Here is a 141,206-nt window from a genome sequence, read left to right as displayed (position 1 = left end):
CATTCCTGCCCTTAGCCAAACACGATTCCAATTCCCCACCCCCATTCCCTGTTCCCATTCCTGCCCTTAGCCAAACACGATTCCAACTTCCTTACCCCCATTCCCTGTTCCCATTCCTGCCCTTAGCCAAACACGATTCCAATTCCCCACCCCCATTCCCTGTTCCCATTCCTGCCCTTAGCCAAACACGATTCCAATTCCCCACCCCCATTCCCTGTTCCCATTCCTGCCCTTAGCCAAACACGATTCCAATTCCCCACCCCCATTCCCTGTTCCCATTCCTGCCCTTAGCCAAACACGATTCCAATTCCCCACCCCCATTCCCTGTTCCCATTCCTGCCCTTAGCCAAACACGATTCCAATTCCCCACCCCCATTCCCTGTTCCCATTCCTGCCCTTAGCCAAACACGATTCCAATTCCCCACCCCCATTCCCTGTTCCCATTCCTGCCCTTAGCCAAACACGATTCCAATTCCCCACCCCCATTCCCTGTTCCCATTCCTGCCCTTAGCCAAACACGATTCCAATTCCCCACCCCCATTCCCTGTTCCCATTCCTGCCCTTAGCCAAACACGATTCCAATTCCCCACCCCCATTCCCTGTTCCCATTCCTGCCCTTAGCCAAACACGATTCCAATTCCCCACCCCCATTCCCTGTTCCCATTCCTGCCCTTAGCCAAACACGATTCCAATTCCCCACCCCCATTCCCTGTTCCCATTCCTGCCCTTAGCCAAACACGATTCCAATTCCCCACGCCCATTCCCTGTTCCCATTCCTGCCCTTAGCCAAACACGATTCCAATTCCCCACCCCCATTCCCTGTTCCCATTTCCCCCTTTAGCAAAACACGATTCCAATTCCCCACCCCCATTCCCTGTTCCCATTCCTGCCCTTAGCCAAACACGATTCCAATTCCCCACCCCCATTCCCTGTTCCCATTCCTGCCCTTAGCCAAACACGATTCCAATTCCCCACGCCCATTCCCTGTTCCCATTCCTGCCCTTAGCCAAACACGATTCCAATTCCCCACGCCCATTCCCTGTTCCCATTCCTGCCCTTAGCCAAACACGATTCCAATTCCCCACCCCCATTCCCTGTTCCCATTCCTGCCCTTAGCCAAACACGATTCCAATTCCCCACCCCCATTCCCTGTTCCCATTCCTGCCCTTAGCCAAACACGATTCCAATTCCCCACCCCCATTCCCTGTTCCCATTCCTGCCCTTAGCCAAACACGATTCCAATTCCCCACGCCCATTCCCTGTTCCCATTCCTGCCCTTAGCCAAACACGATTCCAATTCCCCACCCCCATTCCCTGTTCCCATTCCTGCCCTTAGCCAAACACGATTCCAATTCCCCACGCCCATTCCCTGTTCCCATTCCTGCCCTTAGCCAAACACGATTCCAATTCCCCACCCCCATTCCCTGTTCCCATTCCTGCCCTTAGCCAAACACGATTCCAATTCCCCACCCCCATTCCCTGTTCCCATTCCTGCCCTTAGCCAAACACGATTCCAATTCCCCACCCCCATTCCCTGTTCCCATTCCTGCCCTTAGCCAAACACGATTCCAATTCCCCACCCCCATTCCCTGTTCCCATTCCTGCCCTTAGCCAAACACGATTCCAATTCCCCACCCCCATTCCCTGTTCCCATTCCTGCCCTTAGCCAAACACGATTCCAATTCCCCACCCCCATTCCCTGTTCCCATTCCTGCCCTTAGCCAAACACGATTCCAATTCCCCACCCCCATTCCCTGTTCCCATTCCTGCCCTTAGCCAAACACGATTCCAATTTCCTTACCCCCATTCCCTGTTCCCATTCCTGCCCTTAGCCAAACACGATTCCAATTCCCCACCCCCATTCCCTGTTCCCATTCCTGCCCTTAGCCAAACACGATTCCAATTCCCCACCCCCATTCCCTGTTCCCATTCCTGCCCTTAGCCAAACACGATTCCAATTCCCCACCCCCATTCCCTGTTCCCATTCCTGCCCTTAGCCAAACACGATTCCAATTCCCCACCCCCATTCCCTGTTCCCATTCCTGCCCTTAGCCAAACACGATTCCAATTCCCCACCCCCATTCCCTGTTCCCATTCCTGCCCTTAGCCAAACACGATTCCAATTCCCCACCCCCATTCCCTGTTCCCATTCCTGCCCTTAGCCAAACACGATTCCAATTCCCCACCCCCATTCCCTGTTCCCATTCCTGCCCTTAGCCAAACACGATTCCAATTCCCCACCCCCATTCCCTGTTCCCATTCCTGCCCTTAGCCAAACACGATTCCAATTCCCCACCCCCATTCCCTGTTCCCATTCCTGCCCTTAGCCAAACACGATTCCAATTCCCCACCCCCATTCCCTGTTCCCATTCCTGCCCTTAGCCAAACACGATTCCAATTCCCCACGCCCATTCCCTGTTCCCATTCCTGCCCTTAGCCAAACACGATTCCAATTCCCCACCCCCATTCCCTGTTCCCATTCCTGCCCTTAGCCAAACACGATTCCAATTCCCCACCCCCATTCCCTGTTCCCATTCCTGCCCTTAGCCAAACACGATTCCAATTCCCCACCCCCATTCCCTGTTCCCATTCCTGCCCTTAGCCAAACACGATTCCAATTCCCCACCCCCATTCCCTGTTCCCATTCCTGCCCTTAGCCAAACACGATTCCAATTCCCCACCCCCATTCCCTGTTCCCATTCCTGCCCTTAGCCAAACACGATTCCAATTCCCCACCCCCATTCCCTGTTCCCATTCCTGCCCATAGCCAAACACGATTCCAATTCCCCACGCCCATTCCCTGTTCCCATTCCTGCCCTTAGCCAAACACGATTCCAATTCCCCACCCCCATTCCCTGTTCCCATTCCTGCCCTTAGCCAAACACGATTCCAATTCCCCACCCCCATTCCCTGTTCCCATTCCTGCCCTTAGCCAAACACGATTCCAATTCCCCACCCCCATTCCCTGTTCCCATTCCTGCCCTTAGCCAAACACGATTCCAATTCCCCACCCCCATTCCCTGTTCCCATTTCCCCCTTTAGCCAAACACGATTCCAATTCCCCACCCCCATTCCCTGTTCCCATTCCTGCCCTTAGCCAAACACGATTCCAATTCCCCACCCCCATTCCCTGTTCCCATTTCCCCCTTTAGCCAAACACGATTCCAATTCCCCACCCCCATTCCCTGTTCCCATTCCTGCCCTTAGCCAAACACGATTCCAATTCCCCACCCCCATTCCCTGTTCCCATTTCCCCCTTTAGCCAAACACGATTCCAATTCCCCACCCCCATTCCCTGTTCCCATTCCTGCCCTTAGCCAAACACGATTCCAATTCCCCACCCCCATTCCCTGTTCCCATTCCTGCCCTTAGCCAAACACGATTCCAACTTCCTTACCCCCATTTCCTGTTCCCATTCCTGCCCTTAGCCAAACACGATTCCAATTCCCCACCCCCATTCCCTGTTCCCATTCCTGCCCTTAGCCAAACACGATTCCAATTCCCCACCCCCATTCCCTGTTCCCATTCCTGCCCTTAGCCAAACACGATTCCAATTCCCCACCCCCATTCCCTGTTCCCATTCCTGCCCTTAGCCAAACACGATTCCAATTCCCCACCCCCATTCCCTGTTCCCATTCCTGCCCTTAGCCAAACACGATTCCAATTCCCCACCCCCATTCCCTGTTCCCATTCCTGCCCTTAGCCAAACACGATTCCAATTCCCCACCCCCATTCCCTGTTCCCATTCCTGCCCTTAGCCAAACACGATTCCAATTCCCCACCCCCATTCCCTGTTCCCATTCCTGCCCTTAGCCAAACACGATTCCAATTCCCCACCCCCATTCCCTGTTCCCATTCCTGCCCTTAGCCAAACACGATTCCAATTCCCCACCCCCATTCCCTGTTCCCATTCCTGCCCTTAGCCAAACACGATTCCAATTCCCCACCCCCATTCCCTGTTCCCATTCCTGCCCTTAGCCAAACACGATTCCAATTCCCCACGCCCATTCCCTGTTCCCATTCCTGCCCTTAGCCAAACACGATTCCAATTCCCCACCCCCATTCCCTGTTCCCATTTCCCCCTTTAGCAAAACACGATTCCAATTCCCCACCCCCATTCCCTGTTCCCATTCCTGCCCTTAGCCAAACACGATTCCAATTCCCCACCCCCATTCCCTGTTCCCATTCCTGCCCTTAGCCAAACACGATTCCAATTCCCCACGCCCATTCCCTGTTCCCATTCCTGCCCTGAGCCAAACACGATTCCAATTCCCCACGCCCATTCCCTGTTCCCATTCCTGCCCTTAGCCAAACACGATTCCAATTCCCCACCCCCATTCCCTGTTCCCATTTCCCCCTTTAGCCAAACACGATTCCAATTCCCCACGCCCATTCCCTGTTCCCATTCCTGCCCTTAGCCAAACACGATTCCAATTCCCCACCCCCATTCCCTGTTCCCATTCCTGCCCTTAGCCAAACACGATTCCAATTCCCCACCCCCATTCCCTGTTCCCATTCCTGCCCTTAGCCAAACACGATTCCAATTCCCCACCCCCATTCCCTGTTCCCATTCCTGCCCTTAGCCAAACACGATTCCAATTCCCCACGCCCATTCCCTGTTCCCATTTCCCCCTTTAGCAAAACACGATTCCAATTCCCCACCCCCATTCCCTGTTCCCATTCCTGCCCTTAGCCAAACACGATTCCAATTCCCCACCCCCATTCCCTGTTCCCATTTCCCCCTTTAGCAAAACACGATTCCAATTCCCCACCCCCATTCCCTGTTCCCATTCCTGCCCTTAGCCAAACACGATTCCAATTTCCCCACGCCCATTCCCTGTTCCCATTCCTGCCCTTAGCCAAACACGATTCCAATTCCCCACCCCCATTCCCTGTTCCCATTCCTGCCCTTAGCCAAACACGATTCCAATTCCCCACCCCCATTCCCTGTTCCCATTCCTGCCCTTAGCCAAACACGATTCCAATTCCCCACCCCCATTCCCTGTTCCCATTCCTGCCCTTAGCCAAACACGATTCCAATTCCCCACCCCCATTCCCTGTTCCCATTCCCTGTTCCCATTCCTGCCCTTAGCCAAACACGATTCCAATTCCCCACCCCCATTCCCTGTTCCCATTCCTGCCCTTAGCCAAACACGATTCCAATTCCCCACCCCCATTCCCTGTTCCCATTCCTGCCCTTAGCCAAACACGATTCCAATTCCCCACCCCCATTCCCTGTTCCCATTCCTGCCCTTAGCCAAACACGATTCCAATTCCCCACGCCCATTCCCTGTTCCCATTCCTGCCCTTAGCCAAACACGATTCCAATTCCCCACCCCCATTCCCTGTTCCCATTTCCCCCTTTAGCAAAACACGATTCCAATTCCCCACCCCCATTCCCTGTTCCCATTCCTGCCCTTAGCCAAACACGATTCCAATTCCCCACCCCCATTCCCTGTTCCCATTCCTGCCCTTAGCCAAACACGATTCCAATTCCCCACCCCCATTCCCTGTTCCCATTCCTGCCCTTAGCCAAACACGATTCCAATTCCCCACCCCCATTCCCTGTTCCCATTCCTGCCCTTAGCCAAACACGATTCCAATTCCCCACCCCCATTCCCTGTTCCCATTCCTGCCCTTAGCCAAACACGATTCCAATTCCCCACCCCCATTCCCTGTTCCCATTCCTGCCCTTAGCCAAACACGATTCCAATTCCCCACCCCCATTCCCTGTTCCCATTTCCCCCTTTAGCAAAACACGATTCCAATTCCCCACCCCCATTCCCTGTTCCCATTCCTGCCCTTAGCCAAACACGATTCCAATTCCCCACCCCCATTCCCTGTTCCCATTCCTGCCCTTAGCCAAACACGATTCCAATTCCCCACCCCCATTCCCTGTTCCCATTCCTGCCCTTAGCCAAACACGATTCCAATTCCCCACCCCCATTCCCTGTTCCCATTCCTGCCCTTAGCCAAACACGATTCCAATTCCCCACCCCCATTCCCTGTTCCCATTTCCCCCTTTAGCAAAACACGATTCCAATTCCCCACCCCCATTCCCTGTTCCCATTCCTGCCCTTAGCCAAACACGATTCCAATTCCCCACCCCCATTCCCTGTTCCCATTCCTGCCCTTAGCCAAACACGATTCCAATTCCCCACCCCCATTCCCTGTTCCCATTCCTGCCCTTAGCCAAACACGATTCCAATTCCCCACCCCCATTCCCTGTTCCCATTTCCCCCTTTAGCAAAACACGATTCCAATTCCCCACCCCCATTCCCTGTTCCCATTCCTGCCCTTAGCCAAACACGATTCCAATTTCCCCACGCCCATTCCCTGTTCCCATTCCTGCCCTTAGCCAAACACGATTCCAATTTCCCCACGCCCATTCCCTGTTCCCATTCCTGCCCTTAGCCAAACACGATTCCAATTCCCCACCCCCATTCCCTGTTCCCATTCCTGCCCTTAGCCAAACACGATTCCAATTCCCCACCCCCATTCCCTGTTCCCATTCCTGCCCTTAGCCAAACACGATTCCAATTCCCCACCCCCATTCCCTGTTCCCATTCCTGCCCTTAGCCAAACACGATTCCAATTCCCCACCCCCATTCCCTGTTCCCATTCCTGCCCTTAGCCAAACACGATTCCAATTCCCCACCCCCATTCCCTGTTCCCATTCCTGCCCTTAGCCAAACACGATTCCAATTCCCCACCCCCATTCCCTGTTCCCATTCCTGCCCTTAGCCAAACACGATTCCAATTCCCCACCCCCATTCCCTGTTCCCATTCCTGCCCTTAGCCAAACACGATTCCAATTCCCCACGCCCATTCCCTGTTCCCATTTCCCCCTTTAGCAAAACACGATTCCAATTCCCCACCCCCATTCCCTGTTCCCATTCCTGCCCTTAGCCAAACACGATTCCAATTCCCCACCCCCATTCCCTGTTCCCATTCCTGCCCTTAGCCAAACACGATTCCAATTCCCCACCCCCATTCCCTGTTCCCATTCCTGCCCTTAGCCAAACACGATTCCAATTCCCCACCCCCATTCCCTGTTCCCATTCCTGCCCTTAGCCAAACACGATTCCAATTCCCCACCCCCATTCCCTGTTCCCATTCCTGCCCTTAGCCAAACACGATTCCAATTCCCCACCCCCATTCCCTGTTCCCATTCCTGCCCTTAGCCAAACACGATTCCAATTCCCCACCCCCATTCCCTGTTCCCATTTCCCCCTTTAGCAAAACACGATTCCAATTCCCCACCCCCATTCCCTGTTCCCATTCCTGCCCTTAGCCAAACACGATTCCAATTTCCCCACGCCCATTCCCTGTTCCCATTCCTGCCCTTAGCCAAACACGATTCCAATTCCCCACCCCCATTCCCTGTTCCCATTCCTGCCCTTAGCCAAACACGATTCCAATTCCCCACCCCCATTCCCTGTTCCCATTCCTGCCCTTAGCCAAACACGATTCCAATTCCCCACCCCCATTCCCTGTTCCCATTCCTGCCCTTAGCCAAACACGATTCCAATTCCCCACCCCCATTCCCTGTTCCCATTCCTGCCCTTAGCCAAACACGATTCCAATTCCCCACCCCCATTCCCTGTTCCCATTCCTGCCCTTAGCCAAACACGATTCCAATTCCCCACCCCCATTCCCTGTTCCCATTCCTGCCCTTAGCCAAACACGATTCCAATTCCCCACCCCCATTCCCTGTTCCCATTCCTGCCCTTAGCCAAACACGATTCCAATTCCCCACCCCCATTCCCTGTTCCCATTCCTGCCCTTAGCCAAACACGATTCCAATTCCCCACCCCCATTCCCTGTTCCCATTCCTGCCCTTAGCCAAACACGATTCCAATTTCCCCACCCCCATTCCCTGTTCCCATTTCCCCCTTTAGCAAAACACGATTCCAATTTCCCCACCCCCATTCCCTGTTCCCATTTCCCCCTTTAGCCAAACACGATTCCAATTTCCCCACGCCCATTCCCTGTTCCCATTTCCCCCTTTAGCAAAACACGATTCCAATTTCCTTACCCCCATTCCCTGTTCCCATTCCCCCCTTTAGCAAAACACGATTCCAATTTCCCCACGCCCATTCCCTGTTCCCATTTCCCCCTTTAGCAAAACACGATTCCAATTTCCCCACGCCCATTCCCTGTTCCCATTTCCCCCTTTAGCAAAACACGATTCCAATTTCCCCACGCCCATTCCCTGTTCCCATTTCCCCCTTTAGCAAAACACGATTCCAATTTCCCCACGCCCATTCCCTGTTCCCATTCCCCCCACACACACCCACCCACCCACTTCCTGACTGACTGCAGACTATATAGTAAAACTTGAGTTCTGCTTAGCTATACCTTAACCAATCATTTTCCTGAAATGTAACTAACCAATCCTAACATATGGTCACATGATTATGTAACCAATTATATCCCACCACCTTAATTAGTTTACACCCAGCAAAATTAATTATACAGCAGACAGGAACAATCTTAGAACCAGACAGAGATTATACAGACAAACAATAGCAAAGTGGGAACTATAATGACAAGACAATACAGAAGTGAGGATTTCACATCCCAACTATTGATAAGTGAGTTCTTGCCAGACAGGATGCTACCAAACTAAGTTTCCTTTTACATTTTCTAGGCACTTCCCTTTCTCTGGAGGCGATAGGCATTATCAGGACAGGATTGTTTTCCTAACAGCCCAATAGCACCTGCTTTCAATGTTACTAGTTTGGGATGTGAGGATGTCACCGGTTGCTTCCCAGCTTATGGCTGCCTCTGTTGCTTAGCCAAAGGCCTGAGCCTAAGAACAGGGCCTCAGACTGTTGCAGTAAGAGAAGGCCCTAACGCCGGCAGACAGTGATTTTGATTCTTTTATATCTCTATAGCTAGCCAAGTGATAAGAATACACCTAAATTCTTAGCATACAGGCCTTTACAGACAGGCCTGAATATCTATATCCTAACAACTATCCAAACACACTGCTAGGCACTGTGGTGCTTTCTCATCTGTCTGTCCGTTCACGGAGAGCAAGAGCTCAGATTCAACGTGCTCACAGATTCCAGTCTCAGCTGCAGCATCAGGAAATCCTTTCTCAGGCCCAAGGGATTTGGCCATCTTGAAGCAGCTGCCACCAGCTGTAACATTTGCTTATAGAATCACAGGGTTTTAATGGGACACTGCAAGTACCCACACCAGCAGACAGAGGCAGGACTGAACCTCCCTCTGCAAACCTCACAGCTCCGATCACTATCATAACATTACATGACAACAACTTAACGCTCCGATAACGGTACAGCACCATGTACTGGGAGAGGTGTTGTCTACACTAGTCTTTACACTGCAGAAAAGGCAGCAATGGAAGAGGGTTGCCACCTGGCTGGTTTTTGTCCTGCCTTGCTGGCTGCTGGTGACAAGATTTAATATGCTGGGGGATTTTGCCCTCTCCCCAGTCCTGAGGGTGAAGGGGGAGGCAATGCTCAGCAGAGACTTCCCATGGGCCTGTCCCTTTAAAGAGCCAGGCTTTCCTTGGAGGGCTTGACTGCCTTCCTCACCTTCCCGGCAGGCTCCAGGCTGAGCGGTTGGGTTTGCTGTGGGGCCGCCTTCCCAGAATGCACCATGGGACAGGGAAAGTAACCTGAACCACCCCCAGCTACCAGCACCAACACCTGCAGCATCGGGGGAGCAGGGGGAGGTGTCAGGCTGGAGGGTGCCTGAGAGGGGCCGGGGGGGAGGTGAGGCTGGTGGGGGTACCTGGGAGGGGCAGAGGCGGGTCAGGCAGACTGGAGGGTGCCTGTTAGGTGCTGGGGGGTGTCAGGCTGGTGCGGGGGGGGGCATGGAAGGGGCAGAGGAGGGTCAGGCTGGCAGGTGTGTGATGCTCCGCTCATCTAGCCCGTCTTTGCCAAAGACACCAGGGACCAGGTGTGCAGGGAACAGCTCACACCAGCAGAGCTATAGTCTTGTGGAAAGGGGACTGTGTCAGCCAATCAGATCCATGGTCCCAGGGGCCCATCGACTTTTAGATGGGGTAAGATCCAAGTTACCCGGGAAAGAATTTTCTGTAGTATCTGGCTGATGAATCTTACCCATATGCTCAGGGTTTAGCTGATCGCCATATTTGGGGTCGGGAAGGAATTTTCCTCCAGGGCAGATTGGAAGGCCCTGGAGGTTTTTCGCCTTCCTCTGTAGCATGGGGCACGGGTCACTTGCTGGAGGATTCTCTGCTCCTTGAGGTCTTCAAACTACAATTTGAGGACTTCAATAGCACAGATATAGGTGTGAGGTCTTTTTTAGGAGTGGTGGGTGAAATTCTGTGGCCTGCATTGTGCAGGAGGTCAGACTAGATGATCATAATGGTCCCTTCTGACCTAAATATCTATGAATCTATGAATCTATGACTGAACAAGTCTCTCTATGTGTGGGGCGGAGCAAGGAGTGTCAACACAAAGTTCCCTTTATTTCTCATTTCCGCCACTAGGCGGCAGCATCCGGTTGGGAATAAACAGAATTTGGGGAAAAGTGTAGGGCTGATCGCTGGGAAACCCAGAGTGCCTAGATCCCGTCACAATGCACTCAGAGAAGAGCTCAGGGATGCCATACGATTAGGGTTCGATCCCAACCAACAATTGCAGAGTCTGTTGGAAAAGGTCCTTGTCTTTCCTTTTAGGACCCGAGATTTCCCAAGGAATAGGGCTGAAGGTGACAGAAATGCCGAGAGGGATAGAGAGGCCCCTATGTGTGTTAGAGAGAGAGAGAGTAAGAGAGTCATTGAGGGGTGTTTCTAGTGGGGTTCTGCAGGGATTGGCACTAGGCCTGATGCTGTTCGTCAATGATCTGGGCGGAAGCAAATGTACAATCCCTGCTGACAATATTTGTGGATAATACAAAGATGGTAAATAATGATAAGGAGTGAGCAGGCATCCAGAGTGATCTGGATAAATTGGTGGGCTGGGTGCATTCAAACAACATGAAGCCAAATGCAAGAGCAGTGCCTAGGAAGACGGAGGGCAGGGCCAGGCCTCTGGAATGGGGGCTGTACCCTGGAAAGCAGGGCCTCGGGAGAGGAGCTGGGGTCATGCCGGACAAACAACTGAACAGGAGCTGCCAGAGTGGCTGGTGTGGTTCTTGGACGTATAACCAGGGGAGTAGTGAGAAGGAAGGGGATTTCACCTCTGTACATGGCTTTGGGGAGGCCAATACTGGAACCCTGTCTCCAGTTCTGAGGTCCACTTTATTAAAAGGGTGTTAAGAAATTGGAAAAGGTGCAGAAAAGCACCACAAAAATGATTCGAGAGCTGGAAAAAGAGACATAACGGTCAGCGACTTAAAGAGCTCAATGTGTTTAGCTTCTCATCGCATGGCGACCTGGTCACAATGTGTAACCGTCTTCATGGGGAAAGCACGACAGGTGCTTCTAATCTGATGGAGAAAGGCAGACCAAGAACCAAAGGTTGGACAGTAAAGCTAGACTGGGCCTTAAAGCCAGACACGTTCACATGAGAAATAAGGCACACATTTTTAACAGTGGGGGTGATTAATGACTGGAACAACCTACCATGCCTTTCTGGAAGGTGCTTTAGTCAGAGCATGTTATTGAGCTCAGTACAGTGAGTGAAATTCTTTGTCCTCTCTTATACCGGGGGTGTGGAGTGGGGCGGCTGCCCCGCTCCTGGAGAACAGGTGTTAAAAGCCGCCAAGCTAGGCTGATTGGGGAAGCAGCCCCAGCTGGGGCCATGCCAATCCGGGGCCCAGCTGGGGCCAGGAGACAGAGGAGTCTCTCTCCAGCCCTGGAGTGGGAAGGACTTGGCTACCTGAGAGGAAGGTACCTGAAGCGGAGCAGGGCTGGGGAAGGGCAAAGGGAGCTGGGGAGCTCCAGCCTGGTAAACCCCCCAGGCTGCAGGCCTTGGTGAAGGCCTACAGAGGTAGTGGGGCTGCAGAGATGCAGCCTGGGGATAGGCAAAGGCAGCAGGTCTGACCCCCTTGCCAATGATGAGTGGCCATTACGGGCTGCAGTCTGCCCTAGTGAGCAGGGCTAGATGATGACTGGCAGTAGCCACTGAGGCAAGGTGAGTTTAGAGGGTTGGGGGTTCCCCTGGGAGGGGAGACCCAGACTGTGCGGGTACTGCTGGGGCAGAACCCCGAGGTAAAGGGCACCAGGGGACAGGAATCATAGAATCATAGAATATCAGGGTTGGAAGGGACCTCAGGAGGTCATCTAGTCCAACCCCCTGCTCAAAAGCAGGACCCATACCCAACTAAATCATCCCAGCCAGGGCTTTGTCAAGCCTGACCTTAAAAACTTCTAAGGAAGGAGATTCCACCACCTCCCTAGGCAACGCATTCCAGTGTTTCACCACCCTCCTAGTGAAAAAGTTTTTCCTAATATCCAACCTAAACCTCCCCCACTGCAACTTGAGACCATTACTCCTTGTCCTGTCCTCTTCCACCACTGAGAATAGTCTAGAACCATCCTCTCTGGAACTACGTCTCAGGTAGTTGAAAGCAACTATCAAATCCCCCCTCATTCTTCTCTTCTGCAGACTAAACAATCCCAGCTCCCTCAGCCTCTCCTCATAAGTCATGTGTTCCAGAACCCTAATCATTTTTGTTGCCCTTCGCTGGACTCTCTCCAATTTATCCACATCCTTCTTGTAGTGTGGGGCCCAAAACTGGACACAGTACTCCAGATGAGGCCTCACCAATGTCGAATAGAGGGGGATGATCACGTCCCTCGATCTGCTGGCTATGCCCCTACTTATACATCCCAAAATGCCATTGGCCTTCTTGGCAACAAGGGCACACTGCTGGCTCATATCTAGCTTCTCGTCCACTGTCACCCCTAGGTCCTTTTCCGCAGAACTGCTGCCTAGCCATTCGGTCCCTAGTCTGTATCTGTGCATTGGGTTCTTCCGTCCTAAGTGCAGGACCCTGCACTTATCCTTATTGAACCTCATCAGATTTCTTTTGGCCCAATCCTCCAATTTGTCTAGGTCCCTCTGTATCCTATCCCTGCCCTCCAGCGTATCTACCACTCCTCCCAGTTTAGTACCATCCGCAAATTTGCTGAGAGTGCAATTCACACCATCCTCCAGATCATTTATGAAGATATTGAACAAAACCGGCCCCAGGACCGACCCCTGGGGCACTCCACTTGACACTGGCTGCCAACTAGACGTGGAGCCATTGATCACTACCCGTTGAGCCCGACAATCTAGCCAGCTTTCTACCCACCTTGTAGTGCATTCATCCAGCCCATACTTCCTTAATTTGCTGACAAGAATACTGTGGGAGACGGTGTCAAAAGCTTTGCTAAAGTCAAGATACAATACATCCACTGCTTTCCCTTCATCCACAGAACCAGTAATCTCATCATAGAAGGTGATTAGATTAGTCAGACATGACCTTCCCTTGGTGAATCCATGCTGGCTGTTCCTGATCACTTTCCTCTCATGTAAGTGCTTCAGGATTGATTCTTTGAGGACCTGCTCCATGATTTTTCCGGGGACTGAAGTGAGGCTGACTGGCCTGTAGTTCCCAGGATCCTCCTTCTTCCCTTTTTTAAAGATTGGCACTACATTAGCCTTTTTCCAGTCATCCGGGATTTCCCCCGTTCGCCACGAGTTTTCAAAGATAATGGCCAATGGCTCTGCAATCACAGCTGCCAGTTCCTTTAGCACTCTCGGATGCAACTCGTCTGGCCCCATGGACTTGTGCACGTCCAGTTTTTCTAAATAGTCCCTAACCACCTCTTTCTCCACAGAGGGCTGGCCATCTATTCCCCATGTTGTGATGCCCAGCGCAGCAGTCTGGGAGCTGACCTCGTTCGTGAAGACAGAGGCAAAAAAAGCATTGAGTACATTAGCTTTTTCCACATCCTCTGTCACTAGGTTGCCTCCCTCATTCAGTAAGGGGCCCACACTTTCCTTGGCTTTCTTCTTATTGCCAACATACCTGAAGAAACCCTTCTTGTTACTCTTAACATCTCTCGCTAGCTGCAGCTCCAGGTGCGATTTGGCCCTCCTAATTTCATTCCTACATGCCCGAGCAATATTTTTGTACTCTTCCCTGGTCATATGTCCAACCTTCCACTTCTTGTAAGCTTCTTTTTTATGCTTAAGATCTGCTAGGATTTCACCGTTAAGCCAAGCTGGTCGCCTGCCATACTTACTATTCTTTCGACACATCGGGATGGCTTGTCCCTGTAACCTCAACAGGGATTCCTTGAAATACAGCCAGCTCTCCTGGACTCCTTTCCCCTTCATGTTAGTCCCCCAGGGGATCCTACCCATCCGTTCCCTGAGGGAGTCGAAGTCTGCTTTCCTGAAGTCCAGGGTCCATATCCTGCTGCTTACCTTTCTTCCCTGTGTCAGGATCCTGAACTCAACCAACTCATGGTCACTGCCTCCCAGATTCCCATCCACTTTTGCTTCCCCTACTAATTCTTCCCGGTTTGTGAGCAGCAGGTCAAGAAAAGCTCCCCCCCCCCCCCCAGTTGGCTCCTCTAGCACTTGCACCAGGAAATTGTCCCCTACGCTTTCCAAAAACTTCCTGGATTGTCTATGCACCGCTGTATTGCTCTCCCAGCAGATATCAGGAAAATTAAAGTCACCCATGAGAACCAGGGCATGCGATCTAGTAGCTTCCGCGAGCTGCCGGAAGAAAGCCTCATCCACCTCATCCCCCTGGTCCGGTGGTCTATAGCAGACTCCCACCACTACATCACTCCTGTTGCTCACGCTTCTAAACTTAATCCAGAGACACTCAGGTTTTTCTGCAGTATCGTACCGGAGCTCTGAGCAGTCATACTGCTCCCTTACATACAGTGCTACTCCCCCACCTTTTCTGCCCTGCCTGTCCTTCCTGAACAGTTTATAACCATCCATGACAGTACTCCAGTCATGTGAGTTATCCCACCAAGTCTCTGTTATTCCAATCACGTCATAGTTCCTTGACATCACCAGGACCTCCAGTTCTCCCTGCTTGTTTCCAAGGCTTTGTGCATTCGTATATAAGCACTTGAGATAACCTGCTGATCGCCCCTCATTCTCAGTATGAGGTAGGAGACAGACATTCCTGCCTGTGCTTCCTCCCGATATCCCGCTCTCCCACTTACCTCAGGGCTTTGGTCTCCTTCCCCCGGTGAACCTAGTTTAAAGCCCTCCTCACTAGGTTAGCCAGCCTGCTGGCAAAGATGCTCTTCCCTCTCTTCGTAAGGTGGAGCCCGTCTCTGCCCAGCACTGCTCCTTCATGGAACACCATCCCATGGTCAAAGAATCCAAAGCCTTCTCTCCGACACCACCTGCGTAGCCATTCGTTGACTTCCACGATTCGACGGTCCCTACCCAGGCCTTTTCCTTCCACGGGGAGGAGGAAGGACACGGGGCAGCGGCAGCCGAGACACCGGCCTGCAGAGGGAGCTCCATATGCTGGAAAAGAGCTAATTCCCAGACGACCAGCAAGAGGCGCCGCACCAGTGAGTCCGTGCTTTGCTACAGGGTCAGACGAGATTACTTAAAATCTGGCCTTAAAATCTATGAGCGAGATAGACACATCCCCTAATTAATTATAGGTGAAGTTGGTAGTGTTGCCATTGCCTGACCTTTTCCACTATAAGATCCTATTGTTATTTGCTCATAACTTTGCCATACTTTAACTCTTTGGACTGTAATTTCCCATGCTGTGCGTCTGCCTCAGGCTGTTCTTTAAATCAGCTAATATGGTTCAGCTACTTCTGAGAACAAGGTTGGGGAAAATTCATTTTTTGCTCACATTAACAATTTGTTAGACATTTCCGCTCTAGCACCTCCGTGTTTTGGAGCAGGGACTTTGGCAGGGGGATCACCAGGCATGTGCCTTTTGCCATCCCTGTGAAATTACACTGAAATGTGGCCAAGTTACAAACCTCTGAAAAACTCTCCACTTGCACATATTCAGTAGAGTCTTGTTAGAATTTGGCAGCTAAATTCTCCAAAGATTCTGTTTGCACTGAGCATGCTCCATCCCCTCACAGCTCCGACATGTGACCAGACAGCACATGCATGATGCCCACAGGGTGAGTGAGCATGCTCCATCTTGAGACCGCAGGGGCTGAGCTGGACTTTTCCTGACATTTCTATTGTGGCAGTCCACATATGTAGCTACTGCTCCCAGTTATTCTCATGGCTCAAGTGGTACTCCTGGGGGAATTCTGCACCCAAAAATTAAAAATTCCATGCACAATATTTTAAAATTCTGCAAAATTCTGCCTATTTTATTTGTCAAAATAACACAATAATGCAATTACAGGCCAGTAAGCCTGACTTCTGTACCGAGCAAACTGGTTGAAACTATAGTAAAGAACAGAATTGTCAGACACATAGATGAACACAAGTTGTTGGGGAAGAGTCAACATGGTTTTAGTAAAGGGAAATCATGACTCACCAATCTACTAGAATTCTTTGAGGGGGTCAACAAGCATGTTGGACGATCGAGATACAAAAGGAGCACTTAAAGACGATAAAGTCACCACGGAGAAACTAAATGAATTCTTTGCTTCAGTCTTCGCGGCTGAGAATGTTAGGGAAATTCCCAAACCTGAGCCATCTTTTGTAGGTGACAAATCTGAGGAATTGTCACAGATTGAAGTGTCACTAGAGGAAGTTTTGGAATTAATTGAGAAACTTAACAGTAACAAGTCACTGGGACCAGATGGCATTCACCCAAGAGTTCTGAAAGAACTCAAATGTGAAATTGTGGAACTGTTAACTATGGTTTGTAATCTGTCCTTAAATCAGCTACTGTACCCAATGACTGGAAGATAGCTAATGTAATGCCAATATTTAAGAAGGGCTCTAGAGGTGATCCTGGCAATTACAGTCTAATGTCAGTACCGGGCAAATTAGTTGAAACAATAGTAAAGAATAAAATTGTCAGACACATAGAAGAACATAAATTGTTGCAAAAAAGTCAACATGGTTTCTGTAAAGGGAGATCAGGTCTTACTAATCTATTAGAGTTCTTTGTGGGGGTCAACAAACATGTGGATAAGGGGGATCCAGTGGACATAGTGTACTTAGATTTCCAGAAAGCCTTTGACAAGGTCCCAAACGAAAGGCTCTCATGTAAATTAAGTTGTCATGGGATAAGAGGGAAGATCCTTTCATGGATTGAGAACTGGTTAAAAGACAGGGAACAAAGGGTAGGAATAAAATGGTACATTTTCAGAATGGAGAGGGGTAACTAGTGGTGTTCCCCAAGGGTCAGTCCTAGGACCAATCCTAGTCAACCCATTCATAAATGATCTGGAGAAAGTGGTAAACAGTGAGATGGCAAAGTTTGCAGATGATACTAAACTGCTCAAGATAGTTAAGACCAAAGCAGACTGTGAAGAACTTCAAAAAGATCCCACCAAACTAAGTGATGGGGCAACAAAATGGCAAATGAAATGTAATGTGGATAAATGTAAAGTAATGCACATTGGAAAAAAATAACCCCAACTATACATACAATATGATGGGGGCTAATTTAGCTACAACTATTCAGGAGAAAGATCTTGGAGTCATCGTGGATAGTTCTCTGAAGTTGTCCACGCAGTGTGCAGTGGCAGTCAAAAAAGCAAAGGGGATGTTAGGAATCATTAAAAAAGGGCTAGAGAATAAGATGGAGAATATCTTATTGCCCTTATATAAATCCATGGAATGCCCATATCTTGAATACTGCGTATAGATGTGGTCCCCTCCTCTCAAAAAAGATATACTGGCATTAGAAAAGGGCAACTAAAATGATTAAGGGTTTGGAATGGGTCCTATTTGAGGAGAGATTAAAGAGGCAAGAACTTTTCAGCTTGGAAAAGAGGAGACTAAGGGGGGATACGATCGAGGTCTATCAAATCATGAGTGGTGTGGAGAAAGTGAATAAGGAAAAGTTATTTACTTGTTCCCATAATCTAAGAATTGGGGGCCACCAAATGAAATTAATGGGCAGCAGGTTTAAAACAAATAAAAGGAAGTTCTTCACACAGCGCACAGTCAACCTGTGGAACTCCTTGCCTGAGGAGGTTGTGAAGGCTAGGGCTATAACAGGGTTTAAAAGAGAACTGGATAAATTCATGGAGGTTAAGTCCATTAATGGCTTTTAGCCAGGATGGGGAAGGAATGGTTTCCCTAGCCTCTGTTTGTCAGAGGGTGGAGATGGATGGCAGGAGAGAGATCACTTGATCATTACCTGTTAGGTTCACTCCCTCTGGGGCACCTGTCATTGGCCACTGTTGGTAGATAGGATACTGGGCTGGATGGACCTTTGGTCTGACCCAGTATGGCCATTCTTATGTGGACAAGGCGAGATTTTCAGAAAGCTTTTGACAAGGTCCCTCACCAAAGGCTCTTAAGCAAAGTGAGCTGTCATGGGATAAGGGGGAAGGTCCTTTCACAGATCAGTAATTGGTTAAAAGACAGGAAACAAAGGGTAGGACTAAATGGGCGGTTTTCAGAATGGAGAGAGGTAAATAGTGGTGTCCCCCAGGGGTCTGTATGGGGACGAGTCCTGTTCAACACACTCATAAATGATCTGGAAAAAGGGGTAAACAGAGAGATGGAAAAATTTGCAGATGATACAAAACTACTCAAGTTAGTTAAGTCCAAAGCAGACTGCGAAGAGCTACAAAAGGGATCTCACAAAACTGGGTGACTGGGCAACAAAATGGGAGATGAAATTCAATGTTGATAAATGCAAAGTAATACACATTGGAAAACACAATCCCAACTATACATATCAAATGATGGGGTCTAAATTAGCTGTTACCACTGAAAGGAGATCTTGGAGTCATTGTGGAGCGTTCTCTGAAAATATCCACTCAATGTGCAGCGACAGTCAAAAATGTGTACAGAATGTTGGGACTCATTAGGAAAGGGATAGAGAATAAGACAGAAAATATCCTATTGCCTCTCTATAAATTCATGGTACACCCACATCTGGAATACTGCGTGCAGATGTGGTTGCCCCACCTCAAAAAAGATATATTGGAATTAGAAAAGGTTGAGAAAAGGGCAACAAAAATGACGAGGGGGATGGAACGGCTTCTGTATGAGGAGAGATTAATAAGACTGGGACTTTTTAGCTTGGAAAAGAGACGACTATGATGTTATCTGATTAAAATATGACCACATAGATCATTTTGCAACCACTGTTACATATTTGCAGAAAATCTTGTACAAAGGTTGTTGAGTGAGGTGTCTATGAAAAGGATATGACTTGCTGGTTATGATTATGCTACCTGTCTGCATGTATCATTTTTATATTTGAAATTATAATTACTGGCTCTATACCTGGTTTTCAAATGTTTGCTTCTGGGGTAATGCCCACAAGGTAGCTAGCCAGCACATCTTGGAGGGAGTGTTCAAATTCAGTGACCCATCAAAAGGACACTTAACTGACAATGGACCACGGTAGACGCCCATCTCCACTGAGTGGACTGTCATGTAAACGTGCTGTCTGGAGTGCAGGTAATGGCTTCCTGCAGTGACTGAGGGAAATTGGGCATGAACATGTGACTTGCCCACATGACTCCAAACACCATCTTGTTGCTGTAATTTTCCACAGTAAGAACAATGGGATGCCCTCCACATGGCAAAAGCTATAAAAGGTCCTGGAAACACCTCCATTTGGTCTTCAATCCTGCTTCTTACCTCTGGAGGAACTTTGCTACAAACTGAAGCTCTGAACAAAGGACTGAATCATAGAATCATAGAATATCAGGGTTGGAAGGGACCCCAGAAGGTCATCTAGTCCAACCCCCTGCTCAAAGCAGGACCAATTCCCAGTTAAATCATCCTAGCCAGGGCTTTGTCAAGCCTGACCTTAAAAACCTCTAAGGAAGGAGATTCTACCACCTCCCTAGGTAACGCATTCCAGTGTTTCACCCATGACCCATCCCAGCTGTGGATGGACTCCAGAGACTTGACTTAACCCGGCAGTTTATTCCATCACTGCTACAAGCCTGAACCAAGAACTTTGCCATTACTGGATGCCATTGATTCCTTTAAGCTGTTTTAACTCTCACCTTTCTTTCTTTTTTATGAATGAATCTTTAGGTTTTAGATACTAAAGGATTGGCATCAGCATGATTTTTGGGTAAGATCTAAGTTATATATTGACCTGGGTATGTGGTTGGTCCTTTGGGATCAGAAGAACCTATTATCTGATGAGACAGGCATTCCAGTTCTTATATCACCCAGTGTTTTTGGTGGTGATATAAGAACAGGAATGCCTGAGGAAACTGCCTTTATGTTTTCTTGTTAGCCAGTGTGGTGAAACAGAAAGTTGACTTTTGCTGCTGGTTTGGTATATCCTCTGGGAGATTAGCCAACAGTCTTGTGGTGTATCTGCCCTATTTCTCAGCAGTTCGTCCTGAATTTGGCATCCTCAGTTGTGACCCACTGAGGCACAGTTACAAGGACTAAGGGGCGGGGGTCTATAAAATCATGACTCATGTGGAGAAAATAAATAAGGAAGTGTTATTTACTCCTTCTCATAACACAAGAACCAGGGGTCACCAAATGAAATTAATAGACAGCAGGTTTAAAACAAACCAAAGGAAGTATTTCTTCATACAACCTCTCCTTGCCAGAGGAGGTTGTGAAGGCCAAGACCATGACAGGGTTCAAAAAAGAACTAGATAGGTTCATGGAGGACAGGTCCATCAATGACTATTAGCCAGGATGTGCAGGGATGGTGACCCTAGCCTCTGTTTGGAGGATTCTCTGCTCCTTGAAGTCTTTAAACCATGATTTGAGGACTTCAATAGCTCAGACATAAGTGAGAGGTTTTTCTCATGAGTGGGTGGGTGAGATTCTGTGGCCTGCGTTGTGCAGGAGGTCAGACTAGATGATCATAATGGTCCCTTCTGACCTTAATATCTATGAATCTATAAGCTGGGAATGGGTGACAGGATGGATCATTTGATGATGACCTGTTCTGTTCATTCCCTCTGGGGCACCTGGCACTGGCCATTGTTTGCAGACAGGATACTGGGCTAGATGGACGTTTGGTCTGCCCCAGTATGGCCTTTTTTATGTAATATAATCATGCCAGTTTCAATTATTTTGGTCATTTATTTCAAAATATCTGTCCGCAAATATGTCTGTAACAATACAGACAATAAAAAATCAGCAAATGTGTTTTGACAAATAGATTCCTTACTAGGCATATTAATACAGAACTCTGAGTAATAATTAATTTACACTACAATACAGGAACATACTTCCTGCACCCCTCAGAAGTGATGCAAAGACCTGGGGGAGTCAGGGTAATGGAGGAGCTGAGGGAGAGGGAAGTAATTGCTGGGTGGGAGCCTGGGAGTGAATCTGGAGGGTTGTTGGGGGGAGGGGGAAGAAGTATGGAGCGGAGGGTTTTTTTGTGGGGGGAAGGAATTGTTAGGAAGCTGGGGAGCCTCCCCCATGCAGACCCTAGCTGACCCCAGCCTCTTCCATTCAGTAGGGCACATCTGCCCCGTCCCCATGTGTCCCTGCACTCCCACTTAGCCACACTTCCTCCCCGCATCCCCATGTGTCACTGCACCCCCACTTAGCCACCCCATACCCATGTGGCCCTGCATCCCCAGTCTGTCCCCCTCACTAGCCCTTCGGAACCCCAGTCTATGTGACCCCCCACCACAGCCCCATGTGCCCCACTCTGTCACCCCCATATTCTGTGCCTCCTCACCTGGCCTCATGGGCAGGGCACTGTGAGGAATGCAGCCTCTCATGCTCCCTAGCGCTGCTGGCTGCCACTGCTGGTAAGCCAGCTGCCCCCTGTTCTGGTGACACAGCAGCCCCTGGTCGGCAAAAGGAATAACCACAGCCCCGCTCTGGCAAAACGTATTTCCTGTGGAGAAAAAAAATCTGCAGGGGGACACAAATTCTGCACGTGGGCAGTGACGCAAAATTCCCACTGGAGTAAAGTGACAGAGGGCCTGTGCTTTGGATCTAAAGATCCCAACCCTGGTGATGGCCCACTATGGCTCCACATGGTAGAATTATTTCAATTTTAAGTAATGATTCTAGAACAGTGGTTTTCAACCTATGGTCTGGGGACCCCGGGGGGTCCGCAGACTGTGTCTAAAATTTCCAAAGGAGTTGGCACCTCCATTTGAAACTTTTTAGGCATCTGTAAATGAAAAAGGTTGAAACCGCTGGACCAGAACAAAGTCACTTATATTCCTGCATGGAGTGTGTACAAGGGGGAGTTATACTGGAACAGCTCTAGCGGAAGGGTTGGTTCTGTTTCAGCTGTATTGGGAAATTTCCCTGTGTGGAGAAGCCCCTTGTTGTTGTTGGTGGTGTTGTTTGGGTAAGAGAGTAAGTGACTGAGTATATGGAGATAGATAGATAGATAGATAGATAGATAGAGGGTGTGTGTGGAGAAAGAGGGGGTGGATGGGGATAGATAGATAGATAGATAGATATAGAGGGGTGTCCATGGGGCGTGGGGGGGAGAGAGAGAATTTGTGATGAGTGATCCTTCTTGCTTCTTATAATCTCTGCCAATAACAACATTCCTGCTGAGGCGAGCAGGGCAGGCATGAAGAGGATCTCACCCCATGTGTATTGCATGTGTGCTGTTGTCCCCGCCCATGCCCCTGCCTCTGTGTCCTGGCGTAGAGGGGACTGAAGTCCAGCAGTTGTGGAAGCCTGAGCCTCTGTTAAAAGAAACAAAGCATTTCCCAGAAATGAGGATAGGCACACTAACAAAGACGTGAAAGTGGGGGTGGGGGCGGAGCAATGGGACTGGGCTGGGCTGAACTCCAGGGAGTCCTGGTAGAAGTAAAAGCAAATAGGAAAGTTGCATTTGCTCCATGTGGGATAACGGCCAAACCCACAGTGAGCCAAGCCAGTGCTGGGTTAGTTTCACTTTTGCCTAGCAAAGGCTGCCAAGTGGATATGAACATAAACAGTGTGTAGGAAAGGGGTCAGGTACCAGGGGGATAACTTTGTGGGGCAGGCTGGGTTTAGGGGAAATATTAGGGTCCAAACAGGGAGCTTTCAACTTAAGAGGGCAGTGGAGGGCAACAAAAATGATCAGGGAGCTGGGGCACATGACTTGCAAGGAGAGGCTGGGGGAACTGGGATTGTTAATCTGCAGAAGAGAAGAATGAGGGGAGATTTGATAGCTGTTTTCAACTACCTGAAGGGGGGGCGTTCCAAAGAGGATGGATCTAGACTGTTCTCGGTGGTAGCAGATGACAGAACGAGGCGCAATGGTCTCAAGTTGCGGTGGGGGAGGTTTAGGTTGGATATTAGGAAAAACTTTTTCACTAGGAGGGTGGTGAAGCACTGGAATCGGTTACCTAGGGAGATGGTGGAATCTCCATCCTTAGAGGTTTTTAAGGTCAGGCTTGACAAAGCCCTGGCTGGGATGATTTAGTTGGTGTTGGTCCTACTTTGAGCAGGGGTTTGGACTAGATGACCTCCTGAGGTCCCTTCCAACCCTGATATTCTATGATTCTTTGACACGTCCGTGTGTGCTTCTGTTGTGGCGAGCCAGGTCCCTTCGTCTCCACCTGCCTGGCCCAAAGGCTGAGCCGAAAGGTTCTGGAGGACAAGCCAGCCCAGTCCTGGTCTGAGCTGGGCACAAAGGCAAGGCATAACCAGTCATGAGCTGCCAAAAACTGAAGAACCGGTTCCTTCAGTCGCTCCGGGTCTTCAGCAGCACTTCGGTGGCGGGCCCTTCACTCACTCCGGGTCTTCGGCGGCACTGAAGTACCTGCCGCATGAGTGAAAATTTTAAAAAAAGGGATTCTCAGCCAGGGGAGCCTCCCCAGCTGGGAGCTCAGGTGGGCCAGACAGGATGGTCCTGCGGGCCGGATGTGGCCTGTGGGCCAGAGTTTGCCCACCCCTTTAACAACCGGTTCTAAACCAGCTTCAAAATTTAACAACCGGTTCGCATGAACCGGTGTGAACCGGCTCCAGCTCACCACTGGGCATAACCCTGAGTCCCAAAGACAAGTCCTGACAGGGACAAGCATCAGATCCTGCCAGCTGGGGCCACAACTCCAAGTGCCTGTCCTAGCCTCATTTCCCTCTGATTCTGGGTATCTCCTACCCACCTGTCACAACGCCCTCATTCACTGGCAGGAGTCACGGGTCTCTTTTCCCTCAGGGTTCTGTCAGCAGCACTGCTGGGCTCTGATGGATGGGGAACAGCTGGAAGAAACCCAAGCCCCATGGCAGGTCGTGATTGGCACAGCAGGGATGGTTGAGGATCCCACTCCCCACCAAATACAGTGATTTTGCTGATGTATTTGAAAAGAGAAATGCAGACTCTGTACTTCCCCATGGGACCATAATGGTCCTATAGCCTTACAGCCCGGGGCAACATCCCGTCCAGCTGGCTTTATGCCATGGCTGTATCTGAGCTAGCTAATGTATGCCTCCAGGAGAATTTGGCCAAAGGTTTCACGTGCAAATCCACTTCCCCTGCTGGGCCCCTGGAAAGATGGCAGCCTCTGTCTCTGTGTAGACTACTGGCCTTTGAACCAGATCACAGCTAGAAAGTGGTACCCACTGTCCCTAATACCGCAGACCTGTTGGATCAAGCCGCTCCTCGGATATTCACAAAGCTAGACCTTTGGGGGCACATGCCCTTGTGTGCATGAGGGCCAGAGCTGAGTGGAAGACCGCCTTTCGGCCACTGGGAACATTTAGTGATGCCATTCGGCCCGACAAATAACCGCTCCGTTGCAGCACTTCATTCATGACGTGTTTCAGGACATCCTACATCAATACAAAGTCGTGTACCTAAGATGATATATTTATTCCTTCAGACAATCCCAAACAGCACCCAACTCATGGTCGAGCTGTCCCAGAGAGGCTTTGCCAACATGGGTTGTAGCCTTCGGCTGTGTTTCCACTGACTTCCTGGCTTCAGTCTGTCCCCGGCAGGGATCAAGTTGGATCCAGAAACGATAAAGGCAGTCCGCGATTGGGCAGAACATCCACAAATGTCAGCATTTTCTGGGCTTCACAGATTTCTACCTCCAGTTCATCTGCGTTCTCTGGCAGAATGCTCTTGCCCCTCATTGCTCCATAAGCACCCCCCGTTCAGCAGGACTCTGGAAGCCCAATGCACCTTTGAGCACCTCAAACTTGCATTTACAGCTGCCTCCATACTAGCCCACCTGCTTCCACATGAGCCTTCAATGGGAAACAAATGTCTCCAATGTGGCAGTTGGAGCAGTGATCCCCTGGGGCATCCATGTGCCTTTGGGCAGTGCGTGAAGCCCCCGCTTCAGGGAAGCTAGTCCCTCCCCCATTGCTTTCACACACACCCCCATTGGAGGCCCGAGCCCCCCACCGTGGCCGAAGGTGCCCCACCTCAGTCAGCACGAGTCCCAGCCCGCCGGCTGGCCTGGTCGCTGGCCCTCGGCCACCCCAGCCCAAGTGCCAGGTGGCCCCAGCCCGGGCTGGCTGGGGGCCTGAATACCAGGTGACCCTTGCTCTGGAGCACCAGGCGACCAGAGCGTGGGGCAGTCCCAGCCCTGGAGCGCTGGGTGGACCCATCGCTGGGCAACCGCAGCCCCAGAGCGCCGACCAGTCCGAGCACCGGCCAGCCATCTCACTAGACTTCATCATGGTACTACCTGGGTAACCAAACATCTTAACTATCATCAGTCACCTCACGAAGATGGTCCACGTCGTGCCCTGCCCCCAGTTACCTTCCTCCGAGGAGACTGCCCACTGTGGGTAAACCAGGTTGTCCGCCTCCATGGACTCTCTGAGCCCATTGTTTCTGACCATGGTGCTCAATTCATCTCTCACTTCTGGAGGGAGGCTCTCCAATTGTTGGAGTTGTTCCATTCCATTGGAATGACTGGTCCTCGCTGTTCTTCTATGCAGAGTTCTCATAAAATAACACGGAACACTCCTCTACAGGTGAACTACATCTTCCACTTCTGATCTCACCCTGAACTGCCCACACCCTCCCCTAACCCAGCTGTTTTGGAATGGGCACAATTGATCCATCGTACCCAGGGGGAGCTAATGACCTGCCTGGAGGAAGCAAAACAGGACTACAAGCGGTATGTGGACCAACAACAACAGAAAGGTCCCGACATTCTGTAGGCCAGAAAGTATGGCTCTCAGCAAAGCATCTCTGTATCGACAGACCACCCCATAAACTTGATCACCAATTCCTCAGCCCATATCGAATCTGCCAACTGATTGATCCTGTCGCTTTTGAACTCCACCTGTCTCGTTCTCTCAGAATCCACCTGGTATTTCATGTGTCCCTACTGAAGCCATATGTGACCAACCCCTTTCCCCGCTGGACCCAGCCACCCCCCACACCTGTGCACGTTCAGGACTATGATGAGTATATGGACCACAAAATCCTCAATTCTAAAACGAAGCAGGGTAAGCTGTGGTATTTGATTGGAGGATTACAGGGCTAAGGAGCGATCCTGGGAGCCTGCTGAAAATGTTCCTGCTCCCAAACTTGTAAAAACCTTTCATGAGAACCCACATTTATTGCTGCCCTAGGGATGGGGGTAATGTGATGCCCCGGGTCTTGAACCCATGCCTGCATGTGCCCAGATAACTGCCATATCCTGGCCTCCACCCAATCTCTGCTGAGAAGTCCTTAGGATGAGAGTCTCAGCCAAGGCACCACCCACAGGAGCCATGATTGGAGGATCACCCAGTTCCACTGATTGGTCCAACTACGCTGCATTGGATCCTGCTTGTACCTGCCTGCTGCACCCACCCCTGTTCTGGATTCACTGCTCCTGCCTTCACTCCTATTCCCATCGTGTTCCTGCCCTGTGCCTGATCCCTGATCCTCGCCTCTCCTCCAGCTCCTTTCCTCAGTTCCACCCTCAGTTACCAGTCCCGGCTCCAACCCGGCCTCCGACTTCTGAGCCCGGCTCTGAACCTCGGCTTCAATCTCTGACTCTGGCTTGGCCCCGGCTCTGGTAATTGGCAGTTGTCTCTGGTGCTGACGCACGGCTTTGCTCTGTCACCAGACCTGACTTCTGGGCCAGACCACCTGCTCCCAGAATCAGACCTTCCCTCTTACGATGCTGCAGGGTCATAGGCAGTGGGCCAGAACCCTCTTTCCTGGACAGGGCATCTGGTAGTACATTTTCCTTCCCCTTAATACGCACAATTTCTATGCCATGTTCTTGGAGCGTTTGGAATCAGTGCCCTTGGTTCTGTGTAACCAAATGAACGGGAAGTGGTCGGATAATACACTGAATTTCCTGTTTAAGAGCAAGGGCCTTAATTGTTTGATTACCCACATAATGGCATAACTCTCTTTCTATGGCAGAGTAATTCTCCCACGTTCTTAACTTCCAGACGCTCAGACCCTTACGATGGATAATGCAGCAGGAAAGGCAGGGTGAGTGAAGAAATGCAAGCTCACCAAGTAGCCGTTGGCAGAGCCGTCATATACAGACTGTGGTCGTGAATTTACGTGTTTGTGTAGCTATAAACCTGTGCTCATAATTCATCCTGCAATATTTAGCTTCATCTCACAGCCAGGCAGGGAGGGGCTGCGTCCCCAACCAGGTGAGACTAGACCCAGGCATTCAGCCTTGCACAACTCAGGAAAAGGTGTGATGTGGACGGCCCCTTCGAGCCCCAGGCTACTGTGAAAGCTGCTGCACAGTCGGTAAAGGGGGTGGGAACAGACTCTGTAAAGAAACGCCGGGTGGTCTCTGAATCATAGAATCATAGAATATCAGGGTTGGAAGGGACCTCAGGAGGTCATCTAGTCCAAACCCCTGCTCAAAGCAGGACCAATCCCCAACTAATCATCCCAGCCAGGGCTTTGTCAAGCCTGACCTTAAAAACTTCTAAGGAAGGGGATTCCACCCCCTCCCTAGGTAACACATTCCAGTGTTTCACCACCCTCCTAGCGAAAAAGTTTTTCCTAATATCCAAATAAACCCCCCCACAATAGTTTACCTGTCTGGAAAGAGGCAGAAGCAGAGCCCGCCCCCCCCGCCATCACAGGGATTTTTCCATGGACTGGAGGCTATGGGCTAGTCCTGGTTGCTCCAGAAGTGACCAGTAGTGCCCCTGCCTGCAGATCGTGGACACCAGAAGCTCCAGAGCACAACCCCAGTGCAGAGCCTGATCTCCGAGGCTGCCTGCGTTTCTGGGGGGAAAGTCCCTGGAGCAGGATCCTGATCACCGTGAGATCAGCTCCCAGCGGTTGGAGCGCAGCTGGAGGCAGGAAAATCCTTACTGTGCCTCCATTGGCCATCCGTCAGCTCTGGGCATGAAGCCAGCTGGTGTTCCGTTTAAAATGAATATTGGAAATACGCAAAGCAAAACCAGTCATACCATGTGACAATGAGAGTGTCTGTTGCTCACTCACTGGGGGTGTAACATGATCACCACCCACAGCTCGTATAAAAACGAGTCTGGCAGGCATGAGGGCTGGCACTGCACGGCAGGAGCTCCTGGTCCCTCTTGAGGTGAGAGGACAGAAGCAGACTTTCCGGGCTGCCTGAGCACGTGAAGAGAAGCCTCACCCAGCCTGCAATGGGGAGCTGTTTAAACCGGCCGCAAGGTAAGAGGGAACGATCCTGACACACTGCATGGTCCTGTCCCCCGGGGGGAGAGGGCTGCAGTTGCCCGCGGTACAGCAAGGGAGCACCTGCATGGGCAGGCGGAGGATGGAAAGTGATGGGTGAAAAGCCAAGGTGTAGACTGCAACCTGGCTCTTGAGCTAAATGCCAGCATTTGGGATCCGAGTTCAGCCCTGTCTCAGCGGAAGGATCGAGCTGTGGAGAGTGGATGTGCGATATACCCTGATCATATCACATCCTGGGGCTGCCCCAGCCTGCCAGGTGCTATTTGTAGACGGGCTTTATCTGCTCCCCCGTACCATAGTAACTGGGCACCTCCCAGGTATCCTCTCTTGTGGGGTGAGCTGGAGCAGGGACCGAGCACAGAGAGACGACAGGTTTGTCCACCCGCTGCATTCGTCCGCTGTAAATTCGAGTGCGTGTGTGACTGGCCCATATGGACACTGCTCAAGCAGGCCGACAGAGCCCTGTTTGCAGGGCTGGAGTAACACACACCAGAGAACTTTCCGGGTGTGCAGCAGGCTAGAACCAACAAACCATCCTTCACCTGCCTTTCCTTACAGCTGGTGGACCCTCTGCTTTAGCTCCAGGAGCAGGGGCTGGCGCTGAAGATTACATATGAGTTGCTGAGCTCTGTATGCCTGTAGCCGTAGCTCATTGCAGAAGGACAGATAGAAATAAGCTGTTGTGTGTATTGCCCATTTTAGACATGGAGACAGTGGGCTAAGTGACTTGCCCAAGGTCAACCAGCAAGTCAGTGGCAGAGCCGGGAATAGAGCTCAGGAGTCCTGACGCCTAGAAACAGCAAAACTGTCACGCTGGAGCAGACCTGCGCAGTGTCCTGCCACTGCAGTCTGTCCATGTACAGATCTGCGACCCTCCCGCTCCTCTCTTACGTGAGGGATGAAGGAGTTGACAGTGGAGAAACGTACCATCACCGTGCCTCTGAGTTAACCACTCACAGAGGTGAATGGGGCAGCTCAGAGCTCCCAGAGCTGTTGTCCCAGTGACGCTGGGTTCACATTGCTGAGGGTTTCTTTGTGGCCAGGGGCTGAGGGTTTTAAGCTAGAGCGAGGGGCCAGTGCACCGTCCCGCTGTGCCCCAACCCCGCTGAGCCTTGGCTGCAAGTGATGGCTTTGCCAAGCTAGCGTGTGGAGGAAGGGATGGCTGGAGCTCCCGGGCTGTAAATGAGCAATAACTCACCTCCAAAAAGAGCTGGCTGATCCTGTGCTCTGCCACAGACACCATGTGCGACCCGGGCAAGTCACTTAGCGGCTTGGTGCCTCGGTTGCTGTTAGTACCTGGGGCTCATTGCCCTGCCGCCCACGCATGTGTACGGATGTGTCACAGACTGGGCGGTGCTGAGGTCCTGTGGTGCTGGGGGCAGAGCGATACCCAAGACAGGTAGCTCACCCTGAAGATGGGCGTGGAGAAGCCATGACTCCCTCCCCAGAGCACTGTAAACTGGCTTGAACAGAATCCTAGACTCACAGGGCTGGAAGGGACCTCGAGAGGTCGTCTAGTCCAGTCCCCGGCATTCGTGGCAGGGCTAAGTATTCTCTAGACCATCCCTGACAGGGGTTTGTCCGACCTGCTCTTAACAATCCCCAGTGATGGAGATTCCACAACCTCCCCGGGCCATTTATTCCAGGGTTTAACCACCCTGACCCTTGGGAAGTTTTTCCTAATGTCCAACCTAAACCGCCCTTACTGCAACTTAAGCCCATTGCTGCTTGTCCTGTCCTCAGAGGTTAAGAAGAACCATTTTTCTCCCTCCTCCGTCCCAAGTGGAGTACTTTGCATTTGTCCTTATTGAAATTCATCCTATTTACTTCAGCTCACTTCTCCAGTTTGTCCAGTTCATTTTGAATTATAATCCGATTCTCCAAAGCACTTGCAACCCCTCCCGGCTTGGTATCGTCAGCAAGCTTTACAAGCGCACGTTCTATGCCATTATCTAAATCACTGATGAAGAGACTGAACAGAACCGGACCCAGAACTGATCCCTGCGGGACCCAGGGCCCTCCTACCCATACGCAAAGTATGCAGCTGCGTAGGGCACCAGGCAATATGGGGCACCAAATTTCCGGGTGCCTTACACACCTGCATGCTGCTCCAGCCCCAGCTCCGCCTCTTCCCCATGGCCCCGCCCCTGCTCTGCCCCCACCCCGCCTCTTCCCACCCCTCCCTGCCCCTGCTTCACCCCCACACCCCTGAGAACTGCAGCAGGGCTGGGCCTGCACTCACCGGCGGCGGGAAGTGCAGGGACCCGGCCCCAGCCACGCCACCTGGGAGCGCTGGGGGGTGGCTCCCCCATGCCCCCCAAGCCAACCCTGCCCCCCCGTGGAGGCCTGTGGCCCCACACCCCCTCCCCCGCAATGGGGGCTGCGTAGGGCCCCAGAATAGCTAGGAATGGCCCTGGCAGGACCCGCTCGTTACGCTCTTCCAGCATGACTGTGAACCACTGAGAACTACTCTCTGGGAACGGTTTTCCAATCAGTGTTACGCCCACCGTCTAGCAGCTCCATCTAGGCCTGAGCAAACAATCAGGGAGTTTACAGGTACGCAGCCCCCGTGCAAACCCGGGCAGTGGTTGGTGGTGTGGACCCCAGCCGAGGGGGGTGGGCTGGGGAAGGAGGAATCTGACGGGAAGGGAGGAGGGGGCTGCCAGGCAGGTGTGGCCAAGGAGCCGGGGGCAAAGCTAGGAGGTGGCAGGTGTGAAGCCAAGGGGCCCGATCCTGCTCTGAGGTGTCAGTCCAGAGTCATTCCAGGGGGGATTTCACTGTGCAGAGGAGCAGGGAGTCTGGGCCCAGACTGGAGGAAGGAGAAGAGCAGCCAGCTGCCCAGGCACCGTTAGGCACACACCCTCGCCTGAGTGGGCGAAGCCGGGGGGAGCCCTGAAATCTGGCTAAACAGGCGTTCTGTGCATGTGGGCGAAGGCCACCTTTCCTCGGAAAGGCCCCAGGGGCCTTGGCCTCGCTACGGGCAGAAGGAATTGCCCGAAATGGCATGGAAGCCCTTCGATTTGACAGATTTCACATTGGCCAGCACATGGGGCCAGGTGAGAGATGGGCCTTCCAGCCAGACCACTGCGAGCTACGCTAACGTCAGTCGCTACGTGACAGCAGCTCCTCGTGGCCCACAGCAAAGGGTCAGGTTTGGGGGCTCATTATGCGGTGTGCTGGGCAGCCCTGACATAGGCCGGATCTGCACCTGGGGTGGTATGGGTAACATTGTAAAAAGCACCTAGCCAATGTTGGAGAGCCGGTCCCATTTTCAGAAGCAGTGGAGTCAATTAGGGTCAGATTTCCAAGGGGGTTTAGGCCCCTATAGATGCAGTTTAGCGCCTGCAGGGGTTCGCAAAGCACCTGGCTCTCAATGAAATTCAGGCGAGATGGGAGCCTAGGCACTTTTGAACAACTCACAAGGCCCCTATTTGCATGTTAGGCACCTAAATGTGGTTAAAAATGTGGCCCTTAGGAGCCTAAATTTCACTGAAAGTCAATGGGACATAATTGTCCAAGCCCCTTCTGAAAATGGCTCCTAAATCACTAGGTGCTTTTTGCACAATGTGACATGGATGGAGTGGCACCGATTTACACCAGCTGAGGATCTGGCACGTTGAGGAATGAGCCTTTCCCTACCGCAGAGACCTTGCACTCATGATAGAGCGATTCTCCTTCGCTCTCTCTCCTCAGCCCTGATCTGCAGCCCCTTCTGCACATGCCCCTCTGTGCTGACCAGTCCGAGACCATAGGGATGGCCACACTGTGTGGTGCTTTTATGACACAAATAGGATCTTCAGTGCTTGCTTTAGGTGCTCATTTAGGTACCAAACTAATTTCACTTGTGCCCTGGGTTGGGAGGAGACTGTCAGGCCATAGCATAAAGCCCTGGCTATCTCTCTTTCCCTCACTCTGTTTCACTCTTCCTCATCCCTCTCTCCTCTTCCCTTCTCCCCAGAAGGAATCGCTAGACGGACTACAGTCCCCTCTCAACCCTGCCAGCACAGCCTAGTCCAGGCCAGGCTCCGGTGCTGGAGCAAGGTGGGGCTAGGAGACTTGTTCCTTCTAGAGCAGGGGTTCGGAGGCCCCCCTGCAAGATGCCATAAAAACGCCATACCCCCCCCACCCCCCGCCACAACAGCTGTTTTTCTGCATAGCCAGTGGATTAACAGCTGTATTAAATGGATAGTTATACAGTTAAACACACACACACACATCTATAATCATAGAGTCATAGAAGATCAGGGTTGGAAGGGACCTCAGGAGGTATCTAGTCCAATCCCCTGCTCAGAGCAGGACCAACCCCAACTAAATCATCCCAGCCAGGGCTTTGTCAAGCCTGACCTTAAAAACCTCTAAGGATGGAGATTCCACCACCTCCCTAGGTAACGCATTCCAGGGCTTCACCACCCTCCTAGTGAAATAGTGTTTCCTAATATCCGTCCTAGACCTCCCCCACTGCAACTTGAGACCATTGCTCCTCGTTCTGTCGTCTGCCACCACTGAGAAAAGCCGAGCTCCATCCTCTTTGGAACCCCCTTTCAGGTAGTTGAAGGCTGCTATCAAATCCCCCCTCATTCTTCTCTTTCGCAGACCAAATAACCCCAGTTCCCTCAGCCTCCCCTCGTAAGTCATGGGCCCCGGCCCCCTGATCATTTTTGTTGCCCTCCCCTGGACTCTCTCCAATTTGGCCACATCCCTTCTGTAGTGGGGGGGTCCAAAACTGGGCGCAATACTCCAGGTGTGGCCTCACCAGTGCTGAATAGAGGGGAACAATCACTTCCCTCGATCTGCTGGCAGTGCTCCTACTAATGAAAGCCAGTATGCCATTGGCCTTCTTGGCAACAAGGGCAGACCGCTGACTCAGATCCAGCTTCTCATCCACTGTGATCCCCAGGTCCTTTTCTGCAGAACTGCTGTGACGAAGTGGGAACATTCTCAATGTTTTCTCTGAATACTGTGTGTGGGCCTGAGTTTCCCCTAGGCATTTCTTAAGTATCTAGGTGGTGGGATAAGGGGGTGTGATTGTTGCAGAGCCCTAGAGGGAACGTGTGATGCTGTCTGCACAGAGAATGGCCGACACCCTGTCTCCTGGCAACTAATGGACCTGGGCCCCTCTCCTGCAAGGTGGCAACTGAAGATGGTGGAGAACAAAGAGATCAGGTGGCCTCCTTGCCCAGGGAAAGAGACAAAGGCCAGAGGAGGGGCTGGAAGGGGTCTTAGTTTGGAGCTGGCTGGGGAAATGGAGGGAGGCCCAGAACCAGGGTCTGGGCTCCCTACCCCCCAAGATGGACCTGACTGAGGGGTTCCTGTTTTCTGTACCTACAAGCTCTGGTTTAGACTGTTCCTGTTGTCTAATAAACCTTCTGTTTTACTGGCTGGCTGAGAGTCATGGTGAATCGCAGGAAGTGGCGGGTGCAGGGCCCAGACTCTCCCACACTCCGTGACAACTGCTGCCGAGCCATTCGGACCCTAGTCTGTAGCGGTGCATGGGATTCTTCTGTCCTAAGTGCAGGACTCTGCACTTGTCCTTGTTGAACCTCATCAGATTTCTTTTGGCCCAATCCTCCAATTTGTCTAGGTCACTCTGGACCGTATCCCTCCCCTCCCCCAACCTTTGTGTCATCCGCGAACTTCCTGAGGGTGCAATCCATGCCATTCTCCAGGTCATTAATGAAGATGTTGAACAAAACTGACCCCAGGACCGACCCCTGGGGCACTCCACTTGATACCGGCTGCCAACTCGACTTTGAGCTGTTGATCACTACCCGTTGAGCCCGATGATCCAGCCAGCTTTCTATCCACCTTAGAGTCCATTCATCCAGCCCATACTTCTTTAACTTGCTGGCAAGAATACTGTGGGAGACTGTGTCAAAAGCTGTGCTAAAGTCAAGGTATATCACGTCCACACCGATTTCTCCATATCCACAGAGCCAGTTATCTCATCATAGAAGGCAATCAGGTTGGTCAGGCATGACTTGCCCTTGGTGAATCCATGCTGACTGTTCCTGATTACTTTCCTCTCCTCCAAGTGCTTCAAAATGGATTCCCTGAGGACATGCTCCATGATTTTTCCGGTGACTGAGGTGAGGCTGACTGGCCTGTAGTTCCCCAGATTCTCCTTCTTCCCTTTATTAAAAGATGGGCACTACATTAGCCTTTTTCCAAACATCCGGGACCTGTTCTGATTGCCATGAGTTTTCAAAGATAATGGCCAGTGGCTCTGCAATCACATCAGCCAACTCCCTCAGCATCCTCAGATGCAGCGCATCTGGCCCCATGGACTTGTGCATGTTCAGCTTTTCTAAATAGTCCTTAACCTGTTCTTGCACCACAGAGGGCTGGTCCCCTCCTCCCCATGCTGTGCTGCCCAGTGCAGCAGTCTGGGAGCTGACCTTGTCTGTGAAGACAGAGGCAAAACAAGCATTGAGTACTTCAGCTTTTTCCACATCATCTGTCACTGGGTTGCCTGCCCCATTCTGTAGCCACACTTTCCCTGACCTTCTTCTTGTTGCTAACATATCTGTAGAAACTCTTCTTGCTCCCCTTCACATCCCTTGCTTGCTGCAACTCCAGTTGTGTTTTGGCCTTCCTGATTACACCCCTGCAGGCTCGAGCAATATCTTTATACTCCTCCCTAGTCATCTGTTCAAGTTTCCACTTCTTGTAAGCTTCCTTTTTGTGTTTAAGCTCCCTGAAGATTTCACTGTTAAGCCAAGCTGATCGCCTGCCATATTTGCTATTATTTCTGCACATTGGGATGGTTTGTTCCTGTGCCCTCAATAAGGATTCTTTAAAATACAGCCAGTTCTCCTGGAGTCCTTTCCCCTTCATATTAGCCTCCCAGGGATCCTGCCCATCAGTTTTCCAAGGGAGTCAAAGTCTGCTTTTCTGAAGTCCAGGGTCCATATTCTGCTGCTCTCCTTTCTTCCTTGTGTCAGGATCCTGAACTCGACCATCTCATGGTCACTGCTGCCCAGGTTACCACCCACGTCTACTTCCCCTTCCAATTCTTCCCTGTTTGTGAGCAGTAAGTCAAGAGGAGCACGGCCCCTCGTTGGTTCCTTCAGCCCTTGCACCAGGAAGTTGTCCCCAACACTCTCCAAAAACTTCCTGGATAATATACAAAAGAAAAGGATAACATAGGTACAAAAATAAAAAACGGAACATTGTGTTCAAATATTAATATGCCTGAGCCTGGCTACCCGGGGCTGAAGCCCGAGCCCTGCCATGCAGGGCCCCTGTGGCATGGACACCTGGCCAATTACCCTGCTTGCTGCCCCCTGCTGAAGCCAATAGGTTTCAGTGTACCATTCAGGAAAATGAACACACTCTCTGGTTAAATAAAAAGCAATGTGTCCAAATAGCATGAGGTGAAACAGTTTTTATTTTTTCTACGCTCTCGGATTTATTTTGGGGGACCCCCCAAAACGTGCTCATGGCCCCCTGACCCCCCGGTTGAGACCCGCAGTGCTCGAGGGCTCTTTCACCAGGGCACGGGCCAGAATCTTTAAGGGGTGGGGAAGCAGGCAAAATCACAGACCGTTTGGCTGCCTGACTGGCTAGCGTTCGCTTTGGCGCCCGTCACCGTCGTGTCTAAGGCTGGGATTTTCAGAAGGCCCGGCTCCCGCTGACAGCCGATGGGATTTTGGTGCCCGATTCCCTTTGGCCTTTGAAGACCCCAGCCTAAGGCTGTGGCTCCCCTAGAGCTTACAGGGGCACGGCTGTACCATGCAGCTGCGCTGCTCTAAGGTCTCTAGTGTAGCCGCTCTAAGCCGACGGGAGGGCGCTCTCCGGTGAGCTTAACCCTCCAGCCGCTGTTCGGTGGGAGGAGACGCTCCCCCGCCAACGCAGCACTGTGCAGACGAGTGCTTAGGTCAGTGCAACGTACGTCGCACGGGTGGGGGGGCGGGTTATTCACACCCCTGGGGGACATAAGTTCAGCCACCACAGGCTATAGTGTAGGCAAAGCTGTAACATCTTTCTTCCTGCTCCCATGCCCCCTCCCGGCAGCTTAGCATCTGGGGAGGAAGCCGCATTTGTTTACATAGCTCGTGTGCCAGCTGGCTGCTGGGGAGCCCGTGAGCCACAAGAGCAGGCTGCAGATACGTTCTGGGGTTGTGATTAGCGGTCGCACCCCGTGATTGGCCAGATAGCAAGGGTGCTCAATCTGGACACTTTCTTTTTGGGGGGAGGAGAGGCCACAGTTGCCTGTATAAGACAAAGCCCCTAATATCGGTAGGTCTGGTCACCCTCCCCAGTGAGGCAATCAAACCTCTCCTGGTGAATGACCCTGACAGTGTCCCAGTGCGACAACCTTTCACTTTCTCACTGACTCAAAGTAAAATCCACGGTGAATTCAGACAAGCCACAAGGTTGTTTTCCCTCTCACCATGATTAGTATCTATGACTCAAGAGAGAGGACTCCTGGCCAAGGAGGAACAAGGGTTGCAGCTGGCCTACAGAGATAGTGCACAGGAGGGAGACGGGTTTTCCTTCCTCGGGATAAACAGCCTGGGAAAAGGATCGGATCAACACAGGGAATTCCAGCCTAGGAGATTGAATTCGCCTCTGAACCCAGGAGATGGGGCCCTTCCAGGGTAGGGCTAAGGGGGACCGAGGTATCAGCATGAGGAACGGCAGGACTGAGCTGACATGTGCTCAGGAGATGGTGTCGCGTTCGTGGCATGCTTAGGGATCCCTGATGCATCAAGGTGAAGAAGGCTGCGAGGGGAGGAACATGGGGAGTGGGTTCAAGAAGGGGTAGTCCCTGAGGGCAGAGGACCCTGCTGGCATTGGTGGGTGGTGTTTGGAAATGGGCAGATCAGCCAGTTCTTGGCATGGTCCCTTCTGCTTGGTGGCTTGGGGAAGACAGTGCTGGGGTCAGGCTCTTGAAACCCCACAAGAAGACGGGCCCAAGTCTACCCTGAACTTGATGGTGGGAGCAAGATACGGGCCCTGCGGTTCAGCGGCAGAGCAGCGCAGGGAGGAGGCCGGTCTCTACAGATAAGGGGGGGGTCTGCTCTCAGGGGTTCTCAGCCTCTCCCAGACCCTTCCCCCATCTCGCCAGAACCCCCCTCCATTTAACAGTCCGGGAAGGGCAAGGTGCCTGTGACCCCCTGCAAACACTGTGTGGGCGTAGCCCCACTGCGGTCAGCGGGGGGCCACGGTGTCACACTGGAGCCTACTCTCCAGCACTCTCCCCACAACCCTGGGGGGCCTGTGGCAGGGGGCAGAGGGCACTGGTTAGATGGGGCTGCAGATGCTTGGCCCGGCAGGACTGGGCACCGAACATCTAGCAGCTGCGCGAAACATCACTAGTGCATTCCTTCCTCCACAGGCGTGGAGAGTAGTGACGGGGACGCCTCCCAGCCCATCTTCTTCCACCCCTTCACCCACGGCTCCCAGGTCCTCCTGGATGAGTTCCACCACGTGGCTGAGCGGGCCAGCAGCTTCCATGACGGCATCGTCTTCACCAACCGGCCCATCCGGCTCCACGAGCAGGTGACGCTGAAGATCTTGAAGAAGGAGGCCAGTTGGTACGGGGGGCTGAGAGTGGGCTTCACAGCCATGGACCCCTCCAAGCTGGACCCCCGTCACCTGCCGCCATTTGCGTGCCCCGACCTGGTCAGGCAGGGGAAGACCTGGGCTGCAGTCCTGCCAGACCATTGCGTGGAGGAAGGCACCATCCTCACGTTCTGGGTGGACCAGAGAGGCAGAGTTTTCTTCTGCAGCCAGCAAGAGGCCCGGAGCATGTGCCTGCTGAGGGACGTCCCCGTGAGATGCTGTCTCTGGGCCGTCATTGATGTCTACGGGCAGACCAAGGCGGTCCAGCTTCTGGGTGAGCGTGCAGCAGCGCTGGGGGGCTGAGGCAGTGGGCTCACGGTCCACACGCATCCTGGGAGATGTTTCGTTCCCGCCTGCCAGGGCCGCAGGGGCCACCCCACACCGGGCGGGGGATTCACGGCAGCACAGGGAGGGAAGCCAGGGGATGACAGACATGGCGATGGCTGGCTGCCCTGCTTGGCTTAGGACAGGGGAGCTCTGCAAGGCACCGCTGCCCTTTGGAGTGTGGGCATAGAGAGGCAGAATGCCCTGCCCCGACTGCCCCACCTCACACCCCCCTGACCGCGGGGGCCACCCACACTGCCCCACCTCACACCCTCTGACCACGGGGACTCCCCACACTGCCCCACCTCAAACCCACTGAGTGTGGGGCTCCCCACACTGCCCCACCTCAAACCCTCTGAGTGTGGGGCCGCCCACACTGCCCCACCTCAAACCCTCTGAGTGTGGGGCCGCCCACACTGCCCCACCTCAAACCCTCTGAGTGTGGGGCCGCCCGCACTGCCCCACCTCACACCCTCTGACTGCGGGGGCCGCCCACACTGCCCCACCTCCACCCTCTGACCGCGGGGGCCGCCCACACTGCCCCACCTCAAACCCACTGAGTGTGGGGGCTCCCCACACTGCCCCACCTCACACCCTCTGACTGCGGGGGCCGCCCACACTGCCCCACCTCACACCCTCTGACCGCGGGGGCCGCCCACACTGCCCCACCTCACACCCTCTGACCACGGGGGCCGCCCACACTGCCCCATCTCAAACCCTCTGACCGCGGGGGCCGCCCACACTGCCCCACCTCACACCCCCCTGACCGCGGGGGCCGCCCACACTGCCCCACCTCACACCCCCCTGACCGCGGGGGCCGCCCACACTGCCCCACCTCACACCCCCTGACTGCAGGGGATTTCAGAGAAGGCCGAAGGATCTATGTGACCAGCTCCCCCTGAACCCTTGCCCCCCTTGCGCCCGTAGCTAACCCCAGCCCATTTCCCATCTGCTGCCTGTGGTGGGGGTTCTCGGGGTAGGGTGGGTGTGAGGAGAGGGTGGGGATTCCCCGGGCTGCATGAACACCGATCTCCCTGGGAGCTGCGATCAGATTTCCTGACCCTCTGGGGCTTGGCACAGACGCCTGCCCTGGAGGGCCTGGCCTGGCCGCTCAGGGGGCTGTTGCAGGGTGGATTCTGGTCCCCTCATTCCCTCTGGGGTCCGTCGAGAGAGGTTTATATTAGTTGAGGCTGATCCTGGACTCTGTGTTTTCCTCTTCTAGATCCCACGAGGCCCTGGGGAGGCGTCGGTGAGCCCGCCCCTGTCCCCAGGCCATCACATCCTGCCATGCTTCATGGTCAGTGGCTGAAGGTGGCTCTTACCACCGGCTCCTTCTGCTCCATTTCCTCCTGGGGCATGGAGCCGACCTGGGAAGGGCCGTGTCCCGACATACATGAGAATGGCCAGAGTGGCTCAGCCCAATGGTCCAGCCAGCCCAGGATCTCATTGCTGGGTGCTGTGCCCGGCCTGTGGGCAGCCTTCCTGAACAGAAGGCCCTGGTAGTCCTAGGAGCTCTGGCTGTCTGGGAGCACGGCCCATCTGTCCGTTCTGGAAGTCCCAGCAGAGACGGGCTTCCTCACCTCCACGGACCGCTGAGGGTCGCCTGACACAGCCCCAGGCTCAGGGTCGGAAGCGTGGCAGGTGCAGAGACACGGCTGGGACTGATGCCCAGCCGGCCGGGTTGCGAAAGGGGACAGCCCTCGGACAGGCTGTGTCCCGGGGTCAGCTGAGGGCGTGCCCACAAACTGCTTACAAAACCGCCGTCGCAGCGGTAGTGTCGGGGGGTCATTCCAAGGTGGAGGGGAGCTATCTCTGGTCCTAGCTCACGAGCGCCCCGGAGCTCCCGAGGGATGGGAGGGGTGGGCTCGGGCAGGACATTAGCCCAGCACATTTCTTGTTGGGCTCAGGGGAGGAAGCCTCGCCTGCCCCTTTAACGCCACGCTCCTGTCTCCCCAGCTCCGGCGTGCCGGGATTACAGCTCTCTCCCGGGAGGCTGCACGGAGGAGTGTGTCATTTGCTGCTCACACGAGGCCAACGCCCTGCTGCAGCCCTGCGGCCATGGCACCCTCTGCCACTGTTGTGCCCAGCAGGTCTTCCACAGCAACCGCCCTTGCCCCTTCTGTCGGGAGCAGCTACAGGACGTCGTCCCGGTCGTCCCAGCTCCTGGGACACGTCTGCCTGTTGGGAACCAACCGTGGCCAGGAGGATGAATGGACGCAGGGGTGGGGGGGTTTCTGAAACCTGCCCCAGTGAAAGGTAGAGCTCCTCCCACCCCCCGCACAACCCTGCTGCTGGCTCCCCTTGCTGTGGGGGTCTGGGCCATGTCTCCTCTGCCCCCCTCACTCTGCGCCTTGCACGGGTGATGACGCTCCCGTACTCTCCCTGGCTGGGCTGTTTCGCACAGAGCAGGGGAACTGGGGGCAGCCCCCATGACGAGGGACTCAGCCCAGCAGAAGCAAGGAAGGTGATGAGCCAAAATCAGCAGGCTCCCATTTCCTGTTTTTTCTCATGTATTCTGGGGACCAGCCCCTGAGCAATCTCTTGCCTTCTGTCCATGCCAGTGATGGGGGTTCAGATGCAGGGAGCCCAAACAACAGCCCAGCTCCAGACCCCAGCACTGGGCGAAGGGGGGGCTCAGATTTAGGTCTGAACTCCACAGCTCCGGCCTGTCTGTGGGGACAGGCACTCCTGGCCCCACCAGGCCCTTTCCTCTGCCCCCTGTTGCCCCGGGGAGTGGGGTCGACACTGTTCCCTAGGGAGAGCAGGGACATGCCAGCCAGAAGGGAGAATGGAGCGGGGAGGCAGGGGCCCACGGGAAATGTTCCTGGGAGAATTAGTCTGCCCAGTTCATCCCCTGCCCGTGTAGATAGCCCTGCTGTCTGTAGTAATGTCTGGTGTCTGGAGAGAGGAGCTCTGTCTAACAGTGTAACTATGTAAATAGGCTGAAATGTGTGTAACGAGGTCTCAGTCCCTCCCATCAATGTGTAACTAGCTCCGTTGTACAGCTTGGCGTGTCTCACACACGTGCGCAAGGCAGCACCTCCCCCAATGAACTCAGCTTTCCTGCCGGGGGGGGGGGGGCTGCTACATCACAGCCAAGTGGGCGGCTTTCGCTTACCCAGGAATTTGGGGCCAGGCCTGATGCCGAGTCCGCTGGAGTCAATGGGAGCCTTTCGATTTGTGCCGAGGGGCTTTCGATGAAGCCCTGAGTGACGGAGGCTCAGCGAGTGTCATGGAGATGGGCCTCGTCGAGGCAGACGGATCCAGGGCCAGATGGGGGCCTCCGGGCCCAGGAAGCTGGGATGAACTGAACCAGCAGCTGTTCTTAATGCAAGGGAATTCCTCCTACCTCGTGCAGCCAGGGGAGGGATGCCAGACCACAGGGGCCGGAGGATCCTGGGGGAGTGGAAAATGCCTGGACTTTCCTGCTGCTTTGGGGAGGGGAATTCCATGCACCACTCATGTGACCCTCACCCAGGGATGTGCGGGAGGGAGATGTGGACCTTTTCTTTACAGTCACCTTGGTGGCAAACTGCCCCACAAATGTCACTCAGTAGGGCCTGATCCTGGGTTCTATGCCAGCCTCTGCCAGTGGCCTGCTGGGTGACCTTGAGCAAGTCCCTCCTGCTCGCTGTGCCTCAGTTTCCCCATCTGTAAAACAGGAGTAATAGCACTGACCCCTTTTGTAAAGTGCTTTGAGATCTATGCTTGAGAAGTGCTAGCTGAGAGCTGGGTATGGTTTACTGTTGGCTTTGGATCAAGCACCATCATTTGGGATTAAAAGTAAAACAGTATGTAAAGCCCCTGGGCCAGATTCTGATCACAGTTACACCAGGGTAGATCCAGAGTGAAGACAACTCCCCATGCACAGCATGCCCCGGCCACTATGCCTTACCATCATGAGCTGGGCTGTGTGTTTCGGTGACTCCTTTGAAAAATCCCACGCCTTAATCTTTAAAACCACCTGCATGCCAATGGGGAGAGGGGTGTGGCGTTCGCGTCCCTATGGACACGCTGCCAAAGGCTTGTCTGTTATTGTTAATAAACTGTATTTCTTATGGCCTGGCTCTCTCCAGGGATTTCTGTTTGTCTTCCATTCCAGCCACGGTGTGGCTAAGGCCCCAGAAGCTCCTCGGTTATGGGAGGTGTGGAATGGTTGCTGGGTTTGGTATTGTGAGTAGAGGTTTTGTTGTATGAGCAAGAGGAGGGGCTATTGGCCACATCAGATCCTGGGGGTCTGAGGCCAGAGGGGTCCAGTTTCCTTCTCCTTCTGCCTCTTTCCAGAGTTTGGGTCATTCCTTCCGAGGTTCTTTTTTGTTTTGAGACCATTTTTATACCAATAAAGCAAATGGGAGGAGCCAGTGTTGCGGAGTGACCCTACAACAACCAAAGAGGCTGGCCCAGCACCATCAGACTCGTGAACAGCATCGCTGACCCTGGCTGCTGCCAGAGCACTTGTCATCCCAGGCTTGGTCTACACCTAAAACGTAGGTCAACATAGGCATGAACCCCCCCTGAGAGATGTGCACCTCGGCATAGGCGGATTATCCAATGGGCCCACAGGAAATGGGCGCCCCAGCCGAAACTGGAAGCCTGGAGACCTGGCAGAAGCCGCGAGGCAGTCAGGGGAAGCCCCAGTGCCCCGACCACGGTCCCCAGCAGAAGTGCGGGGCAGGCAGGGCAGGGTGCGGCCCCAGGGCCTGGATGAGCTCTCGCTCCCTGCCACCGCCTCAGGGCCATGGCAGGGGGACAGAGCTTCACCGGTCTTGGGGCCATGGACGGGGAGTGGGCAGAAAGGGCCAAATGGGGAGAGTCCGTGGGTGAAACGGGGACAGGGGGAAGGGGCAGAACAGAGGTGGGGGCCGCAGGTAGCAGGGGTCAGGCAGGGCCATGGTTCCGGCACCGGGGTCCCCCCCACTCGCTGCAGCCCAAGGCCCCAGGAGACTTTAATCCACCTCTGCACTGGTGTTGCTCGAGCTAGTTCTGCTCCTGGGGAGCTCGCCCAGCGACCGAGCGGGCGGATTCGTCACAGTGCCGGGAAACCTGCGGCCTTTGCTGGGGCAGGTGTCTACACTGCAGCTGCGTGGGTGCAGACACGGTGCCACCCTGCAAGGGCAGGGCTCTGGGCACTCCCCACACCCCAAGAGCAAGGGGCTCGTCTCCCAGGGGCTTGTTCTGCCCCAGTGCAATCCTGACTGCGCTAGGGGTTTGCATGGGTGTGGCTGCAAACCGCGCAGACAAGGCCTAAATGCCGCGTTCACGTGAGACGGAGTGGAAGTGGACCGAGGGAGGCACCCGGCTGCAACTTCAGGGTCCCGCTGATTACATCCTCAGCTCAGGAGTCCGTAGTCTCCTTCCTTCCTTCGGATCTCTCTCAAACCCTCCCCAAGAGGTGAGCCCTGATTGCTTAAACAAGAGCTGCATTCAACGCCTCTATGCCTCTTCCCTGGGGCATGCAGGAGGCCCGTGCAGGGGATATCCCACTACTCATGCCCTCTGGCAGGCTGTGAGTAACCAATCCCCCATAAATCAGTCCCACAATCACCTGCACACAGGACTCTGGCCTAGAGGAAACACACAACACTGATCACCCTGTGACTTGGTTTCCTATTACCAGGACCCTTACTCCAGGAGGCTTTGAGTCAGAACCTCAGCTGCTGTAAATCCAGACTAAAGCCAATGGAGCTGCCCATTTACACCTGCAGGGAGTCTAGCCCAAGAAGAGCTTCAGAGGCCACCTGACAAGAGGCCAAAGGGGCAGGGGAAGATCCCAACCATGTTCTTGTCTTCCTCACGTGACATCAGTGATTGGCTTTGGGGCCCACTGACTCTCAGCCCGCGTCTAGACTAGACTTTAAAGAGTGACTAAGTCTCATGGCATTTGGTTTCCTTGAAACCCCAGCTCCTGGAGTCATGTAATCACACAAGAATCTCAGCTCACACTTTTAAAAGTATGTTTTTAGCCCCCCCTGGTTGTGGCAAGAAGTTTGAGCACGTGACTTGTGTGTGCCCCAGAACCCAGCAAATCCCTTAAAACCTCGTGATGGTGTGAGCCCTAAGGCAGGTTTTGAACACCTGGGCATGGCCATACTGGATACGTTGGAAAAGTGCAACACACAGGTTCCTCTGAGAGGATGTGGTAATTTCCGTGGACTGTCGGCGAGACTCCACCAAACACATCTGTTTATTGTGTGTACTGCAGCAGTACCTGGGATGTAGACTTCAATGAAGCCATGACAAGTCACAGATGCCAAGGCCAGAAAGTCCACTGTGATCATCTAGTCCAGAGGTCCCCAAAGTGTAGGGTGTGCTCCCCCTAGGGGGGGCATGGAGGAACATCTGGGGGTGCACGGGGTCCAGGCCAGCCCCCACAGGGCTGGGGAGGGAGCACCACCCAGCCTCTCCCTGCCCCCAGCCATGTCCCCAGCCCCCAGCCCCACGCCTGGCCCTGGCCCCAGCCTCAGTGTGGCTCCATTCCCGACCCTGCGCCAGCCCCCAGCCTCGGCAGCTGGCCATGGCTCCGATCCCAGCCTGGGGCCAAGGTTGGGAGCGGAGCCACACATGGCTGCAAGCCCAGCTGCCGGCCCCACAGCAGTCTGGCTGCGGCTCCACTCCCACCCCCAGCCTTGACCCCTGGCTGCTGCCCCAGCCTCGGCCCCCAAGGGGGTCGTTGCCCACCCCCGCTCCCTGGGACTTCTGCCCCATCCAACCCCCCGTGTTCCTTGATGCCCCCCAGAACCACTGCCCCATCCACCCCCATCTCCTGACTGCCCCCAGAACCGGGCAGGAGGGTCTCGTGGGCCACCGTAGTGGGTGCCCACCCTGCCCCTAAGAGCCAGAGGGACCTGCCGGGGGGCGAGGTGAGGAGTCCCGGCAGGGCTTACCTGGGGCAGCTCCCAGGAAGCATCCGGCAGGTCCCCCTGGCTCCTAGGGGTGGGGGAGCGTAGCTGGGGGGGAGCAGGGGGAGGGGCCGCTCCCCCCACTGATCACATCAAAAGTGGCACCTTAGGCGCCAACCCCCTGGGTGCTCCGGGGCTGGAGCCCCCACGGGGAAAATTTGGTGGGAGCAGAGCCCCCCCAAGCAGCTCCCCGCCCCGCGCCCGGCCCCAGCTCACCTCCGCTCCGCCTCCCCCCCTGAACGCGCCGCCCTGCTCGGTTTCTCCACCCCACCCCCCCGCGCATCAGCTGTTCGGCGGGAAGCCGGGGGGGGGGGGGGGGCTGAGAAGCAGGCGGCGGCTTCGGGCTCAGGCCCAGGGTGGCAGAGGTGAGCTGGGGGGGGTTCCCTGTGCCCTTCCCCCCCCCCCCCCCCCGTTACCTGCTGCATCGCAGGGAGCCCTCCTCACCACCCCCCACCCCCGCTCACCTCCACCACCCTGGGCCTGAGCCCGAAGCCACCACCTGCTTCTCAGCCCCTCCCGGCTTCCTGCCGAACAGCTGATTCGCAGGAAGCTGGGGGGGGCGGAGAAGCAGGGTGGGGCAGCACGTTCAGGGGACGGGGAGCTGCTGGGGGGGGGCTCTGCACCCATCAAATTTTCCCCTTGGGGGCTCCAGCCCCGGAGCACCCCAGGAGTCAGCACCTAAGGTTCCACTTTTGGCCGGTTAAATTTAGAAGCCCTCACGGGACAACCGGTTCTAAAAGGGCTTCTACATTTAACAACCGGCTCCAGCTCACCACTGCCTTTACCCCTGTCTGCCCAAGCCGTGGCCCCACGGAGTCTGTGGGACAAAGTTTCTCCTCTGCCTTGGTGGGTCCTGCATTTTTTGGCAGATTTGCTCACCTCAGAGGTTCACAGCAGCCCTCAGTTTGGCCACTTCTGCTAGAGGCTCAGAGCAGCCGTTCACTCAGCCAACCTCATCGGGGGAAACAGAGAACAATCCCCGCAGTCTCTGTGTCCCACCTAGTGGGTCAGGGAGGGCAGATCCCTTTCCAAATTAGGCCTTCCCTTCCGGTGTTTCTCACAGACCAGGTCAACACCTCCTGTGTTGAATCAGGAATGGATGCAGGGAACCTGGGCCCACCCTCTACACCAGGTTCCAGCCCAGGGCCCTGTGGATAGCAGCTGTCTACAGTGTCCCCTTTATCAGCTGTGTGACAGCTACAACTCCCTGGGCTACTTCCCCATGGCCTTCCCCCAGCACCTTCTGTATCCTCACAGCAGGATCTTCCTCCTGAAGTCTGATCACGCTTGTACTCCTCAGTCCTCCAGCAGCCTGCCTTCTCACTCCTTGCACAGCCCCTCACTAACTGATGGGAGGTCCTTTTAAACCAGGTGTCCAGATTAGCCTGCCTGCCATAATTGATTCTAGTAAATTCTTTAATTGGCTCCAAGTGTCTTAATTAGCTTGCCTGTCTTAATTGGTTCTAGCAGGTTCCTGATTGCTCTAGGGCAGCCCCTGCTCTGGTCACACAGGGAACAGGAAACTATTTATCCATTGCCTTTGCCTTTGACCAGACTCCTGCACCCCACTGATATGGGTCTGTCACATAAGTCACTTTTTGCAGTTCACCAAACTTGGAACAGATCATTGAAATTGAACAACCATCCTAAAGGCCCTTTCTTATCTTAATCCCCTGTTAATCCCTCTGTTTATAAACAAAATTCTGACTTCCTGCCTCAGGGGCCCAAGCTGGGAGAAATCTCCTGTTTCCTCTGCAGAGCTCATTACATTGCACACTCAGGCTGCTTGCCTGAGGCTTGCCGTGTGGGGTGTGATGCCCTCCTGCCCCTCCCAACTCTGCTCATGCTAATATCGCATCTTTCGCCCTCATCTGGACGGGGCCACTACTGAGAGTCTAATGCAGGGGTGGCCAATCTGTGGCCCCGGAGCCACGTGTGGCTCTTCAGGAGTTAATAGGCGGCTCCTTGTCTAGGCGCCAACTTCCCAATGTGCCGGGGGGTGCTGACTGCTCAACCCCTGGCTCTGCCACAGGCCCTGCCCCCACTCCACCCCTTCCCGACCCTCCCCTAAGCCTGCCGTGCCCTCACTCCTCCCCCACCCTCCCAGAGCCTCCTGCACCCCACGAAACAGCTGATTGGGCGTGGGAGATGCTGCGGCAGGGCTGCCGGTGTGTGGGAGGCGCTGGGAGCGGGTGGGGTGGAGCTGATGGGGGGCTGCTGACGTATCACTGGGGCTCTTTGGCAAGGCACATGGGTAAATTCTGGCTCCTTCGCAGGCTCAGGTTGGCCACCCCTGGTCTAATCCAACCTACGAGACAGTCACTGGAAATTGCCATATGCTCAGACCAACCTGGGCGAGCTGTTTCCCTGGCTTTCTAGGAGTCAAGTGGAGGGGGCTGGAGACAAAAACCAGCTGGATGGTGTGTTGAAGGCATGCGCTCTGCGGGCACTGGGAGGAGCATTATGCCCAAGACGCAGGGGGCCAGTGGCAGAGGGGCCCTGTGCTCAGGAAGTCTGGAGCCCTGTAATCCTGTGGGATGGAAACATTGTTTGTTCTTTTTGAACCAGGGGCAAACAAACAACTGAGTTTGGTCCTGAATGCCCCACTGGGCCTTTCCTTTCCCAAGACACAAAGGAAACAGAAAGGGGATGGGGGTGGTTGAGGCACTGTGTCTTCAAGGAGGGCGTTCCAAGGGAGGTCTCCTGTTCAGCTCCGAACTTTTTATGCAGTAGTTTCCAGCAACTCGTTAAAAAATAAAGCACCTTTTACTCATCAGGGCACAATTCCTCCATGAGCCAGAGGCGCAGCTGGTGTAAACGAGCGTCACTGACTGAAGTCGCCAATTTACACCTGTCCCGGAGTGTGGGGGAGTCCAGGCCCTGCACCCCTCTCCCAGGGATTCACTGAGACTCTCAGCCAGCCAGTAAAACAGAAGGTTTATTGGACAACAGGAACACAGTCCAAAACAGAGCTTGTGGGTACACCCAGGACCCCTCAGTCAAGTCCTTCTGGGGGAGCAGGGAGCTTAGACCCCAGCCCTGGGGTTCCCTGTGTTCCTCCACCCAGCCCCAAACTGAAACTAAACCCCCCCAGCAGGTTCCCTCCTGCAGCCTCCGTCCACATTCCTGGGCAGAGGTGTTACCTCCCTCTCCCCCTCCTGGCTCAGGTGACAGGCTCTCAGGTCTCCCATCCCCAGGGCACATTCCCAGGTCAACACTCCCCCCTCCCTGCTGCGTCACATCATCACAACACCCGCAGCGGAGCTGGCTCCAAGCATCTCAGCAGAAACTCCCCCATGGTGTGACATACACAGCTGAGCGGGGGCTGCAAAGCGGCTGTTGGACAACCCCTTTGTGTAGCCGTGCCAACTGGCCTGCCTCCCCATGTCTGTATCGGTGCATTGTGGGACGCTCTGGACAGCTATCCCCCAGTGCCGCAGCAGGGGACCGGGTTCCAGGGGGAGGTGCCTGCAGAGTAGTACAATCCTCCTAAACCAGGAGGAGTGGTAGATACGCTGGAGGGGAGGGATAGGATACAGAGGGACCTAGACAAATTGGAGGATTGGGCCAAAAGAAATCTGATGAGGTTCAACAAGGACAAGTGCAGGGTCCTGCACTTAGGACTGAAGAATCCCATGCACCGCTACAGACTAGGGACCGAATGGCTCGGCAGCAGTTCTGCGGAAAAGGACCTGGGGGTGACAGTGGACGAGAAGCTGGATATGAGTCAACAGTGTGCCCTTGTTGCCAAGAAGGCCAATGGCATTTTGGGATGTATAAGTAGGGGCATAGTGAGCAGATCGAGGGACGTGATCGTTCCCCTCTATTCGACATTGGTGAGGCCTCATCTGGAGTACTGTGTCCAGTTTTGGGCCCCACACTACAAGAAGGATGTGGAAAAATTGGAGAGAGTCCCGCGAAGGGCAACAAAAATGATTGGGGGTCTGGAACACATGACTTATGAGGAGAGGCTGAGGGAACTGGGATTGTTTAGTCTGCAGAAGAGAAGAGTGAGGGGGGATTTGGTAGCTGCTTTCAACTACCTGAAAGGGGGTTCCAAAGAGGATGGCTCTAGACTGTTCTCAATGGTAGAAGAGGACAGGACAAGGAGCAATGGTCTCAAGTTGCAGTGGGGGAGGTTTAGGTTGGATATTAGGAAAAACGTTTTCACTAGGAGGGTGGTGAAACACTGGAATGCGTTACCTAGGGAGGTGGTGGAATCTCCTTCCTTAGAGGTTTTTAATGTCAGGCTTGATAAAGCCCTGGCTGGGACGATTTAGTTGGGGATTGGTCCTGCTTTGAGCAGGGGGTTGGACTAGATGACCTCCTGAGGTCCCTTCCAACCCTGATATTCTAGGATTCTAGGATTCTATGCGTGCATTCAGCTGCCATGAATTAATAAAATAAAAGGTTGTTAGAAGGAGGAGGGAGAAAAATTGTTCTTCTTAACCTCTGAGGACAGGACAAGAAGCAATGGGCTTAAATTCCAGCAAGGGAGGTTTAGGTTGGACATTAGGAAAAACGTCCCATCAGGGTGGTTAAACACTGGTACAAATTACCCAGGGAGGTTGTGGATTCTCCACCATTGGAGATTTTTAAGAGCAGGTTAGACAAACACCTGTCGGGATGGTCTAGGTAATACTTAGTCCTGCCGTGAGTGCAGGGGACTAGACTAGAGACCTCTCAAGGTCCCTTCCAGTCCTAGGATTCTGTGATGATTCTATGATTCTATCGTTAAGGGTTTCTTGAGGCAAGGTCAAATGCTAGCTGCAGGCTTGCAGTTTTTGCTAATCAGAATGGGAGGAGGGGAGAAGCGAGTGAACAACCAATGAGAATGAAAGAAAATAAGTGGATGGAGACCTTGAGTTTGGACATCTTTGATATAGGAGCTTATTATGGCTCAGATGGTTAGGAATGTTTTGTTGTTAAGTAGTTGATTGAAGTCAGGAGAGCTGATAACCCAGTAGGGGTCACTATGAGCCATGTGTTTTATAAAAGCTAGTTATAAAAAGTCTAGATAATAGAGTGTACTTGGGCGCAGTTCTCTGAAGCTATCCGGAGAGATTTTTCCCTGACCCCCTACTCCCCGGTGGGGAAGCAACTGGCCATCACGACCTGCTGCTAATTACTCGATACCATCTCAGATTTTAGGTAATTATTTGGGATATCCTAACCCTGTTGCTTGTGTGTGTGTGTGCTTAAATCTAATAAACAGTTGTTTTAGATAGATGAGTGATATAAATAAGCATGCGTTTATCAGCCAGAAGTGCTGTGTTCCCATTGATTTATTCCTGATGTCGTCTGGAGGGAAACAGTTAAGTTACCACGGCTTTGGGTTTTAAGACCTTGGGTAACAGTCTGGGGTGTACAAGCCAGCTCCATAGCCAGTCCGTGTCTGGTACAGGAGTACATGACAGTATCCTACTGCCGGATTCTCCTCTCTTGGTGGTGTAAATCTGGAGTAACTCCTCAGAAGGCAAGAGCAGTTGCAGGTGCTCAGTATCTGTGAAAATCAGGCCGCTAATTTAGGTATCTAAATAAGGAGTTAGGTACCTGTGTTTGAGAACTCTCACCAACAGCTATTGTACTGTCAGCCCTTATTGAAAAGAGATGAATGGCAGAGAGGTCTATAGATGTAACCGGGTCCTTTGGCCATGGCTCTCAAATCCTATAGAATTGACTAGACAATCACCATAGGCCTTTTTGAACAGCTCTACAGAATTCTACAGCAGGGCTATTTATTACTGTAGCGGGGCGGTTACCCCGCTCCTGGGATAAAAGGAGTGAGAGCAGCTGAGGGAGGCCGGCTGGGGAGTTGGCCACAGGTGTGGCTAGCTCAATCAGGGCACAGCTGGCCCTGATAAGAGGGCTGGGAGCTAGGCAGGGGTGAGTCTCATGCCAGCTTGGACTGGGAACGACCTGGCTGCCTGGGAACAGAGGGCACCTGATGCAGAGCAGAGCAGAGCAGAGCAGAGCTGGGGAAGGGCAAGAGCAAGAGCAAGAGGAGCTGGGGAGCTCCAGCCTGGCAACTCCCCAGGCTGAGACCTTGTTAAGGCCTAAGGAGGTAGTGGGCTGGGAGGAGCAGCCCAGGGATAGGCAGAGGCAGCTGGTCCAACCCCCTTGCCAATGAGGAGTGGCCATTACAGACTGCAGTTTGCCCCGGTGAGTGGGAGTCGATGATGACTGGCAGTAGCCACTGAGGTAAGGTGGGTATAGGGGGTTGGGATTCCCCTGGGAGTGTGGGGGCACTGCCATGGGGCAGCACCCCAGCTTGAGAGAGCACCGGGGTGCGGGAGGGACATGGGGCCTGCGGCAGGTGAGACACTGGCCAGCAGGGGGCGCTCCGAGGCTGAGGAGCTAATTCCTGAGCCTGACCAGCAGAAGGCGCCGCGGCGGTGAGTGCTTGGCATGCTACAATTACATTTTATAAGATGGTTCAAAGGAACCACAGATGATTTACTGTGAACTTTTCCGTAAGTAAGGGATTTTCCACTACAACAGCCCCTGACAGTTACAGTCTGCAGTGTGCGAGCAGTATGACCAGGCCCCCCTAATTGAATTAAAATCCTGGATGGTCCAAAGGCATCTCTAATACACCTTGTGTACTCTTCAATAATAGTTTACAAGAAATAGCTGTTTACAGTGTAGTGGTGCCAAGATTGTCCAAAGGTGAAGTAATGGCTTTAAACTAATAAAAGACTAACGTGGAAATAAAGGAAAACTCTTCCTTCTGGGAAGGCCCATTCGATAAGAAAAGCTATTGTGATAGCCTCGGCCAGAAAGTGATTAAGGTACTGTGCTCGCGAGCGGGGTTGAAGATGGTAGTGAAGAACAGCACTGCCCAACCCTCCGTGTTCAGAAATCAGGAGTCCCCCAAACGGTGAGACTGGTTTCAAAATCCTAAATGTCAGCCTCTGTTTTTCTGTTTTCTGGTATCTGCCTTTAGGGGGTCACGTCTTCAAGCGTTTCTCCACAATTATGAGGGCGAGAAATGTTTTTTAATGAAAGCCGAGATCACAGAGATCCAGGAGCTGGGGGTTTCAGAAAAATAGCAACTAGTGTGAGACTTGTAATGAAATCATGAAAGCTGGCAACGTTGGATAATGTACGGGGTATGTCAGCAACAAGGCTTTTGACTGTTAGAGCATTGCTGTTCTGCAAGATGGCAAAATATACTGTACATAGAACAGAGCAACAGAACTGCGTGACTAACAGATCCCTCTTCCAGAACACCTGTCAAACCCTAGGAATCGCATCCATACAGTGTCACACAGGTGTGCTCTAGGGCCACCATCATAACATAGCAGCTAGCCTGTCAAATGGGGTGTAACATAACAGCCATGCATTTGACTGCAGCTCAGGCTCTTGCTGGTTCAAGTTCTCCTTGACCATAAGATGGGGTTTCAGGAAGAAGAAAGCCAAGGAATGTGTGGGCCCCTTATTGAATGAGGGAGGCAACCTAGTGACAGAGGATGTGGAAAAAGCTAATGTACTCAATGCTTTTTTTGCCTCTGTTTTCACTAACAAGGTCAGCTCCCAGACTGCTGCGCTGGGCATCACAAAATGGGGAAGAGATGGCCAGCCCTCTGTGGAGATAGAGGTGGTTAGGGACTATTTAGAAAAGCTGGACGTGCACAAGTCCATGGGGCCGGACGAGTTGCATCCGAGAGTGCTGAAGGAATTGGCGGCTGTGACTGCAGAGCCATTGGCCATTATCTTTGAAAACTCGTGGCGAACCGGGGAAGTCCCGGATGACTGGAAAAAGGCTAATGTAGTGCCCATCTTTAAAAAAGGGAAGAAGGAGGATCCTGGGAACTACAGGCCAGTCAGCCTCACTTCAGTCCCTGGAAAAATCATGGAGCAGGTCCTCAAAGAATCAATCCTGAAGCACTTACATGAGAGGAAAGTGATCAGGAACAGCCAGCATGGATTCACCAAGGGAAGGTCATGCCTGACTAATCTAATTGCCTTTTATGATGAGATTACTGGTTCTGTGGATGAAGGGAAAGCAGTGGATGTATTGTTTCTTGACTTTAGCAAAGCTTTTGACACGGTCTCCCACAGTATTCTTGTCAGCAAGTTAAGGAAGTATGGGCTGGATGAATGCACTACAAGGTGGGTAGAAAGCTGGCTAGATTGTTGGGCTCAAAGGGTAGTGATCAATGGCTCCATATCTAGTTGGCAGCCGGTATCAAGTGGAGTACCCCAAGGGTCGGTCCTGGGGCCGGTTTTGTTCAATATCTTCATAAATGATCTGGAGGATGGTGTGGATTGCACTCTCAGCAAATTTGCGGATGATACTAAACTGGGAGGAGTGGTAGATACGCTGGAGGGGAGGGATAGGATACAGAAAGACCTAGACAAATTGGAGGATTGGGCCAAAAGAAATCTGATGAGGTTCAATAAGGATAAGTGCAGGGTCCTGCACTTAGGACGGAAGAACCCAATGCACAGCTACAGACTAGGGACCGAATGGCTAGGCAGCAGTTCTGCGGAAAAGGACCTAGGGGTGACAGTGGACGAGAAGCTGGATATGAGTCAGCAGTGTGCCCTTGTTGCCAAGAAGGCCAATGGCATTTTGGGATGTATAAGTAGGGGCATAGCGAGCAGATCGAGGGACGTGATCGTTCCCCTCTATTCGACATTGGTGAGGCCTCATCTGGAGTACTGTGTCCAGTTTTGGGCCCCACACTTCAAGAAGGATGTGGATAATTTGGAGAGAGTCCAGTGAAGGGCAACAAAAATGATTAGGGGACTGGAACACATGAGTTATGAGGAGAGGCTGAGGGAGCTGGGATTGTTTAGCCTGCAGAAGAGAAGAATGAGGGGGGATTTGATAGCTGCTTTCAACTACCTGAAAGGGGGTTCCAAAGAGGATGGCTCTAGACTGTTCTCAATGGTAGCAGATGACAGAACGAGGAGTAATGGTCTCAAGTTGCAGTGGGGAAGGTTTAGATTGGATATTAGGAAAAACTTTTTCACTAAGAGGGTGGTGAAACACTGGAATGCGTTACCTAGGGAGGTGGTAGAATCTCCTTCCTTAGAGGTTTTTAAGGTCAGGCTTGACAAAGCCCTGGCTGGGATGATTTAGTTGGGGATTGGTCCTGCTTTGAGCAGGGGGTTGGACTAGATGACCTTCTGGGGTCTCTTCCAACCCTGATATTCTATGATTCTAAGAACTGCTGTCAAGAGATGGGGTCCGTTTGACCATGAAGGGGAAGAGCATCTTCATACAGTGACTTGCCAACCTGGTGAAGAGGGTCTGTTGTATTGATCTCCAGGGTCAAAAAAGTGAAAGGTGTTTCTAAACTCTGTGACAGTCCCACATTCAAACAGTGATGGGTCTAGGGGGTTCTACAGAGGCCTTGGGCTACTCAGGCAAAGACCCAAAAGCATTAATTCTAAAGTGGAAAATTCAATGCGCAACACCCAGAAATAAAAACAAGAAACTGGAATGGAGGGATTATGCAAAACAAACAATGAAAACCTATTAAAGTCTCTCTCCTTTTGGAGTCTGTTATTTTCATTAACAATCTTTCTTTGATGAAAAGAAAAGGGTTAATTTATTCTCAGCCCTGATCATAGAATCATAGAATATCAGGGTTGGAAGGGACCTCAGGAGATCATCTAGTCCAACCCACTGCTCAAAGCAGGACCAATCCCCAACTAAAAAATCCCAGCCAGCTGATGTTTGAAGGGTATTCACTTCTCTGGATTTTTAACAAACACACAGCAACAGGTGGGGGAAATATGGCTTTTGTTGATCTGCACACAATATTTTAAAATTCTGCAAAACTCTGCATATATTATTTGTCAAAATAACACAATATAATCACACCAGTTTCAATTATTTTGGTAATTTATTTCAAAATACCTATCAGCAAATGTTACAGACAACAACAAAAATTCAGGAAATGCTTTTTGACAAATAGATTCCTTACTAGGCATATTAATACAGAACGTTTAGTAATAATTAATTTAAACTACAATACAGAAACGTATTTCCTGCGCCCCTCAGAAGCAGTGCAAAGGCTTGGGGGAGTCAGGGTAAGTGGGAGAAGTAAGGAGCAGGGTATTTGGAGGGACGGATTCTTAGGGAGTTGGGCGCTTCCCCCGGGCAGACTCTGGCTGACCACAGCCTCTCCCACTCAGTCAGGCACATCTGCCCCCTGTCCCCATGTGTCCCTGCATCCCCACTCCCCCGTGTGTCCCTGCACTGCCACTCAGCCATCCCCTGCCCCCATCCCCAGGTGGCCCTGCACCCCCACTCCCATTCATCCCCAGCCCTATTCTGTCCTCCTCACTAGCCCTTCTGAATCCCAATGTATGTAACCCCCCCAACAGCCCCATGTGCCCCCCTCTGTTTGCCCCCCCATATCCTATCACTCCACACCTGGCCCCACAGACATGTCGCCGTGAGAAAAGCAGCCTCCGCTCTCTCCCCGTCCACTGCTGGCTGCTGCAGTGAGCTGGCTGCCCTCTATTCTGGCACCGTAGCAGCCCCGGGTGGGCAAAGGCATAAATGCAGTGCCTCTCCGGCAGAACGAATTTTCTGTGGAGAAAAAAAAAATTTTGGGGGGCTTTGAGCAGGGGGTTGGACTAGATCACCGCCTGAGGTCTCTTCCAACCCTGATCTTCTATGGTGCTATGAATTCTGCACGTGTGCAGTAGCGCAGAACTCCCCCAGGAGTAGCTGATCTCTTTAGAGCGCTGGACGGCTGGTCGGTCATGATTGGATGCTTTGGCTGGTAGGTCGACCACAAACATCTGTTGCTCGGACCCTGGCTCACATTGTGGTCAGGGACATCATTTTGTTGCGTCTTTTCTCCTTAGGCAGGGCAGGGTTGTGAACGTCTCATCTCACTGTGCTGATGCAGCGCAGCTGATTTCAGAGTGAGCGACAGGATAGAAGGAAAGACGAGGAGCAGAAAGTAACACAAAAAGAAGGGAAACAGAACATGAGCTTTTAAGTGCCTCTGCAGTGCTGGGAATTAGGTAACCCCACAGATGACTGAGGACTGGATGTCATGATGGTATGATGGCATCCGGGACGCAAGGGGAAAAACAAAAGTTCCTTAAACAAGAGTAAGGCCTAATGGCCTTCCTCTTGGGAAGAAATCCCTTCGGTCTGGTCTGCTCCTTCTGTCTTGGGGTCAGGAAAGATTAGGTGGGGTGACAGGAGCTGGGACAAGGCGATCGGAGTTGGGATTCATTGAGCTGACATATGGTGGGAAGAGATGTAAAAAAGTTCTACCAATCCCAAAAGATCAGACCATTGCCTCCAGCTCTTACCCAAATATACACTTACAGCCAATTCTTATGATCTAAACTAAAATTTATTAAAAAAGAAAAGAGAGTGAGTGTTGGTTAAAAGATCAGTACACATACAGACATGAGTATAATGCTTGAGGTTCAGATTTATAACAGAGATGGAGAGCTTTGCAGATGCAAAGAGTTCTTTCAGAAATGGTTCATAGGTTATAGTCCAATGTTTGTATTCAGCGTGGTCCACTCAGAACTGGGATCTCAGTCCCTGTGGCTTGGGCTTCCCCTGCATGAAACCTCAAGCAGATCTGAGATGACAGGATCAGGACCCAAGCCAGTTTTTATACAGTTTCAGGCCCTCTTGTAACAGCACAAAAAAGCCTAAAATAAAAACCATACCTAATCAGCAAACAAACTACCTAAATCCAAAAAGCTCAAATGATAACCCTCCAAATAAATAAATAAAATAAACAGGTTAACCCTAAGTAAAATTAAAAAACCCTTTTTTGTGTTTATGCACAGTGCTAAAATCTAAACTCAAATACAAAATATGCATCACACCCCTACCTTTTAATTCACCGCCCCCCCATAATATAATTAAATTAAAAAGCCTATGCAAAAATTAAAAAAATACCCCATCAAATACACTGGCCTCAGAAACAAATTGTCTACATAAAAGCCATGGTATATCAAAATACTTGTAATAAATGTAATATTAATATTAAATATTGAAATAAATGTAATGTTAATAAATACCCCTGTAACCATGTAAAGTGTGAACAAGGAGATCAATCTGTAACTGATTGTGAACAATCAGTTGAGATAGCTGATCCGAAAGTAGTGGGTTATCTCAATGTAAAGTGTATAATTTAAAAAAAACAACATAAACCTTTAAGGTCATATGGTAATAATGCTTCTCAGTTATTACCTGTAAATAAACTTAAAGCTTAGCACAGCAAAAAAACATTCCAAACCTGGTCTGTTGTATATAAAAAAAAACCTAAGGTACATCAAGCGGAGTGCCCCAGGGGTCGGTCCTGGGGCTGGTTTTGTTCAACATCTGCATTAATGATCTGGAGGACGGCATGGATTGCACCCTCAGCAAGTTCGCAGATGACACTACGCTGGAGGGTAGGGATAGGATACAGAGGGACCTAGACAAATTAGAGGATTGCGCCAAAAGAAATCTGATGAGGTTCAACAAGGACAAGTGCAGAGTCCTGCACTTAGGAAGGAAGAATCCCATGCAGTGCTACAGGCTGGAGACCGACTGGCTAGGCAGCAGTTCTGCAGAAAAGGACCTGGGGGTTACAGTGGACGAGAAGCTGAATATTGTTAAGAATTACACCTGGTAGGACACGCATACAACTGCTGCGAATTACACCTGATAGGACACGCACAGTTCGAATCTAGGCTGAGGCACAGAAACAAAGTCCACAACTGCAGAGTTCCCAAAAAACACTAAGTTTATTACGCTCGAGCGTGGTGCCCCCCTGCTAGCCAGGGGGGGACCACGAATATAGATTATACAAAGGTTATATACTTTTTAGCAAAGCATGTTGCCCTCGTGCATCAGAAACCTTAGCCAATAAACAAACCCTTGTCTTATCTACCACCTATCCCTGCTTGGTGCATTCCTCGTGCTATACCAGTATGTTAATTACACAGCATGGTCCTAAAGCCATGCATCAGTAACTTTTATTATCAGAATGGGAGGCCTCACATCAAGGCCAAGAGACAGGGAGTTAGAGACTGACAAAAACCAGATACTGGGAGTCAAGGCAGGCTGGAGACAAGGAGGAGAATTTTCACAGGGATTCAGTATCTAAGGATCACTCCTCCTGGTGTATGATGTGCTGGCATTCAAACAATGGTGGGCCCCAAACCAAAATGGAGTCACATGTGCAAACTTTTCCTTAACAATATGAGTCAACTGTGTGCACTTGTTGCCAAGAAGGCCAATGGCATATTGGGCTGCATTAGTAGGAGCATTGCCAGCAGATCAAGGGAAGTGATTGTTCCCCTCTATTTGGCATTGGTGAGGCCACATCTGGAGTATTGTGTCCAGTTTTGGTCCCCCACTACAGAAGGGATGGGACAAATTGGAGAGAGTCCAGCAGAGGGCAACAAAGGCCGGGGCACATGACATACGAGGAGAGGCTGAGGGAACAGGAGTTATTTAGTCTGCAGAAGAGAAGAGTGAGGGTGGATTTGATAGCAGCCTTCAACTAACTGAAGGGGGGTTCCAAAGAGGATGGAGCTCGGCTGTTCTCAGTGGTGGCAGATGACAGAACAAGGAGCAATGGTCTCAAGTTGCAATGGGGGAGGTTTAGGTTGGATATTCGGAAACATTATTTCACTAGGAGGGTGGTGAAGCACTGGAATGGGTTCCCTAGGAAGGTGGTGGAATCTCCATCCTTAGCGGTTTTTAAGGCAAGGTGCCTTGCCATAAACAAGGTGTCTTGCCATAAAACCTTGGGTTCGTCTTGCCAAGACTTCCCCGGAGCATCGTGTCATGACCGACAGAACCCGGCCACTAAATTGATCCGGACTCTAAACTGGTAACTGTAACATCGACTGGCGGGACAGTGTGTGTGCGTGTGTGGTGTAATTGAATGCATATGCTAGTTATTGTATCTTCAATAAATGCGGCATATTGCCTTTTCCCCTTAAAAAAATCCGGTGTGCTTCTTATAAGCATAACACTAGGTATATAAAAAAGGTGACCTTTACAGAGCGCTAAATGTTAGGTGGGGGGAACAGAAAATTACAATAGGGTCATAGAAGCAACAAGAAGCAGAACAGTGGAAGAATCTGCTCAGCATCTGAGATGTCTATACGTAAATGCAAGGAGTATGGGGAATAACCAGGAAGAACTGGAGTCATTAGTACATACCCTAAATTGATTGGCATCACAGAGATTTGGTGGGATAAATCTCATGACTGGACTATTGGTAGAGAGGGGGTTTGCTTGCTCAGGAAGGACAGGCCTGGAATAAAGGGAGAAGGTGTTGTAAACATCTAGAATATATACAGAAGGAGGTGAGAGGCAGACTAGTTGAAAGTCTGTGGGTGACGATAAAAGTGGAAAAAAACCAGGGGGGATAGCGTCATGATAAGGGTCTACTATAGACCACCAAATCAGGAGAAGGCCGTAGATGAGGTTTGTCTAGAACAAATAACGGCAATATCCAAACACAAGACCTGGAGGAATGCCGGACCATGACTGCCTAGACAGCTGTGCAATAGTAATACAGCAAAACACAGTATGTCCAATAAGCTCTTGGACTGCATTGGGGACTACGCTTTGTTTCAGAGGGTGGAGTACGCTACCAAGGGGACAACCATTTTAGACTTGACTGGGACTAACAGGGAGGAATTGGTAGCAAACCTGAAGGTGGAAAACAACTTGGGTGAAAGTGACCATGAAAAGATATATTTCATTATTGTAAGGAAAGGAAAGCATGAGAGCAGCGGAATAGGGACAATGGACTTCCAAAAAGTAGCCTTTGACAAACTCAGAACTGGTAGGTGAGGTGTGTGGTCCCCATTTGTATTTCAATACCTGCCCTCCATCCCCTCAGCTGCGGACTAGCATATTCAGCGGTGATAGGGTCACTGGAGAGGCACGGCCTATTATAACCTCAGCTGGAAGCACGAGAAGATGCATAACACAGGTGTGGGTCAACGGACGCTGCTACGAAAACCTTCCGGCTCAAGCGCACGGCACACATATGCACCCACAATTGGACTACAGATGAGGATCACATATCTTGAAGAACCTCCAGTTACAGGTAAGCAACCTCCTCTTTCAGTATGGCCAAATGGAAGGTCATATATCTAGGAGTCGGACTGAAATCAACAAGATGAAATTCAGTATAATTTCAGGGAAATAACTGCTTAGATGGTCGTACTGCCGTAAAGGAAGAGCAGGTTGTAGTGGATCACCAACTGAATAGGAGCCAACAGTGTGATGAAATTGCAAAAGAGGCTAATATTGTTCTGGGGTGTATAAACAGGTGTTTAGCAAGTAAGACACAGTAAGCAATGATCCTGCTCTACTTGGCACTGGTGAGACCTCAGTTGGAGTACTGAGTCCAATTCTAAGCACCAGGCTTGAGGAAAGATGTGACAAATTGGAGAGAGTCCAGAGGAGAGCAACAAAAATGGTAAAAGGTTGAAAAAACCTGACCTGTGAGGAACAGTTAAAAACCTGGGCGTGTTTAGTCTTGAGAAAAGAGACAGTAGGGGACCTCCAACCTGGGAAAAGTCTTCATATCCGTCCAGGGCTCTTATAAAGAGAACAGGGCTCGGTTGTCCACTGAGGGTAGGACAAGAAGTGATCAGCTTAGGGAGGGAGATTTAAGGTAGATATTAGGAAAAACTTTCTGCTGTAAGGCTAGTGAAGCTTTGGAACTGGCTTCCAAGCAAGGTGGTGGAATCCCTGGGAGGTTTTTAAGAACAGGTTGGACAAACCCCTGTCAGGGTTGGTCTTGGTTTACTTGGTCCTGCCTCAGCACAGGGGCCTGGAGTAGATGATCTCTCAAGGTCCCTTCCAGCCCAGCATTTGTATGATTCTGTTTCCAGCTCCCTCTGGGAATTGGAACCTGCTGCCTGGCAGCATGAATTGTTTCCCCATGTGACTCCAGGTGTGTAATATTCAGTGTAATCGGGTATGGTTCTGCTAGGCAAACTCCATTAGCATCTGTATCTTCAGTGGGTGTTTTCACTTCTGCAGAGGAAACAGGACTATTCGGAACAGATTAGTAAAGAGTCAAATGTACAAGAAACCCAGCCCTGGTGCAAAGTAAATCCCAAGCACTGGTCCAAGAATGGTGAAAAATACAGAGGCCAGTGTGGCCACAGAAGAACCAGGCCAGGCGCCAGGAGAGAAATTCACCCTATGCAGAGAAGTGGCACAGGCCAGCACAGGGCCAAGGTACAGACTTGTGCCACTCAATTCCTATTTTGAGGGCTCTATTGGTGTACCGGCCTGGGCTGGCCCTTGGCACTGAGTGTAATTCCCCCGATGTGCGTGAATGGGAACCAGACGCACAGAGACAAGAGAACAGAGGCAATAACGGTGGCTTGACCTAGCACCTTCCATCCAGTACGGTCCCGGTGTCCTTCACGGCCTGTATCTGGAGATCCCTCGCTTCCCAGGAACATGCACCCAAGTGCACAGGCCTCTCCCGTCAGAGCTAAAAGAGAGCAGCTCCTTTCACCCATGGCTCATCGACCAGAGGGTGAGATCACACCTGCACATATGCCCGTTCACATGCACATGTAGGCATCCATGCATCCATATGTGTACTCACACATGCACACATATTATAGGGATCAGTGCAAACCGCACCTATGGATACACACTAGGGTGACCATGCATCCTGTTTTGGCAGGGACAGTGCCTTTTTTAAGCCCTGTCCTGGTCATCCTGACGTATGTTGGCAAAAGTGGGCATTTGTCCCGTTTCCTCTTGCCAACTGATCATCATCTTGCTAACCCTAACCCAACTGATCATCAGCTGGCAAGAGAAAACTGGACAAATGCAGTTTTGTCAAAAAACGTGGGTTGCAACCTTTGGAGGGGTGCAGAGGAACGTGCCGAGGGACGGGGGCAAGCAGCAACACCAGCCCTGACTGTGTGGGAGGGAGGGCTAGGGAGAGCAGCTTGGGCCGGACTAGCCTTGCATGGGCAGGTAGCCGGGGGTCTTCGGCTGGCCCCGTTTGCAGGGGGTAGAGGGCAGCTTCAGGCTGGCCCCGCGCAGGCAAGTGGCAGGGAGGGCTAGGGGAGAGGCACATACTGGCCCCGTGCAGTGTCCTGTTTTCCCTTTAAGAAAACATGGTCACCTAACACAAACACACACACACACAAATGTACCAACACACGCAGAGCAGGTGAAAGGGGTGCAGCTGCCAAATGCTTCTGAGATAAGTATGCTTGTGGTTCCAAACAACCTCTCTGGTTGTGAATTGTTTCCACCTGCTGAGATGGCTCCGTGACAATGCCGGGGGAGCTCCTCCAGAGCTCGAGCTCCCAGTGCTATCTCCTTTCCATCTTGGTTGTGTTTCCTCTCAGCTGCTGCTCTGCAACCCAGACCAGCAGTTCTCAAACTGGGGTCCGCAGAGCCAGGTGTCCTTAGAGCCTGCACCTGGGGTCAGCAACATAGTATGAAAAATGTTTAAAAAAATCTCACCGCACATCTGCATTGCCTACTGATTAAAACTGAGAAATCTATTATTTCTGTTGACATGACATATTCCATCGTGCATGAACAAAGCGGTGAGTATCAACTCACGTGGGATAAGCGTCAGCGTAAAAACCCTCACTGCTTTGTGGCAGCAAATCAGAAGTGATGTCCATTTTTGGGGTGACAGACGCCTTTGGCGGGGGGAAATGGAATATATTTGTACAGTGGGTGAGCGATTTACATTAACGATGGATAAAACGTCCACATACTAGAACTGCTATTTGTGCTGAAGCCCTGGACAGTGCAGAGTCAAACAGAAAGAAACAAATGAAGAACAGAAAGTCTGACGAAAATTATATTGATTTTGGTTTTATGGAATTTAGTGATGGATGATTGCAATGCGTTGTATGCTTACAAAGCCAATCAAATGAAGCAATGAAACCAGCAAAGTTGGAACGACACCTCCCAACAAAGCACCTGGAGTATAACAATAAATCCAGAGACTTTTTTCAGCTAAAGAAAGAAGAATGCAATTGACAGAAAACTCAAATGACAAACATAACATCGGTTCCTGAAAAGGCACTCTGGATCGCAAAGCCCTGGCTGGGATGATTTAGTTGGGGTTGGTCCTGCTTTGAGCAGGGGGTTGGACTAGATGACCTCTTGAGGTCGCTTCCAACCCTGATATTCTATGATTCTATACTAGAAACTCATGCTTTTAACAATGACGGTGCTGGTTTCAACCTCCCCGAATGACCATGCTGTTCTATGGGGACCTAGGGCAGGGATTCTCCAGAGCCACATCCAGCCAGTAGGAGGAAATCACGAAGGAGGCTTGTGAGCTGGGAGCAGTTTCTGTGTTAGGGTGGGGGAGAGGAGATACCAAGACGTGGTTCACAGACACCAAGGCCAGCAGGGACGGGTAGAGGCATCTGGTCCATGAGTACAGGGTCACCTGTGTCCCAACCTGCTGGGGCTGATGCAGGAGTTTAATGAACTGCCATTTTGTAGCCACCTCCCTGGTGACCTAGATGTCCCTTAGGCCAATCCACAGCGCACTCTCATGCCGCAGGGTATATTTACCCACAGACTCTGCACATCCTGTGAGAACCGTTAGGCTCTGCTCAGCACGCTCTCTCGCTCTCGGTTCAACCTGTTTCCTGCACTAGCATTTCTGCCAGCAAACGCAGGAGGAAGCGTGAGGGAGCTCCAGACGTCTTCCCTCCCAGCCCTGTCCCTCGGCGGCGATTTCTGAGAGGTCGCTGGAGCCAGAAGCCCATGGCAGGGGGGTGTCTAGTTCGGTATCTTGGTGGCCCCCCGGCTGGAAGGGATTCTCGGCTCTTCAGAGGAGCAGGAGCTTGAGAGGAAAAACAACATCGGTATTTCTGCCTTCAGCCTCCTGCTCCCTCCCCAGCGCTCTGGCACCCCTGTGCCCCAGGTTTTTGTCTAGGGATCCCCCAAACACACACACAGGTTATGAAGTGACGACGTCTCCGCTGGTTACGCCTTTCTCCCCCAGGGCTCTGAATGGGGGTCTCCTCTGGTCCTCCCGCTTCCTCCCCAGGCTGAGCCCAGGGGGTCCTGTCCCGCCAGGCCCAGGGCCATGGCCTTCCTCCTCAAGTTCTTCCGTTTCGGCGCGGAGAAGAAGAAGGCGAAACACTACGAGAACGTGAAGCGAGACGTCAACCCAGAGGACATCTGGACAGTGCTGGGGGAGCTGGGGGATGGCGCCTTTGGGAAAGTCTTCAAGGTAAGTGGCGGGGAAGGGCTGGGGTTGGCCCAATCACCAGGCCGAGCTGCTCGGAAGGAAGCCCAGCTCGGCGGTACTCCCAAGTGAGCTAGCCGCCCAGCCGGGCACGGAGCTGCCTCGCTGAGCCGGTCCTGTAGCATGGGGCCGTGCGTTTAGAACTGTCCCAGGCCAAGAGCCGGCAGCTGGGGCACATCGTCCGTTGCTGAGGCCCGAGAGGCTGTGAAGGGGTTTATTCCACTGTCTCTGGTTAGGGTGGCCCAGGAAGGAAGAGACGCATGAGGAGAAATATCCTAATTCACTTCCTGGACTCCCGTGGCCCTTGGTGGGTGGGCCACATTTGGAGGACGGGATACAAATGGGTGATGGGATGGATCCCTGAGCGAAACACTGTACCTCTGGGCCATGGTTTTAAGAAGGGACTCCTGATTGTGGGTGCCCAGCTGAGACACCTTAAAGGGCCCTCATTTTCTGAGAGGGCTGCAACCCCCCACCGTGCCCCACCCCCCAAAATCAGGCCCCTTGAAGGAGGCTCGGGGCAGCACCCACAATCACTAGTCACTTTGGGAAATCTGGGCTCTGATATTTCCTTCTTAGTGTGCTCATATCTTGTACTCCTCCCTTAATAATGTGCAATGGGCCACTTCCCGAATTCTCTTTATCAAGCTGATATTCATAACAAAACCTCATAATTGAGCTCTTCCACTGCTCTCCATAATCCTTCACTAATCCGCACGAAGCCCTGTTAAGTAGCTGCATATTAATTCCTTTGTACAGATAGGGAAACTGAGGCACTGTGGTTCGAGCCCCAGAGCCTGCATTTCAGAGGTGCAACCTCCCGGTGCTCCAGGGCCAACATTTCCAAACTGGGGAGCCTAAAGCTGGGAGCTGCGGGGTGCAGAGCACTAATTTATGCGCTTCACTCTGGCTTCAGCCCGCCAGGTTTGAACATGTTGGTCCACACAGGGTCAGGCTGCAAGTGAGGTGCTTGCCTCCCCTTGTCCACGCTGCGGGGAGAAACATTTCCATGGCAGTGGGCAAAGCCTGGAGGTGGAGGCTGACGGGCAGGTGAACCTGACCCACAAACGTACATCGGTGGGTAACGATCATCATGTAGTGGGAAGGGAGCGGCTTGTCTGGCTCCTCAGTGCGGGACTGGGCCTTGCTGTGTTTTGGGAGGAACTAAGTGAGGGCCTGACCTTGGGCCCCTTTATAAGCTCTTGGTTGTGCTAAAGAGCTTGGGGGAGGGAGGGTCTGCGTGCCGGGAAACCGCAGGGCAGAGCGTGAGCTCTGAACAGGAAACTGCCGGCAGAGCTGCAGCTGCACACGGGCCTGCCGTGTGCACCAGCAAAGGGCTCAGCAAGGCTACCGGGCTCGGCATGAAACTGGGCTTCCCCAGGGACCAGATCCCCAGGACTGCGCGTGGGAGGACAGGGGAGCTGGAGGCAAGAGCCCCAGGGGCGGGATGCTGGGGCCTGTGTCGGGGTGGTGTTTGGAGCCGTCGAGTGCGTGTCTGGAAAAGGAAATGGCTCTGCTGAGAGAGGCTTGCACCTATTCTGCCAGAAGCGGCTTCTGATTCTGGGAGACTCGCCCCCCTCCCTCTGCCCAGGGCCCAGTGCCCTGGCCAGTGCCCTACCCTGACGACTGGTGCAAACGCGCCTTCCCCCGCCCAGGGCCGGGGTTCTTGGCTGGCACCCGCAATGGCGGGAAGGCGGGACCAGGCTGGGCAGGGGAGTCTGATCTGCGCTGTGACGGCCACTCCAGCCCCTCCTCCAGGTCCTGCTCCTGCCCACGTGAGAGTGGTGGGGCTGGAAAACATGGCGGGGGACAAAGATCCCCCCCACACCCAATATTTCCATTGCAAGGGCTCCTGCCGCCCCCTCGGTCCTGCTGCCCCTGCTCCGCCCCTCTGAAATGCAGCCCCAGGGTGTCTCTAGGCTTGGGCACCCACCCCCAGAAGCCTCTGCTGAACATGCTGGCCTAAGACGCTAGGCAGATTGCGGCTGCAGGTGGTTCCCAGTTAGCAGCACCGAGGGCCTTCGGAAGGTTTTAATTGACCAGCTGCTGGTCCAGGGACTCCCCTGGCTTTAGCCTTGCTAGCATGCCCCGTGCCTGACTACTGCCTCCCTCCTCCTGCCCCAGGCAATACGAGAGAGATGGCAGAACACCCTCATCTATAGGTTTGAATGCAACAGAGCCAGGCATAGCAGGAACAGCAGCTGGCATGGGGACCATCAGTGTGGGCACACGCCCTTGGATGTGTCCTCTTGGGCTGGCCTGGACTGCCCCTGGGGAGTGGTGTCCGAGCCTGAGCCTCGGCCCACTCTTGGTTGCTAGATAGTAGTGAGTACGCCGAGGGTAATGGGGACGGGGGTGGCAAGTCAAGATCTGTTCAATGTTCAGTGCAGGGATATGTATCAACGCTACAGGCCTGATTCAGCACCGGGTTGCGGCCGGTTCCTGGCAGTAGCGTGCCGTTGGGTTGGAGTGAACTGGCCTGGCCTAGAACCGGAACGCTGCACTGGGGAACCGGGGCCAAGAGAGGTACAAACGGAAGCATTGAGAACCATGTGGGAATTTCCACGTTGCCTGGAAGCTGACCCGCTGCAGGCAGGACATTACACACTGTGGGAGCAGTAGGACCTCAAGGTCTTGAGGAAAAGGGGACCAAGCCATGCTCTGTCGGGGTAAAGCAGCCACGCCTCTCCTGCCAGGCATGCTGAGGAGAGCCGAGAGGCTGCACCCCCAGCTGATGCTGCTCCATTGACTTCATGCCTTCTCTGGCAGGCCGCACCAGCTGAGGATGTGGCTCCTGGGAGTACTTGGACTGTCTCTGGGTTTGGTCTGCACTGTGGTTTCTCAGCCAGTCTGACCGTTGCTGTACCATAAGCTAGCAATGGTGCTGGAACGGGGTAGTCAGGCCACTGGCACAAAGACTTTCTCTAGGAATGAGGCCCATGGACAAATGAAATCCACCCTTCCTCTCCCAGGTGCCCAGAGGAGGGTGGAGATGTCGCTGGACTCCGAGACTCCTTCCTAGATGTGCTCTGCACTTAGACACCAAGTCGCAGGCACCTTGGTGGGTGTTCCAGGGAGAGGTGTATTATCCCCGTCTAATTTGTCTGGCGGGACTCCCCCTGCCCCTCGGACACCGGCTGCCGTTCTGGGCACCTCACGCCCAGAAGGATGTTGCCAAATTGGAGGAACTTCTGAGCAAAGCAACAAAACCAGGGGTGTGGCTACAAAGGTGCGAGCCATGCCAGGGCCCACGCGGTAATGAGCATCCAGCCAGCGGGACCCCTGGGGAAAGCAGAGCCCACGTGACCCCGCTCAAGATGGAGCGCAAGGTCAAAGCATTAGCTGCTTTGCATGGGAGGGGGAAAGGGGGATGGAAGCGAGGGAAGAGAAGGGGAAGGTTGAGAGCTAGATCAGAGCTGGAGGGGACCAAGGCGGGGAGCTGGCGGAAGGCCTGAGGTGTGGGGGGGTGGATCAGAGAGCTAAAAGGACCGGGAAGGGTGATTGGGTTGGGGCTGAGGGAGCTGAGGTCTGGACTGAAGGAAGCTGGAGTGGGGTTGAGGGAGAGCTGGGGGGCTAGATCAGAACTGGAGGGGAGGGAGGGAGGGTCGTCAGGGGAGCTGGGGATGGGAGGGCTGCATTGGGGCTGTGCGGCAGCTGGAGAGGAGCTAGGTGGGGGTTGGGGGGCTGGAGGGGAGCTAGATGGGGCTGGAGTGGGGCTGTGGGGGGCCGAACGGGGTGGATTTCAGACTCAGGAAGGGAGCCCCTAACTCATTCTTGCCCCAGGGCCCTCCGGTGCCTCGTTCGGCCACTGAACAGAACTGAGGCAGGGGCTGGAGGGGGGCGGCTGTGTGGGGAGACGACAGGGACGGACCGGCCCCCGGGGAGAGCTGTGTCACAGCCGTGGGGCAGGGGAGAGGAAACGGTGAAGGGTGTCCACGTGAGGAGGGGCGACTGTCTGGGAGCAAAGGAGGTTCAGCCCCCGGGCAATGGTCCCTCGGCACGTGGTACGTCAGGGCTGGTTCAGTGACAGGCCCTGGCGGGCTGCGAGGCGCTGGCTGAGGTGCTGGCCTGTGCGACCCAGGAGGTCAGCCTGGGTGGTCAAAACGGACCCTTTTGGCCTGAAATCTAGGGGGCAGATCCTCAGTGGGCGCGACCTGCAGCTAGGCCGCTTACACCAGCTGGGGCTCTGGCCCGATGACTCTAGATTGTGGAGCAGCCCCCGCGGATCTGGGAGTGCTCACGCAGAGACCGCGTGTTCTAGTGGGTAGGTAACAGCGCGGGAGTAGGACTCCTGGGTTCTGGGCCTTGCCGGCTAAGCTTTGGTAGGTCACTCCCCCCCCCCCGTGGCAAGCAGGGATACAGCTTTCCTGTGTGACGTGCTTTGAGACCTGCTGTTAGGCCGGACAAAGCGCTGGGGGACCGATCCTGGGCCAGCCCCGCTCGGCTGCCGAGACTCGGGGACCTGCCACGTCCCACGGTGCAAACCAGGCGCTGTGCGGCCACTTCCCTGCAGGCAGCTGCTTGGGAGGCAGCAGTGGTGGGCCGGTGGGAGCAGGGACTCTCTGGAATTGCTACCTAGCGTGGAGGCTTTCGTCAGCCCCGGTGTATGGCGAGAACCATTACCATAGCACCGCTGCCTGCCAGCAGCTAGCCGGGCGTCTAGCAGAGCAAGAATCGCTGGTAATTAAGAAACCACAACGACTTCCGCTGGGCCGCAAGCATGCACCAGAGTGCGCGTGTCTCAGCTCCTCTGCTGAGAGAGCCAAGCCCCGGGGCGGGGAAGGAACAGGGCTGCCCCAAAACCGGGGCCTCCACAGGCAGTCCCAAGCTCCCCGCTGTCCTGCAGAGCCTGGCTGTGAGGTTTAACTCTGGCGCCCCTGCCCGCTGCGCCCAGCCTTCCTGGAGCACTGATCTCGCAGAGCCGTGAGCTCCAGCCAGGAGAACGCCAGCCAGCAAACCAGTGAACTGCAGCAGCCTGGCAGGGACCTAGGTACCCAGAAGCATTCGAGAGTGAGTCTGACGTCCTGCTCAGCAGCTCTCCACCCTCTGCGTGGGTCAGTCACAGCTGCTGACTCTAGGGCCTAAAACAATTCTTTGCTGCCTTTCACTCCGCCTAGCCCTGCCGGGCCAGCCCCACTCGGGGAGAGGGAGCCAGCGTCCACTGCTTCTTGAACGTTCAGTGATCAAGGATAAAGGGAGAGAGAGCCAAGGCCGGGCAAAATCCAGGCTTGATTCCTTCCTCTACACCTCCGGGCCTCTCCCCTCAAGCACGTCCGGAAAGGAAAGTTCTCCAGGGGGGTGGGGGGGGGGGAAATAAACAAGGAGAAACAGTTTTACTTTGTGTAATGACACATCCACTCCCAGTCTCTATTCAAGCCTAAGTTAATTGTATCCAGTTTGCAAATTAATTCCAATTCAGCAGTCTCTCGTTGGAGTCTGTTTTTGAAGTCTTTTTGTTGAAGAATTGCCACTTTTAGGTCAGAAATCGAGTGACCAGAGAGGTTGAAGTGTTCTCCGACTGGTTTTTGAATGTTATAATTCTTGACATCTGATTTGTGTCCATTTATTCTTTTACGTAGAGACTGTCCGGTTTGACCAATGTATGTGGCAGAGGGGCACTGCTGGCACATGATGGCATATATCACATTGGTAGATGTGCAGGTGAACGAGCCTCTATTAGTGTGGCTGATGTGATTAGCCCCTATGATGATGTCCCGTGAATAGATATGTGAATACAGTTGGCAACGGGCTTTGTTGCAGGGTTTGGTTCCTGGGTTAGTGGTTCTGTTGTGTGGTGTGTGGTTGCTGGTGAGTATTTGCTTCAGGTTAGGGGGTTGTCTGTAGGCAAGGACTGGCCTGTCTCCCAAGATCTGTGAGAGTGATGGGTCGTCCTTCAGGATAGGTTGTAGATCCTTGATGATGCGCTGGAGAGGTTTTAGTTGGGGGCTGAAGGTGACGGCTAGTGGCGTTCTGTTACTTCCTTTGTTGGTCCTGTCCTGTAGTAGGTGACTTCTGGGAACTCTTCTGGCTCTATCAATCTGTTTCTTCACTTCAGCAGGTGGGTATTGTAGTTGTAAGAATGCTTGATAGAGATCTTGTAGGTGTTTGTCTCTGTCTGAGGGGTTGGAGCAAATACGGTTGTATCGTAGAGCTTGGCTGTAGACAATGGATCGTATGGTGTGTTCTGGGTGAAAGCTGGAGGCATGGAGGTAGGAATAGCGGTCAGTAGGTTTCCGGTATAGGGTGGTGTTTATGTGACCATCGCTTATTAGCACTGTAGCGTCCAGGAAGTGGATCTCTTGTGTGGACTGGTCCAGGCTGAGGTTGATGGTGGGATGGAAATTGTTGAAATCATGGTGGAATTCCTCAAGGGCTTCTTTTCCATGGGTCCAGATGATGAAGATGTCATCAATATAGCGCAAGTAGAGTAGGGGCGTTAGGGGACGAGAGCTGAGGAAGCGTTGCTCTAAGTCAGCCATAAAAATGTTGGCATACTGTGGGGCCATGCAGGTACCCATAGCAGTGCCGCTGATTTGAAGGTATACATTGTCCCCAAATGTGAAATAGTTTTGGTCAGTGATCCTAATTTGGGGCCACTTGCCCAAGTGATTTCTGAGATACAGCCCCCCCATCCCCCAACAGCTGTTCTTAAAGTTGACATGTTTTGGCAACTTTGTGCACGGCTAGAGATCAAACTCGGGCTGAGCCTGAGATGGTCATACCAGGGTCCCAGATGCTTGAGGGCTACCCCAATGGAGAGCACGCCACTCACTGGCTCTCAGGGGGAAAACAAGTTCCAGTGTTATTCCAAAAACGTTTGGGTCTCCACAGGGGTGCGCACCAAGCCGTTCTGGCTCATGTGCCAATTGGAGACGTGGCCCATGTGCAGAGAGAGACATTAAGGGAATGCAAGCTCTGCCTTACGGGCCCTGAATGGCTCAATGACTGTTCTGCTTGCTAAGTTTGTGTGTTGCTTGCTCATTGTGAGTTCAAATCCCTTCCTAATCTAAAATGCAAAAAGCTCACTTACTTACCAGCTCAGTGGTCAGGGTCACCAGTGTGTTTAGATGTTTGGCTGCATGTGTGTTCCGTCTGTGTACTGCCACAGCAGACCTCATTGGAACCACCCAATGACCACAAGATCTGTTAAGGGACAAAGGCACGCAGCCAGGTTTATTGTTGACAAAGCACAGTACTAGTATCCCACAGACTCTACCAGACCACTAATACATGTATGCCCATAACAATGGACTAGCTCAGTGAATGGTGGGACTTTCCGTTCTTCGCTAGGCTAGACAAAGATACTCCCTCTGAGATACATCTTTATACCTCAGTACAAACAAGTTAGTACTGCCCCCTGACGTGGTTAGTTGTTACCCATCACCTTGCACATGTTGGTTTGATCAAAACATCTTTATTACGTACTGTTATCCTGACCTTATCTTTAGCAGGGGTCAGTGTGTTCCTGTTATCTTTGGGGAATGTTTTTGTACCATCCTTGATATCGGGATGTTTTGGTACCACTTGATATCAGGATGTGTTTGCATGAGTGCTCTGTGCCTAGCACTTCTTAGGAATGTGTATTTCTGCAATATCAGCCCTGTTCTTGCCAGATTCTGTGATGTTGGAGCAAGTGCAAATCCTTCTTGTGATGACAGGAGAAGCCTTGCACTTGATTCTCGTTGGGCGTAGTCTTTTGAGGGTCTATTTTGATCTCAACAGTCAGGTCATTGGCTTGGGTTCCTTCCCTGCCCTGCCGATCAAGGAGAGTGTGTTGCACCATCCTTCACATCTGTTTATGTCTTGTGTTCAGTGGGAGAGTACAGATCTGCGGTTTCCGTGCAATATGTGCTGAATTATATGAACGAGAATTCACCTGTTCAACTCATGGAGCTTGCTTCCAAGTGCATGTCTGTCATGAGGAAATAGTCTGAGCCCGACAGGATCTCCCACTTGTAGTACTGGGAGTCATGGTCATAGTTAGCTTTGGCCTTTGCCTGTCTCTCTCTTTTTGTCTATTTCTCCTTCTAACCCTGCCAGCTATAGTAATGGTGGGTCTATGGGCACCAAGGTACATGTGCCTCTTGACGTCAAGCCTAGCACCAGGTTGCTACTGAGCCCTTCTCTGGGAGTGTTCTTCCACCAAGGAATAGCTTGCCATCTCCTTCCTTTGTTTGGTGCCGCTCTCTTTAAAAGAGTTTTAGCAAATTTCACTGTCAATTCAGCTTTGCCATGTGCCACGTGATGGGACTGAATTCCCATTGCTGGGAAAATTGCACAAACTCACTGCAATTAAACTGGGGTCCATGGTCTGAAAAGACACAGTTCGGGGTCCCATGCTCCCTGAAATGCTTCATTGCTGTGTCTAGGATGGTCCCTGTGATAGTTTCTCACAGTTCATCTCATTCTCCGGAGTCTGAACAGCAGTCTATAATAACGAGGTAGTCCATGTGGTTTGCCGCGAAAAGATCCATCCCTACTTTGCTCCAAGCTCTGCGGGGAAGTTGTGCATTTTCATTGCGTAATTTTGTTGCTTGACCTGCATTTCTCTACCTGTCCCAACTGCTCACCAGGTCTCTGATGTCCTTGGTCATATTTGGCCAGGATACAGCATCTCTGGCTTTCCCAAGACAGGCTTTGATTGTAGAATGGCTCTGATGTATTCTTCAGAGAGCTTATGTTCTCAGTGTTATGATTCCACTCCCTTTACATATGATGCTGTTTTGTACGCTCCTATCGGCTCAGTAGTTTGAATATTCTTAAGAGCCAGGTGCAGCTTCTCGCCTGGCGTCTGGCCGCCCTGACGGAATGACGGACACGAGCCCTGGTAAATCTTTATCTTGTATAGTTTGTTCTCAGATTCTTTCCAGCTCCTGCCTTGATACTGGCGGATAACTGTGTCTCTCTGTCTCAAATGTTTGTTCAGCGGCGGTAGTTTCCTGTTGCAGGGCTGTTCTGGATAAACAGTCAGCCGCGTCCGTCTCAGTGCTCTCTGGTGCGGGAGGGTCACAGGCTACTCAAATGGTTTTCCATCCCTGAACGCACTTGGGAACGTTATTGCAAGACGTGTTTTCAGTGTGGATGTGTCTTTGTTCCACTGGTGACAGTGACCTGTATCCAAAAACTACGAGCAGTCCCTTTGGTAGGAGGGATGCCCCAAACCTGTCTCGCTGGCCTTACGTTGCATGGCTGCCTCTTCATATTTCAGGATGGGAGAGCGGGTCACCAGCTCCTTGGGATGTGTGATCAAGCAATTCCTGAATGTCCCTAGACATGAGCATGTCCTCATGCTGTCCTGGCCCCCCCTGGGAAGCTATCTGTCCCAGCACTGAGCCGCAGCAAGAGAGTTGTTCGCTAAGCTGCAGTGGCATGAGAGGGTGGCACCGATGGGGCTGAGCGTAGGATGTGACCTGCAGGAGCTTTCTTATGGGTGAGGATGCGCAAGAAGGAAGAGCCCAGCTTGACTCTCAGATCCTGGACTGCATTTGCAGGGGCAGCTGTTAGGGAAAATGGCTTTTTACTTGTAAACTGAGCAGATTTCATCTGGAGACACCATATATATGGAGCCTGCTGGGGTGCCTCTTTGAACCTTCAACAATCGCCTCCTCCTCCAGTGATGAGTTGTGTGGCTGCTTACAGAGCCTTAGCTGTCACTCAGCTCCCTGGAGGAGGGAGCCAGATTCGCTTACAGGAGCTGGGAATCGAGGGTTCACAGCTCAGAGGGGAAGAAATTGACCCTGTAGCTTTTACAGCTTGACAGATACTTTGCACACCGTGTGTGCGCCTTTGAAAGAGTTGCCTTAGCAATCCAGTTGCTCTGTGTGAGAGTTTGGGTTTGCCCTGTGGCCTGTTTGCTAGATTTCCCCACTCCCTATGGTTGTGCTGTACACTACTTGGCTGCCAGCCTCCACTCCAGAAGTGGCTGCATTTCAGTGACACTGCGAGTATAACATTTGGAAAGTGCTTTGAGATCCTCATATGAAAAGTGCTAAGTAATGTGAACTGAGGGTGCTGGGGAGACTTTCCAGTGCTGACCCTCAGCTTCTGGCTGTTCCCAAGGTGGCTGGGCAGGGCTTTGGGTTGATTCCTCCCTGCATTGCTTTGTACATGTTCAATCTGTCTCAACAGGCACAAAACAAGGTGACAGGGGTTCTGGCTGCTGCGAAGGTGATTGACACGCAGAGTGAGGAGGAGCTGGAAGATTACGTGGTGGAGATAGACATCCTTGCCTGGTGCGATCACCCAAACATTGTCAAGCTGCTGGACGCACTGTACTGGGACAGCAGGCTGTGGGTGAGCTGTGGGGGCAGGTGGGCTGGCCTAACCTCCCAGTGTGGGTGATCTCAGAGCCAGGCGTTCCCTGGTGAGCCTTAGGACGAAAGCTAGAGGGGGAGGCAGACCCCACAAAGGTAACCCCAGGGCATGTGATTTAACCGGAGCCTTAACACAAAATAGATTTTTTTTAAAATTGGTCAGTTTAAAAAATAATCAGGTGACTGCCCCTTGGGCTTGAGCCGGGTGCCACCATTCCGAGCCCTGCAGGATGGGTCCCATTAGCATGAGAAACCGATGCCACGAATCAGGGATATTTTCGGTGTGATCTTGGTTATTTACCTAACACACGCCCGGAGCCTGGTTCCCTGAATACAGTGGGAACGAACAGCAGCATGCAGCTCCATTGCTCAGGAATCCCCCAGCCTGCCCCTCCCACAGTCTCTGTGCCCAAGAAGCTCCATCGCTCTGCTTCCTCTCAGGGTCACACCCATAACTCCTCCCACGCACACGCCGGCTGCACCCAGTCTCCTGCTAGCCCCTGCGTTTGCAATCGTTCTGATTGGGCTGGAAACTTCTCGCAGGAACCCAACATTGTCCAGCCGAAATGTTTCAGAGAAAGACTTTTCGTTCAAAATTGCTTATGGGGAAAATGGTGGTTTTGCCCCCAGCTGTAGTAGCAATTCAGAGGCCGCAGTGAATCATAGAATCATAGAATATCAGGGTTGGAAGGGACCCCAGAAGGTCATCTAGTCCAACCCCCTGCTCGAAGCAGGACCAATTCCCAGTTAAATCATCCCAGCCAGGGCTTTGTTAAGCCTGACCTTAAAAACCTCTAAGGAAGGAGATTCTACCACCTCCCTAGGTAATATATTATATTATAGAATATTTCTACCAGCCAGCCTCTAAGAAGGGTGGGTGCAGGAACAGGTGAGTGTGTGTGTGGGCAGGGGGAATCAGTCTTTTGGAGATGTAGGAGGGAAGTTGAGGGAAGCTTGGCCTTTGCCCCAACGTCACTGTCACAGCAGTGCAGTCAGAGCCGAGCAGCGACGGGGAATGGTTGAGGCAGGGTTTGAGAATGAGGCTGTGACGGTGATGAAGGAGGGACGAGCAGGTGGGTGAAGCTCTCTGGGTGGGAAGACCAGGGACTCCCCCTCGGTGGAGTATACAAGCCAGAGCCCCCTGCTGACGCTGCCCAGCCCCACCCCTGGCATGCTGAGACTGGAAGCTGGGCCATGAATGTGGCTCTCTGCTCTCTCCTCAGATCCTGATTGAGTTTTGCCCAGGAGGAGCAGTGGATGCAGCGATCCTGGGTAAGTAGGGGGGCGACCATATTTCCCTGTGCTGAATATGGGACACCTGGTAAAATTATTCGTATGCAAGCGAGTTCAACGGCAACCAGTCAGAACTATGCAGGACAAACGTACAAATTAACATCGGGTTGTCTGAGCCCTCGTTAAAAAGAAATACTGCGTAGATGGATTCTTTTTCTTTACCTTCTTATCTTGTCTCAGTCCCTCTTCCCCCCTTTCCCTCCCTCCCCCCCCCCGGCCATGTCTGGCTGGCTATTGAGAGCACAGGCTCTTCGGGACAGGGCCCAGCTTCGGCTCTATGGCTGTGCAATGCCCGTAGAACGGGGCCCTGAGCCCAGCTGAAGTCCCCATCCCTGGCAAGGTGCTGCCTTCGTGCCCGTACTAATTGGGCCAGCTGTAACCCCTGACCTGAACCTGTCTCCTGTCGTGCCCCATGCCCAGGGTGCTGTGGGCTTTAGCTACCACACTAACTCCCCAGGGGTGTCTGATTTCAGAGCTGGAGAAGGGTCTGACGGAGGAGCAGATCCAAGTGGCCTGTAAGCAGATCCTGCTGGCCCTGCAATATCTCCACAGCTGCAAGATCATCCATCGGGATCTGAAGGCTGGGAATGTCTTGCTGACCTTGGAAGGAGATGTCAAGCTGGGTGAGGCTCTGGGGAGAAGACAAGGGCGGGCTGAGCACGGGGTGTGCCATGGGTTCGGTAGCAGTCCAGTAGCAACCCAGGATCCTGCTCCCGGAGGCAGAGAATTAAATTGGTTAGTCTCTAAGGTGCCACAAGGCCTCCTTTTCTTTTTGCGGATGCAGACTAACACGGCTGCTACTCTGAAACTAGAAGAAGTTAAGAGCCTTCGGGTTCTACTGTATGATGCATTCCAGTGAATTATCAGCAGGCGATATAGGACGCCGCCAGCCAGGTGCACCGTATTCCCAGAGCGGCTGTAGCAGGGGTGTGTGCGAGTGTGGGGGGGTCACACCCTTGCTGGGCCGCATGCTTGGCTGACGTAACTCCACCGGCAGCCGTGAAGTGACTGAAGTCAGCAGAGTCGTGCCATGCTCCTGGGTCATGGAGTTACGCCCACAGAGAGTTCAGCCCTGGAGACAGTAACACCTCCCACTCATAGTCATCGATTGTCTTCTCTTCTCTTTATGACGTAGCTGACTTTGGAGTCTCTGCCAAAAACTCCCAAACCCTGCAGCGACGGACATCCTTCCTTGGGACACCATATTGGTATGCGCCGGCACTGCCTGGGAACAGCAGGGCATTGTGGGTAATGGACTTGGGAACAAAGTTGTTTGCTACTGGCCTTTGTCGCCTGTGGACACGGTGGCAGATCAGAAATGCTCTGTACTGTCCCTCCAGTGGTAGGCTGAGCTCCAGGGCGTTGAAAGAGGGGATACTGGAACCAATCTTTTCCATTGACATCATTTCAGCAGAAAGTGGCTTTTTGTTGAAAAGGAAAATGTAGCAGAAAAAAGGGTTTTGGATGAAAAATCAGCAGCTGAAAACATTTTGGTAAAAACTGTTGGCTTTTGGTAAAAACTTGCTGGTTAATTTTGAAAACCGCTCTTTTTTTAAAACTGAAAATGGTTTTAAAAAAAATGTTTTCTGTTTCTGAGTCTGGCTTTTCCTTGGAAATGTGAAAAGTTTCATGGGCAATTTTGACAAAACAGAAAGAACGATTTTTTTCCCATAATAAAGTCTTGGCCTTTTGACCAGCTCTGGCAGGTGCAGGATGTGATGAAATCCAGCTGCCCGAAGAGACTGGGATGGCAGATGCCCCTGTCTGCACTCTCCTCACTTTAGGAGACCCCTGGCACCCACTCATGGCACAGGTACTGTCCCCCAGCTGAGCAGGGCTGGGTGGGACTCCATGCAGAAGACATCCTCATTTTTGTGCCACTTCCAAGACAGTCTGACAGTCTCATTATTTGCTGCTCTAATGGGGCTGGTGACAGCAAATGCTCAGGGAGATGCTGATGGGGAAGCCCATCGGTAGGTCATTGTGAGCTCATCTCTCTCTCTGGGCGCAGGATGGCTCCAGAAGTGGTGCAGTGTGAGACCTCGAAGGAGAACCCCTATAACTACAAGGCTGACATCTGGTCCCTGGGGATCACCCTGATCGAGATGGCCGAGATGGAGCCCCCCTTCCACGAGCTGAACCCCATGAGGGTGCTGCTGAAAATCTCCAAGTCCCAGCCACCCACCTTGCGCTGTCCCAAGCGATGGTGAGTCCATTGACCAGGGAACCCCAACACACGTAGTGCTGAGAACCCACCGACATGGTCATGGCAGTGATTTGCAAGGGTGCCCACCTCCAGCAATTCCCAAACTGCACAGGCATGCAGCACCTCTGGGGGTGGGCACCAGCATGCAAGTGGGAGGAAGGGAAAGGTTGGCCACCAATACGGGAGTGAACCCTGACTCTTACTAAAACCACCTGGAGGCTTTTGCTGTCCATGCACGGCAGACAGGGCTCCGTTTACAAGAGGATCCGGCTGTCCGCCTGGGAAGGACAAAGGGCTGAGCCCCCCGTCTGGAGCTTTGAACCCATAGCTCCAGGGAACAGAGGTATTGCAAACCACAGCCTGGGGCTTGTTACAGCATTGCTGCTGCTCCACAGCGCAAGCCGGCAATGGGGGGGTTACCATCATCCCATGGTATAGGTGGGGCACGGAGCCAAAACAATTGCAAGGGATGTGGCCAAGGTCCCGCAGTGAATCAGTGGCAGAGCTGGGGCTAGACCCTAGGAGTTCCAGCTTCCGGGCCACCTCTTAGCCACAGTCTGGGCCTTCTTCCCATCACCTGCCTAGGCTTAAAGGGGGGTCCTGGGCCAGGCTGCCCCGGGGAGCACAGAGCTAGAAAGCAGAGCTCAGGGGCTGAGCAGCACGGAGGAGTTTTCGCCTCTTCAATCCATTGCTGTGTCCTGCAGGTCTGAGGAGTTTAAAGACTTTCTGAGAAAATCGCTGGAAAGGAATCCTGAGGTCCGGTGGTCAGCCAGCCAGCTCCTGCAGGTGAGACATGCCCCCTTGGCCGCGTCCTCCCTCACAGGGCAGGGACAGGGACTGGGGGGCAGGCGAGGGGACTTTCCCTTGCTACCTTGTGCCCCAGAACCCCTCGCTTCCCTCAGCAGTGAAACTCAAGGTTCCCACCGGCACGTGCGGTGCTCCCACCAAGAGGTGCCTTGGCCCCCCAGCCCGGCACACAGAGACTGTCTCTGTGGAGAGCTGCACCTGACGGGTCCCTTGCTTCCCCTCAGCACCCCTTCGTGGCAGAGGTGTCGGAGAAGCGGCCCCTGCGGGAGCTGATCGCGGAGGCCAGGGCAGAGGTGATGGAAGAGGTGGAAGAGGAGGAGGAGGAAGGACATGTCTCATCAGTAAGCAGCAACCGAAGCTCATTGTCATTTCCTAGAGGCCAGGCTGGCTCCCCCCAGGGGGGCCGCGCAGGAAGGGGAACATCAGCGATCATGTGGCCTGGGGCACGAGGCCGCCTGCCCCTCAAACAAGCCCGGCTGGGCCTGGCGTCATATGGGAATGGGGGCGATAGCGGGGGCGGGGCCAGGCTGGGGCCGGGCATGCTGCGTGGGGGGGGAGAGTGGGTGGGACCGGGTGTACTGCAGGGGGGTGACAGCAGGCGGGGCTGGGCATGCTGGGGGGGGGAAATGGGCAAGGCTGCGGGGGAGCAATAGTGGGCATGCTGGGGGGGGGACGTGGGCAGGACCAGATGTGCTGTGGGGGGGGCGATAGTGGGCAGGGCTGGGCATGCTGGGGGGGGAGTGGGCAGGGCTGGGCATGCTGGGGGGGAGTGGGCAGGACCAGATGTGCTGTGGGGGGGGCGATAGTGGGCAGGGCTGGGCATGCTGGGGGGGGAGTGGGCAGGGTTGGGCATGCTGGGGGAGGGACGTGGGCAGGACCAGATGTGCTGTGGGGGGGGGCGATAGTGGGCAGGGCTGGGCATGCTGGGGGGGGAGAGGGCAGGGCCGGGCATGCTGCGGGAGGGACGTGGGTGGGACCAGACCTGCTGCAGGAGGAGGAGCGAGGAAGAGGATGGGGGTGATAGCGGGTGGGTACGTTGCTGGGCAGGGAGATCCCTGAGTGAGCTGGCGCCAGCCAGGCTGTACTGGGAGAGCAGTGGGGGGTAGCGGCTGGGGCATTAGCCTGGGAATCAGGCCTCTGGGGCTCTAAGCTTAGCTCTGCCCAGGACCTGCTAGGTGACCTTGGGCAGATCCCTTCCCTGCTACCTGGCGTCTGTTTCCCTATCCACCCTTCATGTGCCTTGTGCAGTGACTGTCACTCTCTGGGGAGGGGCAACAGAGCTGGGTGTCTGCACGAGGGAATGGACCACGGCCTAAGCCAGCCTTCCCCTCTGCTTCCCCAGCCATCCAGGGGTTTCTCACCCACTTGCTATGGTGATTCATACTCAGTGGCACTGGAAAAGGGGGGGCCCTGGCCCTCCCACTTTTCACCAGCAAGCAACGGGGAGAGGGGGCAGAGTAGAGCGAGCCGGGGTGTGGTTTTGGGGGGTGGGGGGTGCAAGGGCGCGGGGGGGTTGGGCCTCAGCGCTCCCTGTGCTTGGCTGTCACCTGCTTCAGCAGGAGGGAACCTTCCATGGGCCGTGCTGTATGGACGGTCCTCAGGCGTCTCCTGCCTCCCTGCCCGGCCATTTGGGATCAGGTGACGCTCTGAGCCAGGTCCTTAGGTGTTGCAAGCTGGAACAGCTCCATTGATTTCATTGGCACCAGCTGAGCATCTGCCCCCATGGCTCCTCCGGGTTAGATAGGGGGGTTTCATGAGGTCGCGGTTTAGATTTGGGTGTTTGACAAGAAGCTGCAGCTATCTCTAACCTTTCTCTTCCTCTTGATCCAACAGCCACACCATGACCACAAAGGCTCCTTCTACAAGGCCTCCAGCAGCAGCCACCACGAGCAGGAAACGCCGTCCCAGCACAGTCAGAACCTGGATGGGAGGGAAGTGCAATCCCTCCCCACGGCAGGAGCTGGCAGGGAGATGGACATGATGGCTCAGCGAGCCAGCCACTCCGCTCCACCAGCAGAGGAGAGCAAACAGGAAGAGCAAACGGGGTCTCCTAAGAATCAGACGGGGAGCCCTCTCCCTGCTGGCCAGCCTGAGTTCCAAGGACCTGGGGTCAACACCAGTGTCCAGGGGGACTCAGTCCCCTATGGTCCCCAGATGAGGACAAAAAAAGCTTCTGATTTCCTGAAACAAATGAGGCGAAAGTCCGCGCCCATGTTTGCAGCTTCCCGGGAGCTGCGCGGCTCCATGAGGCTCCCCTCCCGAAAGCCCTCTGACGTCCTGAAGCTGATGAGACGCAGGTCGTTCTTTGGTGGGTTGAAGTCACAAGAAAATGCCAGCGAACCAGGTGGGATCAATGGAGAGCCAGTGGTGCATACAGCCAGCGGGAAAGCTCAGGGCAAGGAGCAGCTGCCTTCATGTCCTGAGCCTCAGCCATGTGTGGGACTGCCAGACACTCTGGAGGAGACAGCGCCAGATCCCTTCCGAGCAGCAGCATGCAAACCAGAAGCAGAGAAGGACTTTAAAGGGGACCATGAAAAGGAGACCAGCCCTCTAGAGAGCCAAGCCCAAGCAAGAGAACTTTGTACTGGGCTAAATCATTTAGCACCATCTAAAGATCCAACTGAAGGGCAAGAGGTGGAAGCAGAAGAAGCAGAAACTGCTGACGATCAGGCCAACTCTGTACTGGAAGAAACTCAGGCAGGTTTTAAACTCCCCGACTCAAACATAACAGACAGAGTTCCCTCCACAGAAGCAGAAAGTCAACAGGCAGCTGTAGGCCTGGAGGACAGGACCCAGACATGCCCCACTTTGCTCTCAGTGAGTAACATGGAAAACCTGTCAAATAGCGATTCTTCCAGTAATTTATTGGCTCTGCAGGAACACACAGGAGCAACTAAGTGGGACTTGTCTGAAGGCTCAGCTGCGATGGGAGAAGGACAGACCGTGGATGAGAATCCTCCCCCCAGTTCCAGGAAATGGAGGATTCCGGTTGAAAGGACAGAGGAAATACGAAGTCTAGCCAAGAAACATTACCTGGATTGTGCGTCTGTGAGCAGCCCTCTTGCAAACCTGGGCGTGAGCGAGGGCACACAACTAATAGCAGCTCTAGACCTTTGTCAGACTGGTACTAAAGTTCTGAGCATCAAAGAATCCTGGAGACAGCTCCAGCCCAAAGGTGCTGGAGTGTGTATAGATAAGGAAGCGAGAGGGGTTAGATTACAGACTGAAAATTTCTCAAATGCAGCAGAAGCACAAGAAGGTGGAAGCCCAGAGACGTCTGGAGAGGTAGCAGAGCAGACACACTGGGAAACTGAGCATGAAAGACTCCTCAAGAAATTAGAGCAGAGTGGTGAGAATTGGCAACAGGCAGAAACCGTCTCAGTAAAGAATGAAGCAGATGGAGACATGGAGAACGCAGATGAACACACGGAGGTGGGATCAGCAACCCTAGAAGAGCCGTGTTGTATGGGAGAGATTCCAGTGACTGAGAATGGAGAGAAAAATACAGCAGCCGCTCGTTCTGCTCAGGAAACAGTGGTTCCAGCCAAAGCGGAAACAGGGAAGAATGAGGAAGAAACTATAGACAACAATATAAGGGGCCATTTAAATGAAGATCAACATTGGGGGGTGGACACCTCCCCCATGGAGATCATGGGGCCAGCACATGAGGAGGCAGAAGGAGATACTGTAAACAAGGTTGTAGAGGAGCATTTAAAGGGAGACCAACATGCAGTCCTGGACACATCCAGCCAGGAGATACTGGTGCCAGCAAGAAAGGAAGCCCAGGAAGGCACTAGAGAAAATATAACATTGGGTCATTTAAATTTAGAGGATCAAAACTCAGTGGCGGATACCTCCCCGAAGGAGGGCCTCGTGCCAGATAAAGCACACACAGGGGAGAAAGTGGAAGACAGTGCAGACAGTCCTAGGGGTGGCCCGTTAAATGCTGTTGAGGACAAAGACCGTAAAGCTAGGGGAGATGGAAATGGTAGAGAAACAGCAAAGGAAGAGAGACATCCACCCGGAGAAAGTCTGGCAGAGGCTGCTCCGGATCCAGAAGGGGCCTCGGGGGATGGAGCTGGAAGAGAAGAGAGAAGTGCCCCCCTGGGGAACGGAGCAGGGCTGGAAGCCCAGGGGGCATCTATTGGGCACCCAAAGGTAAGGAAAATCGTGAGCTTTGCTGAGGCATCCCTGGGCTGCCCCGCCTCCCTGAAACAGACAGCTAATGGAGGAGCAATGAGAGATGGAAAAGATCCCAGTGGTGAGGGAGATTCAACCTTAAACGATGGTTTAATGCACGACCAAGAAGAAGAGATGCTGACGTCACCGGGCAATACAGAGTCTGACATGCACCGCCACCGTCCTTCTGCAAGGCTGCAGACCCCGTGCTGCACGCAAGACGTCACACAGGTAGGCTGGCATGACACGTGAGACTAGAATGCTTTGAATGGGGGGCGGGATGCCAGGGTCTGGGGCATGGGGCCTTTTGTCTCTAGGGCTGTCTCTGGGCCTAGCTGGGAGGCTATTGTGGGCTGACTTGAGGTTCTTAGTCCTGTGGCCATACCCAAAAACCCCTCCTACTCCCCTGGCCCCACACAGACTGGCTCCCTGGAATGGAGAAGGACTGAGCTGACTGAATCCTGAGGGAGGTCCCTTTAGATCAGGCCTGAGGCACAGCCATGGGGAAAGGGGAAGATACTTTTTCTGCCAGGCCTACAAACAGGACTTCATCTTCCCCGGGGTCTCCCCCTGGCAACTCTGAGGAGCACCATTTTGAGCATTTTGAGCCCCGAGGCTGTATAAAATCCATGCTTTGTGGATGGTCTGCGGCAGGCAGGCAGTGCAGAATGGTCCAGGAGCACAGTGCTGTCTGGTTTGTCTCACAGCACATCCATGGTTAACTGCTGCTTTGTCTGGAGGATGTAACAAACCAGAGAAACCACAGACTGTTTCAAGCAGAAACAGATTAAACTGTTAGCACCGAATCCTAATGCCCTTTTTCTCTGTCTGTGCTCAGCGGGACAGATCCTCAACGTTTGTAGTGCGACAAAGGGCCCAGGACAATTTACACCAGCAGAGGATCTGTTCCAGTATCTGTGGCTGGCTTCACTGGGCGCTTTGCCTGAGCAAGGGCTGAGCATGGACTTGGGGAATTAGCCCAGTGACCTCAGTGAGAGTTGGCATGTGACCCTCCGGATTTGATCCATAAGAAAATGACAATTATGCAAATACACCAGACCCTCGCTAGAACGCGGGATTTGGGATCCATGTGCGGTACCGCGTTAACGCGGGGACCCCGTTAAAATGAATTCCAATTAAAGTCATTAAATTTGGGATTCATGGCCGCGACCACGTTATATGCGAATTCGCGCCATATAGACGCGTGTTCTAGCGAGGGTCCGGTGTACGTTATCCAGGGAACTGGCATGTTGGGGTCTCTGGTGCCAGGCTCTGCACTGGTGGTTTGTCACGATAGCTGCTAATCGACAGCTCTTCCTCACCCAGTGCCGGCTGTGAGGAACAAGACCCGCTCAGAGCAGGATAGCCTCACTAAGGTTTGGTCCGGGTTCCCTTTCCCTGTGCCAGCAAAGTGTATGTCAGTTCCCATTCCCTGTGCCAGGAGATGTCAATTCCGCCCTTTCTGCACAGAGGTCCTGCCCTGATGCCCATTTTCTAGGCTCTTCCGAAAATTGTCAGCAACGGCCACACACATGCCGATTGCTCTGTTTGCCAACCAGACGCTTTAACTGATCGCCCCGCTACAATTCGTTGCGTGAACCCAGCTCCTTGCTTTCATGCTTGGTCCTATTCAGAGTGACCCAGAGCTGGGCAAACCTTCCAGAGGGCCAAACCCTGACAGCCTCCGCTCCTGCTCTTGCTCTGTCAGGATATCACAGCTACAGAGGCAGGAAGCAGTAGTAGTGACCCAAGAAATGGAAGAGACAATGAAGATGACTGGATAGGGAAGTTGCGGGATGTACATTATCCTGGAGCAGGTACCTGAAAAGAGCTTTGTTTGTGTGGGGTGCTGCTGACAGATGTGATGGAAGAGAGGGTCCAAGGTCTGGAGATGCAGGTAGAAACTGTGGTTGAATTTCAAAGGGGATTTGCATGGATGAAGAAGGGAAGGCAAGAGGAGGCTGAAGGGAAAACTCTAAGACTTGGAGATGCAAGCTGGACTGGAGAACTGTGAGGGTAAAAGGGGCCAGTGGAAGCATGTGATTATGAGAACAAGCCAAGGAAACAACTGGTGAGTGAAGGAGAAATAGAGCTGAGGAAAAGGTTTGTGGAGTTGGAAAGTGAAGGGGCATGGCAGAGAAGGCGAGAGGGCCAGGAAGAAGAGAAGAGCAGCTAGTCACTTACAAGAAGAGGGGAAAAGTCAATGAAGATAGCTGGATTTCGGAGCCCCAGGAGCACAGATGATGATTCGCAGAAGATTGCAAGTGAGAGCAAAGGACAAAAGGCAGGCTGAAAGAACAGAAAGCTGGAGAATGGCACCAACACCAGGAAGAGGAAGGTCTATTAGATTGGGGACTCCCTACCAAGAAGAACAGACAGGCATGTCACCAGAGTTGATCCAGAGAACAGAAGGTTGTGCTGTCTGCCCGGAGCTAAGATACGGGATGTGGACCTGTGGCCAAAGAGGATCCTAATGTGAACAGGAAAGAATCCACTGACTGTCCTTCATGTGGGAACAAATGACACAGACACTTAAGGAAATGGAGGCTTAGGTGATCTTCAGTGGGATTGTACCTGCCCCAGAAGAGGAGAGTGAAGGTGAGACAAGATGATGATGATCAACAGATGCTCAGGCATCTGGAGGGCTTTGGGATGTTCAACCGCTGGGAGGCATTCACTGACAGAGGACTGTTCTCCTGGAACGGGCTCCACCTGAGTAGGGATGAAGATAGACTTCTGGGATGGAGGTTGACACAACTGATTAAAAGAGCTTTAAACTAGGAATTTGGGGGAGATGGTTGGGAGATGCTCATGTAATCTCAACACCTGATCCAAATATTGAGCGGGAGGAAAATCAAGTAACAGAGGATACAGCAATGGAGAAAGGAATACCAAAGGGCAAGAGAGTGGACATCAAGAGGAAAGACAGCGCTGATTCCAATGGCACTAAATCAGGTGGGCAATATCGGCGATGATCCGGTGAGGAATTTGGGCAAAGCTGAGAAGAAACAACGAAGATAACTGTACACCCGTGCAAGGAGCCTGGGTAACAAAATGGAGGAAGTAGAGCTACTGGTCGAGGAAGGTGAAACCAGACGTGAGAGGGATTATTATCCCTCTATTGTTTCTATAGAAACATGGTGGGATAGTTGTCATGGCTGGAGCACATGGTTTGAAGGGTATGTGCTATTCAGGAAAGACAGAAATAAAGATAGAGGGCTGCAGTAGCATTGTATATTAATGACAAGGTAGATTGTAAAGAAATTAGAAGTGATGAAATGGATAAAACAGAATCTATTTAGGTAAAAACACTTTGGGGAAGAAAGGTACCAGAGGCTCCACTGGGATAATGCTTGGGGTGTGAAACAGACTCCCAGGATCCGATCTGGATAGGGATAGAAATCTCTTTTATTTTTCATGAAATACTGGGAATTGTGTGGTTATGGGAGACTTTAACTTCCCAGATATAGATTCGAGGAGAAGTGCTACTAATAACCAGAGGGTCTAGGTTTTCCTGGATGTGACAGCTGACAGATTCTTCACCCAATAATCACTGAACCTACAAGAGGTGAGGCCATTTTAGATTTGATATGGTTGAGTAGAGAGGAGCTCATATTGGAAAAACCTGGCAAGCCCACCCACTGCTAAAGGTCCCTTCCCCAGCCTAACGGGTGGGACCACTGGACACAGGGACCAACTGATTGCGGGGGACAACTAATGAAAAACAGGGATCAGAGTGAAGGTCAGAGGTTCAAAACGAGGATACCGGATGGGGACACCAAGCAGAAAACCCCGGACAGCGCCCACTGCTCCTCTAAGCTGTTGAGGGAGCCAGCAGATGCTGCCCCGTGGAACTCTGCCCGGATGCGTGAAACTAGGGAGGAACGGAAATAGGCCCCGCAGTCGCAGAGCACCCCCTCATCCTACATCCTGGTATTGTAGATGGAGACTTTGGCCAGAGCCAGGAGGAGGTTGGCAAGGAGGTCTCACGACTTCGTGGGGCCAGAGAGGAGCTGGTTGTAGGGGACAACCTTGGTTGGAGTGATCACGAGCTAATTCAGTTTAAACTAAATGGAAGGATAAACACACATCGATCTGCAACTAGGGGCCTTGATTTCCAAAGGGCAAATCTGAAAACACGAAGGGAATTAGTTAGAGAAGCAGGCTGGACTGAAAAACTCAAGGATCTGAATATGAAGGAGACTTGGAATTACTTTAAATCAAAGTTGCAGAAGCTCTCTGAAGCCTGCATCCCAAGCAAGTGGAAACAATTCATAGCGAAGGGATACAGACCAAGCTGGCTGAACAAGCATCTCAAACAGGTGATTAAGAGAATGCAGAAAGCCTATAAGGAATGGAAGAAGGGATGGATCAGCAAGGAAAGCTACCACTCGGAGGTTCGAAAGTGTAGGGATAAAGTGAGAACTGCCAAGAGCCAAGCAGAGTTGGACCTAGCAAAGGGAATTAAAACCAATAGTGAAAGATTCTATAGCTGTATAAATAAAAAGAAACAAGGAAAGAAGAAGTGGGACCTCTAAACACTGAGGATGGGGCGGAGATTAAAGATAATCTAGGCCGGGCCCAACACCTACACAAATACTTTGCCTCAGTTTTCAATTAGGATAATGAAGATTTTAGGGGTAGTGGCAGGTAGCTAATGGAAATGAGGATATGGAAGTAGAAATTACCGCATGCAAGGTGGAAGTCAAACTCAAACATCTTAACAGGATCAAATCGGGGGTTCCAGATAATCTCCATCGAAGAATATTAAAGGAACCAGCACATGAAATTGCAAGCCCAATAGCAAGGATTTTTAATGAATCTGTAAACTCGGGAGGTCATACCCTATGACTGGAGAATTGCCAATATAGTGCCTATTTTTAAGAAAGGGGGGAAAAGTATTCCAGGAAACTATAAGCCTGTTAGTTTGACCTCAGTTGTATGCAAGGTCTTAGAACAAATTTGAAAGAGAAAGAAAGTAGGTAAGGACATACTGGTAAATGGTAATTGGGATAAAATACAACATGGTTTTACAAAAGGTAGAGTGTGCCGATCTCCTTCTTTGAGATGGTAACTGATATTTTAGCCAAACGAAAGGCAGTGGATCTAATCTGACTGGATTTCAGTGTGGCATGTGATACAGTTCCACGTGGGAAATTATTAGTTAAATTGGAGAAGATGAGGATTAATACAAGAGTTGAAAGGTGGGTAAGGAACTGCTTAAAGGGGAGACTACAGTGGATCATACTGAATGGTGAACTGTCAGGCTTGAGGGAGGTTCCTCAGGGATTGGTCTTGGGACCAATCTTATTTAACATTTTCATTCATGAATTTAGCTCAAAAAGTGGGAGTGTGCTAATAAAATTTGCAGATGACACAAAGTTGGGAGGTATTGCCAATCCAGAGGAGGACCAGAATATCATACAAGAAGATCTGGATGACCTAGAAAACTGACGTAATAGAAATGGGATGAAATTTAATAGTGCACAGTGAAAGGTCATGCACTTAGGGACTAACAACAAGAATTTTTGCTATAAACTGGGGACGTATCAGTTAGAAGTGACAGAGGAGAAAGACCTGGGTCTATTGGTCGATCGCAGGATGACTATGAGTTGCCAATGTGATGTAGTCATGAGAGACTAATTCAGTCCTAGGTTGCATCAGGCGAGGTATTTCCTGTAGAGACAGGGAAGTGTTAGTACCATTATACAAGGCCTTGGTGAAGCCTCATCTGGGTGCAGTTCTGCTCTCTCATGTTTAAGAAAGATGAATTCAAACTGGAACGGGTGCAGAGAAAGGCGACTAGGATGATCTGAGGAATGGAAAATCTACCTTATGAGAGGGGACTCAAAGAGCTTGGTTTGTTTAGCCTAACCAAAAGAAGGCTGAAGGGAGATATAATTGCTCTCTATAAATACATCAGAGGGATAAATACCAGTGCAGGAGAGGTGTTATTTAAGTTAAGGGCCAATGTTGGCACAAGAGCAAATGGCTATAAACTGGCCATCAACAAGTTTAGGCTTGAAATTAGATGAAGGTTTCTAACCATCAGAGGAGTGAAGTTCTGGAACAGTCTCCCAAGGGGAGCAGTGGAGGCAAAAACCCTAACTGGCTTCGAGACTGAGTTTGATAAGCGTATGGAGGGGATGGGATGGTATTACTGCCTACAATGGCATGTAGCCGATCTGCAACTGCTCGCAGAAAATATCTCCAAAGGCTGGAGATGGGACACTAGACCTTTTCCAGGTATCTGCTGGGTGAGTCTTGCCCACATGTTCAGGGTCTAACTGGTTACCATATTTGGGGTCAGAATGCCAATCTGACTTGAAGGAAAATTCCTAAGACCCTGAAGTTTTTTCGCCTTCCTCTGAAGCGTGGAGCACGGGTCACTTGCAGGTTTAAACTAGTGTAAATGGTGGATTCTCTGTACCTTGAAGCCTGTAAAGCGTGATTTGAGGACCTCAGTAACTCAGCCAGAGGGGAGGGGTCTATTACAGGAATGGGTGGGTGAGGTTCTGTGGCCTGTGATGTACAGGAGGTCAGACTAGATGATCACGATGGCCCCTTCTGGCCTTAAAGTCTATGAGTTTTTATTTTACTCAGTCCTTGCTCAGGCTGTGACTTGGCTTCGCTGGGAGTTCCCCTGAGTAAGAACAGAGCATGTGCCTGTGTTAATTCTCCCTGGGCTGAAAGAAACATAAGCAAGTGGAATTATGTGGTGGAGGTTCAAGCTGCCTCCATATCAGCTGTTTTGTCGGGTTTATCTCTTTGAATGAGAGGATTCTAGGCTTGTTGTGAGCATAACCCCCTGTCTGTGGTCTCAGGAGGCTGTCTCCCTAAGAAGAACAGTGAGGAAAACCAGGAAGTTTGTTGTGGATGGGAAGGAGGTCAGCGTGACAACCTCAAAGACCATCGGTGAGGTGGATACAAAGGGCGAGAAGATGCGCTCAGCTCGGTAAGGGGCACTTGGCTGACTGGGAGGGGATATAGCCGAAGGATTACAGCGGGGGCTCTCAGGGTGGGGGCTGAGAGCATCCTGCCCTTCCCATATTGTTAAATAGGAGATGGGAAGGGCAAGTCATGATGCAGAAAAGGGAACATCACCTGGGCAGGGTGAGAAGCACGGGACTTAGAGCATGAGAGGGGAGGGTGAGATTCTGCTCCCAACTCTGCCACTGACTGACTGAGCAAGTGATCTTCTGTTTTCATAGAATATCAGGGTTGGAAGGGACCTCAGGAAGTCATCTTGTCCAACCCCCTGCTCCAAGCAGGACCAATCCCCAATTTTTGCCCCAGATCCCTAAATGGGCCCCCTCAAGGATTGAGCTCACAACCCTGGGTTTAAGCAAGCCAATGCTCAAACCATTGAGCTGTCCCTCCCACTAATGCACCCCCATCTGGCAACAGCGTGTGCTGGGGTGTGGTCTCAGAGGGACGTTTGCAGACAGCACAGAGTCTGGGAGGGACGTCTGCAGACAGCGCGCGGTGGGTCTGGGAGGGACGTCTGCAGACAGCATGCTGGAGTTTGGGAGGGACGTCTCTGTACAAATGTTGGACATTGTTTGTTGTTATGGGCAGTAGCTCATCATAAGTAAAGGATAGTGTGCGCAGGATCGTCTCTAATCCTCATGCATGTTCGCATTTATTGCATCCCAGTTACTGAAGACGCTGGTGTTACTCCAGGGATGAATTTGGTCTACAGGTTTCACACCTTTTTCTATAGCCCCATTTATACTCAGGGTGGCAGCCACCCTGCCAATCTGCAGCTCCAGTGGGAAGAGGCAGGAAACCTTCCAAACACAGGGGATTTCTGTATCTGCGCAGGGCTAGATTCTCTAGTGGCACTACTCCATTGACATCAGTTGAGTTTGCAAACTTGTGAGCTGGCTTCCCTGTGAAATTGTCAGTGATCCTCTTGTGGCTAGAGCCAGAACTGGGCCAGTCTCACCTGAGGAGACAAATAAAAACCATTCAGGGTCAGGTTTGGTTCTGAAAATGGCTGAAGTTTCAGGAGGTTGCTTATTGCTTGCCAACGCATCTCCCCACCATTGCCATTTCTGTGGGTCTGTCTCCCTGTCGCCAGGCGCCAGGAGCTGCATGAACTCCGCCTTCTCCAGAAGGAAGAGCAGCGAGCCCAGAGCCAGCTGGAGCAGAAGCTCCATCAGCAGCGGGAGCAGATGTTCCGCCACATTGAGCAGGAAATGACGGTAACCACAAACAGCCCTTCCTTAGCTGCTGTCAGCTCGGGCCCTGTGAGCGGCGCTGCCAGGCTGGCAGGCCCACGGCCCCTGGTGCAGGGTGCGACTGCTCTCATCTCCATGGCATAGTCATATGCAGTTCAGAGTTTGGAGAACTGAAAATCATCACAGGCCTCGATCCCCCCTGTTCCCAGCTCCCAATCCAGCACCGCTCCAGACCACACATGGGACATGCTTAGGGTGGCCATACTTCCCGAAGGGAAAACAGGACCACGTATGGGGCTAGCCCAAGGCCCCTTCCCCCACCCCCGGTGCAGGGCTAGGCTGAGCCACTCGCCCAAGCCCCCTGGCCCGAGCTGCTCGTCCAAGCCCCCCTCCCCATGCGGGGCCGGTGTTGCTGGTCGCCTGAGTCCCCCTCCCTGCGTGGGGCTGGCCCGAGCCCTGCCCCCCCTCCCTGCACAGGGCTGGCATCATTTCTCGCTCGAGCCCTGCTTGCCCCCGGCCCAAGCCCTGCCTCCCCCATGCCCCGTGTGGGGCTGGCATCGCCCTCCCCCCTGCACATTCCTCTGCACCCCATGTTTTTGACAAAGGTGGGTATTTGTCCCATTTGATCTTGTTCGGTCCAGTGGGCAAGAGCAAACGGGACACACGCCCTCCTTGGCCAAAACCGTTGGGCTGGCCGGCACAGGGCTGTGCTCTGCGCAGTGCTCACCGTCCCGCTGGAGACATGCACTGGCTTGTGTCCCCAGCATTGTGTGGCTGCCCAGCTCCTCCAGGACACCCCGTGTGGCAGAAGCACAGAAGTGGGGCCAGGTGCTAGCCTAGAAACTGCAATCCCTGCAATGTAGAGAGGCTGACGCTGTCTGGGGCTCGGCCCTTCTTATCTTCCCCTATATTGTTTGGTTCGGTGAGTGGGAGGAAAAGGCACGTAAGCTTCCTGCTCTGCACACGCACAGAGTAAGAAGCAGTATTATGATCGCGAGGTGGAGAGCCTGGAGCGGCACCATCGGCAGGCCCAGGAGCGCCAGGAGCACGAGTTCACCGCCAGGCTACGCGATGAGGCCAAGCGGCTGAAAGCCCTGCAGGAGAAGGACTACGGCAAGAAGCTGTCGACCTTTAGGGGCAACAGGAGAGAGGTACCCCACGTGCGGAGACCCAGACCCACAGAACCTACTGCTCCCATGCCAGTGGGGCCTTGATCTCACCCCCACCCCGAGCCAATGGGAACTAGGGATCCTCCCCCTCCCCCAAGCCAATGGGAGCTCAGGATCCTTGCCCCCGAGCCAGGGGGACCTAGGGAAGTGACAGACCCCCCAGAATCTGATAGAGACCTCTTTAATATTTTTAATTAAATAAATACCAATGAGCCAATGGGACCTAGAGATCTTTTTCCCGTCCCCTTCTCCTCCCCACTGAGCCAATGGGAACTACGGGTCTTTTGTCTGAAGCAATGACATCCAAGAATCCTGCTGCTGCATCCTTCCTACTTAGCCAATCACATCTATGCATTTCTCGCTTAGCCAATAGGATCCAAGGATCCCTTTCCCGGACTATAAGAATCCTGGTCACTGAGCCTATGACATCTAAGCTCAGGTGGCAAGTTTTCCCTGCACCTACCGCTGGGATTACTTTCATGCTGTGGGTCCCTCTGGGTCCCATGATGGTCCTGGTATTGCTGTTCCAGCACGAAGGCAGGATTTATAATGACTGGAGCCCAGAGGGCAGAGATCCCAGCCTAGGCCTGCGCTGTTCTCGTTTAGCTGCAAAGCTGGGATTTTCCATAAGGCGGAAGAGGGGTACTGCAGCCCCTTCGGCCCGTGGAAAAGCCCCAGCCTCAGGACATGAGCTCCATTGCATAGACACTGTAACAGCAAACCTGAGCTAGCCTCCGTCCGAACAGGCTTTCTTCTAATGTTTAGTCAATATCCACATCTAGATGCCAGCTAGCAAGGAGTGTGTGGAACACCCTCCCTCACCTGGGCCTGAGGCAGGAATTGCTGTGTGAAATTCCTTGCCCTGCTGATGCAGGCGGTCAGAGCCAATGAGCCCCACTAGCCCTATGGGTACTGACCCCCAGGCACTTGAGATAAGCAGGCCAATAACCGGGGGCAGCGCAGCTGATCTGGGGAATCTGCACTAGCCAGCTGATGAGTTAATAGGATGCGATAGTTTTAAGAATCTGGCTGCTCTGGGGCCAGACCCATACGTTTCCCTCTGGCAGGAGCAGAGATTTCTGCAGCAGCAGCAGGAGGAGCTAAACCTGGCCTTGCAGAAAGTCGTCCAGGAGCACAAGAAGAAAGTGACCTCTATCGAGTGGGAGTGCGTCAGCAAGATCCACAGCCTCAGGAGAGGTAGAGCTGAGCTCTGGGAGGGATAAGGGCTGAGATGCAGAGATCAGAGAAGTGTCTGGCTGGAAGGGACCTCGGGATGTCATCAAGTCCAGGCCCCTGTGCTGGGGCAGGACCAAGTAAACCTAGACCAGGGATTGGCAACCTTCGGCACGCGGTCCATCAGGGTAATCCGCTGACAGGCCGTGAGACATTTTGTTTAAGTTGACTGTCCGCGGGCATGGCCGCCCGCAGCTCCCAGTGGCTGAAGTTCGCTGTTCCCGGCCAATGAGAGCCGCGGGACGTGGTGGCCAGCATGTCCCTGTGGCCTGCACCGCTTCCCACATTATTCCTGAAGTGCAGCACCCAAAATTGAACACAGTACTCCAGCTGAGGCCTCACCAATGGCAAATAGAGCGGGACAGTTACCTCCCATGTCTTACATACGATGCTCGAGTAGGATTCTCGCTTAGGGTCCGAGAGGTCCCGGGTTCATATCCCGGACAAGCCCTCCATGAGGATGTGTTTCGGGGGGAGGGATAACTCAGTGGTTTGAGCATTGGCCTGCTAAACCCAGGTTTGTGAGCTCAATCCTTGAGGGGGCCATTTAGGGATCTGAGGCAAAAATTGGGGTTGGTCCTGCTTTGAGCGCAGGGGGTTGGACTAGATGACCTCCTGAGGTCCCTTCCAACCCTGATATTCTATGATTCTCCTGTTAATACACCCCAGAATGATAGTAGCCTTTTTCACAGCTACATCACATTGCTGACCTATATTGGGTTTCTGATCCACGACAACCCCCCAGATCCTTTTCAGCGCTATGACGGCCTAGCCAGTTTGTCCCCATTTTGTAGGTGTGCATTTGATTTTTCTTCCTCCGTGAATTTTGCCCTTCACTGTATTGAATTTCATCTGGTTGATTTCAGACCAATTCTCCAATTTGTCAAGGTCATTTTGAATTCTAATCCTGTCCCCCAAAGTGCCAGCGACTCCTCCCAGCTTGGGGTCATCTGCAATTTTTATAAGCGTACTTTCCTCTCCATTAATGAAGATATTGAATAGCACCGGACCTCGGACTGACTCCTGCAGGACTTCACTAGATACATAAGAATGGCTATTCTGGGTTAGACCAAAGGTCCATCTAGCCCTGTGTCCTGTCTTCTGACAGTGGCCAATGCTAGGTGCCCCAGAGGGAATGAACAGAACAGGGACTCATCAAGTGATCCATCCCCTGTCGCCCATTCCCAGCTTCTGGCAAACAGAGGCTCGGGACACCATCCCTGCCCATCCTAACTAATAGCCATTGATGGACCTATCCACCATGAACTTATCTAGTTCTTTTTTTAACCCTGTTATAGTTTTGGCCTTCACAACATCCTCTGGCAGAGTTCCACAGGTTGACTGTGTTGTGTGGAAAAATACTTCCTTCTGTTTGTTTTAAATCTGCTGCCTATTAATTTCATTTGGTGACCCATAGTTCTTGTGTATTATGAGAAGGAGTAAATAACACTTCCTTATTTACTTTCTCCACACCCGTCATGATTTTATAGGCCTCAGTCAGATCCCCCCAATCATCTCTTCTCCAAGCTGAAAAGTCCAAGTATTATTAATCTCTCCTCCTACGGAAGCTGTTCCATCCCCCTAATCATTTTTGTTGCCCTTTTCTGAACCTTTTCCAATTCCAATATATCTCTTTTGAGATGGGGTGACCACATCTGCATACAGTATTCCAGATGTGGGCATAACATGGCTTTATATAGAGGCAACATGATATTTTTTGTCCTATTATCCATCCCTTTCTTAATGATTCCCAACATTCTGTTCGCTTTTTTGACAGCCGCTGCACATTGAGTGGATGTTTTCAGAGAACTCTCCACAATGACTCCAAGATCTCTTTCTTGAGTGGTAACAGCTAATTTAGACCCCATCATTTGATATGTATAGTTGGGGTTATAAAAAGAAAAGGAGTACTTGTGGCACCTTAGAGACTAACCAATTTATTTGAGCATAAGCTTTCGTTAGCTACAACTCACTTCATCGGATGCATGTTTTCCAATGTGAATTACTTTACATTTATCTACATTGAATTTCATCTGCCATTTTGTTGCCCAGTCACCCAGTTTTGAGAGATTCTTTCGTAGCTCTTCTCAGTCTACCTGGGATTCAACTATCTTGAGAAGTTTTGCATCATTTGCAAATTTTGCCACCTCACTGTTTACCCCTTTTTCCAGATCATTTATGAGTGTGTTGAATAGGACTGGTCCCTATACAGATGCCTGGGGGACACCACTATTTACCGCTCTCCATTCTGAAAACTGACCATTTAGTCCTACCCTTTGTTACTATCTTTTAATCAGTTACCAATCCATGAGAGACCTTCCCTCTTATCCATGACAGCTCACTTTGCTTAAGAGCCTTTGGTGAGGGACCTTCTCAAAGGCTTTCTGAAAAACTAAATACACTATATCCACTGGATTCCCCCTTGTCCACATGCTTGTTGACCCCCTCAAAGAATTCTAGTAGATTGGTGAGGCATGATTTCCCTTTACTAAAACCATGTTGACTCTTCCCCAACAAATTATGTTCATCTATGTGTCTGACCATTTTGTTCTTCACTATCGTTTCAACCAGTTTGCCCAGTACTGAAGTCAGACTTACTGGCCTGTAATTGCTGGGATCGCCTCTGGAGCCCTTTTTAAAAATTTGTGTCACATTAGCTACCCTCCAGTCATTTAGTACAGAATCTGATTTAAATGATAGGTTACAGACTACAGTTATTAGTTCTGCAATTTCACATTTGAGTTCCTTCAGAACTTGAGTGAATACCATCTGGTCCTGGTGACTTATTGTTGTTTAGTTTATCAATTTGTTCCAAAACCTCCTCTAATGACACCTCAATCTGGGACAGTTCCTCAGATTTGTCACCTAAAAAGAATGGCTCAGGTGTGGGAATCTCCCTCACATCCTTAGCCATGAAGACCGATGCAAAGTATTAATTTAGTTTCTCCGCAATGGCCTTATTGTCCTTGAGTGCTCCTTTAGCATCTCGATCGTCCAGTGGCCCCACTGGTTGTTTAGAAGGCTTCCTGCTTCTGATGGACTTTTAAAATGTTTGCTATTACTTTCTGAGTCTTCGGCTAGCTGTTCTTCAATGCTCCTTTCTATTTTCCTCACTAGGATTTAACTTCCACTTTTTTAAAGGATGCCTTTTTGTCTCTCACTGCTTCTTTTACTCTGTTGTGTAGCTACAGTGACACTTTTTTGGTTCTCTTACTGTGTTTTTTATTTGGGGTGCACATTTAAGTTGACCCTCTATTATGGTGTCTTTAAAAAGTTTCCATACAGCTTGCAGGGATTTTACTTCTGGCACTGTACCTTTTAATGTCTGTTTAACTAACTTCCTCATTTTTGTGTAGTTCCCCTTTCTGAAATTAAATGCTATAGTGTGGGACTGCTGTGGGGTTTTCCCCACCACAGGGATGTTAAATTTAATTATATTCTGGCCACTACTACCAAGCGGTCCAGCTATATTTATCTCTTGGACCAGATCCTGTGCTCCCCGTAGGACTAAATCAAGAATTGCCTCTCCTCTGGTGGGTTCCAGGACCAGCTGCTCCAAGAAGCAGCCCTTTAAGGTGTCAAGAAACTTTCTCTCTGCATCCCATCCTGAGGTGACGTGTACCCAGTCAGTTTGGGGGTAGTTGAAATCCCCCATTATTACTGAGTTTTTATTTTTATAGCCTCTCTAATCTCCCTAAGCATTTCACAGTCATTCTCTCCATCCTGGTCAGGTGGTCAGTAATATATCCCTACCGCTATATTCTTATTATTCGAGCATGGAATTACTATGCATGGAGATTCTATGGTACAGTTTGGTTCATTTCAGATTTTTACTTCATTTGATTCTACGCTTTCTGTCACATATAGTGCCCCTCCCCCACCAGCACGACCTGTTCTGTCCTTCTGATAGATTTTGTACCCTGGTATTACTGTGTCCCACTGATTATCCTCATTCCACCAAGTTTCTGTGATGCCTATTACATCAATATCCTCATTTAATACAAGGCACTCTAGCTCACCTATCTTGTTATTTAGGCTTCTAGCATTTGTATATAAGCACTTTAAAAACTTGTCACTTTTTAGCTGTCTGCCATTACATGATATAATTGAACGGGACTTTTTTTCATTTGACTGTTTCTCATCAGATCCTACCTGTATTTCATCATCTTCCAACCTCTCCTCCTTACTAGGACATAGAGAATCTCCATTAATAGACCCTCCCCTAAGGGATGTCTCTGTCTGAACCACGTGTTCCTCTGCACCTGTCGGCTTTCCCCCAGCCCTCAGTTTAAAAACTGCTCTGTGACCTTTTTAATCTTAAGTGCCAGCAATCTGGTTCCATTTTGGTTTAGGTGGAGCCCATCCTTCCTGTATAGGTTCCCCCTTTCCCAAAAGTTTCCCCGGTTCCTAATAAACGTAACCCCTTCCTCCTACACCATCATCTCATCCACGCATTGAGACCCTGCAGTTTGCCTGTCTAACTGGCCCTGGGCATGGAACTGGGGGCATCTCGGAGAATGTACCATGGAGGTCCTGGACTTCAATCTCTTACCTAGCAGTCTGAATTTGGCCTCCAGGACCTCTCTCCTACCTTTCCCTTTGTCATCGGTACCTACATGTACCGCAACCACTGGCTCCTCCCCAGCACCACACATACGTCTATCTAGATGTCTCGAGAGATCTGCAACCTTCACACCAGGCAGGCAAATCACCATGTGGTTCTCCCAGTCATCACAAACCCAGTTATCTGTGTTTCCAATGATCGAATCCCCCATAACTATTACCTGTCTCTTCCTAATAACTGGAGTTCCCTCCCCCGGAGATGTATCCTCAGTGCGAGAGGAAACCACAACATCATCTGGAAGGAGGGTCCCAAATATGGGATTGTTTCCCTCTGCTCCTGTTGGATGTTCTCCTTCCCTGAGACTTTCATCCTCCTTAACAGCACAGAGGCTGTCAGACCGGGGGTGGGACTGTTCTACTGTGTCCCGGAAAGTCTCATCTAGGTAACTCTCTGTCTCCCTCAGCATCTCCAGTTCAGCCACTCTGGTCTCCAAACCCCGTACACGGTCTCTGAGGGCCAGGAGCTCCTTGCACCGAACGCACACATACAGCATCTGCCCATAGGGCAGGTAATCACACATGCTGCATTGGGTGCAATAAACTGGGTAGCCCCCACTCTCTCGCTGGACTTCTGCCTGGATTCTCTTTGGACTCCTGAAGCTCCTTCCTTTGTTATTGTTTTGTTTTCATCAGGGTGTGATTTTGGTTTTAAGTTTAAAGAATGTTAAGTGTATCTAGCTCCCCCTCACAATCCCCCTCTAAAACAAGCACAAACACACCACTACAGACAACAAACGTACCCCCAGGGTCACGTAATCGCTCCTCCTTCACCTGGAGAACTCTCTCACAAAACTTCCCTGTGAGCCAATCCTGGTCGCTAGTTCCTCTGGTCGCTTAGGAGTGAGTTTTTTTTAAACCCCTGGTCTTCCTGAGTAGCCCTGCCCCCTTTTTAAGGGTTGATGGGTGCTACCAGGCTTAGGGATCAAAGCCTCAATAAGAAGCTTTCAGCCTTGCTTAGCAGGCCACTAGGCTCAGCCCACAGTCCCCAAAACAAACAGACCACGCGGTATATTTCAGTCAAGCAGAAAGCACACCACACCCTCCCGGTTTGATACCTACTCTTTGAGTACAGTTTTGCACCCACATTATAGTAATTTCATCTAGATCACATTTCCCTCGTTTGTTTATGAGAATATCACGTGGGACTGTGTCAAAACCCTGACTAAACCCAAAATAGCTCACGACTCCCGCTCCCCCCATCCACTAGGCCCGTAGCCTGTCCAAGAAGGGAATGAGGTTGGTTTGGAATGATTTGCTCTTGACAGATCCATGCTGACTATTCCGTAGAACCCAGTTATCCTCCAGGTGCTTGCAAACTGATTAATAATGTGTGCCAGTATCTTTCCAGGTTTCAAATTTAGGCTGAGTGGTCTATAATTCCTTGGGGCCTGTTTTGTTCTCCTTTCCGGTGTTTGCCTCTCTCCAGTCTTCTAGGACCTCACCCCAACCTCCCTGCATTCTTGAAGGGAATTACTAGTGGTTCCAAGGTTGCTTCAGCTAGTTCCTTAATTTCATCAGGCCCTGCAAACTTGAATACATCTAACTTACCTAACTATTCTTTAACCTGTTCTTTCCTTATTTCGGTTTGAATTCCTTTCCCCTGGTTGTTAGTAATTAACATTATTGAGTAGCTGGTCACTGTTAAACTTTTTACTGTAGCTTCCTTGCTGTCATCACTGATTAGCTCTCCTTCCCCACTAAGAGGAGGACTTGCACTTTCCTTCATCTTTCCCTTGCTCCTAGCCCAGGGGAGGGCAAACTACGGCCCACATGCTGCAGCCAGCCCGTGAGGGCTTTCCATCCAGCCCGTGGGATTGCCAGCCCCGTGGTGCAGTAGGGCTAAGGCAGGCTTCCTGTGGCCTGGCATCATGTCCCTGCGGCCCCTGGGCGAGGGGGGGTGGGGTGGGCAGAAGGCTCTGTGCATTGCCCTCGCCTGCAGGCACTGCCCCCTGCAGATCCCATTGGCTGGGAACAGGGAACCGCAGCCAATGGGAGCTTTGGGGGTGGTACACACAGGCGAGGGCAGCACACAGTGGAGCCACCTGCTACACCCCACCCCCAGGAGCCACTTCCGGACGCGCTGGTCACTTCTGGGAATGGCACTGGGCCAGGGCAGGCAGGGAGCCTGCCTTAGCCCCACTGCACACCACTGCCACCCCGGAGCCGCTCAAGGTAAGTGGCACCAGGCAGAGCCTGCACCCTGAACTACTCCCTGCATCCCAACCCCCTGCCCTGAGCCCCCTGCTGCACCCCTTCTGCACCCCAACCTCCTGCCCTGTGCCCCTTCCTGCACACCACACCCCCTCCTGCACCTCAACCCCCTGCCCTGAGCCCCGTCCTGCACCCTGCGCCCCTCCTGCACCCCGCACTCCCTCCCACATCCCAACCCCCTTCCCCAGCCCTACGTTCATCGCCCTGCATGCAATTTCCCCATCCAGATGCGGCCCCCAGGCCAAAAAGTTTGCCCACCCCCTCCTAGTGTATTTAAAGACCCTTGTCTTCATGCTGGTGTAGAGGGAGAAGGGGCAGCAGGGCTGCATGGCACTGGGGATTTAGCTACAACTGGGAGTCGTGTGGCTATTCACTGGCCAGGGCAAAACCCACCAGACATGCCTGCCGCTGAGGGAGGGCCAGGGGACTGCCGAGGGCTCGGTAGGGGAGGAGGGCCAGGTGGGACTCTGCCGAAAGACGGGATGAGGCCAGGGACCTGAGCGCACGTCTCTGCCCTCCCCAGCCCGGGAGGCCATGGTGTGGAGCATGGAGCAAGGGCACCTGCAGGAGAAGTATCACCTCTTCAAGCAGCAGGTGAAGGAGCAGTACTCGCTCCAGCGGCAGCAGCTGAGCAAGCGGCACGAGAAGGTGAGTGCAGGGCTGGCTGCTGGGTGGTCGGCCGCACCAACGCGGGCCCCTCCGCAGTACCCGAGGCCGGGTGAGGCCTCGGGGCTCCCATCAGCGCTGCAGCGGAACTGGGCGGGGGCCCTGGGACCAACGTAGGCTGGACCAGGGGGATGCAGGTGGGGCCAGTACCAAGGGGGAAGGACTAGAGCCACCTGGGCCAGTGGGACGCCGGAGCCCTGGGCAGGCAGCATGCTCAGCCCGGGAGCAGAGCTCTCCCTCCCCACAAAGCCTCCTCCCTCTGCTGCCCTGCCCCTGCCCTCCCCCTCCTCCCAGGCTCCCGTCCTAACCCAGGCTGGGCTCCTGTCTGGGGCAGGGATGAAAGAGGGTCCTGGGGTGGGGCAGGAGGGAGCCCGGCAGCCAGGCTCGCCCCTCAGCACAGCTCCAGCACGCTGCCCCCCTCTGCCGCGCCTGGATGGGGGAGCCCCCAGGGGAGAACTCTGCTGCCCCCGGCGTGGGGCCATGTCTAACGCAGGCTGGCGCCATGCGAAGGCAGCAAGCAGGAGGAAGCGATGCGCAGCCCAGGGTCACTTCCTAAGCAGCCGGGCCTGTCCCGTCCCGGTGGCCGGCCCCTGACGCTCGCGCCCGCCTCTCCGCCAGGAAACCGAGCGGATGAGCCGCTTCCACCTCCTGCTGCTGGACGAGCTGAGGAACCAGCAGGGGCAGCAGCAGGGGCAGCTGCTGAAAACCCAGCGCGGGGATGCCAAGCTCCGCCTCGCCCTGTTCAAGGAGAGTCTGAAGGTCCAGGAGGTGACGGGCGCTGAGCAGAAGGACAGGACCAAGCAGGTACTGAGCCCCAGCAGGCCCCACTCCCGCCAAGCTCTTGCTCCAGAGCAGGCAGCAGGGCCCCAGCCTGGCCAAAGGCTGCCCCCAGCGCAGAGCCCGCGTCACCCGGGCACGGGGGAGATGCTTGGGGGCCAGGGAGGGGACGACACCTTCTCGGCTGTGGGCCCAGGGACAGAGCCCCTGCACAGCTCCTGGCCCAGAGCCGAGTGACCCCGTGGCTGGAGTACGTCCCCTCTGCTGGGGGGGGGAAGAGGACGAGAGAGTCCATGTGATGAGCCACGAGCAGCTGGCCTGCCACTGAACCCCCCAGCATATGGGGGCCTGGGGCTGAGCGGGCTCCTGGAGCTCCAGCTGCCTCCGGGTCCCGCTCTGAATGGCCTCGCTGAGGCTGCCAGCTGGGCCTCGGGCCTCCTGCAAGGGGATGCCGCATCTGGCCAGCGGCATGGAAGCAGGGGAATGGTCCTGCTAGCGAGGGGAACTTTCCTGGCTCACTCCCACTCCCTTTACCCAGAGCCCTGCCTGACCTCGAGGGCTCCCCTCCCACTCTCTCGTGGGGCAGAGTCCTCAGAACCCCAACAAGGCTGAACCCAGGATTCCTGGGGGCTCGACCCCCAACCTGGTCGTGGTTACTTGGGTAGGGGCGAGGGTGTCCCCACGCCGGGGTGCTCTCTCTGCACTGATCGTTACACAGTTCAAAGCAAATACGATTTACTAAACAGCAACCAATTAAAAAATAAGGGAAAAGGGGGAAAGGCTGAAGGAAAACCCGACACCCTGCTCTGTGGCCCGGGGATGTCACCACCAGCCTCTTTGGGATGTCAGGGCAGTTCAGTCTGTTCCTCACACATCCCAGCCCCTGCCCAGGCCCTGGCTGAGCGGCAGGGAGGCTGTGGGTCAGACACTCGCTCTGGCGGTGGCCACACGCCCTCAGCTCTCGGTGGCAGGACCCTTCCTCCCAGCATCGCTCCCGCCCTGGCAAGATTACGACCCCCCTCCAAGTCCGGCCTGCAGGGCCTCTGGGCTGGGGGCGTCTCCCTGCGCTGGGCCGGCTGCCCATGGTCCCCCCCTCGCTCTGTCCAGCTGCTCACCGCACCCGGCTCCGGATGGCTCCAGCCCCAGCCCCCGGGGCTGCCTTTTCTGGCCCCTCTGGGCGCTGCAGCTCTGCTCCCAGCACAGGTCTGCTCCCTGGGCTGCTTCTCTGGCTGGCCCAGCCCTGCTCCCCAGCTCAGCTCGGCCCCTGCTCTCTCCTTAGCTCGGCTCCCACTCTGTTCCAGGCCATTCCCGCTCACACGTAGGGCACCCCCCCCCTCGTTGGCCTGTCCGTCTGTCAATCAAGCTGACCTCTCCCCATTGCTCCTGGGGACCGAGGGCCGTGCTGAGCAGGGCGAGGGGTAGGAAAGCTGGCAGGAAGGGCCCAGGCCCCAGGCAGGCAGAAGGCGCCGTGGCACCCTTGCCGGGCCCGGACCCCCTTGGCGCAGTGGAGTGTAACGCGGGGTGCCGGCCTGCTCCCCGCAGTTCCTGCAGCAGGAGGAGGGGCGCCAGCGGGCCGAGGGGCAGCGACAGCAGTGGCAGCATAAGGAGCAGTTGCAGGACCTGCAGCAGCGTCTGGCCGAGACCCTGAGCGAGCTGCAGCAGCTGCAGGTGAGTTCGAGCCGCGCTCCGGCCACTCGCCGGCCTGCTCCCCTCCCCCTTCACTGGACGCGGGGGGTGCATGTGTGTGTGGGGCTCTTCCCCCCGCCCGTCCCCCAGCCCAGACGGCTGGTATGGGACAGAGCTTGCCCTGCGGCCACCTCTGAAGCGGGACCGTCCTGCCGGCCCTTGCAGGTGCCGGCATCACTTGCCTGTCAGCGTTTGCAGGCCTGGCGGCCGTGTCAAGGGCCCTGGTGTGGGTTTGATCTGTCAGCAGCAGTCCCAGAGCCTGGCAGGGCCCTTCCTAGGCATGATCCCAGTCTCCGCTCGTTGCCCACGTTTGTGGCGTGTAATTGCTCTCACCTTGCCTGTCTCCCAGACCGAGAAGCTCCGTCTGCTGGTCGAACAGGAGAAGAAGCAGCTGAAGGGGCTGGACGACGAACACACCCTGGAGCTGAGCGAGTGGAAACAGCGGCTCGTTACCCGCAAAGAAGTGAGCCTCGCTGAGTGCCTCCAGCCTGCGCTGGGCCCGTCGCATCACCGGGGCTGGCAGCGGCCCCGAGCACCCCTGCAAAAGGGGGATGGGTTCGAGGCCCAGCTGCGCCACAGACCCTCACCCAAGGTCCTTCCCCATGCTGTCGTCTCCAGCTGTACTGCGGTGGGGATGGACCCCGACCTGCCGGGCAGGGCCTGGGAGCTGCTTCGATGCTGCAGAGACGGGGGGGACCATGAGAGTACCTCAGCAGAGCTCTCGAGCCTGCTCCCTCCTTCACACAGAACACGTTCCCACTAGCTTCGGCACAATCGAACCCTCGAATGACACCTGCCGAGAGCAGTGTTCTCCTCTCCTGGCTTCAGGCACCCCAGCGCCAGGCCCAGCCTTAGCTGGCGGCTGTGGAGACTCCCCCGTTTATCTGCCAACTGCTGCTTTGAACCCAGAATGTCCCTGCTAGGGCAGGGAAAGGGCCTTTGCTGTAAGACAGGGCCCAACAGGCTTCACTGGGCAGTGGCCACAGGGGTCCTAGTGGTGCAACTCCCAGTGCCTGCCCAGGGGCTCCAAACTGCGCTGCCTATAACCCAAAATGCTTTGTTCCCATGTCTGCTCTAGATGCTTGAGGATGAGCTGGCTCACTTGAACCCGCTGCAGCAGAAGGGGCTACACCATGGCAGCGAATCAGGCAGCAGGATATCCCGGTTTTTCCACTTCCCTTCCTGACAGCCCGCATAGGATCCCAGCGGGGACGGCCAGCACGGGTCCTAGGCTCCTCCTCCCCATGACCTGCAGAACAGCTCGGCCCCAGAGAGCCGGAGCAGAGAAGGTGCCAGAGAGCAGGCAGGAGAAAATCCCTCCTGTACCTATATTCAGGGGGTTTGATCAAGGTGCAGTTCAACCAGAAAGGCCTCACCTGTGACAGACCCAAGGAACCCTGCAGCAGAAGCAGCTCTGGCTAGGCTTCTCTCTGCCGCAAGACACTGCGAGGGTGATCCACAAGCCTAGAGTGCTGCAGTAAGGAGGTCAAGACAAGCAGATACACATGGCATGTAGTGGTGGGAGAGGAGAAGACAAGTGCATCTCAGACAGTTGGACACAGAGCCTGTAGGATAGGGGACAAACCGTTAATATGGTCCGCTGGAGGGGAAGATTCAGCACTAGCCTAACCGCTCACCCCGCCGACTGCATTCTGCTCCCTAAGCTGTGAGACTGAAATCCTCATGCCCTCAGCGCTGGGGGTGGGGCGGTTGTAGCTTATGGCAGGGGCAGTTCCATTATTTTCTCTCAACAGCCACATTTCTAGGTAAAGGTATCAAGGTCCAGACTCCAGAAAAAAATAATTTAAAAAGCTCAACAATAATAAGTAAATAAGATTTCAGGGTCTGTTCCAAAGTGTCTGGCGGTCCGGATTTGGCCCACGGTCTGCCTATTGACTACTCCTGCCTTACTGAAACCCATGATGACAAAGCCAGGCCTTGGAGCGGCCCAGCAAGAGGAGCACTGTACTTGCCATTTCTAATTCAAGGCGCTGGGTGGTTATGCAGTCCATAAGTGGCCACAAGTGGGTTTATTAGTGCTCTGAAATCTGGCCACTGGCACTTAGGCACATTAATGTACAGGAGAATTGTAGGGCGCACCGATGAGGGCTAACTTAATAAGCTAGTGTGCTGAAGCAAAACTCCATCACTTTTTTTTATGGGGAGTAAAACCAAACCCTCAACTCCAAACCTTGCCTGTCCCTAATTTAAGGAGAAACCTGGGTTTGCACTGGTTTGATGGGAGAGACTGTGGGTCTTGGCAAAGCAGCTGTCATGACCCAAGTTCACCAAGGCGGGGCTGGTGCATTTCTGGTGAAGAATGTGGAGGAAGATGAGGTCCTGAAACATAAGTCCTTGTATCAGAGGCCTAAGGCCTGAGCTAAAGTAATGGTCAAGGCTTTGCTGATATAAAACAAAAAGCTGTGAGAAAAGAGGCAGGCCCTGCTCACAGGATCTGGCAAGAAGAGGGCTGATGCTGCAGAAACACACATACCTAAAAAGGTACTTGGCCCAAGTGAGGTCAACACGTGCCAGAACACTCCAGCACAAGCACATTCCACAGAGATAACGAGGAACGTGCGGACCCACCCTAAAGACAGGGATAATATGAGATAATATGATGGATGGGGTTGCTTTGCTCGAACCATCATGTGCAAGGCGATAGGCGGCACCTTGATGCGTAGAGGGGTGGTACCTCAATACATCAAGAGTGAGGTGTAACTTGTTTGTACCCGTGTACAAAAATGGACCCGAGGGGGCAGTGGAGTGTCCCGTCACTGACCGAGCCGGTCCATTGTCAGGGAGCACATATGTCCGAGCAGAACTGTAGACATCTGATCTGGGGAGCTAGAGACTGTGTTTCATTTAGCAATAAACCTGGCCGGGCATCTTCATACCTTATCGGAGTCCGTGGTCATTGGGGGTTCTCTCGGGGTTTGCCGTGCCAGCGATCCGCGCAGAGCCGGGGTAGCACGCAGAGGGAACACACGCACACAGCCGACTTATCAACACTGGACAGAGCAGAGCACCACACCAGTGACGTCTGACAACAGAAGGTACACGGGTTACTCAGGCAAACTTTTGCCCCAACACATGCCAAAGAAAAGCGTGACATTAAAGCAGCTGGGGAGGGGGGTGGGAGGGGAAGGGAGTAAGAATTTTCTTTCAATTGTGCCTTGACCTGTAAGTTTTCCTAATGACCTTGCCAGGCTGCCTTTGAAAAATCAAGGACGAGGGGTAACATTTCCAAAAGTACATCAGCAACAAAAGAGTTTAGGGCCTAATGAAAGCCCCAGCTCCTCCTACAATCCGCAGTAGTCCTCTTACAATCCATACAGCGTCTTCTGCACCAGCTGGAGCTGGTGCGGCTCCTCATACCGAATGCCACTTGCTTGAAGGCTATTGACTGCTGCTACTCATGGCTGCAGCTACTGCAAAGCTGGGGAAGAGAACTGAAGCTGATTGTAGGGTTGCCAAGTGTCCGGTTTTCGACCGGTCCATCCAGTCGAAAAGGGACCCTGGGCGGCTACGGGCAGCACCACCGACCGGGCCGTTAAAAGTCCGGTTGGCGGGGCTAAGGCAGGCTAGTCCCTACCTGTCCTGGCACCACGCTGCACCCCAGAAGCAGCCAGCAGGTCCAGCTCCTAGGCAGGGGGCCATGGGGCTCCACGAGCTGCCCCCGCTCCAAGCACCGGTGCCATACTCCCATTGGCCAGGAACTGCAGCCAATGGGAGCTGGGGGGGTGGTGCCTGCTGGCAAGATCAGCACAGGGAGTCTCCTAGGCCCCCCACCTAGGAGCCAGACCTGCTGGACACTTCCAGGGCGCAGCACCGAGCCAGAACAGGCAGGCAGCCTGCCTTAGCCCTGCTGACTGGGAGCCGCTGGAGGTAAGCCCGTGCCCCAACCTCGAGCCCCAACCCCCTGCCCCAGCCCTGAGCCTCCTCCTGCACACGAAATCCCTCATCCCCAGCCCAGAACCTGTATCCCCAGCCAAAGCCCTCACCCCCTGCACCCCAACCCCCTTCCCTGAGCTCCCTCCCACACCCTGAACCCCTCATCCCCAGCTGCACCTGAGCCCGCACCCCCAGCCCAGAGCCCATACCTCCTCCCACACCCCAACTCCCTGCCTTAACCCACAGCCCCCTCCCACACTCTCCATTTCTCAGCCCCACTCCCCAGGCTGGAGCCCCCTCCTGCACTGCAAACCCCTCATCCCCTGCCCCACCCCAGAGTCTGCACCCCAACCCTGAGCCCCCTTCCACACCCTGAACCCCTCATTTCTGGCCCCACCCTGGATCCCTCACCCCCTTCAACACCCCAACCCCCTGCCCCAGCCCAGTGAAAATGAGTGAGGGTGGGGGGAGAGCAAGCCACTGAGGGAGGGGGAATGTAGCGAGCAGGGGGCGGGGCCTCAGGGAAGGGGCAGGGCATTCGGTTTTGTGCGATTAAAAAGTTGGCAGTCCTAGCTGATTGCTGCCCCAGGGCTCTGGGCAAGGGACGCCACTGGAGCATAAAGGGAGCTAGGACACTGACACTCAAGTAGGGCTGAGCAAAAGGGTCACTGCTGGCACTTACCTCATGCACTCCAGGTCAGTGGCTGAATCTTAGCGACGGCAGCAGGTCTCCTGAGAGACCCTAGTTGACCACAGCCACTGCACAGCATAATGTTGTGGAGGAGCTGCGGAGAGATCTCCCAGCAGTGCCCCGTTCCTCTGTCTGCACGGAGTTCAACCAGCGATCGACAAGGCACGCTCCTCTAGGTGTCCAAAGGCCCTGGGCTCTGCTAGCTCCAGACAATAGCTGTGCTGGACCACCCCCGGGTGAGGGCCAGGGTTGCTCAAACTTCTCTGCCCAATTTAATAAAATTGGATAAAAGTAAAAGGTTTTGCTCGTGTTCCTGCGTTGCACATGGCTGGATGCGTGCCCTCCTGGGATCACATGGGGGGCACAGCCCAGCAGCCTTGAATTCTGCTGCTCAGAGCAGCTGGTCCTGCATATGTAGATGTGACTGGATCCGCACAGCCCGAGAGTACACTGGCCTGGGTCTACATACAAGTCGCAACGGATGGGGAGAGCTGAAGCCTTATTCCAGTGAAGCCCTAGAGATGTCACAGCTCAGGTCACGTCTATACATATGCCGGGACTGTGCACCACAGAACTCTGCAGCACACCGGTACGGTGGCATCACTTCTTGTTTACTCCAGTTGGGAGAATGGACAGAGGCAGCTGATGCGAAGTCTGCCAATGCAGAGTTCAGGAGGGCACCCACAGCCCGATGCCGTACCTTTCGCATGGTTTTACTCTTCTCTGCTTCACCGCCGCCCAGCACGGTGAATTCTGAAACTATGAGGGAGATGCAGTGGGGTTTGTTCTACCCCTGGGAAACCCACTCTCCCCCCAGCGAAGCAGAGCACCCAAAATCTGAACCAACATTGCAGTTTCTTTTCTTTTATTTTTTTAAAAAGCTGTACAAAATAGGTTAAATCATTTCAGAGAAATCCTAATAATGTGTAAAGCGAGGAGACAATAGAGTTAAGGGGGTAATAACCCAGTAATTACAACGGGTTCTATGTACAGAAAGTGAGACGGGGGGGATATGCTGGAGAGTTCTTTGCTGTAGCAGTGGCTATGGCAAGAAGCAGCATGAATCTGTGGGTCATTATTACCATCTAAAAAGGCAAGAGAGACAGTTGGATGGCTCAAAGAGGGCTCCAGTTCCCATGGAGGCACGAGAGTAGCAATCCCCATCTGCCTGAGTGCCCTAGGAGCCCAGGTTTGGAGAGGCAGGTGTCCATGATTCACACAAGGTGTTCTGAGAAATCCCATTGGTAGTGCTGGCAGGGGAGAGAAAGCTACCAGTGATGAGCGACCCAGTCATGCCACTCGCTGAAATGAATGGCTAGTCTCATGGTGGGGCGAAGAGCTCCCGTCTTATCAGAGCAGCCAGAGCGCCCTGCTCCGCCCATGTGGCACATCAATCTCCTTGCTTCACAAGGACGTCAGACAGGTCCTCTACCCCCTCCAGCGTCAGATTCTGAAGAGGAGAGGAAGCAGATTAGTTCTACAAGCCAGACTCTTCCCAGCAGAGACCACCATAGCCAGCCCACAGGAAAGCTGTTACTGACAGATCACAACGGCAAAGATAGTTGAACTAGTCATGAGCCCAGTCTCCCCTGACTTCCAGCTTTGTACCTAGAACCGTCCCTAGGCTGGAACCATCTTAGAGTCACTGCCCAAGAGCCAGCTTGCTTATTTCCTATCAGTGCTTTGGAAACTGAATTAAAAACCCACAGCACAGAAGTGATGTTCAAAGCAAAGTTCAGGGTCTGAGCTAAGCCAAGAGAGGACAGGGTGAAAGGCCAAATTCAAACCTTAAATCAAGACCAATGTGCTCATTTGTGGATTAATAACCACCTCAAAGAGGATGTAGGAGTAAGCAGAGAGCCTCCTACAAGGACTTGAAGAAGGGATTGATCAGCAAAGAAAGCTACAGCTTGGAAGTCAGAAAGCATAGGCATGAAAAGAGAATTGCAAAATTCAAGCTGAGGTAGACCTTGCAAGGGAAATTAAAGCAGTAAAAAGTTCTTTGGTCATAAATAAAAAACCCAAGAAGAAAAGTGGGGTTGCTATGAAGCAGCAGAGGAATGAAGTTCTGGAACAGCCTCCCAATGGGAGCAGTGGGGGGCAAAAACCAAACTGGCTTCAAGACAGAGCTTGAGAAGTTTATGGAGGGGATGGCCTGATGGAACAGCCTACAATGGCATGCAGTCGATCTGCGACTGCTAGTAGCAAATATCCACAGTGGCCAGTGATGGGACACTAGATGGGGAGGGCTCTGAGCTACTGCAGAGAATTCTTTCCCAGATATCTGGCTGGTGGGCCTTGCTCACATGGAATTTTTGGACCCAGCACCCCACCTCTTCCACTGACTGCTCCCTGCAGGCCCAGTGGGATTCATCGGGGTTGCCAAGCATTACACGCGGACACTGCTCACCTTTTCATTTGCCAAGTGCAAGAGGCAGGCAAACGCCAGCGGCACAGAGAGGTTCTGAGCCATTGCGGAAGGCAGTCTGCAAAACGGCCAAAGGAAGGGAGGTGGTTACACAGACAGCTGGAGCCTACACATTAGACACCAGTGATGGGGCACACTGATGAGCCAGTGGGGGCTGGTTAAGTGAATGACAGATCTTTCACCACTCTCCAGCTTTTCCCATTTCCCACTAAGGAGACCAAAACCTCTTTCTCCTCCCCCCCCGCCCGAGGGCCTCACCTCAGGCCTGCAGCTTCTTCACACCCACCTCCGCAAACCCAGCCAGAAGGAAGCTGGGCCGAGGGGTGAGCAGGCCCTCTGATCGACATTCAGCAACCCAAGCCTGAGATCAAGCTATCCCCACGTGCAGCAGATGGGAGAGCTTCATACTGCGGCCAAGACATTCAGAGGATGCTACGCTGCCATGAAGCACCTGCAGCTGGCCCATGTCAGCTGGCTTGGGCTCAGGGGCTATAAAATGGTAGTGTAGACCTTTGGGCTCAGCCCAAGCTCTGGAACCTGGACGGAGGGAGGGTCCCAGAACCCAGCTTCCAGCCTGAGCCCATCAGCTGACACGGGGCAGCTGCAGGTGTTGCATTGCAGTGCAGATATCCCGCCCTTGGAGGCCACTCACTGTTCAGACTGACACCCCCTTGGTGTAAAAGCCGAGAGCGACATTATCCCACCGGGGGCAGATGGAGAGTTAATAGGGAACGCCCAGGATTCATCCAGAGGCTTGCAGCCACAGCACAGCAGGCCCTCTCTAGGAAGGGTCTCTACCCCCACGTACCTGTGAAGCAGATCTTTTGTGATGCCACTGAAGACCTTCTTGCCTGCTAGTGTTACAGAGTCAGTCTCCTTCTCTGCAACTTCATTCTGCTTCAGCAAGGGGAGAAAAGGCAGATAGTCAGACCCAGGCAGGTCAGGGTGCTCACCGGGACTACACCAGGAAAGTCTCACCCCAGGATTCCAGGTCTTTGCTTTCCCAAACACGAGCAAGCCCAAGATGCATCATGAAGGCATCAGACTCGAGCGTCTCTCCCCATGCGTGCTGGGAGACACCCTCCCAGCTGAGGGAGGGACACAGCTCCTTCTGAACAGAGCCAGCCTCTCTCCTAAGGCTGCCAGGGACAGTCTGGCCCCTTGGGGAGCCACGTGCATTGATCTGAAGCCCTCCCCAGGCCACATCAGCATGAGAGAAAGGGACCAAAGCTGAGAGCTTGGAGCTCCCATAGTGAACACGACAATCCTGCCAGTGCTGGCAGGGTCGTGCTGAATGGGCTACTTTACCCACCATTCGAGATCCCCCAGGGCTTGGTAAGGTGCCTGCTAGTAGCACCAGAGATGCCTGGGCTGGGAATGCAGTGGAATCAGCCAGCCAGGTCACTACGGTGCAGAGGGAGGCCTGAGAAGGGGCTGTCAAGCTGGTACACGTGTGGGTGGCCAGGGATGGCTGCTTTGGGTTTTCCTTGCACTCACCTCTGCCCCCACCTGCTCCTTCTGCACATCAGTCAGGAGGTCCCACATGGTCCGCTTTAGCCTCTTCATGTCCATCTTTTTGGCCGTCTTTGCATAATGAATTTCTATCTTATTGACCTGAAGGTAGACATACAGGTTGAGAAAGGCGGTGAGAAAGCAGCAGCATCCCCAGACAAGCGGAAGCATGTCACACTGATCAGAGAGCCGAGTCCAGCAGGATCCCCTCTGGGCGGTTTGGCAGGCATTATTCTACCGGATGGAGCACTGCAACCAGTTAGTCCCTGCGCCTCAGCATACAGGCTCGTTCCGAAGGCAGCGCAGCCTGCTCCATCCCTCAGAGAGCTTCCCTTCCATGGGCCTCCTGCAGCTGGAGCCTCAGACTAGTACCCCCACTGCTGCACTGGCCAGCAGCTTGGTATGGGGAGCACACAGGGCGCTTCACTGCTCTCCAGGGGCCCCTACCCACCCTGCAGCTCCGACAGAGGCAAGCTCAGGACTAAGCCACATACCAGCCGGGACCGCACGGGCAGCATGCCAGCTTTTACCTTCTGGGGCTCAGCAACAAGGTTGGACTCTCCATATGTCGTGATGTCAACCCCCAGGGCCCTGCTGAGATCACCATACGGATTTGTCCCCATTACGGTCAGTTCAAACGGCCCACCCTGGCCCATGAAGTCAACGGGGTCAGGGTCATCGTCGCTATCAGCAGCCTGAGCAGTTATTGGGGGAAAAAAGAGAAGCCTCACACTGGTGCTGTAGTCCGTGTGCTCCCTGCAAATCCCAACAGCAACGTGCAGGGTTCCCCACCCCCCGAGATGCACCATCTACACCTCAGCACCAAAGCAGCAAAGGATTCCCAGAGCTGGGAAATGCCAAGGGATGCCCGAGCTCGCCCACCACAGGGGGCATGACCGAATGTGCGGCAACGGGTCTGCGAGGGCACTGAAGCAAGTCCGTGAAGTTTTTAAAGAGCCAAGGCAGAGCACTTGGAATAGGATCCTGCTGGGAAGCCACTGGAGGATGTGACAATTGCTCTGTGAGCAGAGGGTTTGCACACATGGGAGAGGTGTGTCCCCGTGTGTGTGCGCGTCCGGGGTTTTAGCAGGTGGATAGAGGCACATTTGCAGAATAGGAGCTGGCTAGTTCGGAGTCAGCGCGATTCCACGGATAGCAAGTGTGGAGAGATGAGGACGCTCCTCCTGCCCAGAGAAAGGTTACAAGAGTCATCTGGCGTTTCACTAGTGAAATCCGGTAAGCCCAAGGCTTTGTGTGGTGCTGGAGGCCACTCTCCCAGGTGGATCTTTCCCGCTGGAGAAAGATGGTATTTTCCACCAGACAGTACACAGCCAAGTGACACCCCTGCCCCACCTACCTTCAGTGCAGGACAGAAGTTGGAGGTGTCATTGGGGTTGTTGTAATCATACTCTCCAATCTCATCCTCTTGGTCAGATAAGCTGCTCTGCAGAGCCTTCCTCCACAGCTGCTGGGACAAGGTCAAGGGGGAGAAAAAGGACAGAGATCCTGAACACTGCCCAGACTAGCATCCAGACAGCCATATTCCCTTCCTCCTACGCCCATGGCACTCCTCTTCCTCCCCAGGTCCACCCCAGCCCTCCTCCATTTTACCCTCTGCCCTCCTCTCCGTGCACAGCATGCCTACTATCAACAAGGCGGCAGGTTTAACCAGATGAACCGAGCGCCTCCTTAGCGGACAGTCGCCTGGTGGAGGAGTGTTCAGTGACTGCACTATGGGAGTCCCGCAGCCCATGGCACAGCAGGCAGGGCGGAAGAACCCAGCTGGGGTCGGGAAGAGAACTGTACCTTGATAGCTGGTTTGAGGGAGAGCCGGATGATGTTGTCGGGCTCATAATGGAAGTCTTCAGGGAGCGTGGTGCTCTTCTTGTTCTGGTTGTCGAGCGTTGCTTTGGCCAGAGTTGTTGCGGCCTGTTCAAGGTGAACACCATATTACGCCAGAGCACCTGCCACGCCGGGGGCCAATCCTAGCCCAAGCACGTCCAGCCTATATCCCAGGGAGCCGTTTCAAAGAACTCCCTTGCTTGCCAGGGCATGGGAGCGCTGAGTTCCACCCAGCATTGGAGTAAGCACACTGAGAGATTGGAAGTGGGTCCTCAGAGCTCCATGGTCCAGGGTAGAGAGTGGGGGATATTCAAAGGGATGCTCAATGCACCAGGAGCAGCAGAGAGTAAGCGGGAAGACAACCAGCCCGGGGCTGGCACTACGGTGCCTCGAAAGGCTCGAGCTGTGGGAAACTACGGGAAAAGGTACCTTTGCACTCAACAGCTCTGCCCACTGTTTATTCAGTTAGGCCTGTTCACTTTAGTGACTACAACATGCTTCTACTCCAGATTATTCCTGGGAGTCTCAAAAAGCGAACAGCTCTGGGATAGAAAGCTGGAATCTATGCTGGCGTCCCCATTGTACAGATCTGTTAGCTGTGTACCACTGGCAGCTCTGCATGCTGCCCTCGCTGACCCCTGGACAGCTCCCTGCCCGCAGCGGCATAAGCCAGGAAGAACCCAGCAGGACTTCCAGAATACAGGGCTAGCAGAGAAAGTCTCTACTGTCATTTGATCTGGAGTGAGGAACACCCCCACAGATGGGCCTCCAGGGCTGATTTTAGAGTCCAGTTCACAGCAAAACCCCATTTTAAAAAAATCTGCCAAAGGCTTGTACTAAAGACGCTCCCCATGTCGCAGAGGAGGGAGCAGAAAACAGCCAGGTCCCCGTGGCAACCCAGTACATACCCTAGTCTTACGGAAACGCGTTGTAAAGTCAATATCCTCATCAAAGTCGAGTTCAAAGACTTTCTTTGTGTTCCTCTTCCTGCCCCCCTTCTCAGCGGCCGTGTCCACTGCAGAAAGGGAGGTTATGGTCAATGCTCAACACTTGCGGGGGAGGAGAATCAAGTGCTTCTACCTTTACTTCTCAGATACTGTTCCTAACCTGCTTGGAAAGGTCCCCAGATCACCCGCACCCAGGTATTCTGGAGCGAAAGGAGAGGAAGATGGCACATGCTCTGCCTTCAGTCAGCAGAGCTTTTCTGTGAGCTAACCGAGGTGCTGGAGTTTTCATTGTAGATTTAATATTTTAAAGGGCTCTTTGTCTTTCTAAAGAAGCACAAGCAGATAACGCAATTGAGTTGTGTGTGTTGGAGGGAGGTTGCAGGCAAACTGGGATAGATATTTAAACTGGTATCCCCTATGGCTGCACTAGGACAGGACCTAGGTAGTATGCTATTACATAGATATATTCCCCCTCACCCCATACCAAGCTAGACTTCCCCCTAGACAGAGAGCTCCTCCTAAACTGGCTGGAAGAGTGACTGGAGAGCAGTGCACAGTGGTCTCTACCCTGATAGTCACTACTCAATGGCTAGAAAGGCATCTGTCTCTAGACACACCAGAAGTTTACGGTAAAGTGGATCCACTTTCTGAACTGCATCCTACAAATACGTACGTTTATGATGAGGCTTAAAGCGCCAGTGCTCTGGGCCGGCCCACATCAACATGGCGCGGGGGCTGAAGTAGGAATACTCTCCAGGTTTCACAGAGAGATGGAGGCACATGGTCCCGATGTCTCCCTCCGCAAGGGGAATCACATCCTTACTGAAAGAGCACCCCCCCAAATCGGTTATAATCCATGCAAAAAAACACCACCACCACACACTACAGTAGCCCAGGGGCTAGCCAGTATGTGCATGGATCACTGTCGGATGGGATCAGTCCTGTTCGGATGCGGGTCATTTCCCCCTCCAGTGGCCAGTCTGCAAAAAGTATAAATGCCTTGACACAGACAACCCTTGATCTTAAGCAGGTAGGGAGCAGTGGCTTCTAATCCCTACGCCTCTTATTCACGGTCTTGCTGGTGACCATACTGTTGGTTGTAGAGAGACACACAAAAATAATACAAGTTAGCTGACTTGCCAACAGGGGTTCTGGGGTTTGGGAAGCAGATGGCAATTTGCTATCTTGCTCCCTAAGGAGGTACAGGATAAGCAGCTGAATAAGGGTGATTTCCCTAGCTTCATTCCCCTTTCATCTCATTCCATCCCATTCCAATAGATGCCCACCACAGACAGCAGAAAGGGGTTTCACTTTCCTCCTTCTGAAGTCCGCAGGGGGTAAGGGCAGGTGTTCTGGCTCTAGCCAAGGGAACGGTCTGGGCACCTTGCAGTCCCTGCCAACTCCCAGCTACAAAAACATCTCCAGACATGGCGGTCAAATGGTTGATGTAGGGTAAGGATGCCCATTCCTTCAGAGGTGCTTTGCACAGGGTCAGGGACTGGTGGCTAACAGACTGAAGTGGCTTGAATTGCAATAACAAATACTCTGGTGCGACACTCAGCCAAGTTCTAACTTTTATTAACAAAGTGCAACCACCTGAATATCTTCAGCACCGATGGTTCCGATGAGTCATAGCAGGGATGGTTGGGATGGGGGACTGGGAGAAATTTAAAACCATTTTAATTGCATGTGACATTTAAACAGTGGAAGGAGACCCTTTTGATAGCTGTGCAGCTTACTTTTAACCTGGAGATCATACTGGATGGATGCTGGCCTGGTTGGAGTCATTAACTGGGATCCTAGTTTTCCGTGATCAAAAAAAAAAATCAAAATTCTCCAACAAACAAAGGGAAAACCATAAAAAGCCATCTCTTTCCGCAGCTAAAATGAAACACTGAACTTTACTTTCCTTAATTACCCTGAGAGATTAGTTGAACACAATATTGTATTGATATACAGTAGAACCCCGTTTATCCAGCTCTCTGTATTATCCAAACCACCAACCACCTGAGCCCCACCACTGGCGGTTCGGTTAATACTGAGAGCCGGTCAACGAAGGCTCGGATAAACGGGGTTCTACTACTGTATGTTTTTGTTTTTTTTCACAAAATGTAAAAATGAAAGATTCTCTGTAAAAGCGCAAATTCCGTGTTTTTCCAGGGCGAACGGATTTCTAGGATCCCTGGTCACCAAGTCCCATTTCTGTCTCTCAGTGGGGGAAAGAAAAGATTAGAGAGAGTCCTATAATGAGAAGTTACTTGAGTCACGGATACCACTTGCACAGTAAGCAAGCTCTGCTTGTAAACTTCATTGCCTCAGGAAACCTACTATCAAAACACGGCTGTTCGACATCCTGAGCTGGAGGCTGTGGCTGGATGGCAAACCCCAGCTGATGAAGGACTTAGCGCTGCAGACCAAAGCAACACCACGTACCTCATGCTCTCACGCACCATCCTGCAGGCCTCCAGCTTGTCTGAGAGCTTCCCAACATCCCCTGCTACCGTTCTATCTGGCATGTCTGCATCAAAGTCATCCTCCACTAGGGCATCAGCATAGTCTGCAGGGTCACAATCCACCTCTGCCTTGATATCAAAGACTTGGTCGCTTTTCTTAAATTTATCCAGCAGAGCGGACACTGACTGCAGAACAGAAAGAGCAAGTTACTCACAGAAAGGATTCAATACCAAACCCTGGGCCTCCAAGGCAAAATAAGACATCTATGCAGGGCTTAACACATTTGCTCCAGAATATAAACCCTACTTGAGGCTTAGTACTCAGAGAGAGTGGACTAACTAAAAACCCGAAGGGGACTGGTTATCCATAGAAAGGGCACATCAGAGCATCCCACACCCAGGTAACCTTCTTTTGTTTTGTTCAACATCTTTATCAATGATCTGGATGATGGGATGAATTGCACCATGAGCAAGTTCGCAGATGACACTAAACTGGGAGGGGGTTCCAAAGAGGAAGGAGCTCAGCTAGCTCAGTGGTGGGAGATTGCAGAACAAGGAACAATGGTCTCAAGTTGCAGTGGGGAAGGTCTAGGTTGGATATTAGGAAACACTATTTCACTAGGAGGGTGGTGAAGCCCTGGAATGGGTTCCCTAGGGACGTGGTGGAATCCCCTTCCTTAGAGGTTTTTAAGGTCCAGCTTGACAAAACCCTCGCTAGGATGATTTAGTTGGGGTTGGTCGTGCTTTGAACAGGGGGTTGGTCTAGATGACCTCCCGAGGTCTCTTCCACACCTAATCTTCTATGAACCTGCTCATCCTTGGAGCCTTCATCCTGTAGATTCAACGCTATAGGGCGTCAGCCTCAGGGGACAGACAGGGAAAAGAAATTGTTAAGAAACTGAAGAACTAAACTCAGGTGATGACTCCGGAATGGAGCATATCCTCAGGCACACGCAGGCCATTTGAGCCCAGAGTACATCGCCCTCTTCCCAATCTAGAAGGACAAGAATTGATCCCATCTTGTACTCAGTATGTGTTTTCTCAGTACCTCAAGATGCAAGAGGAATCAACCACTCTGCTCTACACCAATAGTGGCTGATTACAATAATCCTAGGGAATCCTTTTGCAAAGGCCAGGGCCTTAATAAAATGTCTGAATGGCGTGTATTTCTCCAGAGACGTCCCTTCAAATAGTTTAAAATCCTATTCTCTGTTTAAAACTAGGTCAGATACTTGAGTTAGTCCCAGAATTCTAGTTACTAAAATGCACCCCAGGGAACTACTGCATATCACTTCCCTGTCCGGTTCTGTCAGAATAGCCCTGACCCCGCAGAGCAAGTGTCCCTTTCCTTTCCAGCCTGCAGAGAGATCTTTGACAGAGGCAGCTGAGCACACTGGGAACAACTCCCATATCACGCTCTGCACTGGGTGAATATGAGCAGCTTGCTAACAGACATACCTCATCATGGGAGTCACTGTCCCAATGGGAAAGCTGGAAGCCACTCAACGTAGGGCAGATGGGGCGCGGTTCGATGCACTGCAGCAGGATAGCTAGAGACCACAAAAGCAGTAAGAAGAGATTATGAACAGGGTTAATGATCAGCAATTAACCTAAACCACCATCAAATAATCTGGATTTACACTACTGCTGAGATGACCGTACCTCAGATATGGACAACCATTTCAGAACACACGCATGGGAGTTGAAGGTTGGAGAAGAAAGCTATTTCCCCATGACTGAGAGACTAACCCAGGAAATAAATGCCTGAAGCCATACACACTGTTTACTTTCACCCTACACTGGCCATGATTTTATGGTTTAAGCCTAAAAAGCAGCAGGAACCAAGAAACCTACCATAAAATCTGCACCATGCATCCAATTTAGGAGCATCTCCCCCTAAGCAATACATGTGTGACTGCACCAAAGGGTTAACCGAGGGGAGAGGGGTAGAATTAGATAACTGAAGCCAGAATGAGATCAGCTGAGACCAAAATGTTAACAGATGAGCCAAACAGCGAAGGGAACATGGTGCCTCTTGCGCTGAGAGACAACGAGCATAAGAACTATTAGGGAGTTCGGTGGAATGGAGTGGGAGCCTGTAAGAGTCCAGAGTTCACAGTTATTACTTCCACCTACACTTCAGGTCTGCCACCTTCACAGGAGCAGAGCTCGGGGACTCCAAGGTCTCAGATGATGGGAGCGGCGTGACCTTGGCATCCAACAGGAGCTCACAGCGATAGCTGTCGGTGTGCAGGGTGCTGAGGAAGATGCCAACCGTGCTGCACTCATCGAAGGAGGCTGCTGTCTTCTGGAACATGGGATCAACCTGCACATGGACACAAAGCGAGAAGAATCAAGGAACAGAGGCAGAGGGAAAACAGATGACAGAGGGACATGAGACCCCATCACAGAGAAGCTCTAAACAGAGACATGAGCTTCACACTCACACTTGGGTTAACTAGTGCAGAGTTGGCTTGCTGAAGAATTTGAAGCGCACCAGTACAGGAGGGAAACGGTGGAGACAGATAAGAGATTTGCTATGACAGCAGAGTGCAGAGATAGACAAGAGGAAAGCATATGAATGCTAGAACCTGACACAAGCTTGCCATGTTGAGAAGAGGAGTTACATGGGGGTGAGGAAGGAGAAGTGTCTTTCTGGTCAGGGTTGAGTAGAACAATTGCTACACGAAAACTCCAGGGCAGTATTCCCCACCTCACTTCTGCGATCTGCCTGAGAGACGTTTATGTTATTCAGGTTCTGTTCAATTGTTTTGTACGAGTGCTTCTTCTTTGTCTGGAGCTTCTTGGCAGCTTCAATACCGGCAGCAGCTCCATCTATAAAAAGGAGAATTACTGCAGAGGCTGCCTCTATAGCCATGTAGCTACCAATGGTAGGGGTTTGACTCTTCTTGAAAAGTGCTGAGTTGAGAGTATATCAAACATAGACCTGACCCACTCATTCCTTTCTAAATCTCTTCTATTTCCTCAAGCCTTTGACTAAGACAGGTTGTGTGTTTGGGTTTTACCCTACACACTCATCAGGAGTTACCACAAAAATCAGTGAGCAGGTTCAAGAGTTTTGAAAAAAAAAAACTCCTCAGAATTACTACAAAAATAATTCTAGGTTTATTTAAAAATCTGATAGCAAAAGGCAGGACTCAAACCCACTGGGCAGATGCTGCAGACAAGAAAATTTCCTTTGATGCACAGAATCCAGCTCCATCCTCCACAAAAATCTCTTCCCATCTAGATTAGTTTGTGAGAATTAACATACTCTTCTCCTTGCACGTGCTGGTGAGACTATCATCTCTGATTTCACACAGTGCGGCCCCACGCCAGCTGACAGCGTAGAAGCTAAGTGACGTGAGTCCCTGGGCTCAGCTGAAGCTGCTTTAGGTGTAAAAGAGCCCGCGTTTTGTCGGCCAGAGGACTGATTGTATAACTTGTAGCTCTTGATCTCTTTGCTCACGCAGACCAGCGCACGTAGGAGAAGAGTTCTGGACTAGGGAACACAGGCCTCGACAAGTCAGAAACCAAAGTCCCTCCAACTGATCAAATTAACCCCAAAATAGCCATATAATACCTACTCATAGCCAAGCCTTCACTGCACTAAACTAAAGCAGGGAGCACAAACCAGACTGGATCAGCACTAGACATTTGGGGAAATCTTTTCAATTATTTCTTATTCAACTGCATTTAGATCCCTAAACGAACAGGGAAATCAGAAAGCCATGTCATTCGGCCCCTCCCTTACTGCCCGTGGAATGGGAAGCTGAAAGAGACATTGCACATACATGCTAGAGCAATCTGGATTCATTCAGCTTGCTTAGGAATATAGGTCTGCCATAAATGGATCAGACCATTAGTCCATATGGCTCAACGTGCTACTTCCATCTGTGGCCAATACCTGCACACAAAACTGTCCCACAATGCACCTGGCCCGTGATTCGATGCTGATGGTCACAGAGGGCGTGGGAAATCCGGGGCAGTGCATGTATCCTAAGGATTAGATTCCATTATTTTTATTTTAGCTTGTATGACTACAGAAGTTACTGGGCATAAAATTATCCATATTGGGTATGTCTGGATTCCCAGCAAAGGGAAGTTATAGAAAATTAACTAAAGACTGTGTTTCCTTCTGTTGACTAATCTGTCTTTCAACAGGACAGTCTGCTTTTGTAGCACAAGACAGGATGAAGACAAAGGGGTGCTTCCTCTCATGATTTTGAATCTCTCAGTCAGGCCACTCTGCCAGAATAAGTAACCCAAGTACTCACATTCAGCTCAGAGGAGGGAGAGTGGTCTAGCAGGCTGAGCACAGGACTTGGGAGTCAGGAGATTTGGGTTCTAATCCCATCTCTGTCACTGATTTACTGTGAATTTATGCAGTCACTTCCCTCCATTTTCCCATCCTTAAAAAGGGCCTGGAAATCTACAGATGCTGTGTAAGCATAAGACTGTTATATAGAGGTCCTGCACCAGTTATGAGTGCAGGACCAGTTGGAGTTATGACCAGGAGAGACTGGTCCAGCTCCCTTGATTAGTACATCAAAACGAAAGCAGCAAGCAGCACACCTGCACCCTGGCTGTCCACATCCTTTGTGGGTGCTGAGTCTTTGCCCAACCCTCCAAGAACCTTGTATACATCTGCATGGACAGCATCCACTCTCACCGCATAGATCTTTGTGCTGGCATCCAGGGTGCCGGCTGCTATCTGTGAAACAGACCGAACAGAACACACAATTAGAAAGGATCTCATCTCATTGGGATAAATTTGCCGGACAAAGTTCATGTTCCACCCATCAGCACTACTGGAGATGGATTCCTTTTGTAAAAAGGATACTTTATGAGCATGAATCACTGCAATGCATTTCTTTTCAGCCACACTGGACTCTTTCATCCCTTTTCCTTCCACAAAACACTGATCTTCAGTCATGTCGCTGTGGATCCTATGGCATTTGTTTTTCACCCACTCTACGTGCCACTGCTGTGATCCACTCTATGAAATTGAAGACCACAGTCCTCTCTTTCACATGAGCTTCATACATGGAGGTCAAATGTAGTTATGGTCAGGCCACCATTACCCTAAGACCCAGCCACACTGGAACTCTGCATTTTATGCTGTTCTCCAACCTCCTAGATCTCGCCGGTCTTGCACACCTCATTTTAGCTAAAAGTTACACTCTTATTCCCCCCCTTTCAAAACTGAAAGTTATAGCTCCATCTCCTGCCAGTGCCAGCTGGTCCAGCTCTGTTTTGCTTTGAGGATTCTCAATGACGACCTCTCTTTGTAGTGTCTATCTGCAACTGAGTCCAACTTTATTGTATGTTGTTGCCAAAAGTTTCATTAATTAACTGCTTCTCCTTGTTCCTCTCCTGCCCCGTTACAATTTCACCCCCTGCTACCAGAGACAGTGTCACTTGTACTTCTGCTGTACTGAATTCCACACAGATTTTCTACCCTGTAGTGCCCTTCAGCAAATACCAGCTCTTACACTAATCCCAGCTCCCTAAGCCCACCTGATGCTTCAAAAAGATTGGGGAGGTGTGGGGGGGTAGCTACTTCTCAGAGATACCCAGGGCAGTGAGACACCTCTACCGCCCGCCCTTAACACAAGGAACCCTGTGCCTTCTATGGGTCAGTTCCTCAACACCACCAGCCTCTGGCAACATAATAGCAGCCAGACTGGGTCAGACCAAAGGTCCATCTAGCCCAGTACCTGTCTTCCGACAGCGGACAATGCCAGCTGTGCCAGAAGGAATGAAAAAGCACAGGGCAAGTATCAAACAGAGGCATCTTCTGTCACCCAGTCCCAGCATCTGGCACTCCAAGAGCATGGAGTTGCATCTCTGACCATCTTGGCAAACAGCCACTGATGGACCTATCCTCTATGAACTTATCTAATTCTTTTTTGAACCCCATTATCCTCTTGGCCTTCACAACATCTCCTGGCAATGTTTCACAGGTTGACTGTGAGAAGAAATTCTTCCTTTTGTTTGTTTTAAACCTGATCACTATTAATTTAATCGGGCAACCCCTGGTTCTTGTCTTATGTAAAAGTTATTCACTTTTCCCATACCACTCATGGTTTTATAGACCTTTCTCATACCCCCCTTCGTCATATCTTTTCCAATCTGAGCAGTCCCAGTCTTTTAAATCTCTCCTTATATAGAAGCTGTTCCATCCCCCTAATCACTTTTGTTGCCCTTCTCTCTACCTTTCCCAATTCTAACATATCTGTTTGGAGATAAGGTAACCAGAACTGCATGCAGTATTCAAGGTGTGGGAGTACCATGGATTTATACAGTGGCATTAGGATATTTACTATCTATCCCTTTCCTAAAGGTTCCTCATATTGTTCGCTTTTTTGACCGCCACTGCAGATTGAGCTGACGTATTCAGAAACTGTCCACAATGACTCCAAGATCTCACGTGGTAACAGCTAATTTAGACCCCATCATTTTGCATGTATAGTTGGGATGCTTTCCAATGTGCATTACTTTGCATTTATCAACATGGAATTTCATCTGCCATTTTGTTGCCCAGTCACGCACTTTTGTGAGATCCCTTTGTAACTCTATGCAGTCTGACAGGTAGATAAGTGTCTCCTGCCTGAAAGAAACCTGTTTTACTACTTTCTGGTGACCAGCCCCAACTCACAGACCTTCGGAGCATAATTTTCAGTATATAAACATCTCTCCTCACCGATTACCTGTACATATCTTTCACAATGATTATGACCACTATTGTGACACAAGGTTTCAGTCGAGCTCTTACATGACACCCTGTGGCAAACGAGTAAGTAGAGACCAGATTCAGGGGATCCCTGTAACCCTTGGTAAGTCTCTCTGCAATTTGGCACCAAGAGGTCCCTGAGGCACAGGGGCAGTGTTTCTGACATGAATTCCTCCTTGGCTGAAGTGGAATTGTAATCTCTTCTGTGCAGGAGCTTCCTTCCCCAAGCCTAGCAGAGTCCTCTAATAAATGAAGACACGAATACCCTTGCCTAGCTTACCTTTTGCATAGAAGAGCAGAGAAAACCACCAGAGAGGCCTTTACTGAAGCCTTCTTTCTAATCTACATTTTGCTTCCAGAACACTCGTGTAGACTCCCATCAACATGGCTTGTGAACATCTGCCCTGGCAGGCAAGTATCTTTCCGTTACCAGCAAGCAGCAATGCCCACTGGAAAGCACAATGCCCACATCCAGATCTGGACTCCGTTCTGCCAGTGACTTCCCATGAGTCTCTAGACAAATCACTCCCCCCGTTCCTCAGGCTTGCCCTGCACAGTGGGGATATGCTCACCTGCCCACCATTACAAAGCACTCGGAGATCAGAAGAAGAAAAGCACTCAAGATACAAAAGTACTATTCTCAGGGTCACCAGACCCCCCGCTATTTAAATCATGACTGCAGAACCCCCTACCCAAGCCTTGTCCACTTAGGACAAGTGAATACTCTGCTGGGGTCCCTCTAAAGAAAACTGTTCCTCCTTTTGTCTCCTCCCATCGCATCCCTGGTTCCCTTCCTGCTGTCCATCTACTCCAGTCTAATTCACCCCGCCTTCAAGTCTCAGACCAAACTCCTTTTGGATATGGCCTTGCTCTATCGCTGGCCTCTAATGTCAAAATAAGGACTTCAGGAAACCTTGCAATCCTTTCCTTGATAAATTAACCCTGGTTTCTGTGGGCTTAATTCTGCTTGATTATACCAGTGCAGAAATCTCACTGATCTCACTGGTGTAACAAAGAAGAATTTGGCCCTATGAAATTGTATTAGGAGTTACTGTCCAGTCATTTTCATCAGCTATCTTAACCAGGAACAGCAGAGGAGTTCCCATCCACTGTTCCTTCTAATTTTTTAGATCTATGTGTGGAATGAATTTTGCTATGTGCACCAATATGGAGGTGATGTGTGGCAGGGGTGAGGCCTAAGGGTTTGGAGTCTGGGAGGGGAGTCAGGGCTGGGGCAGAGGGGTAAGGGCTCTGGCTGTAGTTGTGGGCTCTGGGGTTCCCCAGGTATGAGGGATTTGGGGTGCAGGCTGCCCCAGGGCTGCAGCGGGGAGAGAGGACTCCCCCCAGCCCTCTCTTGACACAGCAGCTCTGGGCGGGGTGAGAGGCGCCTCTCCCCAGCCGCAGCAGCTCGGGCAGGGCTGGGGGAAGAGGCACCTCTCCCACCTGTGCCGCCCTTGATAGCCTACTGCGTGGCAGTGCTGTTTAGAGGGAACTTAGTTCCTGTCTGCCTGCATTATGCCCATTTGAGGTTCAGGCAGGAATTAACAAGAGGCCTCTCTGCTCCAGGAGGGAGCAAGAGACAGAGCACTGCACCAAGCTGGCAGCAGCCATCCCCCTCACCTTGAAGTTGGTCAGTTCTGAGTCCTTCTGTTTGAGTATCTCTGCCATGTAGTCTATGAGGTGCAGGCCAAAGGCATTCTTTGTGGTGATTCTCTGAAACACAGCACATAGGCAGCTTCTATTTTTGGAAAATCATGTCCTTCAATCCACAGTTACATGAGCAACACTTGGTGGGGAATCTCATCAACAGGGGGTCTTTGGAAATCATTCTAGGCCCAACACTGTTCAATATTGTCATCAATGATCAGAAAAATAAATATAAAATCGCAGCTGATAAAATCTGTGGATGGCACAAAAATCGGCAAGAGAGGTAAATAATGAGGACGACAGGGCAGTCACATAGTGATCTGTATCCCTTGGCAGGCTGGGCCTATTCAAACAAACGGTGTCTTAATACAAAGTTATACATCTAGGAATAAGGAATGCAGATGACAGCTTCAGAATTCAGAGATTACAAGGCTAGCAGGGACTGCTGCAATCATCTAGGTTGACCTCCTGCACAGCACAGGCCAAAGGACTTCCCAAAATTCGTTTCCATATGAACGAGAACGTATCTTTTAAAAAAACATCCAAACGTTATTTAAATAAGATTCCTAGCGAGTGGGAATCCACCATGACCTCTGATGGCTAGTTGTCCTCACGGTTAAAAATCTGTGCCTTATTTAGAGTTGGAAGTTAGACAAATTCAACTTCCGGCCACTGGAATTGGAGTTGGAGTGCCTAAATTAAGAGGGTTACATCTGAGCCCTAGGAATAGGGTAAGGGTGGAAGCCTTGAGCCCTAGGTAGAGGTGGGTGCCCTAGAGCGTGCAAGTGACAGTGAGTTTTGTGCGGGTAACACATGGACTTTACACTAGTTTATTTGTATTGTTATAGCACCCATGGGTCAGGGTTCCGTTGTGCTAGAAGATGCACAAAAAAGTCCCTGCTTTGAAGCTTACAACTTTGGGCTTACAACCGAAGGCTGCATTCTTCGCTTCCAGTCTTAAACTTGGGAGTTATTGAGTCTGTTGCTAAACAGCCCAGAAACGACAGCCTTGAGCACAAGCATAAGAGTCCCAAACTTCACCATCCCCACCATGGTACACCACGTCCTTTTCTGGGTTTGTGTTTGGGTGCGATCTGCATGTGTAGAATGGCCCCACTTGAAGAACTGGCTTTCTTCAAAGTTGGCTTATTGCGCTACACGCAGACCTATTTTCACTTACATTTTCTGTTGACAGCTTGATGCAGGTGGAGTAGTGATCTGAAATCTGGGTGTTTGTCAATTTCGGGATCACAGGCAAGGAGGTTTCTGCCCGCCTAAAGAAACAAGCAAGAACCTCTGCTTTAGAGAGCACCGCTGCCTGGGTAGCAATGCACAAGAAAGCAGTTGTAAGACTTCCTCACCCCTGAGACCCTGGCCTTTCACACAACTCCACCCGTAGACTTACCCACCCCCACCGAGTCCCGGTACTAACACAGCCCAGGGCATTTCCTGCAGGCAATAAGCAAACTTGCACAGAGCTGCTTCATAAGTCACTCTGACCTGCTGGAAGGGGACTGCACAGAGAGGGGCGAGTCGGTGCTGCTGAGCTGCAGATCGATGACCCGGGAGCGCCGCCGCTGCTTCCGTTCCTGTTCGTCGTCGTTCCCCGGGAAGCTGTCGAGCCCCGGGGTGTTCGAGGTGCTGAGGTGCTGCCGCCTGGTGCTGGGGGACACGAACACGCTGTCGGAAGAGGCGCTCTGGCTGCGACCAGCGGGCTGGGGCGCTGACGTGCTCATCTTCACTGCGGGGGGGGGAGCAGAGAAATACAGAGATGGCAGGTGAGGGGATAATGAGACACTAACCTCAGCCCCCCACTAACCGCCTGGGACATCTGCCCCCACCCCCGCTCCTGGAAGCCTCCCCCCGCAGCCCCAGGCCAGCCCCCGCAACCGCCCTGGGACACCTCCCCCCGCACCCCAGCTCCTGGGAACACCCTCCCCCCCCCTACCACCAGCCCCCCAGTCAGCCCCTCCACCCACCCTGGGACACCTCCCCCCAACCCCAGCTACTGGGAACACCCCCCCCCCACCAGCCCCCCAGTCAGCCCCTCCACCCACCCTGGGACACCTCCCCCCCACCCCAGCTACTGGGAACACCCCCCCCCACCAGCCCCCCAGTCAGCCCCTCCCCCCACCCTGGGACACCTCCCCCCCACCCCAGCTACTGGGAACACCCCCCCCCACCAGCCCCCCAGTCAGCCCCTCCCCCCACCCTGGGACACCTCCCCCCAACCCCAGCTACTGGGAACACCAGCCCCCCAGTCAGCCCCTCCCCCCGCCCTGGGACACCTCCTCCCCCCCCAGCTCCTGGGAACACCCCCCCCCCACCAGCCCCTCAGTCAGCCCCTCCACCCACCCTGGGACACCTCCCCCCCACCCCAGCTACTGGGAACACCCCCCCCACCAGCCCCCCAGTCAGCCCCTCCACCCACCCTGGGACACCTCCCCCCCCCCCCAGCTCCTGGGAACACCCTCCCCCCCCCCCAGTCAGCCCCCCAGTCAGCCCCTCCCCCCGCCCTGGGACACCTCCTCCCCCCCCAGCTCCTGGGAACACCCCCCCCCCACCAGCCCCTCAGTCAGCCCCTCCACCCACCCTGGGACACCTCCCCCCCACCCCAGCTACTGGGAACACCCCCCCCCACCAGCCCCCCAGTCAGCCCCTCCCCCCGCCCTGGGACACCTCCTCCCCCCCCCCCCAGCTCCTGGGAACACCCCAGCCCCTCAGTCAGCCCCTCCCCCCCAGCTCCTGGGAACACCCAGCCCCTCAGTCAGCCCCTCCCCCCGCCCTGGGACACCTCCTGGGGACTCCTCCTCTCTCCCCTCCCCCCGGCTCCGGCTGCTCCGAACCGCGCTCGCTGGGGGCGGGGCCTCCCCGTCCGCTGCCGCGCGCCCGGCCCGGCCGACTTCCTCCGCTTCCCGGTTTGAATCGGCCCGCGCGCAGACTGCGCAGGCGCGGCGCGGGTGACGTGAGCGGCGGCCGGGGGCGGGGCGACCCGCTGGGGAGGATGAGCGCGGACGGGGGCCGAGAGGGCCCGGGGGCTGCCCCACCCCGAGCGACTGCGCCTGCGCCTGGGGGGGGTCGCCTCGGTTACCGCGGGGTGGTCCCGGGCCTGGCCGCTGCGTCCGGCAACGGGGGGGCCGGGCTGGCAGGGGGCTGCGGGTCGGGAGTGGGGGGCCCCGGCGGAGCTGGGGGGGCGGGGCCGGGCTGGCAGGGGGCTGGGGGGTCGGGAGTGGGGGGCCCCGGCGGAGCTGGGGGGGCGGGGCCGGGCTGGCAGGGGGCTGGGGGTCGGGAGTGGGGGGCCCCGGCGGAGCTGGGGGGCGGGGCCGGGCTGGCAGGGGGCTGGGGGGTCGGGAGTGGGGGGCCCCGCCGGAGCTGGGGGGCGGGGCCGGGCTGGCAGGGGGCTGGGGGTAGAGAGTGGGGGGCCCCGGCGGAGCTGGGGGGCGGGGCCGGGCTGGCAGGGGGCTGGGGGTAGAGAGTGGGGGGCCCCGGCGGAGCTGGGGGGCGGGGCCGGGCTGGCAGGGGGCTGCGGGTCGGGAGTGGGGGGCCCCGGCGGAGCTGGGGGGGCGGGGCCGGGCTGGCAGGGGGCTGGGGGGTCGGGAGTGGGGGGCCCCGGCGGAGCTGGGGGGCGGGGCCGGGCTGGCAGGGGGCTGGGGGGCGGGAGTGGGGGGCCCCGGCGGAGCTGGGGGGCGGGGCCGGGCTGGCAGGGGGCTGGGGGTCGGGAGTGGGGGGCCCCGACGGAGCTGGGGGGCGGGGCCGGGCTGGCAGGGGGCTGGGGGTCGGGAGTGGGGGGCCCTGGCGGAGCTCGGGGGCAGGGCCGGGCTGGCAGGGGGCTGAGGGGCAGGAGTGGGGGGCCCCGGCGGAGCTGGGGGGGCAGGGCCGGGCTGGCAGGGGGCGGGAGTGGGGGGCCCCGGCGGGGCTGGGGGGCGGGGCCGGGCTGGCAGGGGGCTGGGGGTCGGGAGTGGGGGGCCCCGGCGGAGCTGGGGGGCGGGGCCGGGCTGGCAGGGGGCTGGGGGGTCGGGAGTGGGGGGCCCCGGCGGAGCTGGGGGGCGGGGCCGGGCTGGCAGGGGGCTGGGGGTCGGGAGTGGGGGGCCCCGGCGGAGCTGGGGGGCGGGGCCGGGCTGGCAGGGGGCTGCGGGTCGGGAGTGGGGGGCCCCGGCGGAGCTGGGGGGGTGGGGCCGGGCTGGCAGGGGGCTGGGGGTCGGGAGTGGGGGGCCCCGGCGGAGCTGGGGGGCGGGGCCGGGCTGGCAGGGGGCTGGGGGGTCGGGAGTGGGGGGCCCCGGCGGAGCTGGGGGGCGGGGCCGGGCTGGCAGGGGGCTGGGGGTCGGGAGTGGGGGGCCCCGGCGGAGCTGGGGGGCGGGGCCGGGCTGGCAGGGGGCTGGGGGTCGGGAGTGGGGGGCCCTGGCGGAGCTCGGGGGCAGGGCCGGGCTGGCAGGGGGCTGAGGGGCAGGAGTGGGGGGCCCCGGCGGAGCTGGGGGGGCAGGGCCGGGCTGGCAGGGGGCGGGAGTGGGGGCCCCGGCGGGGCTGGGGGGCGGGGCCGGGCTGGCAGGGGGCTGGGGGGCGGGAGTGGGGGGCCCCGGCGGAGCTGGGGGGCGGGGCCGGGCTGGCAGGGGGCTGCGGGTCGGGAGTGGGGGGCCCCGGCGGAGCTGGGGGGCGGGGCCGGGCTGGCAGGGGGCTGCGGGTCGGGAGTGGGGGGCCCCGGCGGAGCTGGGGGGGCAGGGCCGGGCTGGCAGGGGGCTGGGGGTCGGGAGTGGGGGGCCCCGGCGGAGCTGGGGGGGCGGGGCTGGGCTGGCAGGGGGCTGCGGGTCGGGAGTGGGGGGCCCTGGTGGAGCTGGGGGGGCAGGGCCGGGCTGGCAGGGGGCTGGGGGTCGGGAGTGGGGGGCCCTGGCGGAGCTGGGGGGGCGGGGCCGGGCTGGCAGGGGGCTGCGGGTCGGGAGTGGGGGGCGCTGCAGAGCTCTGGGGTGGCAGGTTTATACAGCATCTGCCCGCAGCTGGCTTACCCGGGCCAGCGTCACGGCTCTGGTCACCCTTCCAGGGACCAGGGGAAGTGGCCGTGCAGAGCTGAGGCAGGGCAGGCTCTCTGCAGTCGTACAGCACCACCCAGCGCAGCCTGCGCCTTTCATCGGCGTGACTGGCAATGTAGTGAGGCAGGAAAGTAACCAATCCTTTCCTCAGGGACTGTGTTTTCCGAATGGACAGCCGACCTAGTCCTCAATTACTGAGGGACAGTCTCCACTCCTCGATAGATTTTGCTTTCCACAACCAATCTCTGTATGACTTTTCATGAGTGATGTACCAAAGTACTTGGATTCTAATATCTAAACGGTATTATAAAATCTATTCACCTAAATTTGGGTTATTGCTGATTATGCACTCTGTGTATCATATAACTTTTAAAAACAAACTTTGTATTTGTGGATAATCTCAGCACTAGGCCCAGATGTACAGATGTTCTTTTCCTGACCTATGCATTATATATTTTTTTTAACATTTGCTTTAATAAAAATTTTAAATTTACCCCAGGAGGAATATAGTCAAGTCTCCTGGTTTGGGACTCAGCAGGGAGGGCCCTGGGGTCTGCGCCCAGCCCCCCCACCCCCTGCCAAGGTGGACTTTGCTAACTAAGTGTTCCTGATTTCAGTGCTAATAAGCTCTGTTCTATGCTGTGTTCCTGGTGACTAATACACCTGTGTTACATGCTGGCTGAGAGTCACTGCAGAGGTGGGGTGCAGGGCCCTTTGGGGGCGTGTGGAGCTTCCCCAGGTGCCCCATCCAGGGCGATTCGCTACGGGGAAGTCATGGGGTGAACTGGGGGCCCCAGGAAGTGCTGAAGCCAAGAGCGTGCTCTGAGGGGAGACGTTGCCCCAGAGTCCTGTCTGACTTCACTCCAAATTGTTCTAGAGCACCGAGCCTGGAACGCCGGGCCACCACCCCGGCCCTGTAACCTGGGGTGCCTTATAATACCTTGCTGAGATAGCCTTCAACCTGGACTGCTTACAACCAGTCCCCAGCACGCCAGTCACTCCCAGATAGGTGTGTAACTGCAGCCTGCCAGTCACATCTTGTCTCTCACCAGCCTCAGTTATCTTGCAGAGTGACCCCAGCACATTCCCAGTCCTGGATTTTCTCCCCGAAATGTATGTCCTGTGCTGGTCAGCCCTCTCCTGGACAGTCCAAATCTGTTAAGTCTGTTATTCCTTTAAGGGAATAACATACACTAGTCTGTTCTCTTAAACTGACTCAGCATGCTTGGGGAGTCAGGTATAGAGACTGTGATGGGCAGGGAGAGAGATGTTGGGGGGTGGGTGCCTGGGGGTGTTTGCTGTTCCTTTTTATCATTTCAGTCCGTCCCCCCCCGAAAAATATTTCTAGCAGAGAACCAGGAGACAGAGAGTCAATCTGGAAAGATGTTCCCTGCTGGTTTTTGAGCTTCCTTTGTTTTCCTTTCCTGCTCGGTGACTATGTTTAGTGTTTAAATGCACAGCAAGGCAAGCACACATCCCTTTGGTTAGGACAGACCTGTTTGCTGACTTCTGCCTGGGCAGGGCTGTGGGGTTTGGAATGCTTGTTAATAACACCACACTGCTGGGGAATCTTATAACTCCCCAGGCAGTGTTGCCACAAATATTTTATCAGGCCAACACTGACCAGCAAATTATGAGGTGTCAGATGATACCTTACAAGGCATACCTTGTACAAAGATTATTACACTAGTGGTTAGGGTATGATCACAAGTGTGTGTTCCATCACAATCTGGTACTGATGGAGGAGTTAGGATATCGTGGGAAGGATTTTCTGACAGGGGCATCAATATATTGCAGGGGAGGGAGATGTTTGGTGGCAGTGAAAGCATTGGGATACCTGGGGGAGCAGGTTTCTCTGGGGGGCCATCAGACTGTTGGGGTGGAGGAGGTCACCGGCAGAGGTGTTGGGATATCGGGGAGGGGTGTTTGCCAGTGGGGGCATTTGGGGGACAGGGACTGCCAGCAGGGCAGCGGGAAGAGGGGAGGATGTTGCCAGCAGAGGTGTCAGGCTATGTGGGGAGAAGTGAATCACCAGCAGGGATGATGGGATATTGCGAGGGGGGTGGCGTGGGGATAGCACAAAACGAAGCATAACGATCTGGGTTATCCCAGAGGCTACTCCATGTGCTGGGCTCCATCTTTGGATATGTGGAAGGGCAAGATGGAGCACGCAGCTAGTGTCCCCCTTGACCCAAGCATGTCAGTGTCCATCGGTGCTGGGGGGTGATCTGGTTTTGATGAAGGCTGTTGTGATAAATTGGGCCTTCAAATTTACCCCGAGTGTGAGTTCAACTGTAAAAAACAAGAGTGAATTTATAAGATGTGACAACTGGCTATAGCAACAGATGTCGCTGGGTGAAAGTCTGAAAGGGAGACGGACAGACTGAATTAGTCCCGACCCAGAGGCCTCCTGATACAACTCAAGGACTGTGTTACGATCATGCCTGGTAACAAGAAAAGTGTGGAATCGGAAACCAGAGAACCAGAATGGGTGAGTTGAAACTAATTGGCGGAGAAAATAATGAAGTGACGGGTTACTCCGCCCAGCACTCCCTTTGTGGGGCCTTACAGAAACTTTGGGGAGAAAAATTGGCTACTAGAGCACGTTCACCAGCATGGCTGCCACCCCACCATCTCCTGAGACTGTGGGACGTCATCATCCTGATCTTGAACGATGTCCTGATCAGACGGGGCCAGAGAACGGGACCCAGACGACATCACCACTCCGCCGGCTCCAGCTGACTCCCAGCCACCACCTGGGGTGTGAAACTTTGTCTCGCTCTCTCCAGCCCATGTGTCCTTTTCTTTCCCTCCCTTTGCTCATCTCTTTGCTAGCCCTCTCTTTTTTCCTTCTGCCTCACAAGAGTCTGGCTTAGCCAGCCAAGCCTGGATATTTCGTAGCACTGCTGTAAACCTGTGACTAGAGAGGCAGCAAAAAGCTGGTCCGAGTTTGCCAGGCCTTGAAGTGGCTGATCAGAGGGTGGGCTGGGCCGGGGCTTTTCAGCAGGGAGGTTGCAAATGAGAGTCACACCAGAGACAGAAGCTGCATTTTCTCTCTGTGCTGTTCTTTTCTCTCCCCTTTTGCGGGTTTGTCGTCTTAGGAAACGGGATCAGACTTCAAGAGCAGCAGCAAGGACAGCTCCAGCTCATCTCCACTAGCTTCTCCTCTTTTCCCCAAAAGGACAGTTCTTGCCGTCACAGGTGCTGGCTCAGCCCCCTCTCTGCCCCAGGCCCTGGCCCCACTCCACCCCCTTGCCCCACCTCTTCCTGTTCCACCCCAGGGCCCGCCCCACTCCACCCTTTTCCCCAAGGGCCGCCCTCCACCCCCCTCTTCCTGCCCAGTTCTCCCCCAAGTGTGCCCCATCCCTGCTCCTCCCCCTTCCTCCCAGTGCCTCCTACATGCCATGGAGCAGCTGATCCGGGGTGGGCAGGAGGCGCTGGGAGTGAGGGGGAGGAGTTGATCAGCGGGGCAGATGGGAGGAACTATGGGGGTAGGGGAGAGCTGTCTGCGGGTGGATGCTAAGCACCCACTATTTCTTTTCATGAGTGCTCCAGCCCCGGAGTCAGCACCTATGATTGCCCATTGTTGTTACCGTCTAAGAGACTGTCAAATGGGGGGTTTTCCTCCTAAAACCTCTCTCCGGCCAAAGGGAAAGGGAACAAGGGATGTAGTTCAAACAGACGTTTGCAGAAGGAGGCAGAGGGCTTGGCCATGTGCTGGAAATTGTAGTTGTGAGACATAAGGGCCCAGGCCTTGCCTTACTTAATTCTTTGCATTTCAAAGGCTTTAACTGCATTTCAAAGGCTTTCCGTCTTTTCTGTATCTTTAGTAAATGGTTAAAATGTTTCCAGGTGGGTTTGCCTGGTATGGAGCAGGCTGAGGTCTCTGCAAACAAAACCTGTTAGACCCTGGACAGTGACTGGGTTACGTCAACACCTTTGGTCCATATAGTCCATCCAAATTCCTACAACAGACTCAGCAAGCTTGGGGCGTCAGTGGAATACGTTTGGAGGGAGGGGGTCGTTTCAGCAGAGATTCAGTCATAGAATCATAGAAGATTAGGGTTGGAAGGGGCCTCAGGAGGTCATCTAGTCCAACCCCCTGCTCAAAGCAGGACCAACCCCAGCTAAATCATCCCAGCCAGGGCTTTGTCAAGCCGGGCCTTAAAAACTTCTAAGGAAGGAGATTCCACCACCTCCCTAGGTAACCCATTCCTGTGCTTCACCACCCTCCTAGTGGAAAAGTTTTTCCTAATATCCAACCTAAACCTCCCCCACTGCAACTTGAGACCATTGCTCCTCGTTCTGTCATCTGCCACCACTGAGAACAGTCTAGATCCAAAGTGATGGGGTTGGGTTTCTAACCATAGAGATTTGTCAACGCTTTTATTTGAACCAGTAGAGCAAAGCCCTTGAGAACGGACGTACATGCGTAAAAAAATACTGGAGCGTTTCTGGGACCAGGAAGTTTGTCTGACTTGGCTTTAAATGTATAGCGCCTTCTGCATGTCCTCTGTCCCCAGGTCTCTCCATGCCCAGGGCACACAGGGTGGCATCTCCGGCAAACCCCGATGGCCCTGCCCCGGCTCAGCAACGCTGTTCTGGCTCCACTCCGGTATCAGTGGCATGGTCTGACTCCCACTAGTGATTCTGTGCTGTGGATGATGGGCGAGGCTATCAGACCCACAGTATAATGGGCTGCTCAGTGCCGCGGACCCACACTGTCTTGCTACTTGCTGCGCTGTGGGAGTAGTGCCCTGACTTGCTCCATTATTTCCAAGAACTCGCTCAGTGCCTGGGCGTGAGCAGCAGGCTTCAGTGCCAGGTGCTGGAAGAGGTTGAGTGGCTCGGCATTCCGGCAGGCCTTGGGGACAGGGATCTGGTTGGGCAGGGCGCTGTTTCCGATCAGGAAGTGGTAGAGGCATTTCTCCTCCAGGCCACGGTGCAGGTAGGAGAGGGTGTCCCGTAGCCTCTGAGCTAGCTGCTCCGGGCGCCATTCCGACAGCGGCAGGAGGAGCAGGAGGTGCATCAGGGCGGTTTTGAAGTGGTAGGTGGTGAGGACCCTGTTCTCCAGAGTGGGCAGCCTGCATTCCTTGAGGTGGATGAGGATCTGCAGGCATTTCAGGTGGCAGCTGTCCTGTGGGGCGTACCTGCTCACCAGCTGGAAGAACAGCATTTCCTGGACAGCAAAGGTCTCTACCCAGACTGTGCTGCTCGGGTGGCCCGTCTCAGCCCCGTGGCTGGCCAGGAAGACCAGAGAGTCTCCCTGTTGCACCCCGAGTATGATCTCGATGCAGAGGGCCCTCCCGGACTCGTAAGCCAGCCTGAGCTTGCAGGAGGAGGCAGAGGGCTGGGCCGCGAGCTGGAAGCTGTAGTTGTGAGCCATGAGTGCCCAGGCCTGGCCTACCAGACTGTGGAACCAGAGCATGGTTTTCCCCACGTCCAGGTGGGAGCTGGAGCACAAGATATGCACACGGAAGGGCCCCTGCTCATCGTCACGCAGGTCTTCCTCGGCATGGTGCAGGAAGCACAGCACGTCCCCCAGCAGCCTCTCCCGCTTGCACACGCACTCCAGCTCCACCACGACGCGGCCATGCTTCTCCCGGGCGCCCTCCGCATTCTCCATCTCCAGGCGGAAGGAATGCCCCTGGGGGGCCAGCAGGGGCACGAGCACCCGGTAGGCCTTGGGGTCCCTATGGGGGCACCAGCCTTCAAAGGTGCTGGCCACGCCAATGCAGTTCTCCAGCTCTGGGAGGAAGGTCTGGTAGGTGAGGACTCGGCAGGCCTCCAGCAGGGTGTTCACCAGGCCTGCCACAAACTCACAGGTGCTGGCCAGGTCCTTGGACACTCCCTGGAGGTGTTGGTCATAAAAGTGCTCCAGGGCCGCTCTGTCTGGGAAGTCGGGATGCTGGGTGCAGGAGCGCCTGGGTGCTGCTTCGGCATCGTCCTCCTCCTCCTCGCTGCTGACATCCTCGCTGCTGGAGTCGTAGCTGGACTCGGGCTCCATGCTTGGCCTGCAGAGCTCAACGAGCAGGATAATGACCAGCACCCCGTAGTGCCACCCATCCCAGGCCATGTCGTCGGGCCCCCGCTCGGCCGCCACCCTCAGCGCTGTGGCTTCCTCCTCCCCCTGGCTCTGGTTTGGCTCCAGGCTCCGGCGTGGGCCCGGCCTCTCCTCGTGGTTCCTCTGCTCAAACTCCAGCTGCAGGCGCGTCATCTCCAGGGCCAGCCGCTGCTCCCGCTCCTGCACCCACTGCACCGTCGCCGGGTCCTGCTTGTCGCTGACCATCAGGGGGTGGTGCACGATGGCCAGCACCGCCAGGAAGAGCAGGCTGCCCACAGCCATAGCCTGGAGGAGGGGAGAGAAAACCACTCAGGGGGCGTAGGGGAGAAAGGATCGGGGAGGGGCATCGGCTCCCCCCCATCTCTGCCAGAGCTTTGGGCAGCACCCCGAGGTGCTGGCTGAGCGCTGCACGAGCCGTACTGGGAGAGCACACGGCCTCCTCCACAAGGCACAGCAGGCCTGGAGCCGGCGTTTCCCTCACCCCGCGCCCCGGCCCAGGCTGGGACGGGGAGAGGGTAGTTCCTTCTCCCATGGGCGATTTGGGGAGTGGGCAAGCCTGGGGGCTCTGAAGGAAGGAGAGAGGGATTTGGTGTCTAGGGGCAGGAAGCTGTGAAGTTAGTGGGGTTTGGGCCCCTAGGATGGGTCAGGAGGATGGATGGGGGGTGGGGTATCTAAGGTCTAGACCTGGGGCTTGGGGGCAGGTTGCTTGTGCTGCTGGGGTCGTAGGGAAATGTGGGGGTCAAATTCCAGGTGCATCAGCCAAGCTGGCTCTGAGGCATAGGTGGGGTCCACCCCAAACCCCCCAGCCCTGAGTCTCATGTAGCCCCACTGGAGCTGGAAGCTGAATGCTGTCTCATTGCCTTGGGGAGCTGCGTTCTGCCAATTTCCTCTCTCTGGAATCAGGGCCGGCTCTAGGGTTTTGCCGCCCCAAGCTGAGGTGGGGCTGGGGCTCGCAGGCGGCGCTGGAAGGGGTGGGAGTGATGTCCCGTTCTCCCAGCGCCTGCAGGGGCTTTCCCTCCCCTCCCCAGCCCGGCCGCGGAGAGAAGCCCCGAGATAAGGGGTGGCCCAAGGCCGCGCAGCAGCCAGGGCGCAGATGAGACGGCGCAGCCCCGGCTCCCCGGCGGGACTCGCCCTCTCCTCCCCAGGGAGCGGCTGGGCCCTGGCTGCTCAGCATCCCGGGGCTGGGGCTTCCCTTTCCCGCTGCGGCCGGGGGCGCGGTGCCCTCGCCCTGTCTAAGTGGCACAGCTCCGAGAGCACCACTGCCCCGAAAAAACAGGGTGGCCGGAACGCCGCCCCTGGAAACGTGCCGGCCCCCAGTACATGCCCGCTTTGCTGGTGCCTAGAGCCGCTCCTGGAACCGCAGGGCCATCGTCAGCTGGGTACAAACGGGTCAGATCGTCCCGCCTCTCCCTTAGAGCGTGGGTCAGTGACCCCAGCTCCAACGCAAAGTGCTTTCAAAGACAATTGGCCCCTTAGTCGTAGGGCTGGAATTTATAGTGAGACCAAAGAAATCCAGATTGCGGACAGGCAGCATCTGGGCCGCTTGCAGTTAAGTAATTCTGCCCACCCCCAAGCTTAGGAAAGGCTAGTTACTAACTAGCCATTAAGGCCACTGATTGTGGGGGCTTCATTTCGGAGCGCGTGGCCTGATGCCCAGAAGTACGGCGCACCCACCACTCCTGTTCGCATCCCAGGGAGCGGCAAACTCAGGCCTGGTTGTCTCAAGCTGGGCACTTCAAATTAGGGACAGCTCTTGGCAATTTGGTCCAATGCTTCTAAGGACTTCCTCAAGGAACGTGCTCCAGCAGCCAGGATGCTTCCCCAAGTCCATGTTCGCTGCTCCGAGCTTTGCCTCCGGGCTCCCCCTCCATCCGCCTCCACCCAGCCTCTCCATACTCACTCTGAGGATGCGTCACACTCTGGAAGGGGGGGTGCAGCTTAAGCCAGGGCTGGCCCATGCTACAACCCTGCTAAGAGCAGCCCTCCGGGACGTTCCACTCACATTGCACTGGCTGGCCCACTGACACCAACCACCTTCCATTGTTACCCACTCTCTGTGAAGTCACACCGGCCAGAATCCCTTTAAAGGGGCGGCGCACAAATGCTCCACGTGTGCCCTGCAATGTCAGGCCCTCAGCCGCCTCCCTGCCGTTGCCATTGCCCAGCTTGGGGAGATCCCAGCAGAGAGATGTGACAGATGGGAACTGGAGCAGGGCAAAGCAGGTGGGATGACTTGTGACCAGCTTGAAGCTGGGCTAGGCTCATCCGTGCAACATTTCCCTCAGTCTGAGCAGCTCTGAGCAAAGCTAGCCAGAGCCGTGGCAGGAGCTGAATTTTGAGCAAGTCTGGATCGGAAGATCGTACCAGCTGGAAAACATGCAGAAGCCCATGATTGTTTGGTCCATCTGTAGCAGTTTCAGATGAGCTACGCTGAGGGGAGAAAGGGCGACTGGCATAGTTGGGGCCCAGTATCCAGTAAAGGGCCGTCTGGTTGCCCTTGATTTTGCTCTCTGTCTTTGTTTTTCGCTCTGCTCTGTCACTGGCTTCCCCTGGCTCCTGCCCTATCTCTTCTCAGTCTCTCCTAAGCAGGACACAAACCCAATAACAGCTAGGCATTGCTGATCGTTACTGGCAGCGTAGCGACCCCAGCCATTGGCCATTAGCGGGCTTTGAACCCAGCACCCAACCCTAGACCTCTGCCGCAAGAACAGCCCCATTAGCTGGCAGTAGCCATCTGCTCTGTGAACTAGCCCCTGAGAGAGGCACAAGACGTTCTCCCAGGGCATTGCAGCTGGAAACCCCTCTGGGTGTTTTCTGCTGGGTTATTCAGAGTAGCAGTAAGGAACTTGGCAGCTGGTGATTGCACGGATCATAGAGTCATAGAATCTCAGGGTTGGAAGGGACCTCAGGAGGTCATCTAGTCCAACCCCCTGCTCAAAGCAGGACCGATCCCTGACTAAATCGTCCCAGCCAGGGCTTTGTCAAGCCTGACCTTAAAAACCTCTAAGGAAGGAGATCCCACCACCTCCCTAGGGAACCCATTCCAGTGCTTCACCACTGGATGATGCAGGACGCAGAACAGAATCCAGCTCACTTTGTATTGGCTGCACAAATACCAACCCATAACATCTCCAAGGCACTTTAAACGTGAACTAACCCCTTCTCACCGCCTCTCCTGTGTCAGATCCTGACTCCCAGGCCCGGCCTTTAACCCATACACACACCGGGCCTCTTGTGCCTCTGTCTGTATTACGATTGACGTCTGCGTAGCACAGCAGCACCGAGAGGCCACGGTCCCCCCGTGCTAGGCCCTGTACGCACACAGAATAGAGAGGTTTCAGAGTAGCAGCCGTGTTAGTCTGTATTCGCAAAAAGAAAAGGAGTACTTGTGGCACCTGAGAGACTAACCAATTTATCTGAGCATAAGCTTTTGTGAGCTACAGCTCACTTCATCGGATGCATACTGTGGAAAGAGTAGAAGATCTTTTTATACACACAAAGCATGAAAAAAAAAATCTTCTACACTTTCCACAGTATGCATCCGATGAAGTGAGCTGTAGCTCACAAAAGCTCATGCTCAAATAAATTGGTTAGTCTCTAAGGTGCCACAAGTCCTCCTGTTCTTTTTGCGAATACAGACTAACACGGCTGTTACTCTGAAACCTGTCATTATGCAAGGCACTGCATTTAGCCGTATGGAGTGGAAATCTATCAACTGCATGAAAAAACTTGTACGGATACAGACAGACATCATCTTCCTTTCCAAATGCAAACAGATGGACATCGTACCAAAAGGACTGAAGGTAAAAAATCCATTACAATCTACATACCACACAGACTATGCTGACAACTTGTGCCGCACGCTCTCAAAGAAACTGCGGAACCACCTGATCAACATCCTCTACAGCAAACAGGGAAAGATTAAGAATGAGCTCTCAGAACTGGATACTCTCATAAAAAACCAACCTTCCACACAAGCTTCCTCGTGGCTGGACTTTACTAAAACTAGACAAGCCATTTACAATGCACAC

At 53.2% G+C, this 141,206-nt stretch overlaps 4 protein-coding genes across 8 annotated transcripts in view; 2 read left to right on the top strand and 2 right to left on the bottom strand.

Annotated features, from left to right (window-relative positions):
- Nucleotides 1-28,281: 28,281 nt before the first annotated feature.
- NEURL3 (neuralized E3 ubiquitin protein ligase 3) lies at nt 28,282-42,537 on the top strand. 2 transcript variants are annotated; one of them, XM_084615338.1, is made up of 4 exons: nt 28,282-28,560; nt 37,925-38,425; nt 39,698-39,772; nt 40,432-42,537. In XM_084615338.1, the coding sequence occupies exons 1-4, from the start codon at nt 28,533-28,535 to the stop codon at nt 40,683-40,685; spliced, it is 858 nt and encodes a 285-aa protein (XP_084471464.1). In that variant the 5' UTR covers nt 28,282-28,532; the 3' UTR covers nt 40,686-42,537. The 2 variants fall into 2 exon arrangements, with proteins under 2 accessions (XP_084471464.1, XP_084471465.1); XM_084615339.1 differs by lacking the exon at nt 28,282-28,560 and adding an exon at nt 37,232-37,298.
- A 21,895-nt stretch (nt 42,538-64,432) lies between these two features.
- On the top strand, nt 64,433-106,860 carry LOC311513415 (uncharacterized protein; the record flags this gene model as incomplete). The annotated part of the gene is made up of 18 exons (XM_084615236.1): nt 64,433-64,579; nt 74,723-74,887; nt 76,131-76,179; nt 76,674-76,823; nt 77,336-77,408; nt 78,212-78,406; nt 79,111-79,192; nt 79,438-79,554; nt 81,047-83,623; nt 90,217-90,347; nt 91,476-91,599; nt 92,547-92,726; nt 93,812-93,941; nt 101,335-101,459; nt 102,096-102,281; nt 103,797-103,922; nt 104,290-104,403; nt 105,019-106,860. The coding sequence occupies 18 exons, from the start codon at nt 64,433-64,435 to the stop codon at nt 105,124-105,126; spliced, it is 4,779 nt and encodes a 1,592-aa protein (XP_084471362.1). The 3' UTR covers nt 105,127-106,860.
- Nucleotides 106,861-109,386: 2,526 nt separating this feature from the next.
- On the bottom strand, nt 109,387-129,091 carry NCAPH (non-SMC condensin I complex subunit H). Of its 3 annotated transcripts, none has more exons than XM_084615250.1 (18): nt 128,937-129,091; nt 127,591-127,831; nt 127,271-127,364; nt 126,064-126,156; nt 122,283-122,421; nt 120,421-120,542; nt 119,844-120,033; nt 119,166-119,257; nt 117,688-117,893; nt 115,928-116,076; nt 115,216-115,322; nt 114,272-114,394; nt 113,823-113,930; nt 112,996-113,160; nt 112,451-112,567; nt 111,762-111,850; nt 110,936-111,011; nt 109,387-109,975 (listed from the first exon to the last, which is right to left on the bottom strand). In XM_084615250.1, the coding sequence occupies exons 2-18, from the start codon at nt 127,824-127,826 to the stop codon at nt 109,916-109,918; spliced, it is 2,166 nt and encodes a 721-aa protein (XP_084471376.1). In that variant the 5' UTR covers nt 127,827-127,831; nt 128,937-129,091; the 3' UTR covers nt 109,387-109,915. The 3 variants fall into 3 exon arrangements, with proteins under 3 accessions (XP_084471376.1, XP_084471378.1, XP_084471377.1); XM_084615252.1 differs by having other exon boundaries at nt 111,762-111,847; XM_084615251.1 differs by having other exon boundaries at nt 128,885-128,993.
- Nucleotides 129,092-135,537: 6,446 nt separating this feature from the next.
- ITPRIPL1 (ITPRIP like 1) overlaps nt 135,538-141,206 on the bottom strand; it is a 21,581-nt gene continuing 15,912 nt past the window's right edge. For both annotated transcript variants that reach the window (XM_084615412.1, XM_084615411.1), the window contains exon 2: nt 135,538-137,460. In XM_084615412.1, coding sequence (XP_084471538.1) covers nt 135,841-137,457 — 1,617 coding nt within the window. In that variant the 5' untranslated portion in view covers nt 137,458-137,460 and the 3' untranslated portion in view covers nt 135,538-135,840. The remainder of the gene's footprint in view (nt 137,461-141,206) is intronic.

The sequence above is a fragment of the Lepidochelys olivacea genome (assembly GCF_965140295.1).
Source record: "Lepidochelys olivacea isolate rLepOli2 genome assembly, chromosome: 26".
NCBI classification, from domain to species: Eukaryota; Metazoa; Chordata; order Testudines; family Cheloniidae; genus Lepidochelys; species Lepidochelys olivacea.
This window is presented reverse-complemented; position numbering and strand designations above follow the sequence as displayed.

What these genes read in the sequence shown, in the direction of transcription:
- NEURL3 (XM_084615338.1), top strand. Translation starts at nt 28,533, where the DNA reads ATGGGGAGCTGTTTAAACCGGCCGCAAG. An exon ending in CAAGGCGGTCCAGCTTCTGG is followed by an intron (nt 38,426 to 39,697) that starts GTGAGCGTGCAG and finishes TTCCTCTTCTAG; the next exon opens with ATCCCACGAGGCCCTGGGGA. An exon ending in ACATCCTGCCATGCTTCATG is followed by an intron (nt 39,773 to 40,431) that starts GTCAGTGGCTGA and finishes CTGTCTCCCCAG; the next exon opens with CTCCGGCGTGCCGGGATTAC.
- NCAPH (XM_084615250.1), bottom strand. Translation starts at nt 127,826, where the DNA reads ATGAGCACGTCAGCGCCCCAGCCCGCTGGTCGCAGCCAGAGCGCCTCT. An exon ending in GAAGGTGGCAGACCTGAAGT is followed by an intron (nt 119,258 to 119,843) that starts GTAGGTGGAAGT and finishes TGTGGTCTCTAG; the next exon opens with CTATCCTGCTGCAGTGCATC. An exon ending in CCCTCAAACCAGCTATCAAG is followed by an intron (nt 113,931 to 114,271) that starts GTACAGTTCTCT and finishes TTGTCCCAGCAG; the next exon opens with CTGTGGAGGAAGGCTCTGCA.